This window comes from Lagenorhynchus albirostris, chromosome 11 (genome assembly GCF_949774975.1).
Source record: "Lagenorhynchus albirostris chromosome 11, mLagAlb1.1, whole genome shotgun sequence".
NCBI lineage: Eukaryota > Metazoa > Chordata > Mammalia > Artiodactyla > Delphinidae > Lagenorhynchus > Lagenorhynchus albirostris.
Window position 1 is genome coordinate 94811197 of NC_083105.1, and position 129662 is coordinate 94940858.

General features: G+C 42.3%; 3 protein-coding genes and 1 pseudogene across 4 annotated transcripts in view; 3 read left to right on the forward strand and 1 right to left on the reverse strand.

Annotated features, from left to right (window-relative positions):
- The window catches only part of DUSP16 (dual specificity phosphatase 16), an 85577-nt gene extending 76990 nt beyond the window's left edge, over positions 1-8587 (forward strand). Inside the window, exons 8-9 of the mRNA XM_060166855.1 lie at positions 3615-3738; positions 7273-8587. Coding sequence (XP_060022838.1) covers positions 3615-3738; positions 7273-8458 — 1310 coding nt within the window. The 3' untranslated portion in view covers positions 8459-8587. The remainder of the gene's footprint in view (positions 1-3614; positions 3739-7272) is intronic.
- Positions 8588-17519: 8932 nt separating this feature from the next.
- BORCS5 (BLOC-1 related complex subunit 5) lies at positions 17520-114366 on the reverse strand. Of its 2 annotated transcripts, none has more exons than XM_060166861.1 (4): positions 114277-114366; positions 111170-111313; positions 49853-50010; positions 17520-18205 (listed from the first exon to the last, which is right to left on the reverse strand). In XM_060166861.1, coding segments are annotated over exons 1-4 (534 nt in total). In that variant the 5' UTR covers positions 114278-114366; the 3' UTR covers positions 17520-17974. The 2 variants fall into 2 exon arrangements, with proteins under 2 accessions (XP_060022844.1, XP_060022843.1); XM_060166860.1 differs by lacking the exon at positions 114277-114366 and adding an exon at positions 113903-114270.
- Positions 114367-123101: 8735 nt separating this feature from the next.
- LOC132529140 (large ribosomal subunit protein uL5-like) lies at positions 123102-123641 on the forward strand (annotated as a pseudogene).
- A 2976-nt stretch (positions 123642-126617) lies between these two features.
- Positions 126618-129662, forward strand: part of MANSC1 (MANSC domain containing 1) — a 16824-nt gene continuing 13779 nt past the window's right edge. Inside the window, exon 1 of the mRNA XM_060166862.1 lies at positions 126618-126772. The gene's annotated coding sequence lies outside the window, so the exon portion shown is untranslated. The remainder of the gene's footprint in view (positions 126773-129662) is intronic.

Genomic DNA, 129662 nt, shown 5'->3' on the forward strand with positions numbered 1-129662 from the left:
GACCACCATCCTTTTCCCACCCAGACAATCCAGGGCAACACGTCCAGCCCACTGTGGAATTCAGCCCATGTTCGCTACAGTTGCTAGTCTCGTCCAGGCTGTTTTAAGCTATAGTTAGTCATGTCAGAGAATATAATTTGAAGACATACCCTCATACCAGGACTTAATAACGTATAGGCTCATACTTTTTCTTTTTATTATTCAGGTTAAATTGCAGTAAGTTTGTTTAGTAGAGTTTGTTGGAAGGACGCAGTTTTCATGGGGTGTTGCCTTTATTTCTAGTGGATGCAGGCCACGGCGGGCGCGTTTGCCCGTCAGCGCCCCGAGTCACCGACCAGGGCCCCTGGCCCAGCTGGCCGCTCGCACGGGCTCCTGCTTCACTCGCCCGCGCAAACTCAGGGCTTATGTAGGCAATCCAGGGAGGTAATTAAGAGCATGTACTTCGGAGCCAAACTGTATTTGATTATCGGTTAAGTGACTCCAGGTGAGTTACTAAAACTTCTGTGCCTCAGTTTCCTGATCTGGAGACTAAAGATAATGTTTCTGCCTTTTAGGGATATTGTTCGGATTAAAATAGATAATGCATGTAAAACGCCTTGCAAGGTGCCTGACTCATAATTGGCTCTAATAAATAGTAGCTGTCGGGGCTTCCCTGGTGGCGCAGTGGTTGAGAGTCCGCCTGCCGATGCAGGGGACGCGGGTTCGTGCCCCGGTCCGGGAAGATCCCACATGCCGCTGAGCGGTTGGGCCCGTGAGCCATGGCCGCTGAGCCTGCGCGACCGGAGCCTGTGCTCTGCAACGGGAGAGGCCGCGGCAGTGAGAGGCCCGCGTACCGCAAAAAAAAAAAAAAAAGATAGTAACTGTTTTAAAAATTACCTAAGTCCTTTTCTGTTTTTCCTTGGAGCTGTGCTCTGTCACCTCAGTTATTTCTTCCTTCTTTTTAGCCTCTTTAACTTCTCCCCGTACTGACTCCCTCTTAACCCATTGCATTTGTTATCCCCTCTCTCTTTTTAATCCTAGAATTGATAAAATAGAAAAAACTGAAAAATAGATAAAATTGAAAAAATAGATACATCTTGTTTAATTCCTGGATTGCTGTAGTGGCAGCCTGCTTTTTTTTTATTTCCAGTTTTCCCCGTCAGCGCCTTCTTGTTGCCCCCTATTCAGGAACCTGCAGAGGCTCCTTAATTGCCTCGAGTCCCTAGCCCAACATTCCCAGACTCTCCAACACCTGCTTCCCACCTCCGAACCCTCTTCTCCGGTCACTTCCCGCCCAGCGTGCGCCAGCCAAGGCTGTTTTCTGAGTGGTGGTCCAGCCCCACCGTGGGTCTTTCTCAAATGTTTCCCTTCTCCTCTCCACCAGGTCGACAGGTATTACTTCCTTTGCCTTAAAAGACTCAGTTTAGCACTCAGTTCTGCCAAGAAATGTGTTCTAATGAACCCCACTTCAGTATAATCACTTTAGATTTTTAAAATACATCATCAAAGCAGTTGTAAGAACAGTATAAGTACCACGCAGAACATTTGAAAAAGAAACCTGTAACCTCAGCATCCTAACACATCGGTTATCATCATTGCTTTATTTCCTTCCAGCCTTTTTCAAATTTTTTATAAAGATTACCTTTTAAAGTATGTATCGGTCAGCCAGCCAGTATTTACTGGGTTCACACTGTGTGCTCAGTGTTAAACGCTTTGGGGGAGTGTTAGAAGCAAGACCCTTCTCGGTCCTCCTAGTCTAGTTTCGTGATAATTATTAAAAATGATGAGAGAGTACTGTCAACATTAAAAAAATATTTAAAGCCAGCCTACTTCCAAGAAGAATTTGAAGCAGCTTACAGTAAGAGGTTGGGATCAAAAGATAACACACATTCACACACGTACCCATTAAAGCAGGATAGAAGGGCAAGAACCAGGTAATATGGGACTAGGAAAGGCACAGTAAAACCAGAATTAGTTATCTCTTAAAATTGAGTGAACACCTTAGCTTTGAGCTTCTTAGCAGCCAAGGTGAAAGAGGAAATACTAAGAGCAGTATAGGCTAAATACTGAATAGTTGAGAGGAGGAAGAGAGCTGTGTAGTCCAGGAAGGCTTGGACTTGACGTACATGTGTTAATATACTGTTAGGTTGTATAGCGTGTCCTTTTTTCTTTGTTTCAATGTTGTTTTGTGTTCGTTTGTTATTGTTTTATTGTGTTTGATTTCCCTGTCTAAAGGGAAGCTGCTTGATTGTTCATGTAGTACCTTAAAGCTCTACGATGTTTTGTACGTAACAAACAATAAGTCCTATACGTTGGGAATTTATTATATGTATAACAGAGGTGGTGAGATTGAAGTATTATTGTATATTGTATTACTCAGCTGCCAGAGCAGATTCCCTGGATACCTTGTTAATTACGAGAACTTTAACATAAGGTTTGGTAAACTTTTGGTAGTTATCAATGAAAACAAGGCTGAAAAGGGAAGAATTTAGCTCATGGCAGCAGCATGTAGGTAAAGGGTAAGCACATACGTAATTGTTCAGATATAAGGTAGTCACTGTACTGGCTAAAATGGTAGTTGCTTCCAGGCTGTGGGATAACTTCATCCATGTCCACGAGAAAGCTTTTAAAGCTCATCTACAGTGAGAGATGGCAGTACCGTGCGATCAAATTTCCTTGGTTCTTGGTTCTAACAGTGTTCACGAGTCCTTCTACCATGTTATGGGGAGTTAGCATGACGCAGTCAGACAGTCTCTCCTGGAGATCAAGGAAGAGGTCAGAGTTCCCTTGGTCCTCATTAAGGTGACCTACTGAAATTGATTCATGGCACACGCATGGCTTCTTCTTAAATTCAGCAAGTAAAGTGAGCCACTTTATGACACACAGAAAAGTCTCCCAGAGAAAAATAGGGAAATTATAGGAAGGTGGATTCTGAGTCGGCGTTTTACAAATTGCTTGACTTGGCATCTCTGCGTCATGATGTGGTGTCACTGTGATTAAGTCTCTCCCCGTCCCCACCTCCCTGCTTTTTACAGTTAATGTGTCACATATGTTTAAAATGAAAAAAATGTTTTTAATTTAATCGCTCATATATATCAAATCATTATGCCATACACCTAAAGTACAATGTTATATGTCAGTTATATCTCAAAGCTGGAAAAAATGTAGTATCTCTTACATAATTCGTAAAAAACTTAAGTATCAGACAACATAGGTAAACAAAATATTAGCTAAATCTTAGGATTTTGGATGTTGTTTTCTTTATACTCTTCTGTATTTCTGAAGTTTTCTACACTAAACAAGTAGAATCACGTGATCACAATGTGTGATTTATACTCAGGGAGTTATTAAAATAATAATGTAAAAAATACATGGTGAAAAGTACTGAATAAGAGGCAACCTGAGTTAGGGACACATTGCTTATTAACACATGTGGACCTTCCTTGTTCTATATGTAAATTGTGGGGAAATCATCTTCCCCTACCTCCTTAAAAGAATATTGAAAGGAAAAATAGGTAAATAGATGGGCTTTACTTCGAGTTGCCAGATGAAAGCCACTGTGTGAGTAAATGGAAATAAGATTTCACTGCCGAACAAAGTTGTCATTAATGACCCTTTCTGAATTTGACTCATAGAGAAAGCAAAAGCCTCCAATGGATGTGTCCTAGTGCACTGCTTGGCAGGGATCTCTCGCTCTGCCACCATCGCCATTGCCTACATCATGAAGAGGATGGATATGTCCTTGGATGAAGCTTACAGGTGAGGACAGGAACGTGCCCTGTGAGCCTGGCTTCTCCTTTGACCTGAATCATGAGAAGACATGGTGGGTGGGGGAGAGGGTGGTGGTGACCACGTTAAAGCAGATCATGATTATTTTAGTTATACTCTTTACAGGTGACTGGATTTTTAAATGGTTTTTTAAAGATTGGAGAAAAATGCATTTTTATAATTTAGTACTAATTCTGCCCTCACATATATCAAGTTCATCCTCAGCTACTTTTTAAGTTTAAGGAAGAGCAGATACAGAGATCTCCATCCTGTTACTTGAGTTTGTATCTTTGCCTAGTTGGGGAAATACCATTTGTTCTAATTTACACACGAGAAAGAAACGCTCCAGGAGAAACTCATTGTAGAATTCCTACCGTGCTTCAGATTGTGTGTCTCTTTCACTGAGGAAACATCCCAATATATGCAAGTATAAAACCAAATAATGGTCAAACTCCATTCGTTGAGTAGAATTTCCTGCAATCTAGAGTTGCTTAGATTTTGTAAAGAATTTTATTGAAGTATATAGTTGATTTACGATGTTAAGTTTGCTATACAGCAAAGTGATTCATTTATATATACATATATTCTTTTTCATACTCTTTTCCATGTGGTTTATCACAGGATATTGAATATTGTCCCCTGGGCTATAAAGTAGGACCTTGTTGTTTATCCATCCTAGGTATACTAGTTTGCATCTGCTAACCCCAAACTCCCAGACCTTCCCTCTCCCCGCCCCCTCATCAACCACAAGTCAGTTCTTTATGTCTGTGAGTCTATTTCTGTTTCATAGATATGTTCACTTGTGTCGTATTTTAGTATCCACATAAGTGATATCATACGGTATTTGTCTTTCTCTTTCTGACTTATTTCAGTTAGTATGATAATCTCCAGGTCCATCCATGTTGCTGCAAATGGCATTGTTTTTCTATGGTTAACATTACATTGTGTGTGTGTGTGTGTGTGTGTGTGTGTGTGTGTGCGCGCGCACGCGACACATCTTCTTTATCCATTCATCTGTTGATGGACATTTAGGTTGTTTCCATGTCTTGGCTATTGTGAATAGTGCTGCTGTGGACATAGGGGTGCATGTATCTTTTCAAATTATGGTTTTGTCTGGGGATATGCCCGGGAGTGGGATTGCAGGGTCATATAGCAGCTCTAGTTTTAGTTTTCTTGAGGAACCTCCATACTGTTCTCCGTAGTGGCTGCACCAATTTACATTCCCACCAACAGTGAAGGAGGGTTCCCTTTTCTCCACACTCTCTCCAACACGTATTATCTGTAGACTTAATGATGGTCATTCTGACCTGTGTGAGGTGATAGCTCATTGTAGTTTTGATTTGCATTTCTCTAATAATTAGCGATGGTGAGCATCTTTTTCATGTACCTATTGGCCATCTGTATGTCTCCTTCGGTGAAATGTCTATTTAGGTCGTCTGCCCATTTTTTGATTGGGTTTTTTGTTGTTGTTATTGAATTGTACGAGCTATTTGTATATTTTGGAAATTAAGCCCTTTTTAGTCACATCATCATTTGCAAATATTTTCTCCCAGTCCATAGGTTGTCTTTTTATTTATGGTTTCCTTTGCTGTGCAAAAGCTTGTAAGTTTGATTAGGTCCCACTTGTTCACTTTTGCTTTTATTTCTATTGCCTTGGGAGACTGACCTAAGAAAACATTGGTACAATTTATGTTAGAGAATGTTTTGCCTGTGTTCTCTTCTAGGAGTTTTATGGTGTCATGTCTTATACTTAAGTCTCTAAGCCATTTTGAGTTTGTTTGTGTGTGGTGTGAGGGTGTGCTCTAACCTGATTTGCATGTGGCTGTGCATAGAGTTGCCCAGATTTCGAAGTATATAATTTTGAGGGGGTTGCCTCCACCCCCCTTTCTCCAGACAGAAGGCAGCCAGTGACAGCAGCACCAAGGACTGGGGTTGTGTTCAGGGACGCCTGAATCGGAGTCCCCTGTGTATCTTGTTGGATAGAGGTGGTTAGTTTGCGTGTGATAAAGGATCAGTAAATACAGGCACGTGGAGCCAGGGCTGCTGTAACAATTGGACTTTCTTCTCAAACTGGAAAATCTGGAGAAAAGAAATGAGCTACCTGAACAGCTCCTCACTTGAGGAAGGAGCTGAGGCGGTGGGTCCTCCCTGTGTCCGCACCGCTCCGCGTCCTGCAGTCTGGCTGCCCCCTAAGGTCCTCCTGCGCCCAGTAGAAACCAGCAGGAGAGGCGCCCTTCCATCCTGTTGCCGGGTCTCATCGCGAGGGTCCTGCATGTACACTTGTCACAGTTGAGGCAGTTGTTTCTGGCTTCGTTAATTTGCTTTAGGTTACTGATTTCCAAGGAGTTTATTTTTGATTTTTCTCTTTTCTTCCTTATCCAAATATAAATTTTCAGTGTAGTTTCACTCCTGCATCTTCTGAGAAGTGGCCTTAAGGGTCAGGGGCCACTAAAGACTGTATCCACTATTTCTAAAGAGTCTCTGTTTCTACAATGAAACAGAAAAGCTGTTTATAACTAGTTTTGATCCCTTGATGACTCTTTTTTAAACAAGGTGGTTACAGAAATGAAGCCAGACATCAGACCTGTTTTTTTTCTTTTTTAATATTTTAATTTATTTGGTTGCGCTGGGTCTTAGCTGCGCAGGTGGCCTCCTTAGTTGCGGCTTGCTGGCTCCTTAGTTGCGGCATGTGTGCGGGATCTAGTTCCCTGACCAGGGACTGAACCTGGGTCCCCTGCATTGGGAGCGCGGAGTCTTAACCACTGCGCCACCAGGGAAGTTCCTAGACCTGGTTTTGAATCCCGGCACCGTCCTTTAGTAGCTGTGTGATTTAGGGCAAGTCACCTAAGGACTGTGTGTACCTCTGTGATGGGGGTAATTACACCCACCTGGCAGAGGGTAGTTTTGAGAGTTGAATGAGAGAATACTCCCTTTAGTGCATTCGCATAATGCTTAGCAGACAGAGACCACCGTGTAGCTGGTTACTCTGTCACACCGAATCCAAAGGGAAGGAACTCGGAAGTGTGTGCTTTGATGCCCTGGCCATCTGATACTCTCTCTTTTGATCGTTAATTAAAACTGTGCAACGTCTTGAAGTGGCTGTGGGGCCTTTGATGTTGGGAAGCTGAAGGTGGCGCATGGCTGTTAAGCTGTACTTCTGATGGCAGCGCCGGTGGGGAGGGGTGGTGTCATCCCGGGTGGTGAGGGAAGAATCATCTCTTACCAGTTGCACTGGAAGCCTTGGGTCCTTGAAAATAAGGAGGCTCAACCTAGAACTTCAGGGGCCTGGCCTCCCGCCTTCTAGCACCTCCGGGCTCGGGCTATAAAGCTCCCCGACGCAGAGGCCCTCATCTCCTCCTTGACCCTCTGCCCCAAGTTTTAAACCAGCCACCTGACAGAGGTCTTGGAAGGGTCTCTCTGATGATTCCCTGTCGCAGCTCTTCACTTGCCGTAGCTTAGTAACATTCTTACAATAACAGGTAGTCGTCAAATTCAAGCCTTTTAGGTTTTTTCCTCTTTTCATAGATTTGTGAAAGAAAAAAGACCTACTATATCTCCGAACTTCAATTTTCTGGGCCAGCTCCTGGACTACGAGAAGAGGATTAAGAGCCAGACCGGAGCGGCGGGGCCCAAGAGCAAACTGAAGCTGCTGCACCTGGAGAAGCCAAGCGAGCCCGTCCCGGTCGCCGTCGCCGCCGCGGAGGGCGGGCAGGGAGGCCAGCCGCCCCTCGGGCCGCCCCGCGCCCGTCCCGCCGCCGCTCCCCCCGAGGCGTTGGGGCCCCGGCCTGTGCCCCACGCCGGTGCGCCCGGCGCCCAGCCCTCGCCTCCCGACGACGGCCCCCTGGTCCAGGCGCTCAACGGGCTCCACCTGCCCGCGGACCGGCGGGAGGACAGCGGCCGCCTCAAGCGCTCCTTCTCCCTGGACATCAAGGCGGTGTCGCCGTCAGCCGGCGCGGCCGCGCCCCTGCGCGGGCTCTCCTCCCCGGAGGCGGCCCCGGAGCCCTACAAGCCCTCCTCCGCCCTGGAGGGCGCCGGCAAGCCGTGCCAGTTCTCCCCGGTGCGGGAGGTGTCGGAGCAGACGCCCGAGGCCAGCCCGGAGCGGGAGCGGGAGCGGGAGCGGGAGGGGGCCGGCCCGCCCCGGGGCCCCCAGCCTCCGAGGGCCCCCGAGGGCCAGGGCGCGCGGCCCCGCGCGGGGAGGCCGCTCCTGTCGCCCCTGCCCCGCAGCGGCAGCGTGGAGGACCACTGCCAGCCCCGCTTCCTCTTCGGCCTCTCGGCCAGCCAGCAGCACCTGGCCCCGTCCGCCGCCGGGCTGGGCCTCGAGGGCTGGCGCTCGGACATCCTGGCCCCCCAGACCTCCGCCCCCTCCTTGGCCAAGAGCTGGTACTTCGCCCCCGAGCCCCCTCACTTCTACTCGGCCTCGGCCGTCTACGGAGGCCACGCCGGCCCCCCCGCCTTCAGCTGCGGCCAGCTGCCCGCCTGCGGCGGCGACCCAGGCCACTCCGTGCGCCGGCGGCAGAAGCCCAGCGGCAGGGCCGGCTCCCGGCGCAGCTGGCACGAGGAGAGCCCCTTCGAGAAGCAGCTCAAACGCAGAAGCTGCCAGATGGAGTTTGGCGAGAGCATCGTGTCCGAAAACCGGTCGCGGGAGGAACTGGGGAAGGTGGGCAGCCAGTCGAGCTTTTCAGGCAGCATGGAAATCATCGAGGTCTCCTGAGAAGAAAGACACTTGTGACTTGTGTGGACAGCTTTTTTCTTGTTCACAAAAGAATATTCCCTGTAAATCTGAAATATATATATGTACATACATATATATTTTTGGAAAATGGAGCTATGGTGTAAAAGCAAAACAAACACGGATCAACACCGCTGCTCTCTTTTAATATCTGCACTTGAGAGAGCAGCTAGTATTTCTCTCAACACAAGTGGAAGAAGGGCAGAGGCTAGCTTTCCCCCCAGGCACACGAAACAATTCTATGCAGTGGATGCACATCCTCTCATCATTCTTACTAAATCGAGTTCTATCTGGTGTCAGAGGACAGAAGCGCCCACCATTTTCTTGTCGTGCTACAACGAGATCTCAAATAAATACTAGTCCTGTCCGGTCCCTTCCATAGTGCACCTTAGTGCTGAGACTGAGCCAGCCTGTGGGTCGGGCGGGGAGAACCTATTAGGAACAGAACCTAATGGTAAATCCAAGAGAAATGACCACATCCAAAGCTGATTCACAAACCCAAGCGCACCTGACAGCCGAGCGATGAGCGCATCGTTCTGCTGACCGACCATTAGGGGCCTTGCCAAGATCTACTATAGAGCAACCCCAGTACCTCAGACGGAAAGTCGGGGCTTTCACCACTACCAGGTTTGGTGGCCCGTTTTCTAGGCATTGTGAACAGGCAGGTAGCTAGTCACCCCTTTCAGACCAATTCAGACGGTCTCTGCACACATTTCCAGTCGGGCCTGGATGGAGGGCGTTCATTTGTTCGTTCTTCTTCTCAGCTTTGTGAAGAAAGAAAGGAAGGAAGCGATCTAGGATCAATGTAACAGCCAGGAGTCTGGCAGCATCACGATTTAAGCTAAGGCTGGGAGGCTAAACAAACAAGTCTCCCTCCCTCTTTATAAATCGAAGAGTTGTTCGAGATGGGGCTGTCAACCCTTTCGATGAAGGTTAATTTCAAGCCAGACGTGAATTTATTCGGTAGCAGAGCAGCAGCACCGTCTCGTCCTCAGCCGCGCTAGACGGCTTCCATTTCGGGTTCATCGTGCAGATGCATCTTGTGAAAATGGAACGGTAAGGCAGCATTTTATAGGAAACTACTAAGAGGCAGAAAGCTGCGGAAGGATTAGAGAAGGTGGAATTGCTGAGGAGAAGCAGGAAACTGTTATTTTCTCAGTGGTTTTTTCCCTTAGCATGCGACCAAGGTGGTATTTCTATAATTAGACTTTCATACTGATAGGGCTGAGAGAGGCTTTGGTAAGCAACGAACGTTCAGAGAGAAACAGTGTAGGAAGGTGAGGAGAAGGCGGTTGAATTTTGCTTCGTTGCGAGCAGAGCAGAAAGACACAGCCAAGCTGTTCTCAGAAACTAACCCCAGCATTTTTTAGTAGAACGGACATATCAAAGTGGAGTGGGACCAAGTGGTCTCCGTCCGTGACCTACAATCACTGTATGGAATCAATCCTGGCAGCTGAAAATAGGAGGTGATTAGAACAAGTCCACAAGTGACAGCACTTACCTGCTTTTAAACTTCCTGGCTTGAGTTTTGTCAGCTACAGTCTGGTCCTGTTTTGAAGCCTTAATTCACGTCAGCAGCTTTTTTTTAGGGTGGTGGGCGGGTGTTAGCATTGTTCTTTACTGTAAGTGTAGCTAGTTGCTGACTCATATCTCAGGTTTTTCTACGTGTGAGAAATGGACAGTCCTTTGAGTTGGATGTGACTTCGTGTTTCCCATGGTGACTGCTAAAACCAGCATAGATGACATGATTCAAAACTGAATTGATTGTGGCGATTATGAGCTTCATAGAACATAACTGGTTATGCACAAATAATGGGCTACGATATGGGTATTAAATGGAGAGAGAACTGCGTAGGGAGTGCGTTGTTACCATACTGGAGAAGTTCTGTTAAGAGTGATTTAGCTTTTCTATATACATGTACATTTTGGATGTAATCAGATATTATCAAGGTTTCACACAGTAATTTCTGACGTGTTATGTACACATGCACCAAACGTGTAACAGCTCCCTGCTTCCAGAGTCTGGTCACAACTGTGGAACATTTTTGAGAAATGAAATCAATGGCTCCAATGCTGTACGTTTCAGGAGGGTTGTGGGACTTGGTTTTAATGCGATCTTTGGGCAGAATTGGCCTTCCATCATTTGGGATTTCTCTTGGCCATGGTCCCCTTCCTTCCTGTGACCAACGTGGTCCTGTACTACACCCTTTGGTCCTTGATCACTAACGTCGAGTAATCAGCCCTTGGAATGGAGACTGCCCTGCCGAAGGGGCAGCCTCTCGGGCCAGCCCCAGAGCCACGTGGGTGGCCGAGGGCCGGGCAGGGCGGTGGCTGACTCTTTGCAGCGTGGAATCCGAGGGGGAGCCCTGGAGCCTACCAGATGATACGGGATGGTGATTTTATACGATAGAACTAGAGCTCTACGTGAGAAATGCTGGAAAATGGTTTAGGACATTTGTAAAGCTAGGTGGGAAGACTGTATAAATGTTTAATATGAATATAGTGTTCTTTTGTAGTAAGGCAAGCTGTTGAATGGTTGAATTGTGCATTTCTCATTCTGATGTGTCATGAATGTTAATATGATGAAATAAAATCAAAACTGGTACCTGTTTATACATAAGTATGAGAAAGGACCTCTCTCTACAGCATGCCCGAGTGGTGAAGGAGGCCTTGGTGGGACCTGACCTGCTGTCCTCCCGCCGGAGGCATCAGCTGTGTCACGGGATCCATCATTCACAGGGAACACGCTCAGGCGCTAACGGTCTGTGGCCATCGCCTTCATTCTTTAATGTGTACGCCAGACGCAACTGTGGTGTAGAAACCTCCGATGACCTCAGGTTTGGTGACTGACTGAAACCAGAATAGGTACAAGGTAGGAAGAAAAAAGACCAGGTAAACATTTGTGGTGCATTTTAATGTAATATGTGGACGGTTTTATAATCCTTATAGGAAAAACTGAGGGAGAGTAGTTATTTAACGATCTGTTCTCCATCCTTGCCGCGTACATCATGCCCAGTGTCGCATGATGCTTGTAAGTGACACTGGGCATGATGACTCATGAGAACAGAAGCTCAGCCTCATCAGGTTGTTAGTAAAGAATCAGGCATTAAAGGAATAAAGCATTTACCTTCAGTGCAAGCAGCTGGGATAGTGGCGATAAGAAGAATCACAGGCGACATCATTTAAGTTGGTTGTGAAAGGCTTCTGAGTTGAAGTCAGATGTAAGGAAATTTAAAAACAAGAAGGATTGGACAGGGTGAGTGAAGACCAGAAGAGCTGTCTTGACCAGGGCCTTACCAAAAACTGGAGGTGGGCGTGGGATAAAGGAAGAGAGGGCACATGGCATAAATCTGCCTCGAGATGGGAGGTGGCAGGAGGGAGCAGGTGTCTCAGTGAGAGGCTTTGGGTGGGAAGCTGTAGATGTTGGAAGGCCCGAAAGTCTAGCCAGTTACTACTTAAACGCAGACAGATCTGAGGGCCTCTTGGGGACCACCAGCCGCAGCAGGCTGGTGTCAAAGGACTAGTTTGGGTCTGACATCGTCAGACCAGGGCTCAGGCTAAGGGGAAACGGGGAAGGTATAGATACTGGGACAAGTGAACAAGACCTTGTTATCCTCAGAACCTTCACCGTCATTTTGTCTTAGATACTCCTGTCTGGTGGTTTTCGCTTTCTGACACTAAGCAGATACGTTTTAGGTCTAGTAAACAAAATTTAGGTCTAGGTGCTTTTCTCTGAATATAACTCTTCCGCCTCTATCAATGAAAGAGGGAAGCAAGGTATTTCTTGCATTCTGTGGGGCCCATTCATCCTTGTACAGCAAAATTATACTTGGTTATATCTTTACAATGTTGCAAAATCAACTGGAGGATGACACCACCATCTTGGAAGATGTTTACAAGTCAATCATATCGTTGCAGTTTATGTGCATATAGATGTCAAACTGGGCTTATGTAAAAACAAATTTCATTCCTTTGGTTCTGGCTAACACCCCAGAGTCAGTTGGAAATGCTTTCCCATAGGACATGCAGAATGTTACCTTGTAGGAGGGTGTCATAGGCAAACAGCATAACTGGGAGAGGGTGAGCTCAGCTGTGGCCTGGGTTCTCTGGTCAGGGGAAGTATGACAGTTTCAAAGACTGAATTAAAAATACTTGGTTCACAGAAGCTTTTAGCATAAATCATGCTTCACTATATAGAACAGGTAGCAGTAGGAATATGCCTTGATTGGTGAAGAAAATTAATCAAATCGTCAGTAAATTCTATCATGTCCTATGTTGACACAGATGACCCTGAACAAATTCCTGAGAGCAATGGACACATACACGCAGCTCACCACATGAGATACTGCTCATACTAATAAGCAACTAGATTTAGTTGCCAAAAAAGTTTTAATGTTATGGTTTGAAGCATGTGAATAATTAAGTTATCTGGTTACCCTTTCCCTCTGTAGTCACAACATTTGAATGGAAGGTACATGCCTTGTGTGTGTGCAAGAAATTCAGTGTTACTTATTATAAACCAATAAACAACAATGACATCTCTGAGGCACTATGTAGCTCTTAACAAAGGAATGAAAGTCAGGGTAGGGGAAAGAAAAGCAAAATTACTTCTCTCACAATTAAGAAAAAACATACACCTGAAAATTCCACAAGAAGAAAACATTTCCCTTCTCTCCATGCTGCCCTTCAATCTTTAGTATCAACATGTTAAGTAATTTCCGACTGAATACTACATATCTGGGTTTAGCTGAGGTGTAAACAAAACAGGAAGACAAAATTTTCAATTACTCTAGGATTTTAATACGTGTTTGTTCACAGCTCTCATTACTGAAGATTCCTTGTTTTCCTTGGGATTTGCTAAGGGAAATGCCAAAGCTAAATAAGTTCTACAAATAAACCCGAAAGAGTAAGTGGCACATGTAGTTCCCCAGGGCCATCAGTTTACGTAGCCTTGGAAACAGCATGTCTATAATACCTGTAATGTACCTTTTTCACGCGTCGGAGGAGAAAGCAAAGAAATAAGCTAGAGAATACTTTACCAAAGACAAACCAACCAAACCAATTTCTTGAGTGCACTGAGAATGTGGAGTCCTTAAAAACTCACTCCATCGAATATTCACTCTGGCAGAGAACGTAAGTTACTAAGAATGATAAAACTTTGAGGGAAATAAAGATGTGAAATCTATAAAATCATTATAAAGCTGCCCATGAAATCTATCTCTTGCTCTTAACCCCACAATTCATTTATTGTAAACTTACATGCACATAATACAAGGGGTGAAGGCCTTTCTACTGATCTTCCACTTCAACTAGTGAAACACGGAGGCTGCAGTAGAGCGGCCTGTTGGATGGGGTTCATAACTAGAGGTGAATAGACTGACAAGCAAAACAGGTCCTTAAAGGAAGCGAGCCACTTGACACCTGTCTAATTCATAGTTCAGAAAAAGAAGGAAAGAAGCTCTCCCTTGGCAACTCAAATTAAAGTCACTACAAGACCCAGGGCCGCTGCTCAGACACAACAGGCAAAGACGCTCCTCACTGCTTCTCGAGGGTGATGTATCAGAACCGCAGACATGGGATCTAAGAGCTGGAAGGGGCGGGAGACCCCACCCAGACCACCTCGTGCTCTAGCGGGGGTGGAAACTTCCAGCCAGGGCTCTCTGACAACCCCAGGCAGCCTCCCCACCCCTGAAACGTCCGAGAGCGTCCAGCTAGGTCACTGGTCATTAACTAACAGAGATCCAGCATTACTGTCTCTTGAAACAGTAAACCCCTCAGATTCCCAGAATCCACTGGAAAAAGTAAAATATTGAGGAGGGAAAAGTAAAATGTTACCAGTCAGGGTTCAATCAGAGAAGAACCACCAGGAATGATGTAGAATAAGGAGGCTGTTCAGGAGACTCACCTTAAGCAATTAAAGGAGCTGATGAGAGCCCCAGTTGCGCTGTTTCTTCTTCACCAGGAGTCGCTGGGCAGGTGGTCCAGAAAACAGCTGGATGTGCAGTGGGGGATGGATGGGCAGTGGGGGGATGGATGGGCAGTGGGGGGGATGGATGGGCAGTGAGGGATGGATGGGCAGTGGGGGATGGATGGGCAGTGGGGGATGGGTGGGCAGTGGCGGATGGGTGGGCAGTGGGGGATGGGCGGGCAGTGGGGGATGGGCGGGCAGTGGCGGATGGGCGGGCAGTGGCGGATGGGCGGGCAGTGGGGGATGGGTGGGCAGTGGGGGATGGGTGGGCAGTGGGGGATGGGTGGGCAGTGGCGGAGAGCCAAGACACCTGAAGCCTGCAAGCAACAGGCTGGAACCACATCTGTCTCCCACCAGAACCCACGTTGGCTCTTCCCTCCTCTAAGCCCTTCCTCCCTGCTGCAGAAGACCTAAGGAGAAGTTAGTACTCATACCTGGCCCAGGATCTGGAAAAGCTGAAGGCAGAGTTCTGTGGGGCCGGACCGAGGAGCTGCTGCCCACACACCAAAAGTGCACCAGGGCCTGACTGACAGCGACGTCCTCAAATACACGTGGATGTTGCTTCACTTCCACTGACAAGTCTCCTGCAAATTTCTCTTGTGGCCAACCCTAACCAAAAAGGAACAGGGAAGGGAATTCCAGGAAACATAACTCGACTTAGCCAAAGTTGATAACGTTGCAAAACCACCACATACCACAAATATTAAATGAACTAGAATTATTTCAAAACACATCAGATTTCCTATTGTTCTTCTCTGCTTCTACCCAGGAATAAGCAGTCTGTCTACTTTGGACCCAAATCTAAGTTCATAAACCCTGTTTTGTCTAGTGTCTTTGTAAGAAGGAAGAGAACTGGATGGCGCGCTGGCGGCAGAGGAGTTCTGCGCGTTGTGTGAGGCCACCTTTCTGCCACGTCCAGACCATCAGCTGCTGCAACACAGTTGAGAAAGCTCTGTCCTCGCAGGCTCAGTCTGCATGTCACTTTGTTATGTGCTTTTATTTGTAAATTGTATTAAGTGCAGTGAGGATAATGCAACGTGATCTCTGAGCTATTTTGACAGCTTGTAGACAACCAGCCTTTCCTTCTTTGAAAGCTACAAGCACGTCTCTGTGTTCAGAGCCAGGTTCTGTATACTCCAGGAACTCAAAAAAAGACAATGATGGTTGAGAGCTGAAAAATGCCACTTTCTGTCAGTCTAGGGGAAGGGACTATGAGAATGCCTTTTATTATTCAACTTTTCTGCCAGTTTGAAGTTAAAAAAAAAAAAAGTGAAGTTAGGAAAAAATAGTAATTAGAGTAGGTGGGTACCTAGTCTAGCCACATCAGATATTAAAATGTATTGTGAAATTATAATGTTAAAACAGTGTGTGGGCTTCCCTGGTGGCGCAGTGGTTGAGAGTCCACCTGCCGATGCAGGGGACATGGGTTCGTGCCCCGGTGCGGGAAGATCCCACATGCCGCGGAGCGGCTGCGCCCATGAGCCACGGCCGCTGAGCCTGCGCGTCCGGAGCCTGTGCTCCGCAACGGGAGAGGCCACAACAGTGAGAGGCCCGCATACCGCCAAAACAACAAAAAAAACCAGTGTGAAAAAACGAACAAAACCCAGCATGAAACAGTATGGACAGAAAGATCAATGGATCTGAATACAGTCCAGAACCAGATCCTCGATTACATGGAAATTTAACACATGAAAGGAGCACTGAACACAGTGGGGTGGGGGTGGGGGAATGCATTATTCAATAAATGTGGCTGCCTTCCCCTCCGTGACATTTCCTAGAATAACCTTAGCTATTTAACAGGTTTTAAAATTACAGAACATCTTTCTTGATTGTACTCTAATGAAATGCTCTAGGAATGGTTTAAAGCCCCACTAAAATCCTGACCACCAAAGGCATTATAAAGATGAGCTTCTTTCACCAGAGTGGCCCAACAAACTCTAAAGGTCTAGCTCCCCACTCCCAGCTCAGTGCTTCCAGTGCCTCCCTGGCTCCTCAGACGCCTTTATCTCCTCTGGCTGGACGTCTCTACCCGCCTTCCTTCCTGATGGGTAAAGAAGCAGTTCCAGAAGGTTGCCCTCTGAAGGAGGCAGATGCTGCCTTGGCCTCTTCCCCGGCTCTGGTTTCCAGGTTGTCTTTCCAGTTCACAGGGAATGAGCAATCTTGATATTTTTTGGTCCTTAGAAAATGCTAGAAGCTATTGATTTTTTCCCTGTGTCTACATTTTTTTTCAATTATTTTTTCCATTTAGCTTGGAATGTTCATATTTCTGCTGTCATCCAGTTGTTTTATGCCCTACATTTTATCCCGGGTTCTAAGAACCTTACAAGATAGTGTTCAATCAAAATTCGAGGTTTAAAAAATAAAAAAATTCGAGGTTAGAATCAGATAAAGTTTAACTGAGAGATGCTAAACTAAGTGGGATCAATTTTAACCTTACAAATATACCTAAGGCTGTTTGGACACAAAAAACACCCTCTGAGGCTTGGAGGAATCTAGGGAGCCCCGTGGGCCTCAGTGACCTCCCTATATCCCCGGCTCCTGGTCTCCGTTTGCCTGCCTGGATCTGTTCGTACGTTCCACTTCTTTGCTTCTGCAATCTTTTCTTCCATTAGAACGTTTATGATGTGCAACAAGTACTGCACTGAGTACTTCTGTGGTTACTCAAATTGCTTCATTTCCTAATCGCCCATAGAAATTCAGCAGCACTTGGAGTTTTTCCTCTTCAGCCTTTTTTGTATCCCCGGCACAAGGCCTGGCCCATCCAGTGGGCTCCGTGGACGCCTGCTGGGTGAGCGCTCTCCGCTCTGCTCCACGAGTCTGCAAAGCTCGTAAAGCAAATGAGGGCTACAACCTGCCTCAAAAACGGGAGTCCTGCCAGCGCTGATGTAATAAGAGGAAACCTAAACTGTATCTGCATCAAGGAAACCAGCTATCAGTGGGAGATGAACCCGACCAGGCTGTGGAAAGGGAGTCTTCAGTTTCCGATGATGACACAGGAGGGGCACCCTAAGCTGACACAGGAGCAGTGCCAGGCCAGATAAAGACTTGCTACGATGGAAACACAACACACACACCTGGATTAAATTAGTTCTTTATGTTTACAACCCACAAGACAGCCGACTGAGAAAAATTTCACGAAGGCGTCAGGGACACAGAGCTTCTTAAAATATTTCTCCCCTTCTCTTCATATTTTCAGTCTGCAAGCTAGACTAGATAATATACACGGTCAATTAAAAAGAAAAAAACTACGCAAAATAAAAATAAGTCCCAAGGCAGAGTTCTGTAAAGAATCCCTAATAGTTGAAACATTCCAACTTCGGTGACCACTGAGAGTAGGTTTGCTGGTTGCAGAGGGAGAGCGCGTCAAGGGAAGGGCTGGGGCATCGCAGTCTCCAGGGCGGCTGGACTGCTTCCCGTGCCCTCAGGGAGCGTCCACACCCCCAGTGGCCTTCGGTCACCTCCGACGCCTTTGGTTCCAAGCGTCCTGGGGCCCTGGCGGTCCCCCGACCGCAGCCGGTGGGGGGAGGCAGCTACAGCCTGAGCTCGCGGTCGGGCTTCATGCTGAAGGGCTCCAGGCGCTCGGCCTCGGGCAGCAGGCTGTTGAGCCGCTCCAGCAGCGGCACCGTCTGGTCGATGCCCATCTGGATACGGCGCAGGATGGCTGACATCTCGTTGACCTTCTGGATCTGCTCGGCGTATTTGGCGTATCTTTTCTGGCGCTCCTGCATGAAGCTAAAGAGGGTTTCTACAGACAGATCCATCTGCAGGAGGGAGAGAAGTGAGACACATTCAACCCAGAGGAAACAAGTCCCGTCACAAGGCTGGGGGATGAGCACGAGGTGCGGAGCGCACAGGCCACATCGGGGGCGACCAGCTTTGCAGGAAGCGGAATCGCTGGGCATAAAAACCTTCCAGGACACGACCTGACCGGCTGCTGCCCCAGAACCCTCTGCAGAGGGAGACTGGGATGACGGCCTCCAGCTCTGCCTTCTGGGAACGTGAGCCATCTAGTCCTTGTTGAGACCCTGGGATTTCTAGCTCTTTCTCTCTACAGGAAAGAATCCTGGGCTCAGAAATCAGGCAGACCAAGGTTTGACTCCGGCTCTGCCACTTGAGCTGCTAATATGTATGCTTTCTGTCTCAGGTCTTTCATCTGCAAAAATCAGGGGACTGATGGCAGACTTGCAGGGTTGCTGTGAGGACGAAATGAGATGACGACGTGCTCAGGACTCGGCTTTTTCCTCCCTCCTCCCTGGAGGCTGCAGACCGCAGTCACTCCGGGAGAGCTGCCTGGAGGGGGTGGCACTCCCCGCCAGGACCACAGATGCCAACCAAGTCAAGTCTATATACCATGCGGGGCAAACGGAGGGCTGCTTTGGGCACTCTCCCCCCAGTCAAGCAAACTGGAGGCTCTGGGCTCCCCTTTTGTGGCCTCTTTTTCTCCCCTGGCGAGGTTCTTTGGTACCTATCATCTGGATGAAAACAGGAGGAGGAGGGAACCGCCAGCGTGTCGGATGCCCGCACCCCTCCTCTGCATGGACCCGCATCCACTCCCTCCCCACTTGTTTGCTTCCCCAACCAGGGAGGAAACAGTCACACCCCCGAGACTCATGCTTCTGTCCCAAAGCTCAAGTGGCACCTCAAGCCTTCCTTCTTGTCCTCCCAGGAGCGCGGCCCTTCCCAACCCCGGCAGCCAGCCAAGCGCTGGCCCTCAACGCGAGTTACCGCAGAGCCTCCGAAGACGGCGCGATAAAGACAAAAACAAAACAAACGCTATAACATATAAGAGACCCAAGCCAGGGCACCCCCCCGAAAACAAAATAACCAATTCTATTTTGACGCTGTGCGTGTGGGCAGAGAGGGACGGTGCTGAGGAGCAGGGGGGTTGTTACAGGAACTCAGGGCTTATTTTTGTCCGTTGGTTCTCCCGTCACTTGTTTTGAAATGCCGAGGGGACAACGAAAGACAGCTGGTGAAGGGCTGGGGTGCGCAGGGAGGAAAATAATCCATGTGCATGGGAAGCTCCAGACAAGGTGGAAACGGTTTCTACCTTCAGCGGGCTCTCCGCAAGCCTGTTCAGGCGCTCAGCACTTCGGAGGTGGTGAGGCAGGAAACGACCGTCTTCCTCACAGTCGGCGCCAGCCTTCTCAGGATGGCAGTTCGGTCCAGCACCTAGAACACTCCGCCCTCTGCGAGACTGTGGGAGCCAGCTGGGACCCACTCGTGGGCCAGCACAGCCCACGGAACAGCCTGCACCAGAATTCAGAACCTTCTCGCGTCATCACGTTTCGCTTGGCGGGGGCACTCCCGGCCCCCGACTCTACCAGACCAGACAGACTCCCGAGTCAGAGTTTATCTGAAATGGCCTCCAAGGCTCTACCTTATCGTGCCTAAGGCCCTTGGCAATCAACCCATCCCCTCCCCTACGGCCGGACTGACACCTGACCAGACAGCGTTTACAACCATCTTAGCAGAGTTCTTGTTCAATGGCATACACTTCCTTACTTCCACACTTCTTGTTCAATGGCATACACTTCCTTACACACTTCCACATCCAGCTGAGGCCACGTTTAATGTGTCCAGAGCTTCTGTCCGAAGCCATGTCATGCTGAATGCTTAGGTGAGCACACTGAATCCAGGCACGCTGTTCAAACGTGTTTAGAGTGTGTCTTCCAAGAGTCAATTCCATGACAGTCCCAGAGGGAAAAAACCACAGAAGAGGAAACTTAGGGCTGAGCGACCTCCAAGATCTCACAGTGACAGAACCAAGACTAAAACCCAGATTTCCTCAGTCCAGCATCTTCCTTTTACAGTATTTAATTGAGAGAGTGTACCATTAGGGGCACACGAGATTTTAGTTGGTACATGGCATGGCATTAAAGAGCATCAAATCACGTGATGGAAAAGTTATTGCCTTTTAAATCTTTTCCCATTCTTTCTGATTGCTGCAAGTAAAGTCTCAATTTGGTGCAGCTAAGACTTTAATACCTGGAAGAGTGTAATAAAATGGGCAATGCCTGCTTCTCATGCCCTGCCCTTTGCTCAGACAATACCGCTCCTGACCCCTACTCCTACCTAAGGATGTGCCCGTGAACCCCAGGTACACACTTACTCCAGCATTTCTGACATGACTTTAGGCAATGTCAGCATCGAATGCAATTCTGAATCTTACCATTTTGACAATCGGGAACATATTCACCTTTCCTGTTTCTATTTTGGCATGTAGACTCTAACAAGGAAGCATAAATACAACATACAGAGTCAACAGACATTTATCGAGTACTACCGTGTACCATGCACCATGCAAAGTCCTAGCGATATAGATATTAAGAACCAAAACTATTTACACCCACACGGCTTACTGTGTACATTAACATGACTTTTCTTTTCCACTCTCTTTGTTAACATGACTTTACTATTCCAGGAAACTCAGGCCCAGAAGGAGGAATGTTGCAAATAACTTTGTTTCAGGAACTTCCAGAGGAGCCATTTAAATGAAAAAACTATTAGATTTTCCAATAGACAGAGAATGACTATTTATTCCCCGTGACTCTTGCCTCAAAACCCTGGCCTTGCTGTGACCACATGTCTAAGTACTAGTCAGCGGCATGTATATGAGGAAGTCTCTCACGGAGCTTCCGGGTGCCTTCCTAAAGGTTAGCTGGCATGCTCCTCCTCTCCTTCTTTGTCCCTTCCCTCCCTCTGCTGCTGCTGAAATGCAGATGCAGCCCCCATGGACCCCAAGAATAACTAAGCTCATGATCTGTGGGTCGGCAGAGCAGTGAACTAGAAGAAGTCTGGGTCCATGAGGCTTTTTCCCCATGAGAGTCGTACCGGGTGTGGGAGAGAACAACAAATTTCCATTTTGACTGTATGGCCCAGGAAACTCTGTTCAATACTCTGTAATGACCTATATGGAAAAAGAACCTAAAAAAGAGTGAATATATGTATATGTATAACTGATTCACTTTGCTGTACAGCAGAAACTGTAAATCAACTAGACTCCAATAAAAATTAATTTAAAAGAAACAAACAAGGTAGAGACTTCCCCTGGCGGCGCAGTGGTTAAGACTCCGCACTCCCAATGCAGGGGGCCTGGGTTCAATCCCTGGTCAGGGAACTAGATCCCACATTCATGCTGCCACTAAGAGTTCGCATGCCTTAACTAAGGAGCCCGTGAGCCTCAATTAAGAAGCCCGCCTGCCACAACTAAGACCCGGTGCAACCAACTAACTAAATAAATAAATAAATATTTTTTTTAAAAAAAAGGTAAAAAAAAAATTTCCATTCTGTATAAGCCACCATAATTCTGGGTCTCTGTAACACCAGTTCGATTTAATCTTACACTGATAGAAGGAATGTGATAAAGTCCCTGCCCTAAGGAGCTCACTGTTTACTCTTAAACTCATACTTCAAACCTTGCTCCACATATGCACATACTGTCTCTGGTGGCAGTACCTTTCAAAGGGCAGGTGAAAAAGGAGGTGAGATTATTTGTGGGTGTCAGTGCAGGCTTTACTATGACATTAGACATCTATAGAAGGGGCTCAAAGTCGTTCCAAATACCTTATGTGGATGGGGCATCCTATTTGCCCCCCTGGTCGGTCCACTGCCAGCAATGGATCCAAAATATTAGCAAATCAAATCCAGAAATATACAAAAAGGATAGTATATCATTACCAAGTGGGGTTTATCTCAAGGATGTAAGCTTTTTCAGCATCTGAAAATCAAAGTAATTTGTCATTTCAGTATAATAAAGGTTAAAAATCATATAATCATTTTAACAGACATAGAAAAAGCATTCAACAAATTATGAAAATTTCAGCAAATTAGGAACAGAAGGAAACTTCCTCAGTCTGATAAAGGGCATCTGTGAAAACCCAACAGCTAACATCACAGCTAGTGGTGAAAGACACTTTTCTCCCTAAGATCGGGAATAAGGCAAGGATGCCCATTCTCACCACTTCTATTCAAAGTTGTACTAGAGGTCCTAGCCACTGCAATAAGTCAACCAAAGGAAATAAAAGGCACAGGAACTGGAGAGGAATAAATAAATGGGTCTTAATCTGCAGATGACATGGTGTACCTAGAAAATCTTAAGGAAGCTTAGAACCAAAAACTAATAAAACCATCAAGTGAATTTAGCAGGGTTGCAAGATACACGGTCAACATACAAAAATCAATTGTATTTCTATATATTTGCAATGAACAACTGGACAATGGAATAAAAAATACAAAATTTACAATTGCATCAACATAAAAAACTTAGAGAAAATGTCACAAAATATGTATAAGACCTACACACTGATATTACAAAACCCTGCAATGAAAAATTAAAAGAGATCTCGAAAATGGAGAGGTATACCATGTTCATGGATTGGAAGATTCAACATCATTAAGATGTCAGTTCTTGCCAAATCGATTTATAGATTCATTTGCAATCTGAATCAAAATTCTGGATGGCTTTTTTTGGTAGGGATTTGACAAGCTGATTCTAAGTAAACAGAATGGTCAAAAGAATTTTGAAAACGAACAAAGTCTGAAGACATAGTAATTCTTTCAAGACTTAATTTAAAGCTACAGGGCGGAGTCAAGATGGTGGTGTGGGAAGATGCAGAGTTAGCGTCTCCCCACAACTAGGGCACCTGTCAGCTACTGGTGAGGGACTCTGAGGCCCAGGGGATGGGAGGAACCTCAAAGTGAACCGGTAGGACACAGAGGGACTGAGGAGGGAGGAGAAGTGGAAGCCAGACAGGATCAGTGACCCTGAGACCAGGGAGATCAGGAGAGGCAGGTGGGAGGGACTCTCCAGGAAGAGCAGGAGAAGAGCAGAGAGGGCGATCGCCTGGCCCACTCAGGCAGGGGAGGCTGCTGAGCTCCCAAGGCGGTACCCCTGCCGCGAAGCCCCATCCAGGCCACGTGGGTCCTCAGGGCATAGGAGGGAGGCCAGGGAGATCGGGAGAGGCAGGCAGGAGAGGCCCTCCTAGACTGCAGGAGCAGGAGAAGAGAGCAGGGCATTTGTCCCACTCACTCAAGCCCAGGAAGCCTGCTAGGCTCCCAGGTGAGATGTCCTGCCCTCTGAGACCCACACCTGGGCCCCTTCTGTTCCTTGAGCCTAAGCCCCACCCCCCACAGCCCCCAGGGCCTTTTCCAGCCCTGTGGGTCCTGAGCACTGGCCCCACCCACCACCCAAACCTCACCCTTGCTTAGGTCCCACCCTCCAGAGCCGAGTTCTTCCCCCCTCCCTTTTTTTTCCCCTCCTCCTCTTTTTTACTATTGTGGTACTGATGTACCTTCTGGTTGTTGATTCCTCTACAGTTTTATTTTTATATTCTTCCTAATATATCTGTTAGTTTCCTAGTCTAATTTTATTTTTCACTTTGTTATTGTTCTTTTTTTTTTTTTTTTTTTTTGCCACCCCAGGCATCATGAGTCCAGGGTCAAGCCGAAGCTCCTGCAGTGGGAGCTCCGAGTCCGAACCACTGGACTAACAGAGAACCTCAGACCCCAGGGAATATTCATCAGAGTGAGGTCTCACAGAGTTCCTCATCTCAGCACCAAGACCCAGCTCTACCCAACAGCCGATAAACTCCAGTGTTGGAAGCCTCAGGCCAAACAACCAATAAGACAGGAACACAATCCCACTCATAAAAAAAAAAAAAACATAGATGGCAAAAAACTTTTTCACAGATGAAGGAGCAAGATAAAAAACCTACAAGACCAAATAAATGAAGAGGAAATAGGCAATCTACCTGAAAAAGAATTCAGAGTAATGATAGTAAAGGTGATCCAGAATCTTGGAAATAGAATGGAGGCACAGACTGAGAAAATACAAGAAATGCTTACCAAAGATCTAGAAGAACTAAAGAACAAACACACAGAGATGAACAACATGACAGCTGAAATGAAAAATACACTAGAAGGAATCAATAACAGAGTAACTGAGGCAGAAGAATGAATAAGTGAGCTGGAAGACAGAATGGTGGAAGTAACTGCCGAGGAGCAGAATAAAGAAAAAGAATGAAAAGAATTGAAGACAATCTCAGAGACCTCTGGGATAACACTAAATGCACCAACATTCAAATTATAGGGGTTCCAGAAGAAGAGAAAAAGAAAGGGTCTGAGAAAATACTTGGAAGAGATTATAGTTGAAAACTCCCCTAACATGGGAAAGGAAATAGTCACCCAAGTCCAGGAAGCACAGACAGTCCCATATAGGAATAAACCCTAGGAAAAACACATCAAGACACACATTAATCCAACAAACAAAAATTAAAGTCAAAGAAAAAATATTAAAAGCAGCAAGGGAAAAACAAAAAATAACATACAAAGGAATCCCCATAAGGTTATCAGCTGATTTTTCAGTGGAAACTCTGCAGGCCAGAAGGGAGTGGCAGGATATACTTAAAGTGATGAAAGAGAAAAACCTACAACCAAGATTACTCTACCCAGAAAGGATCTCATTCAGATTTGATGGAGAAGTCAAAAGCTTTTCAGACAAGCAAAAGCTAAGAGAATTCAGCACCACCAAACCTGCTTTACAACAAATGCTAAAGAAACTTCTCTAAGCAGGAAACACAAGAGAAGAAAAAGACCCACAAAAACAAACCCAAAACAATTAAGTAAATGGTAATAGGAACATACATATCAATAATAACCTTGAATGTAAATGGATTAAATGCCCCAAGCAAAAGACACAGACTGACTGAATGGATACAAAAACAAGACCCATATATATGCTGTCTACAAGAGACCCACTTCAGACCTAGGGACACATACAGACTGAAAGTAAAGGGTTGGAAAAAGATATTCCATGCAAATGGAAATCAAAAGAAAGTTGAAGTAGCAATACTCGTATCAGATAAAATAGACTTTAAAATAAAGACTGTTAGAAGAGATAAGGAGAGACACTACATAATGATCAAAGGATCAATCCAAGAAGAAAATATAACAATTATAAATGTTTATGCACCCAACATAGGAGCACCTCAATACATAAGGCAAATGCTAACAACCATGAAAGGAGAAATCAACAGTAACACAATAACAGTACAGGACTCTAACACACCACTTACACCAATGGACAGATCATTCAAACAGAAAATAATAAGGAAACACAAGCTTTAAATGACACAATAGACAAGATAGATCTAAGTGATATTTACAGAACATTCCACCCAAAAGTGGCAGAATACATTCTTCTCAAGTGCATATGGAACATTCTCCAGGATAGATCACATCTTGGGTCAAAAATCAAGCCTCAGAAAATTTAAGAAAATTGAAATCGTATCAAGCATCTTTTCTGACCACAACGTTATGAGGTTGGAAATCAATTACAGGAAAAAAAACTAAAAAGCACAAATACATGGAGGCTAAACAGTGCGCTACGAAATAGCCAAGAGATCACTGAAGAAATCAAAGAAGAAATTAAAAAATACAGAGAAACAAATGACAATGAAAACACAACGACCCAAAATCTACGGGATGCAGCAAAAGCAGTTCTAAGAGGGAAGTTTAGAGCAATACAATCTCACCTCAAGAAACAAGAAAAATCTCAAGTAAACAATCTAACCCTACACTTAAAACAAGTAGAGAAAGAAGAACAAAGAAAACCCAAAGTCAGTAGAAGGAAAGAAATAATAAATATCAAAGCAGAAATAAATGAAATAGAAATGAAAAACACAATAGCAAAGACCTATAAAACTAAAACCTGGTTCTTTGAGAAAATAAACAAAATTGATAAACCCTTAGCCAGACTCAGCAAGAAAAAAAACGGGAGAGGACACAAATCAATAAATTTAGAAATGAAAAAGGAGAAATCACAACTGACACTGCAGAAATACAAAGGATTATAAGAGACTACTACAAACAACTATATGCCAATAAAATGGACAACCATGAAGAAATGGACAAATTCTTGGAAAGGTACAATTTTCCAAGAGTGAACCAGGAAGAATTAGAAAATATAAACAGACCTATCACAAGCAATGAAATTGAAACCATAATTAAAAATCTTCCAACAAACAAAAGCCCAGGACCAGATGGCTTCACAGGTGAATTCTATCAAACATTTAGAGAAGCGCTAACACCAATCCTTCTCCAACTCTTCCAAAAAATTGCAGGAGAAACATTCCCAAATTCATTCTATGAAGCCAGCATCACCCTGATACCAAAACCAGAAAAAGATATCACAAAAAAAGAAAATTATAGACCAATATCACTGATGAACATAGATGCAAAAATCCTGAACAAAATGCTAGCAAACAGAATGCAACAGCACATTAAAAGGATCATACACCATGATCAAGTGGGATTTATCCCAGGGATGCAAGGATTCTTCAATATATGCAAATCAATCAATGTGATACACCACATTAACAAATTAAGGAATAAAAACCATATGATCATCTCAATAGATGCAGAAAAAGCTTTTGACAAAATTCAACACCCATTTATGATAAAAACTCTCCAGAAAATGGGCATAGAGGGAATCTACCTCAACATAATAAAGGCCATATATGACAAACCCACAGCAAGCATCATACTCAATGGTGAAAAACTGAAAGCATTTCCACTAAGATCAGGAACAAGACAAGGATGTCCACTCCCGCTGCTCTTATTCAACATAGTTTTGGAAGACCCAGCCACAGCAATCAGAGAAGAAAAAGAAATAAAGGAATACAAATTGGAAAAGAAGACGTAAAACTGTCACTGTTTGCTGATGACATGATTCTATACATAGAAAATCCTAAAGATGCCACCAGAAAACTACTAGAACTAATCAATGAATTTGGTAAGGTTGCAAGATACAAAATTAATGCACAGAAATCTCTGGCATTCCTATACATCAACAACAAAAAATCAGAAAAAGAAATTAAGGAAACACTCCCATTTACCATTGCAACAAAAAGAATAAAATACCTAGGAATAAACCTGCCTAAAAAGGTGAAAGACTTGTACTCAGAAAACTATAAAACACTGATGAAAGAAATCAAAGATGACATAAACAGATGGATAAATATACCATGTTCTTGGATTGGAAGAATCAATATTGTGAAAATGACTATACTACCCAAAGCAATCTACAGATTCAATGCAATCCCTAATAAACTACCAATGGCATTCTTCACAGAATTAGGATAAATTTTACAATTTGTATGGAAACACAAAAGACCCCAAATAGCCAAAGCAATCTTGAGAAAGAAAAGTGGAGTTGGAGGAATCAAGGCTCCCCGACTTCAAACTATACCACAAAGCTACAGTAATCAAGAACAGTATGGTACTGGCCCAAAAACAGGAATATAGATCAATGGTACAGGACAGAAAGCCCAGAGATAAACCCACACACATATGGGCACCTAATTTAGGACAAAGGAGGCAAGAACATACAATGGAGAAAAGACAGCCTCTTCAATAAGTGGTGCTGGGAAAACTGGACAGCTCCATGTAAAAGAATGAAATTAGAACACTACCTAACACCATACACAAAAATAAACTCCACATGGATTAAGACTTAAATGTAAGACCAGACACTATAAAACTCTTAGAGGAAAACATAGGAAAAACATTCTTTGACATAAACCACAGCAAGATCTTTTTGACCCACCTCCTACAGTAACGGAAATAAAAACAAAAATAAACAAATGGGACTTAATTAATCTTAAAATCTTTTGCATAGCAAAGGAAACCATAAACAAGACAGAAAGACAACCCTCAGAATGGGAGAAAATATTTGCAAATGATACAACAGACAAAGGATTAATCTCCAAAATATACAAAGAGCTCATGGAGCTCAATATCAAAAAAAACCAAACAATCCAGTTAAAAAATGGGCGGAAGACCTAAATAGACATTTCACCAAGGAAGACATACAGGTGGCCCAGAGGCATATGGAAAGATGCTCAACATCACTAATTATTAGAGAAATGCAACTCAAAACTACAATGAGGTATCACCTCACGGTGGTCAGAATGGCCATTATCAAAAAAGCTAGAAACAATAAATGCTAGAAAGGGTGTGGTGAAAGGGAACCCTCCTGCACTGTTGGTGGGGATGTAAATTGATACAACCACTATGGAAAACAGTATGGAGGTTCCTTAAAAAATCAAAAATAGAATTATCATATGACCCAGCAATCCCACTACTGGGCATATACCCTGAGAAAACCATAGTTCAAAAAGAGGCATGTACCACAATGTTCACTGCAGTGCTATTTACAATAGCCAAGATGTGGAACCAACCTAAACGTCCATTGACAGAGGAATGGATAAAGAAGATGTGACACATATATACAATGTAATATTACTCATCCATAAAAAGAAGCGAAATTGAGTTATTTGTAGTGAGGTGGATGGACATAGAGTCTGTCATATAGAGTGAAGTAAGTCAGAAAGGGAAAAACAAATACTGTATGCTAATGCATATATATGGAATCTAAAAAAAAAAAAATTGGTACTGATGAACCTAGTTGCAGGGCAGGAATAAAGAGGTAGACATAGAGAATGGACTTGATGACATGGGGTGGGAGGGCGAAGTGAGAGCAGCATCAACATATATACACTACCGAATGTAAAATAGCTGGCTGGTGGGAAGCAGCCGCATAGCACAGGGAGATCGGCTTGGTGCTCTGCGATGACCTAGAGGGGTGGGATAGGGAGGATGGGAGGGAGGCTCTAGAGGGAGGGAATATGCAGACATGTGTATGCGTATGGCTGATTCGCTTTGTTGTGCAACAGAAACTAACACAATATTGTGAAGCAATTATACTCCATTAATTATACTCCTATTATATACTCCAATTATAAAACAATTATGAAACAACAAAGGATTAATCTCCTTAATTATACTCCAATTATATACTCCAATTATACTCCAAAAAAAGCTATAGTAATCAGGATTGGCATAGAGACATATATAGATCAATGAAACTGAACAGAGTGTAGAAACAGATCTAAACATACATGGGTCAATTGATTTTTTTTTTTTACAAAGTTTTCAAGGTAATTTAATGGGGAAAAGAAAGTTTTTCAACAATTTTTGGAAGAACCCAATAAAACCTGAACCCCTACACCTCACCCCATACACAAAAATTAGCATGAAATGGATCACAGACCTAAACATAGAAGCTAAAACTATACAACTTTTAGAAGAAAAACCTTTGCTACCTTGCGGTAGGCAAAGATTTCTTAAACAGGTCCAAAAAACATTAACCATAAAACAAAAAAAATGGTTAAATTGATCTTCATCAAAATTTAAAACTTCTCCTTGAGAGACACCATTAAGAAAACGATAAGGCAAGCCACAGACTAAGAGAAGAAATATTATCTATTGATCAACATCTGATAATAGACATATTCAGAATATATAAAGACCTCTTACAACTCAATATTAAGAAAAAAATCCAAATTTGGGATCTTTTCAGGAGAACTGACCTGGGCCTCTGTCTCAAAACCTTCACTGAGTTTCTTTAAAAAATCTGCTTTTGGGCTTCCCTGGTGGCGCAGTGGTTGAGAGTCCACCTGCCGATGCAGGGGACACGGGTTCGTGCCCCGGTCCGGGAAGATCCCACATGCCGTGGAGCAGCTGGGCCCATGAGCCATGGCCGCTGAGCCTGCGCGTCCGGAGCCTGTGCTCCGCAAAGGGAGAGGCGACAACAGTGAGAGGACTGCGTACCGCAAAAACAAAAAAAAAACAAAAAAAACAACAACAATCTGCTTTTGAGATCCTTAAAAGGAGAATTTAGATCCCTTCCAGGAAAGTGAGTCTCCAACTGATAAGCTGAATATCAACTAAATTTATTAAAAAGAAAAGGAGGGGAGAGGAGGCCAGTGAAGAGCCACTGGAAACGGGCGGGGAGCCTACAGAAAAGTCCTGCCAGAGATGAGCTTGAAGTGGGATCTGGTCCTCTTGGGACAAAAGGTCCAAGGAAGTAAAAGAGTAAAACTTGCTTGAAGATTGAACCCACGGGCACTGTTAAGTTGGACTACAGACCAGGAAAAAGGGAACAGCTAGATGTTAACCAGACAATAGCGTCCCCAGAACTCATCTGGGGAAGGCCCGACACGGTGTGGAAGGGAAGACATTCTGGTCAATTTTCACATCACTTTGAGGACTCTGGAGGCTTCAGGTCCATGACCAAGATTATCCTGGATGCCATCCCTGTCTCTGGACAGTTACTGCTACCGGACGAGAAGTGGCTATTCACGACCCCAATGTCCATGAGGTTGCGCACTTCACCTCGGGAGGGACCTGTTTCATGGACGCTCCCGTCCTGGCTGAGCTGCGGTGGCAGAAAAGGACTCTGGTTTTCAGACCCACTGGCTTAAATTCTCAATAGTTTACCTCCCAAGGTTTCACCAGAGCTTTCACCTCAGGTGTGAAGTGACCATCCAGAGCCTGGGAATAATCTGTTTACACATTGGAGGCATCCTGAGCTGGAGGTGAGTGACTCAGAATCCCTCTGAGAGGGGAGGGCTTCTCTCAGAAGGGGAGGGGCTTCGATAGAAACAACGAAATAAACAAAGAATTATTGTGAGGCTCGAGTCACCAAGCTTTACGGACAACTATATGTAGCTGGCAGGTGAAGACAGCAGTGTCAGACAGAACTGGGTCAAAGTCTTGGTTGTGCATATGATTATCTTTGTAACCTTGAACCAATTACTGAACCTCATTGAGCTTCAGTTTCTTCACCCTTAAACTGGGGATAATGATTGGTCTTATCTCACGGGATTAAGTGTGAGGAATAAATGAGATAAAGAACAGCCCCAGATCAGAGCTCCAGGGAAGTCAAGTGGTTAGGACTCGGCCCTTCCATTGCAGGAGACACAGGTTCCATCCCTGGTTGAGGAACTAAGATCCTACAAGCCGCATAGCACAGCCAAAAAAAAAAAAAACCACCAAAAAACAAAACCAAATAAACCCCCAGAGCTCGATAAATTATAAAATATATGTGAACTGAAAGAGAAACTATGTCTAGAAACCTCTTTTACATGAAAAATGGAAAGCAAGATTAAGTAAATAAGGGCAGAAAAAATGACATTTGAAGATATCCAAACGGGCACATGTATCTCTGTTGTAAAGGCAGGGAGCTATTGTGATGCCTCATCCTTGTTACACTATCTTCAAGGCTTATGCAATCACTCAGAGGACAATCTACCATTGTGTTTTTTGCTGACATGTTTTATTTTTGTTCTGAACTTCTGCTACTGAAAATCTTACAAAAGAGTCACATTACTCACCGCAAAGTTCCCTTACAGAAACATTTCACACTACTTAATAACTGAAATCATTATTCACCTACAAGTCCTTCCATGTGTTTTTGATTTATATGTTCAGCCATGAGAATGAGTTACTATTACCACTGTTTGCTGCTACCCAACATAGTAAAATTTAAAAATACCCATGAACTTGCAGATATATATATATTTTTCAAAAATACTTTGAAAACAAGCAGAAGAGCTTTAATAAATGATATTTTCTCCAACAAGAGTACACTGCTTCAAAAATTATTTTTAAAAATTTCCTGAGGATGTTCCTGGTGGCGCAGTGGATAAGACTCCATGCTCCCAATGCAGGGGGCCCAGGTTCGATCCGTGGGCAGGGAACTAGATCCCACATGCATGCTGCAACTAAGGGTTCGCATGCCACAACTAAGGAGCCCACCTGCCGCAACTAAGACCTGGTGCAACCAAATAAATAAATATTAAAAATACAAAATTCCTGATAGAATAAGCTTTGATGCTGGTTTGGGACAGGTGGGTCGTCCTATGGAAGATGTCTAAATGCTTGATGTAACTTCCTTTTCAAAGTAAAGGTAACCTTGTCAAAGTAGGGATACATACTACAAGGGCTTATAGTTCTAAGTTAGAAAAAAGATGCGTGAACAACAGTAAGAGCTTCAGAAAGAAGACTGTACATCTTCTAAATTCTAAAACCTTAAGTTGTAGATAGGTTCAAGGTGGTCAAAAGCAAATTTAACTTTTTCATAGATCAAAAGAAAATGAATAGGTAAATTGTGTTTCACAGTTAACAAAATTCAAGTCTATACAATCAACAGACTGTTGCTTTTCCTCTCCCTCAGTAACTTAAGGTTTTTAAAAATGTTAAAAACAAAAAACACTGCTTAAGGACTTAATTGAGACTACATTTTAAAAAGTTACTCATCTTTCCCACCCTTTAAATGTTCAGCTCTTAATGTTAACTTAAGCCTCAAGGTCAATTTTTATTTGGTCTCAAACACTTCACTTTCTCTGCACTCATTCTACATTTAAGTTACAGTTTCCCAAGGAGGTCAATTTAGGAACATGGGGGTTGGGAGGTGGAGCCCATGATGGGCTGAGGCCAGCAAACCAAGGGCTGCTATCTTCTCAAATTCCAAACGCAGGGCTTCCCTGATGGTGCAGTGGTTAAGAATCTGCCTGCCAATGCAGGGGACACGGGTTCGAGACCTGGTCTGGGAAGATCCCACATGCCGAGGAGCAACTAAGCCCACGCGCCACAACTACTGAGCCTGCGCTCTGGAGCCCGTGAGCCACTAGTACTGAAGCCTGTGTGTCTAGAGCCCATGCTCCGCAACAAGAGAAGCCACCAAAATAAGAAGCCCGCGCATCGCAACAAAGAGTAGCCCCCGCTCGCCACAACTAGAGAAAGATCGAACGCAGCAACGAAGACCCAAGGCAGCCAAAACAAAAACGAAAACCAAAAAAAAAAACCCTCCAAACCCAGCCCCAGCTTTGTACTTTCGATGGATATCCTTCTGTGCCCCCACATGTAATGAACACACAGTGAGGCACAATTCTGCTTTTACTGTAATTTTTTTCTAGCTGGAGGGGCTACATGGAAAATTGAGAATTCATTCCGTTTTACAGCTATCCAAAAAATGAATTTTCAGGCCAATAACAATCTATGGAGACGTGGCCATGCCGCTAATGTCTTTTTGGAGATGGGTATATCACTGATTTTTAGCAATGTAGGCTCACCCCCCCATCCTTGACATGGCTAATAATTCACTAACATAAAACGATAGAAGTCAGAAGGCTTGAATTTAAATCCTACTAGTTATGTGACCTTGGACACATCACAAACTGAGTCTGAGCTTCTACTTTTTAAAAATGGGAATAATAATACCTGTCCATCTGTCCATCCATCCAATTTTACAGTAATGTTATAAAGATTACAAATGAGATGATATATATGAGTGATCTAAAAACAGATCAGAGGTATGAAAATGTAATGTTATGTGATTATAAAAAATTCCACCGAATGGCCAAATATCTTTGGAGATTTGTTTTTCATAGTACTGAAATAAAGCTAAGAAATTCTCCAATTACACGATCACATTCAAAAGAAACTGCTTCAATGTTTTAGAAAGAGCTTCACTCTTTCATGTCTTCTGAATCTCAGAACTACCAATTCTCCTGATTAGAGAGCAGTTAGCAGTTAGTACTCTATAAATTAGTACTGTCCCAAGGGCAAAATCTGGTGTTGCAAATAGAGCTTGAAATTCTCCAAAGAAGATGTAAAAATGGCCACTGGACACATGAAAAGGGATTCAACATCTTTAGTCATTAGGAAAATGAAAACCTAAACCACAAAGAGCTACTACCTTACGCTCACTAGTATGACTGAAATAAAAAGCCAGGCAATAACAAGTGTTGCTGAAGATGTGGAGAAAATGGAAGCCTCGTACACTGCTACTGGGAACATAAATGGTGCAGCACTTGGGAAAACAGTTTAGTTTTGCCAAAAATTAAACACAGAGTTACCATATGACCCAGCAATCTCACTCTTAGATATATACTCAAGAGAACTGAAACATACGTTCACACAAAAACTTGTAAGCAGAGACTTCCCTGGTGGTCCAGTGGGTGGGACTCCACGCTCCCAATGCAGGCGGCCCGGGTTCGATCCCTGGTCAGGGAACTAGACCCCGCATGCCGCAAGGAAAATCTGTGTTTTCTGGCTTTCTGACCTTCCTCCAGATGACCATCCCCGCAGAGGATTAGGAGCTCTCTGTGGGAACCTTCTCCCGGGTGCCTCTCTCTTGCACAATGGACAAACAATGGGCAGACGTTTTCAAAAATTATGCCATAGGCTAAATGACACCAATTACCACATACTGGACATTTTGAAGTGACTCTGTTTCTGAAGGCAACAGTTTACAATGACAGCTTATAAGAGTAAACGCTTGCCATTTATTCTCGTACCACACCCTTGATCTGTAAGTCAGACAAGAAGAGAAATCCCTCTCTGGCAAACCTCAGTCTACACAGTCTACCAAAAACAAAAACTGAAATCCATACTAGTGGGATTGTTTCTTTTAGCAATCTATGTATATCATACTAGGATGACCAGGAAGGTGGAACACAGTATATAATATTTAGTAATTCCCTAGATATTTTAATTAATGTAATAAAATAATGTATAACAGTTCCAACTACTATTCACTGAGTATCAATTAAATGTCAGGCACTGTACTAGGTACTACACATACATTATCTTTATTCCTCGCAATAGGCCTACAGGGAAAATTCCCTTCTCCTACTAGAGCTGCAGAATCAGGGAGTCAGAGATCATAAAAATGTGTCCAGGGTAACACAGCTTGTACTAGCAGTGAAGCCAGAATTCAAACCCATGCTTTTCAGCCTAATCTTCGCCTATCTTTTCTACAGAGCTCATTAACTCAAATATCAATTCATTTCAATGAAATATACACCATGTTGGGCAATGTGTTCAGGACCTTTTTGAAATTCTTGACAGATGAATGTAAATGGCAAGTTTTACAGTTTCCCAGTAGAATGAAAGAAAACTTTTGTTTCTAATTTAACCACCATTTCTTTTTTTAATAACAAAAAGAACAAGTTTCCAGACATGATATGAACATTCACAAAACAAAACTAAGAGGAAACCAAAGGGAATAAACTACTTGTTAGCAGATAAACTTGAATGACATTTTCACTGGCAAAGGCTGTTTGTACACTTTGTACTCTGATTTTTCACTTGTATAAGCATTTCACAATCCTTGACTTCACAGAGGGGGCTCAGAACATGGAATTTTAGCGCTGCAGGGGTCCTTAGAGATCATTCAATCCCACCCCCCTCACTTTACAGAGGGAGGCCACCCCAGAGTGGGTCAGTCCACACAGCAGGTACTGCCAGAGCCAGAGCTGGACTCCAGATCTGCTGATTGAAGGGCCACCACACAACACTACTGCCAACTTTTCCATAGCTAGCTCTACCTCGTCAAATGAGTTCTGTGCGTCACAACTGTGATCTAAAACAAAACTTCCCCAGACTTGCAGACGTAGAGAACAGACTTCCGTTGCCAAAGGGGCGGGGGAGGGATGGATTGGGAGTCCGGGGTTAGCAGATGCGAACTAGTATACAGAGAATGGATAAACAACAAGGTGCTACTGTACAGCACAGGGAACTATATTCAATATCCTGTGATAAACCATAATGGAAAAGAATGTGAAAAAGAATGTAGGGACTTCCCTGGTGGCGCAGTGGTTAAGAATCCACCTGCCAAGGCAGGGACACAGGTTCGAGCCCTGGTTGGGGAAGATCCCACATGCCACAGAGCAACTAAGCCTGTGTGCCACAACTAGTGAGCCTGTGCTCTACAGCCATGAGCCACAACTACTGAGCCCACGGGCCACAACTACTGAAGCCTGTGCGCCTAGAGTCCGTGCTCCACAACAAAGAGAAGCCCACGCACCGCAACGAAGAGGAGCCCCTGCTCGCCACACTAGAGAAAGCCCACGCACAGCAATGAAGACCCAATGCAGCCAAAAAATATATATATATATAAATGTATATATATGAATCACTTTGTTGTACAGCAGAAATTAACACAACACTGTAAACCAACTAAACTTCAATAAAAAAAGAAATAAATGAATAAAACAAAGTTTCTCAAGACACCATTTCTGGCCATAAGGAACACAAAAATCTATTGTGAACTGATGTCAAAATCAAATGACAGGGACTTCCCTGGTGGCACAGTGGTTAAGAATCTGCCTGCCAATGCAGGGGACATGGGTTCTATCCCTGGTCCGGGAAGATCCCACATGCCACGGGGCAACTAAGCCTGTGCACCACAACTACTGAGCCTGTGCTCTAGAGCCCGTGCTCTAGAGCCTGTGAGCCAGATCTACTGAAGCCCGCGTGCCTAGAGCCTGTGCTCCGCAACAAGAGAAGCCTGCGCACTGCAATGAAGAGCAGCCCCAGTTTGCTGCAACTAGAGAAAGCCCATGCGCAGCAACAAAGACCCAATGAAGCCAAAACATACATAAAATTAAAAATAAATTTTAAAAAAAATAATAAAAATTTAAAAGAAATCAAATGACAGGGTCAAATCAAATGTCCCCATGTCCATCGGGAATAGGAACCTCTCAGGTGGGCCTAGACCTGCAGTTAGAAGGATGTCAGTCACAATTGTGCACAGTTTCTGTGTCCTTCTGGAATTACGTAAGCCTTCTCCAGCTCCTTATTAGTCTGCCATTTCCTGTTGCGCAAGGGACAAACAATGGGCAGACTGTCGCCAGTGTTTTCATTAATTACACCACAGACTGAATGGCATTGATTACCACATAATGGACATTTTGCAGTGACCCTGTTTCCTTTGTTCAAACAATGTATCTAAATGTCTCAGTAAAGGAACACCTTCTATTTGGGCCTTCAAGAGAATGAAGAGGTACTGGGATCTCAGGAGTTTGAATTGCATCACTGTGCCCCAATAATTATTTTATGACTTGTCCAACTTCCCCATGTGCCTTCTTACCCTCGGAGTCATTATGTCCAGGCAGGAAGGGAGGAAAGAAATCTCAAAACCTTTAAGCGGGTCCCAAAGCTCAAAACATAAAAGGCAGATCACACACACACCCCGCCCATCCCCCCTCCCCCTGGAAAAGGGCTAGAGTGACACTGAGAGGCAGTAAAACAAGAGGAGAAAAAGATCAGGGTAAAAATCAAAACTCAAGGGCAGAAATTCCACTCCTCCCTCCCCTGGGAGACTTTCACTGCACTCTACGAAAGATATTGATACTAGTTCAGGGGCCACAGACACCCTAAAAGATCTGCTTCCCTGAGAAGTCCCTGTTCTGCTTTCTCTCTCAAAGCCTCCTCTCTGCAGCCCTCCTGAGTGGGAGGGGGCAGCACGAGACCACTGTCTGGCTTCCCTGATGGTGTCCCTCTGTCCACCTTCACTGCTACCATGGTCCTCCGAGATATTGGTAAAAATCCCTTTCTCGAAAAAGTGACCGATTGGGAGTGTGGGAAAGTTAGCCTCAAATAGGCAGAGTTGGCATCTTCAAGATGTAAATGTGGGGTGATCAGGGTTATTTCCTTAAGTGTGGCTGCTTCCCATTAAGGACTGCATTTGAAATATAAAAGTATGCTGTGAAACCACGGAGGGACTATTGTAAAGGAATATGGTGGTAGGGAAAGAGGACATTAGGTACAAACAAGGAGAGGAGCTGGGAAGTAAAAAGCCTTTGGATAAAGAAGTAAAGGAAAAAGAACAGTAGAAAAAGCATGGGCTCTGGAGTCTTACATGTGGATTTCAGATCTGGATTTGAGTCTCAGGCTCTACCATTTACGAACCATGTGACCTTAAATGGTTTTCCTTTCAGGTCTCTGAACCTTGGTTTCTGTAACTGTCAGAAGTAGATGATAATGTATATGAAATGCCTACTCTAGACCTGGCACATAGCAAACATGTAGAAAAACGACAGCAGTCTTACTGTTACCACTCTTACTTCTACATTAGGAGAGAAGCGGCAGGAACCATGGTAACAGACGGAGTGGGTGGATGTGAATAAAATCTGGGAGCCCCATCAGTAACCTGGATTCCCCTTCCCAATGTCCAGGATTAAAGGGAAATAAATGTCAGTTTGTATGACCTAAGCCACACATTCAAGATTTTAAAACCTGAGCTGAAGTGACTACTAAACAATGTAAAACTGGGTTAATGAGGCGTCCTGTAATTCCCTCCTTTACGCACCCAAACTACCCATGAATATAACCCCTTTTTTGACTCAGAGTAGAGAACAGACTTCGGAGGTGGTGTGGAGGTAGGTATTTTACAGCTAGAATCCTGTACCCTATGCCTGAGGAAAGAACCAGAGATACCCAGGAAGAGACGACAATGACGCTGATGACGGAGATAAGACTAACATAATCATCTGGTAGATCTCAAGGTACGCCAGAGGCCATGCTCTTCAACACTGTGCCGGGTGGCCTCTCCTGACATGTGTGCACCTGGCCTAGAGTCCTGAGGCCTGTGTCACTAACCCGTGCAGACAGCTAAAGAGACAACTCCACTTCCCCACCCAGATTTACCCGGCGAACACGTCCTGGGCACGAGGAGAGGAATGAGGCAGGAGACCCCTCTGACCAGGTGAGAGCAGGAGTGCATTTGGACAGGCTGTTGGCATACCCAGATGGGAATAGAGATGCACCAGGCGGAGATGGAGGGTGGGCAGAGTCCAGCAGGAGGGAGCACACGGGGGGCGTGGGGCGGGAGTGGGGACCCGAGAGACACCTAAAATGGGTGGATTCTGCGGAACACAACTATGACGATTACAAGATGACAAGGCAGGTACGTGCTGACAGAGAGTCTTGGTATCAGCAAGGGTGAAAGAGAAAATGGCTGATAAAAGAGAGTGAAATAAAGCCGTCTGCAGCAACATGAATGGACCTGGAGATTCTCATACTAAGTGAAGTAAGTCAGACAGAGAAAGACAAATATCATGTGCTATCACTTATATGTGGAATCTAAAAAAATGATACAGATGAACTGACTTACAAATCAGAAACAGACTCACAGACACAGAAAACAAACTTATGGTTACCAAACGGGAAAGGGGGGAGGGATAAATTAGGAGTTTGCAATTAACATACACACACTACTACATATAAAATAGATAATCAACAAGGACCTACTGTATAGCACAGGGAACTATACTGAATATTTTGCAATAACCTATAAGGGAAAAGAATCTGAAAAAGTGTGTGTGTGTGTGTGTATATATATACCTGAATCACTCTGCTGTACTCCTAAAACTAACAAAACATTGTAAATCAACTGTAATAAAAAGAAAATGGCTGAGGTGCGCTAGAATGCAGGAAGAAATCACTTCTAAACTATATTGTCATTGTGCCACGAATGCTCATGCTTCTACAATAACATCTTGCAATCACTCCATTGTTGGTCTTGCTGCATTTGAAAGAAAGGACTTCTACCCCCTAAAAGAACCCTTTATTACACAGCCCCTCAGAATCCTGCAGAGGACTCACACCTTCACTGTCCCATTTGCTCTGGGCTGAAGGTTGGCTACCGCCTTGACTTTCTGCAAGAGCAGCTCTAGTAATTGTTTCACATGACCTTAGACAAACGACATGCTCTCTACTCATGTGCAGAACGAGCCCTGGGGAGTGAGGCCAGGACGGCATCTAAAATCTCACGATACCAGGACTTCCCTGGTGGTCCAGTGGGTAAGACTCCGTGCTCCCAGTGCAGAGGGCCCGGGTTTGATAGCTGGTCGGGGAACTAGATCCTACATGCATGCTGCAACTAAGAGTCTGCATGCCACAACTAAGAAGTCTGCATGCTGCAACTAAGAGGTCCGCATGCCACAACTAAAGATCCCTCATGCCTCAACGAAGATCCCGCATGCCACAACTAAGACCCAGTGCAGCCTAAATAAATAAATATTTTTAAAAATAAATAAATAAAATAAAATCTCACGATACCAAAGTACGGTCTGTCAACATGGGTGGAAAAAAGTTAACTGTTGCCTCAAGCTCTAAGGACACTTCCTAGAGAAATCCTTTGGGAATCCTTGAGACCTGAAAGAATGAGAGATGTTTTTAAAAGGAGTATGGTGGCTCTGTAAGTGTCCTCCCAAGTAACAACAGAGAGAGCAAATGAGCCTCTAGTTCAGAACATCCAGATAAGTGTGACAAGGAACAGACTGTTAATAATGGATAGAATCTTGGGTGCTATGATTGTCATTCGTCAAAAGATTTTTGATAAATTTTAGGTATAGACAGAGTTTTGAGGAAGAGTCTCCTGGCTTGCTCTGTACTTGTTTATTATCTGTCTATTTCCCCAGTGGAATGTAAGGCCTATGAGGAAGGGATTCTGTCTGTTTTGTTCAGTGATATATCCTTAGCACCTAGAGCAGAGCCTGGCCCAGAGCTGAATGAATTCATAAATGAAGTGGACATGTAGAGGCACATGTTCTGAAAGGCATATTCTTATCTCAGTGAGTCAAAAAGCTGCAGCCAAGGAGACAGAACCCTAATAAGGCTCATATATTGTGAGGAAAAGAGAACAGAATTATTCCAAGTTGGAAAAAAATGCATGTCCAAGACAGAGGTTTGTAAAATACAGGAAAACAGAACGAACTAGTCTAAAAACAAATACCACTGGTCATCGCATCACTCAAGGGCAACCACAGCTAATTGTCATATTTCCTTCTAATCTTTTTAAGAAGATACTTAACATATTTGAAATCATGTTAACTATATAATGTTGTGTACTAGCTTTTTCACTTAGTGTTAATGGCTTAAGTGTTTGCTTAATATCACTTGGTTTTTACTGACAGCAGGACCTAAATCAAGTGAAATCTACCATGGGACCTTGGGACCTTGCACCAACCCTTGTGAATCTCAAAGTTGACCTAAAGATGCATTTTAGGAACATAAGTTCACAGATGACACAGATGTTCAAAAATGTAGCTTAAAATTCAGTACAACCCTGGGCACACATACAGACTACATTTCCCAGCCTCCTCTGGAGTTAGCTGTGGCCGTGTGACTGAGTTCTAGCCTAAGTGATGTGTGACATTTATAGGTTTGGTCCCGGAGAAGCTCCCATCTATGCTACTCCATTCTCTTTCCCCTTCTGCCAACTGGATGCTATCAGCAATGTGGTCTCTGGATAGGACAGAGCCACAAAATGGGAGAAGCCTTGAATCCCTGAACTCAATGGAGGAATCACCCGCTAACCAGAAACATCCACCCTGAACATGAGCAAGAAATGAACTTTGCTTGCATTTGAGCTATTACACATTTTTGAGTCTATTTATAGCTGCAGTCTAGCCTACTGGTACCTAATAAAACTCTCATAACCTATACTTTCTCTAATAGAATGAGAAGGCTTATCAGTCACTATGACAAAGATATTGACAGAACTGAAGAATATATTAAGTTGTTCATTTAACAAGCATTTATTACATGTCTACTATGTGCCAGGCATTGTTCTAAGCATTACAGCAACATTCAAATGTGCTAAAATTCTTTGTTTTTCTTCACTGAAAGAGACACAGGATAGGGAATCTCTTTTCCCGGCCCTACTTCCAGTTCTATAACCACGTGCCCTTAATACTGCTCACCTGCTGGCTTACAGATTGCAGTTCAGCTGAAGGGGCCTCTAACATGGCCTACCACCCCAGGCTGGAAAGGAGCCGGGGGAGGGAGTGGGACAGGGGCTCAAGTACCTGGCACACGCAGCCAGTACTGGGAAAGCTGGCAGAGCCAGCTGTCCAGGGGCATGTCTAGGGCAGGTGGGAAATGGGGCTGCTGTTCACACGTTTCATGTCCGTATCCAGAACGTGAATGGAGGTAAATCTCAGAGCAGTCGAATAATTGGGTTTTGCTTATGCCTCGCCAAAAAATACAAGCCTACATTTCCAACAGGCAAGTAATAAACTCGACTGGGCCCTCCTCCAGGATTTCTGCCTTGTGGCAGGACAGCGCTGGTGCAAGTGTGGGCCCAGGCCCGAGGAAGCGCTGTACAGCATAGCATACCTTACAGCCAGACAAACTAGAATTGAGTCCAATCCCCCATCTGGAGTTCCTGCCACTCAAGGGACCAGCTGTACTTCTTACCAAAAAGAAAGGCTGCCCAAAGGACAAGAAGGGGGGACAACTCTGTGTTCTAAGGGCTCCACTTGAAATTCACACCAGAGTAATTTGTAAGATAGAAAGGAAACCCCGAATGTTCCTGAAATGCCTTGCCCTCAGTATCTCGGCAAAAAGAACCCCAACAGCTCAATGTTCTTGTTCAAACTTTGTAGTTTTAAACACTCCCAACCCATTTTACAATGTGAAGTCAAGCAAGCAGTGACCAATGCCAGGGTATGTTTAAAAGCAGCAACAGGAGTCTAACAACATTGTCATTTAAAGGAGATTCGGTTCAAGGTGGCAGGCGGGGTAACAGCCTCACCTGGCCAACGGCTCACGAACCTGGCTTTTCACTGAAGGGGCTCAGAGTGAATGCTAACGTCAGTTCAAACACTGACTCTCTGTGCAAACTGTGAGAAACTCATTTAACCTTGGTCAGCCTCTCCCCCAGCCCCATGGGAGGAAACACGGCACAGGAAGTCAGGTCAAATACTTGGAAAATGGCTCCAGCTGGGTCTTAAACATTACAGTTTTGTCCACTGCAAGAAATCCCTGCCCAGCTCTGTGTGCAGGCCCACGAACGGTAGCTCACTCCTTCCAACACTAGTTGAGAGCCTAACGCATGAAAAAGGAAGAAAAACGCAACGCTAAGATTCCACAAAAGTAGAACATAAGTAGTATGGTAGAGTAGATAACAGGACAGCAATCAGGAAGATTCGTCTTCTATCATCTTAGTCATTAACTAGGAGAAAAACCTTGGACAAATTCCAAATAAACTCAGGAACCCTTGTTTTCTTCATTTGTGCCATGAAAGGGCTGAATTAGAGAAACTTGAGGGTGTCTTTATAATCCCAGGAAATCACGTGGCTTCCTAAGGACTGCAACTCTTATGTGTCCATCTGAACCTCCAATTCAAGGTTTCACATTGGTTAATGCTACGACAGCATGCTATCAACACACCTAACAATGAAACACACAGAGGCTACCAGAATCACTCATGAGTTTAGTCTCAAGGCCTTTAAGCAAGCACATGGCAACTGTAATAAAATTAACCTCACAGCTTCATCTTAGTTAGGAAGCTATTCTAAACCATGACTGTATTTACCCATTGATAGCAACCAGAGTAAGGATGAAACAAGACCCAGGTCAGCAACCAGAGCCAGTCCAGACGTATCAACGATGTCTTCCTCGGGCTGTGCGTTTGCCACCTGCCTCCTGCCCCCGCGCTGGTGAAAAGCCCGCACAATTGAAAGATGCACGTTCTGTTCTCCTTTACCTTTCAGTAACCCAGATTTCAATGGCAGATGTGACCTAAAACTGAAAGTGTCTGCCTGCCAACTTGAATCCTTAACTAGTAATGACGCGATATCACAGAAATCACAGGAACGATAAGAGGCAAGGCATCCGCAGCCCAGAAGCCGAGGACTCACCACGTGCTGCCGTCCAGTTTCCCGTTTCTCACCATCCACGGTCCCCAGCCACCACTTTGCTCTTCACATAGCAGAATAAACAGTTAAATTAACTACAAAAATGCCAGAAAGCACGTATCTGTGGCATGAAAGAAATCACGCAGGGCCTGCAACCTGGGCTGTAAACGATGGGTCTTGCCTCCAGTTAGTTCTTCATGATACTCAGGCTGTTGAGAGTAGAGCTTAAAAGGAGCCAATATTTAGGCTGCTACTGGTATCAAGAAACTTAACACAGGCCAGTTCACAGCAATAAGGTTAGGCTTTTCCCTATCAGTCATTATTTTTTTGTTGTTGTTATTTTTTTCTATTAGTCATCATTTTTATTTACAACAATAACGAGCGCTAACACCATAGTGTTTACTACACGGCAGACATGGTCCCATACTTTACATAGAGTAACTCATTTAACCCTCACGAGAACCTTTCTGCAGTAGACTAGTATTCTTATCCCCATGTAACAGAAGAGGAAACTGAAGCTTAGAAGAATCAAGTAACTTGCTCAAGGTCACACAGCTAGAGGCAGTGCCAGGCTTTGAACTCAGGCAGTGAGGCTCTGGCGTTCATACTCAGAACCACTATGCAGAAGTGCCCACAAAATCAAGGTCCAAGTTCTCCCACCTCAGCTGAGCCTTCAATGGCTCTGGTACTCACAACTGTACTACTACCCGACAGTCACTCTCAACAAACGACCTCCCCTCTCCTTCAGAGAGAATACACAGGCTCCTAGCCGTGACTGGTCTGTGGCAGGCATCCTCTTAAAAACCTGCCTAGGGCTCCCCTGTTCTCTCAAAACAAATGCCCTCAGGGCTCTAAGTCCCCCCTCTCCTGCTGCCTCAGAGACCTCACTCTCAGAAATCCCCTTTCTATCCTTCACCCTCCATCTCTTCTCTTCCATCTCTTCCCCTCAACCCGGAAGCACATTCAAATATACCACCTGCAAAAAACACCCTAAACCTCCTTTGATCTTCATCCACTTAAAAAATAATTAATTTTTATTTTTGGCTGCCTTGGGTCTTTGTTGCTATACGCAGGCTTTCTCTAGGTGCAGAGAGTGGGAGCTACTCTTCGTTGCACTGAGCAGGCTTCTCATTGCGGTGGCTTCTCCTGTTGTGGAGCACAGGCTCTTGGCACATGGACTTCAGTAGTTGTGGCTCACAGCCTCAGTAGTTGTGGCTCACAGGCTCAGTAGTTGTGGCTCATGGGCTCTAGAGCACAGGCTCAGTAGTTGTGGCACACAGGCTTAGTTGCTCCACGGCATGTGGGATCTTCCCGGACCAGGGCCCAAACCCGTGTCCCCTGCACTGGCAGGCGGATTCTTAACCACTGTGCCACCAGGGAAGTCCCAATCTTCATCCACTTTTTTTTTTTTTTTTTTTTTTTGCGGTACACGGGCCTCTCACTGTTGTGGCCTCTCCCGTTGTGGAGCACAGGCTCCGGATGCGCAGGCTCAGCAGCCATGGCTCACGGGCCCAGCCGCTCCGCGGCATGTGGGATCTTCCCGGACCGGGGCACGAACCCGTGTCCCCGCATCCGCAGGCGGACTCTCAACCACTGCGCCACCAGGGAAGTCCTTCATCCACTTTTAATTCTATAGTTTCAGCCTCTATCTTCCTCTGTGACCACGGATTAATTGCTTACTTTCTCTAACAGGCTTCGATTTCTGCATCTGTGTGTCATGAGCGTCCTGGACCAGAAGGTCTCTGAGGTCCTTCCAGCTCCGACATCTGTGGCTCTTAATGGAGAAATTTCTTGGAACAAACTTAGCTTCTCCACTGTCCCCGGAAGCCCCGAACTTAATTTTCTTCCGAGACTCCCAGCTGTTCCTGCAGCCAGCAGCGCTCTCCGTTTCTCGCCATTCGTTTTCCAAATCCCGGTTGTCCTTTACGACGTGGCTTCAGCCTCACCCGCTATATCCCAGGATATCCCGATCTTTAACTCTCCTAGGACTTCAGCTGGGAACCACAACTGAGCACTCTCCACTGATGGCACCGTATCCTTCACCTTACTGTTCTGTGGCCCTTCATGCCCTCGCCCAGACTAAGCTCTCAGCGAGCAGGGACCAGTCACGTTTCTCTGTAACCCTTAAAGGACCTCACACTAAGTTGGTCAGCAGTAGCTGCTCGGCCATGCTGGCTGGTTGGCTGAGGGTCACCCTGAAGCCACTGAGGAAACTACTGGTCCGTGTACAAGACTCTGGTGTGAAGGAAGACCACCCCTAGCTTCCACGCCTCTCTTACACAGAAATTTGTAAAACATCAACTTTTTATTCAAAAGCATCATCCAAATTTAGCAATAGGAAAGCTCAGCTAACTCCTTGATTTTCCTCCCTCCGAATCAGAAACTGTTAACAGCCACGTTCCCCTTTGATCCAAATGTAAGTGATCGCAAGTGCTGAAGCTTTCTGGGCCTCTGTTTGACCCGGGTTCTACTTCCACTAACACACATTCTCCATGGTTATTAAGTTCCCTGACTTTTCAACACATATAGCATTATGTTACTTCCTCACACTTGCAACTCAACTTCCAGGAAACATCTGGAATAATATCAGAGAGTTGGTGTTTGATCAAAACTACATCCTCTGCTTTATTCACTTGGAAGTGACTAATTTCAACCCTTAGGTTTGAAGTTGAGCGCACATGGCTGTGTATGTTTCAGGAGTTTGCACCAACAGAGAAGACAGGTCTTCAGTGAAGAATCTAAAGCAGTGTTCACCTCCTCGGCCCTAAGAGAACTACCAAGGTTACGCTCATACCGGGAGTGCTGTTCTCTGTTTGGTAACAATCCTGGGTCACTACTGATGGCTCAAAGTGAATCTCAAGCTTCCTCAAGCAGAATTTTAAACTCAGTTTAAAATTTTGTTTTCAGGGCTTCCCTGGTGGCGCAATGGTTGAGAGTCTGCCTTCCGATGCAGGGGACACAGGTTCGTGCCCCTGTCCGGGAAGATCCCACGTGCCGCGGAGTGGCTGGGCCCGTGAGCCATGGCCGCTGAGCCTGCGCGTCCGGAGCCTGTGCTCCGCAGCGGGAGAGGCCACAGCGGTGACAGGCCCGCGTACCGCAAAAAAAAAAAAAAAAGAACAACCATTTTGTTTTCAATGAATGCTCCACAGCACTGGTGCTCAACCCTGGTCACACGTGAGAATCCCCGAGAGCCGTGGTCCCCAACCTTTTTGGCATCAGGGACCGGTTTCATGGAAGACAATTTTTCCATGGACCCGTGGTGGGGTGGTTATGTTTCAGGCCGTAATGCGAGCGATGGGGAGCGATGCGCAGTTGGCAGAGGAAGCTTCGCTCGCTTTCCTGCCGCTCATCTCCTGCTGTGAGGCCCCATTCCCAACAGGGGCCCGGGGGTCGGGGACCCCTGATCTAGAGCACGTTCATGAACACCAGTCAATGCCCAGCTTCCTTCCCACCAAGCCAGCCTTCCAAGATTTCCATTTAATTGCTATGGAGTGAGAGCTACACATCAGTATTTTCTTCAAAGCATCTCAGCTATACTGAATGAATTAAGGTAATCTTTTAGGTACGATAAGGGCACTCTGGCTGTGTTTTTGAGAAGGAGTCTTTCATTAGTGGAAAAACTGGTGAAATTCAAATAAGGTCTCTGTTTAGTTAATGGTATTGTACCAATGTTAATTTCCTGGTTTTGTCTTTGGGCTAAGGTTTTGTAAGATGCTCACTTTAGAGGAAGCTGTGTGAGAAGCATACAGGAACTCTCTGAATTATGTTTGTGACTTTTCTCTAAGTCTAAAAGGAATTCAAATTAAAAAGGTTTTTAAAGGAATCCTTTATTTTTAAAGATGCATACTTAAATACTCATGAATGAAATGATATGCCTGAGATTTCCTGCAACACAAACCAGTTAGGAAGATGGCAGGGAGGGAGTTGGGGTGTGGATGAAACAGGAGTCTTCACAAGCTGATATCTGTAGTAGCTGGGCAATGAGGACAGGAAGGGTATCTGTCTACTTCAGTGTGTGTGTAAAATTTTCCGTCATATATATTGGAGGAAAAAATTCCCAGGTGATTCTAACACTCATTCAGGGCCAAAAAACACTGCTCTGGAGTCCTGAAAATGTGGTATAATGAGCTCTGTCTGGTACTATCAGCTACGAAATACTTTACCCAGCTCCTTGGCAATGAATTAGTCACTTAATCTTTCTGTACCACACTTTCCTAACTATGAAATGACAGGAATGGAGTAGAGGACCTTTCAAAAAGAAGACAGGAAGCATTAAAAAGCTGATTTATTCTAAAATCTTATGAAAGTTAATATCATAATTAATTTCTAGCAGAGTCAAAAATGATAAGGTCTTACATCCACAAAGGCATTTTCCCAAAGGATGCTCTAAAAAGCACTATTTCTATAAGATGTTAATAGATGTTACCTAAGATAAGGGTTCCGAAATCAAATAAGTTTGAAAAGTGTTGATTTTCTTTACTGTAAGATTCCTAAGAACTTTTAAATAAGATAACATGCACTGTGACTTTCCAAGGGTGGTTATGAAATATGCAGAAAGTCTGACCTTCTTTACATGGAACTAGTTTTATGGAACTTATTTTGGAAAACAATGCTCTAGACCAGTGGTTCCCAAATCCCAGGTAACAGAGAATGGCATTAGTATCATTTGGTAAGTTTATTAAAATAATGATTCGCAGACCATGTCCTAGACCTACTGGGGGAGAGGAGAATTCAGTATTCAAAGAAACAAAATCCAATAATAATAATTCATATAATCCAATGCATAGTCATGTTCGGGACTTAAGCTCTTCAGATCATAACGTAGTAAAATAAATATAGTATCTGAAAGGCCACAGAGATGCCAACCAAAATAAAAGGTCATATTTAATAGTTTTCCATATAAAAGTATTTAGTCCATGAGAGAAGCATACATGCATACAACATTTTATGAAAGGTAAGTAGTAAAATATTGGAGGTGTTGACAAATTTAAATCTATCAGTATAACTAGTGACTACTTAGTTATAGACATACTACATCCTTGAGATTACAAACTGATCATTAATTGCAGTGATTCTCCACTGCAATTAATTTGTGTATTAATTGTGTATTTCCTCATGTCTACCTTCTCTTCCAGAGTCAATGATCAGGACTATTTTGTTAAACTCCAGGCAGTGCCATTCACATAAGTGGTTTCTCCACGATGCAGCTCCTGACCTTTTCTTTTTATGACATTACTTTAAGGTAACAGAACAGAAATCCCTTCTTGATTGAAAACTTTGGAAAACGTATTTACTTATACCTTGGTGCTCCCAGAGCTGTGCCATGCAGTGGCCCAATCAGTGATATATTTAAATGCTTAAAAGAGTACCTACTTTCTGTTATTCATAATTACTCAACATGTGTACCACACTCTTTCACTTACTAAGCACTTTCACATGAATTATCTTGTGTCTTTCCTCACAAAAACCCTGTGGGTTTAGTAGGCATAATTGTTTCTATCCAACCAATAAGAATCACCAAGCTTTTCCTGCTAACACAGTGAAAAATATAATTGAGGGAGATGTCAGGGCTCCTGCTCTCAAAGAACTGATACCCGACTGGAAAACAAAATATAAATTACATGCAGGAAAGGGTTGAAATCAATTAATGTTAGCCAAAGCAAATCAGTATGGCAGGACTTCACATATACTAATAACAGTTAACACTTACTAAGCAATTTAATATTCACTCAACCCTGCGGGTCGATTACTACGGTTAGACCCATTTTTCAGATGAGGAAAACTGAGACCAAGAGAAGTGAAGTAACTTTCCCAAGCAAATAAGTGGTGAACCAGGATTCAAACTCCAGATTAGTCTACTCCGTGGACCACTCTTTTCCACCATCACATTCCACTGCTGGGAAAGACAATCTTCTCAAAGCAATGGGGACAGATGTCAAGACATTTAGATAGAAAATGACTATTTCCCAGAAAGTTGGGATCATTGGCTCTACACCCCAGGAGAAAAGGACTCAGGAGTCACAGGGAGGCACAAGATTGAGTCAGCCATGATATTTTCTCACAATAAGTTACCTCTTTGATTCGTTTGACCAAAGCGTTCTGATCAAAAGCAACAGCCTCTGCACACTGACGGAGGTGATCCTGATAACGAAGGCAGAGCTGCAGCACCTGCTGAGAATCCAACTTCTCCAGTCTGGTGTTTGTTGGAGAAGTCTGGCCACTCAACAGCCCTTGGAAGCAAAAAAAGAATAAAACCAAATGAGATGGAAATTACTAATAAGCTTGTGAATAAAGTAGCTTAATGACAAGTTCACTGAAGGCAGGGTAAGAGGCTTAAATGTAATCTTGCATCTTTTGTCATATACCTGTGACAATCACAGCAACTATCATTTATGCAGCATCTTATGTGCCAAGCACTTGGCACAGCGCCTCCTGTGCATCACTTTTCATATAATCGCTAAGGAAAGTAAACTATTATTAGCCCCGTTTTATAAGCGAGAAACCCAAGACGCCGCGAGGGTAAGTAACTTTCCTAAAGTCACATAATAAGTGATTTCTCCAAGACAGAGCACCTGACCTTACGGCACTACTTTAAAGCATCAGGAGTATAAACCCCCTCTTGACTGAAAAATCTGGAAGATGCACCTACTTAATTCCTTTAACTAATTAAAATGGTTGTCTGAGAAACAGAAAGAATGTATATATATATGGAAACTGTCAGGAGGAGATGCAAAAAGGAAAACATTTAAAAGGTGAACAGGATGTCCACTAACACACCATAAACCTCAACCTTTACATTTTCTTTCAACATCAGTTTAGTTGTGTAACTATTAAATTCCCTTAAATTTGAACAGGACGTTATATTTTCAAAGCCTTTCACACAGAATTATCTTCCCTTTCTTTAAGGTGTGTAGAACCGGATAATTATTAGCATTTACAAAAGATGAAATACCAATAGGCTAAATGACGTGCTCAGGGTCACACAGCAAAGTCCTTGACTTCTGGTCAAGTGCTTACTGTCACCCTGAAGGTTCACAAACTTTCTGGTGTCAGGACCCCTTTACCCTCTCAGAAATTACTGAGGACCCCCAAAGAGCACTTGTGTATGTAGTTTAAATCAATATTCATCTGTTAAAAATTAAAACAGAAAATTCTTGAATATTTATTAAGTCATTTTAAAAATTAATAATCCCATTACATGTTAACATAAATAACATATTTTAAAGAAAATAACTCTACTCCCCAAAACAAAAAAGTGAGAAGAGTGGCACTCGTTTACATTTTTGTAAGTCTTTGAAATGTCTTGGCTTCATAGAAAACAGCTGGATTCTCAGACTTGCTTCTGCATTTAATCGGTTGCTATTTCACATCATGTAGCCTCTGAAAAACTCCACTTTACACTTGTAAGAGAGTGAGAGTAATTAGCAAATGTCTAAGTATTACTGTGAAAATAGTTCTGACTTCAGAGAATCCCTAGCAGGGCCCTGGGGCTCTCAGGCACTCCCCACCCCGCTGAGAGCAGTACCCTCACAACAGAGCCAATGGCACAACACAGGTCCTCCGAAATAAACACGACAGCACATGCGCTGCGCACCGTCAGGATGAACTCGCCCACATCAAAGTCTGTCTTGGGATGCCTTCCCCAATCCTCCACTAATCTGTTCACCATTTCTAAAATTTTGTCATTTCAGGGGCTTCCCTGGTGGCGCAGTGGTTAAGAATCCACCTGCCAGTGCAGGGGACACAGGTTCGAGCCCTGGTCCAGGAAGATCCCACATGCCGCGGAGCAACTAAGCCCGTGCACCACAACTACTGAGCCTGCGCTCTGGAGCCCACGAGCCACAGCTACTGAAGCCCACGCACCTAGAGCTCGTGCTCCACAACAAGAGAAGCCACCGCAATGAGAAGCCTGCGTACCACAACAAAGAGTAGCCCCTGCTCACCGCAACTAGAGAGAGCCCGTGGGCAGCAATGAAGACCCAACACAGCCAAAAATAAAATAAATAAATTTAATTAAAAACAAAAAGAATAAAAGAGAGTTAAATAAATAAATCAATAAAATTTTGTCATGGAATAATCTAACATGTAAACCTTTTGGGATTTTTTTCACCCAACATAATATTGGGTTGGCCAAAAAGTTCATCGGGTTTTTCCGTAAGATGTTACCCAATACCTTAGAGATTCCTCTAAGTTGTTGCATGTATCAGTAGGTTGTTCCTTTTATTTCTAAGTAGTATCCCACAGTATGTACATCCCAGAGTCTGGTTAACCATTCACCCACTGAAGGCCATTTGGGTTGTTTCCAGTTTGGCGACATGACAAACGAAGCTGCTGTACAGCTGTCGTACAGGTTTTTGCGTAAACGTAAGTGTTCCTTTCTCTGGGATAAATGCCCAACAGTGCAATTGCTGGGTCACATGACAACTGCGTGTTTAGTTTTATGAGAAACGGTCAAACTGTTTTCTAGAGTGCCCGTAACCTAGCAAATGGGGGGCTTTTCAGACCACCAAAATCTCCTAACCAAATTATCAAGGGCTACCCTACTACTGACAAAGAACACGGTTCCAGGAGTGCAGCCTTCGGAAGAAAGGAACAGCTTTTTGCTGTCAATCGAGGATTGAAGTAGAAAAAGAGTGAGAACGGGGAGTTCTCTGCTAGTCTAGTGCTTAGGATTTGGTGCTTTCACTGCTGTGGCCCGGGTTCAACCCCTGGTCCAGGAACTGAGATCCTGCAAGCCGTGCAGCACAGACAAAAAAAAAAAAAAAAGAGTGAGGAGGCAATGTGGGAAGAGGAACGAATGATTCTGTGCCACCAACAGTGGGCCAGGATAACGCAAAGGCCATAAAGGAAACACTGATATATCCAACAAGATAGAAACAAGATTCCTCATGGCAAAAACAATACAAGTTAAAAACAACAACAACAAACAAACAAACAAACCCACTGCTACTCATATCACAAAGGGTAAGCTTCCTATTGGATAAAGAGCTCCTAGAAATTGGCAAGACGAAATTCAGCAAAAGAAAGACAGACAGAGGATGTGAATGGCGTTTCACAGAGAAGTAAATACCAAGGCCTCAACTCTAAGATGCAGAACCTCACTCATAATAAGAAAAATAGAAATTAAAGCTTCACCTCAAGCCGATATTACACCTATCAAATAGGTAAAAATCCAAGAGTGTGATAAAAACTCTCCAGGTGGAACTATAAGGAAACAGGCATTGCTGATTTTTATGTAAGTTGTTACTGCCATGGAGGGTGAGTTGGCAAAGGTATCACAATTACAAATGCATGAAGCCTCTAGTGCAGCAATTTCTCTACTAGGAATTTATATATACATTAGCACACATGCTAAATGACATATACTTATGTATAAGAGTATTCACTGTAGCAGTGACTGTAATAGTAGAAGCTAAGCAAACACCTCAGTATCCATCAGTAGGGAGCTTGCTAATTAATCAAGGAACATCCATAAACGGAATTATGTGACCACAGAAAAGAATGAGGAAGGTACATACTCACATGGAAGAATCTCCCTAAGATATTAAGTAATAAAAGGAAGGCATAGACTTCCCTGGTGGCGCAGTGGTTAAGAATCTGCCTGCCAATGCAGGGGACACAGGTTCGAGCCCTGGTCCGGGAAGTTCCCACATGCCGCGGAGAAACTAAGCCCATGCGCCACGACTACTGAGCCTGCACTCTAGAGCCCGTGAGCCACAACTTCTGAGCCCTCACACCACAACTACTGAAGCCTGCACGCCTAGAGCCCGTGCTCCACAGCAAGAGAAGCCACCACAATGAGAAGCCCACGTACCACAACGAAGAGTAGCCCCTGCTCGCCGCAAGTAGAGAAAGCCTGTGTGCAGCAACGAAGACCCAATGCAGCCAAAAATAAACAAATAAATTTATTAAAAATAAAAGAAAGGTATATAGAATAGTGTATGGGGTGTGCTACCACTGTGTAAAAATTGGGGAGGGGTACAAATAAATAAAAACATATATTCATATTTACTTGCATTGTCATAAAGAAACTCTGGAATGACTCCAAGAATGAGACAGTTGGAGAACAAGGGTAGGGAAGGAGAATTTCAGAGTATACTTTTAACATTTTTAAAACCATATGAATGTATTTCCCTTTCCAAAATGTTCACATAAATAAAGTCATTTTAACAAAAAGCAGCCAAGGTCCTTCTCATCTATCAGTGATGTCCTCTTGGGTGTTCTCTCCCCTTCCCCACCCCAAGTATCCCTAACTCTGTCCATCAAAAACAGTTCCCTATCTTTCATGCTCACCAGGGCCTATATGGCTGGATGTACCTTCAAACAGTATCTTCTCCAAGGTGATTAAAAGCCTAACAAACTGTGAGCTGCTGGAGAACAGGGACCATGTTTTACTTTTTATCCCGTGCATTACAGCACCTGGTACATAAAAGGTTCTCCAACTAGGCTAAGAGGATGCAGTTCTGTTGCTGGAATTCCAAGGGAAGAGTGAGCTGAGGGAGACTTCAGGAGGAAAAAAGGCTTCTCGGGGTCCCTACTCTGTCTTCTCCACATATACTTCGGAGTGAGGCGTGGTCTCAGTCCGCATCTGCTCCTCCCAGGTGAGCGAGGAAGATTTCCAGAGGCTGCACTGAAGAGCGGCAAGGCGGAAAGCTCCAGGGCCAGCCCAGGTCACCAGAGGCCTGAAGCAGAGGGCCCCAAACCCAGCGTTAGCTCTCAAACCAAAACCCTGACTCTTCCTCTTAAAAAAAAAAGGTGGGGGAAGTGGGGGGAAAGTTGCCAAGTCTAGAAGGCACACTACGGTGTTCAAATCAAGCTGCCCAGCCAACTCCAAAGTCAAAGAAATTAGACTTCCAATCACCCTCTTAAAGCACAATTGCACCCTCCCCCAAATCACCTAAAAACAAAGCCCAGGTACGTGGGTCTATCATCAGAATGTGCTCCTTAGACTCACAGGAATCTCTGAAAATCTGCCACAAATCCTGCTCTAGAACGCAGAAGGAGCAAGACAGAGAGAAAAAGATGGGCCACTTTTTCTACTCCTGAAACTACAAAGCTATGGCAAGACAGGCCAATCCTACAGGCAACGAGTACAAAGTTTTCCCATCACTCTCAAGTGTCAGGAACCCCGTCTCCCCCATTTTGATGACTGACCCACTCCTATATCTTCTGATAAAAGGAACAGGGAGGACAGAAAGCTGGGTAAATTTAGAGGTGGTAATTATTTTCAGAAGACCACATGCTGCCAGGCCTCCGAATTGTTTTTATTCTGAATGCACAATAAAAATTTTTTTTTTTAATTGTAGATGCTTTAAATGAGGCGTGTGCTCTCCTGCTCTCTCAACCCCTACCTGAACATGGACAGCCAGCTTCACTCATTCCCATTACCGGCCCGGCCTCTGAGGGCCTCTAGGCTTACACCTCGGTTTCAATTCTTACTTACCAACTCTAATAATAACCTAAACCCTTAGCTCAGGTAACAGAGAATGAACCCTGTATCCCCTTGAAATTATCTTTTGTATAGTTTTATAAATGGTCTTTATGGTTAAGTTTTTTTCTTCTTTTACATTACATAAATTTTCAAACATACAGAAAAGTAAGAAAAAAATATATACCCAGATACCATCTAGAATCAGCAACTGACATTTTACCATATCTACTTCGTCTTTTTTTCTTTTCCTGAGCAATGTGAAAAAAATTAAAGATCACGACACTTCATCCCTAATACTCCGTTCTTCTACATATCTATGGTTAGTTTTTCATGTTAAATAAAAGTTTCTAAATTACGTCTTCTTTATTGTGCTAGGGAACAGGGCTATTACCCTCCGTTTCCTAATTCTTCTTTAGCTTAAAACAGTGATGCATGCAAAGTAGATGTTTATTGAGTTAAAAACATGATTTAATAGATTCCATATTTGCAAATGGTAAACACTGGAGACATTTCCTAAGGCCTTGTTGAAACCACTTTGTTTATACAGGAATGGAGTGGGCTCTAGGGAATGGGTGAGGACCAGGCCTGAATATTACACAGACCCAGCAAATTGCCATCTGTACCTAGCTCTTTGTGTAAAGTGTTGAGTGGAAAAATCATCAGGTTAGAAATTTGGAAAATATTTTGCTGAGCAATCTTTTTCTTTCTGAAATGTCAGGTAGGAAAAAAAAAAGTTTTTCTAAAGTATCGTACAGAGCCATATGGGTATTAACCTCTGCTATTATCAAACTGAATTCCTTAACATTTAGACGCTTAGCTGCTTCCAGGACTGGAAATGAGTACTGTGAGTAATGGGCTCACATCTGGATAACAGTATAACAAGCTCCATTTCCTCTTACAGAATCCAGAAAGCAGAATGTATGTAACTTTGACAGAAGTTACTGTGAAGGTACAATTAGGCAACAGATAATTTAAAAAGAAATCTCCCCCCAAACTAATAAGGGATTTTTGACTCTGCTGGTCACAGTATATTTCAAAGTCAAAAGCACATAAACCATGTGTATTATTTACCTAATATGAACTCTAGTTCTCAAAGGCACTCTCTCACCTTCCCTTAAAGAAAGGGAAAAGTCTAAAAACACCTGACCCACTTGGACAGGACCTTATGATGTGTGTTAGTGATCAATTCCTTTGGGGTATTCAGAAAAAGGGTGCCCTCCATGACTGGTTCCCTTAGGAACTTGTATCTCCATTCAGTCACCTCCGAGGCACACCAATCTCACCCAGGAGAAGCAGCCACCCAGAATGGCTACCATCATTGTTTTGGTTAATCTATGTGGCAGAAGAGACTGCAAGTATAGACAGCCCTAGAATAACAACCAACCTATCACAATGCTTGGTGTGGAGAGAAACAGTGCTCCCAGGATCTCCCTCCTAACGGTTTCCAATACCTACCAGAGGGCCAAGAAAGGAGAACTTCCTCACTGAGGTAGTGCTAAAGACTGAATGTCTGTGTCCCCCCCGCCAGAAGTCATATGCTGAAACCTAATGTGATAGTATAAGGAGGCAGGGCCTTTGGGAGGTGATTAGGTCATGAGGGTAGAGCCATCATGAATGGGATCAGTGTCCTTATAAAAGAAACCCCAGAGGGTTCAATTGGCCTGTCCACCACGTAGGACACAGCAAAAAGACTGCTGTCTGTGAATCAGGAAGTGGTCCCTCACCAGACACTGAATCTATCTGCCAGCACCTTGATCTTGGACTTCCTAGCCTCCGCAACTGTGAGAAATAAATTTCCGTTGTTTGAAGACATCCAATCTGTGGTATTTTGTTACAGAAGCCCAAATGGACTAAGGGAACAAGGGAAAATGTGATTTGAGCCCCATTATTATTTGAGCTGTGTGAATTTGGACAATTTACCTTATACCTCTGAGCCTCAGTTTTCTCATGTAAAACTGGGATAATAATCACCTCCCTTTTAGGGTCTGCCTAGTATACAGGATCCTGATACATACCTGTTCCCTTTAATCTTGCCTTTCTTAAGACTCAGGAGGTAAAGGGGCACTCAGGCTTGGAGGGAATCTATGGTAGGTTACAGAAAGCATTTCATCCCTCTAGGTTCAGGCACCCATTGGCCCATGGTCAACGGCCCTGGTTTATGGTACCAAAGAAACAAGAACAGCGGATGTCAACAACCAAAAGTAGATACAGCTTCTACAAAAATGATCAGTAACCACGAATGAGACACCTCACTATCCTCAAGGAATCCTATCCACCGTTATGAACTTAGCTTTTTAAAATCTCCTCCCAAAGAGTTAAGCAAAAGGTTCAACTCATCATCTTCCTTCAGTAGTTCCCAGGTTCAAAGCCTTGCTTTCCTGTTGAACTTTCAGGCCAGGGAAGGGAGGCAGCATGACATAATGAAAAAAAGTACAAGCTCTGGAGTCAAATAGACCTGGGAATTTGAATCCAGGGATTGCCATTTACCACTTGTGCCACGTGAGGGTAGTCACTTAACTTCCCTGAACTCAAACCCTTCATCAATAAATTAAATACTATGCACATTAAAGGAGAACTGTGAGAATTGTATCAAGTTATGCCTGGCAGAGTATCTGGCACAGAGTAGGTACTCAACTCATGTTCATTTTCTCAATGTCCCCAGGTCCCCAACTACCAACTCTTGCCACAATCAAATAAGCAGGGTTTCAAATCTGGCTGTATGACTGGCCAACCCTACCATATATGAATATTTGCTAGCACCTCCTTCTATATACCAGCACTGTAGAAAATAATAAAGAAGTGATCCTACACCTCAAGCAGATTACTAGAAGAAGCGGGAGTTAAATACAAAGAACGCAGATATAAATAGGGACTAAAATGAAATAGAACAACAGAAGCCCAATTCAAAAATGGGCAAAGGACTTAAGTAGACATTTCTCCAAAGATGCAAAGAAGTCAACAAACACCTTAAAGATGCTCAACATCACTAATCCTTAGGGGGATGCAAAAAAAACACACAACAAACAAAAGAAACACACACCACAATGAGATACCACTTTTAACCAACAAAGTGGCTATTACCCAAAGAGAAAATAATAAGTACTGGTGAAGATGTGGCGAAACTGAAACCTTTATGCATTGCTGGTGAGAATGTAAAATGGCGCACCCACTGCGGAAGGCAATATGGTAGTTCCTTTAAAAAACGAAACACAGAGAGCATTCAGGGAAAATGGTAGAATGGGAAGCACCAGGAATCTGTCTCCTCACCTAAACAACAATTGCACAGGCAGACTCTGTCTGATGTAACCATTATACTTTGGAGCTCTGTAGTCTATAGAAGGCTTCAACTTCCAGGGGAAGGCCTGGATGGTAAACTGGTTAATTTCAGTCACTTTCAGCTCTTAGCACAGCAGCACCTATCCATCCCCCAACCCCTGTGGCAGGCAGCTGTGAGCAACTTACACACAGCTTTCAGGAGCCAGGGTGGGCAAAAAGGACCCTATCCTTCAAACATCAGGGGTCTGTATTCTGACCACTGATTGGTTCTTCTGATCACAATGGTACAGACACGGAGGCAGTGGCCACTGTTGTTGCACATCCTCCATTATTGCAGGCCCCTCACTCTCCAGCTGAAGTGACTTCCAGGGGACTTAAAGGACTGGTACTTTTTTTCTTCCCTTTCGTTTTTCTCTTTTTCCCCTCTTGGAGCTAGACATTGAACATGAGAACATTCAAAAGCAGCCACATATTTGGGGGAAATCAGAAAGTCACTGTGTGTGCCCAGGAAAGGTACAGGCTCAGAAAAGATCTGGGAAGCCCTAATCCTCAGCAGAGAGATAGCCTACAACAATCAAACAAAAGCAGAAAACAAAAACAAAAGCCAGTAAACCCTGGAGAAGAAGAAGCTGATTTCTGGAGTTACCTCACTGTTAAATTCAATGTCCAGTTTTCAACAAAAAATCACAAAACCCACAAGAAACAGAAAAGCATTCCAAGGTACTGTCCCAAACAACAGAAACAGAAAAGGATCTGATGGCAGATCTACTACACAAAGATTTTTAAACTGTCTTAAAGATGCTCAAAGTATTAAAGTCAAGAATAATGAGGTATAAACAAAATGGAGATATCTCGAGAGATAGAAAACCGAAAAAGAAAGAAACAAAAAATTTTGGAGCTGAAAACTATAACTGAAATGAAAATTTCACTAGAGGGATTCAAAGGCAGATTTGAGCAGGCAAAAGAATCAGTGAACTAGAAGTAGGACAATGGAAATTGCCAAGTCTGAGGAACGGAAAGAAATAAGATTGAAGAAAAGTAAAAAGAACCTAAGGGACCTGTGGGACACCATCAAGCAGAACAACAAACATACTGCAGGAGTCCCGAAAGGCCTTTTCTCTTGAAAAAGGCAGAGAAAATATTTGAAGAAATATTGGCTGAAAACTTCCCAAATTTGATGAAAGGCATGAATATATATATCCAAGAAGCCCAACGAACGCTAAGTAGGATGAACTTAAAGAGATCCATACCAGGACACATTATAGATGGTCCACAACTTATGATGGTTCAACTTGATTTTTTGACTTTACGGTGGTGCAGAAGCAATACACATTCAGTAGAAACCATATTTTGAACTTTGATCTTTTCTCAGGCTAGTGATATTCAGTATGATACTCTCTCAAGATGCTGGGCACCAGCAGTGAGCCACAGCTCCAAGTCAGCCATGTGATCAAAATGGTATACTTACATCCATTCTGTACCCATACAGCCATTCTGTTTTTCACTTTCAGAAAAGTATTCAATAAACTACATGAAATATTCAACACTTTATTATAAAATAGGCTTTGGGTTAGATGACTTTGCCCAACTGTAGGCTAATGTAAGTGTTCTGAGCATGTTTAAGGTATGCTAGGCTAAGCTATGGTATTTGGTAGGTTGGGTATATTAAATGAATTTGTGATATTTTCAACTTATGCTAGGTTTATAGGAAAATAACCCCATTATAAATTGAGTAAGATCTGTATAATCAAACTGTCAAAAGTCAAAGACAAAGAGAGAATTTTGAAAGCAGCAAGGGAAAAGCAACTCATTCCATTCAAGGAATCCTCTATAAGATTATCAGCAGATTTCTGAACAGAAACTTCACAGGCTAGAAGGCAGTAGGCTGATATATTTAAAGTGCTTTTATATTCAAAACTGTCAACCAAGAATCCTATTTGCAGCAAAGATATCTTTCAAAAGTGAGGGAGAAATTAAGATATTCCCAGATAAACAAAAGCTGAGGGAATTCATTACCACTAGACCTTCCCTGCAAGAAAGGCTAAAAGAAGTCCTGCAGGTTGAAATGAAAGGATACTAGACAGTAACTTGGAACTATATGAATAAATAAATATCTCAGTAAAGGTAAATACACAGAAAATTATAAAAGCTAGCATTATTATAACAATGGTATGAAACTCCACTTTGTTTTCTACATGATTTAAGAGACATATATTTTTAAAAATTATTAGTTTATGTTTTGGGGAAATGTATAAAGATGTAATTTTGTGACATCTACAACTGAAAGGAGTGAAGGTGGAGTTGTAAAGGAGCAGCGTTTTTATGGTACTGAAGTTAATCTGATATAAATTCAATATAGAGTGTTATTATTTTAGTATGTTAAATATAATCCCCATGGTAACAACAAATATAATAGTTACAGAATATACAAAAGAAAGTAAGAAAGGAATTTTAAGATTTCACTACAAAAAAATCAACTAAACACAAAATAAGACAGTAATGCAGGAAATGAGGGACAAAAAGCTATTAGGCATAAAAGAAAACAGAGCAAAATGACAGAAGTCCCTCCTCATCACTAATTACTTTAAATGTAAATGGAATAAACTCTCAAATCAAGAGACAGAGATTGGCATTATGGATTTAAAAAACAAAGGATAATCCAACCATATGCTATCTACAAAAGACTCACTTTACATCAAAAGACACAAATAGGTTGAAAGAGAAAGGATGATAAAAGACACTCCAGGCATATAGTAACAAAAAGAGAGCAAGGGTAGTCATACTAATTCAGACAAAATATACTTTAAATCAAAAAAGTTTATAAGAGACAAAGAAGGACATTATATATTAATAAAAGGTTCAATACAGCAAAATACATAACAATTGTAAACACTTATGCACCTAATAACAGACCATCGAAATACATTAAGCAAAAACTGACAGAATTAAAGTGAGAAATAGACAGTTCTGCAATAACAGTTGGATATATCAATACCCCATTCTCAATAATGGATAAAACAATCAGACAAAAGATAAGAAAACAGAGGACCTGAACAACACAGTAAGTTACTTACATCTAATATATACAGAACACTCTACCCAACAACAATAGAACACACATTCTTTTCAAGTACACATGGGACATATTCCAGGACAGACTTACAAGTTACAGATATCATACCAAGTATTTTCTCTAATCACAGCAGGATGAAGTTAGAAATCAATAACAGAAGGAAAACTGAAAAATTCAAACTTGTGGAAATTAAACAACACACTCTTAAACAACCAATGGATCAAAGAAGAAATCACAAGGGAAAATTTAAAATACTTAGAGACAAAGAAACCAAAAACATAGTATACCAAAATTTAAGGGACGCAGCAAAGCAGTGTCAAGGGGGACATTTATAGCTACAAAAGCTTACATTAAAAAGGAAAAAGAGATATCAAGTCAACAACCTAACATTACAACTTAAGGAACTAGAATAATAAGAACTAATATAGAAAACCTTAAAGATTAAAAAACAATTTTAGAACTAATATCTGAATTTAGTAAGGTAGAAGGATACAAACTCAACACACAAGGGCTTCCCTGGTGGTGCAGTGGTTAGGAATCGGCCTGCCAATTCAGGGGACACAGGTTCGAGCCCTGGTCCAGGAAGATCCCACATGCTGCAGAGCAACTAAGCCTGTGTGCCACAGCTACTGAGCCTTCGCTCTAGAGCCCTTGAGCCACAATTACTAAGCCTACGTGCCACAACTACTTAAGTCCGTGCACCTAGAGCCTGTGCTCCTCAACAAGAGAAGCCACCTCAATGAGAAGTGTGTGCACCACAACGAAGAGCAGCCCCGCTCGGTCCAACTAGAGAAAGCCAGTGCACAGCAACCAAGACCCAACACAGCCAAAAATAAATAAAATAAATTTTAAAAACCCAAAATGTTAAAAAAAAAAAAAGTCACCACACAAAAATCAGTTGCATTTCTATACACTAACAATGAACAATCCAAAAAAGATATTAAGAAAACAATTACATTTACAGAAGTACCAAAAAGAATAAAATACCTAGGAATTAACCAAGGAGATGAAAGACTTGTACAATGAACACTCCAAAACACTGCTGAAAGAAGCTGAAGACATAACTAAATGGAAAGACAACTCATCTTTCATGAACTGAAAGACATAATATTATTAAGATATCAATACTACCCAAAGTGATCTACAGATTCAATGCAATGCCTACCAAAATTCCAACATTTTTTTTTTTTTTTTGCAGTATGCGGGCCTCTCACTGTGTGGCCTCACCCGTTGCAGAGCACAGGCTCCGGACGCACAGGCTCAGCGGCCATGGCTCACGGGCCTAGCCGCTCCGTGGCATGTGGGATCTTTCCGGACCGGGGCACGAACCCGTGCCCCCTGCATCGGCAGGCGGACTCTCAACCACTGCGCCACCAGGGAAGTCCCAACATTTTTTGCAGAAATAGAAAACCACATCCTAAAATTCATATGGAATCTCAAAGGAACCTCAGTAGTCAATCCTGAAAAAGAAGAGCATAGTTGGAAAACTCATACTTTGTCATTTCAAAACTTACTACAAAGCTACAGTAATCAAAACAATGTGCTACTGGCATAAACACAGACATACAGATCAACGGAACAGAAGAGAGAGCCCAGAAACAAACCCTCACATATATGGTCAAATGATTTCCTACAAGGGTGTCAAGACCATTCAATGGGGAAAGAACAGTCTTTTCAAGAAATGGTGTTGAGAAAATTGGATATCCACACGCAAAAGAATGAAGTTGAACTCTTATCTAACATCACATACAAAAATTAACTCAAAATGGGTCAGAGACCTAAACTATAGAACTCTTTGAAGAAAACAAATGGCAGATGCTTCACGACATTTGATTTGACAATGATTTCTTGTATATGACACTAAAGATACAAGCAACAAGAGAAAAAAACAGACAAACTGGACTTCATGATAATTAAAAAATTTTATGCATCAAATGGCACTATCAACAGAGTAAGGGCTTCCCTGGTGGCGTAGTGGTTGGGAGTCCGCCTGCCGATGCAGGGGACGCGGGTTCGTGCCCCCATCCGGGAGGATCCCGCATGCCGCGGAGCGGCTGGGCCCATGAGCCATGGCCGCTGGGCCTGCGCGTCCGGAGCCTGTGCTCCATAACGGGAGGGGCCGCAGCGGTGAGAGGCCCGCATACCGCAAAAAAAAAAAAAAAAAAAAGAAAACAGAGTAAAAAGACAGCCAAAGGGTTAATATTCAGAATACATTTTCAAAAATCCTAAAACTCAACATAAAAACCAAATAACTTGATTCAAAAATGGTCAAAAGACTTGAATAGATATTTCTCCAAAGAAGATACACAAATAGCCAATAAACACATGAAACGATGCTCAAAATCACTAATCATATGGGAAATGCAAATCACAACTGCAGTAAGATACTACCTCACACTCATTAGGACGGCTACTATCAAAAAAGCAGAAAACAACAAGTGTTGGTGAGAATGCGGAGAAATTGGAACCCATGTGCACTGCTGATGGGAATGTAAAATGGTACAGTCACTGTGGAAAACAGTATGGTAGTTCCTCAAAAAATTAAACATAGAATTACCATACGATTACCAGCAATTCCACTTCCAGGTATATACCCAAAAGAAGTGAAAGCAGGGTCCCAAAGTGATATTTGTATACTCATGTTCATGGCAGCATTGTTCATGAGACTTAAGAAGTGGAAGCAAACCAAGCATCCACCAATGGATGACTGGATAAGCAGAATGTGGTATATACATACAATTGTTACATTATTCAGCCTAAATGTTACATTATTCAGCCTAAAAAGGAAGGAAATTCTGACATACGCTACAACATGGACGAAACCTGAGAACATTATGCTAAGTGAAATAAGCCAGACACAAAAGGGAAAATATTGTATGATTCCACTTACATGAGGTACAAAGAACAGTCAAATTCATAGAGAAAGAAAGTAGAATAACGGTTGCCAGGGGCTGAGGGGAGGAGAAAATAAGAAGTTACTATTTAATGGGTACAGAATTTCAATTTCGGATGATGGAAAAGTTCTAGAGATGGACAGTGGTGATGTTGCACAAAAATGTGAATGGACTTAATGCCACTGAGTTTCAGGCTCAAAAAGCGTTAAGATGGTAAATTTTGTTATGTATGTTTTACACAACAAAAAAAGTCAAGTAGATTGAGTTTAATTTTTGCTAAACAAAAATATTTCACAATACCCCTCTAATAAAGTGGTCAAAAAATGTGTGGCCAATAGGGAACAAAAGAAAAAATATAAACCAAGGATATAAAAAAGGATATACCAATATGTATATACCAATATTTACATTTATATATACCAATTTATATATACCAATATTTATATACCAATATAAAAAAGGATAAACCAAGGGGAAAAAAATAAGTCTCATTTCCTTCTCTGAAAACTGAGTTGAACCATGTTTTCTTCCAAGTCTACACTTTGAAAATTCCATGTTTCTATGAGGAGAGAGACAAAGTAATATTCTAGACTGCTATACCATGCGTGCTTCTTTTTTCTTTCTTTTTTTTTTTTTTACAAAGACTGATTTAGAATTATTTGCAGAAAGGAACATATTCAAATTCAGAAGACCCTTACTCTGAGTATGCAAATAAAAGAAATGCAGTCTAGGGACTTCCCTGGCGGTCCAGTGGTTAAGAATTTGCACTTCCACTGCAGGGGGCACAGGTTCAATCCCTGGTTGGGGGACTAAGACCCCGCATGCCACATGGTGCGTCTCAAAAAAAAAAAGCAGTCTACTACAAACACACGTAGTTTGGATGCCACAACCTTTCAGCACGTCTCACTGAATGAACGCAGAAAGCCCACTATGTCTCACTTGTCTGGAAGAAGGACTGCCAGCCTGTAAAAATGAGGCACCTGGGTCCTCCCTGCAACTTGGTAGCTAGGATTCACCACGCCCAGGTGTTCTCCACTTGCTGAAACATCAATACCCCAAAACTGCAGCTTTCCAGACAAAGTGAGGATGGTTGCTTGCAGCACCAAAGACTTCTTCCCCTGCTAAAAGAGTTTGCTTTAAGGAACGAAGTGGTCTTTTAAAAATTGGCATTTAACATATGATTCTACTTACAGTAGTTTGAAGACTGTGTACACAGCTCCTTAGAAGTACAGGCTCTGCAAGGCACACTAAGACCGACTCTAAAAGAGGAGAGGCTATCTTTTTAGAGCCAACAGCAAGCACATTGGAAACCTGAATTTTTTTTTTTTTTTTTTTAGGTTTTCAGAAAGATGAATCACAGATTCACTTTCCACAAAAACAAATGAAGTACTAAGAAAAGGATGCAACAAAAAAGCCATCTGAAATATTAATACCGGACTTCCTTGCTCAGAGGGGTTGCCCTTCTTGTAGGTGCTAACTCATGGCTTCCTTGAAGGATTACATACCCTGTCCCTGGATAATGAGACACACAGGATTGTCTACAATGAAGAAAACACCCTGATCATATGGAAAGCTCTCATTTATGAGTAGCTTAAAATGCTGAGGCAATACCGTTCATTTATAACAGCTAATTTCTAAGCACAAGATGGATTTTTAGAAAAAAAACCTGATTTTTCCACACATGAAGTCTACTAATAAGGAAAACGATCTTGATTTCTACGCAGCTTATATACAATTAACAGGAAATAAAGAGTATTTTTTCTATAAACAGAGAGACTTAAGACCCAGGGAGCTGGCAATAAAGCAAAGAGTCACATACGAGAACCCAGTCACCAATTATACCAAAGCTGAAGAACCAAGAGCCTCTTTTTTCCCACCTGCCCTGCAGCCAGAACACAAGGTCGTAACAGAAGTTCCGCCAATCTATACACATGCCCCAGCCTCTAAATAGGGAGCAAGTGTTGCAAAATAGGGGACTTCCAAGAGGTACATTCTCTGGTGACAGCAGTTTCTGGAGAACCAGTGCTTCTGAGGAAGCAACAGAAGCAGAACCAGTGGCAAAGTTCAGTCTTTACGGCCAGCTAGCACCGTTTGTGGCACAAGGCATGTCAACTGCTTGGTCGTGACAGCAAGCAGCGACCTCAGTGGGTGAGTTCCGTGGCCTGATTCTGGCCATTATGCTCGGGTAGGTTGTCCAAAACCTGATTCTAGAGCTCTTCTGGAGATCCTGTAAACTAGCCGTTGTCCTTTCAGTAAGTTCTTTCTTGGCTTAAATCAGCCAGAAAATCTGACTGATACACTTAACCTCGATTTCTCTATCAGGGGTAAAACTACGTACCTTGAAGGTAGCTGAGAGGATTAAACAAGATATGCTAAAGCCCTTTGTAAACAATAAGCCATATATTATCATCATTTACTAAAATTTAACTGTATGTCAGGTACTAGATGAAGCATTAACTTCTGAGAAAAACTACAGCTAACATTAATGATGGCATTCTCTTAGCCAAGCACCGTGCTGAACGTGTTATACGTTTTACCTTCCTTGTCAGGACAACCTTAGGAGGCAGGTTTTAGTTTCGCCTGTACTAAGTAAGTAAATAGTAATAATAATCATGACAACAAATCACAGTGATGGAATTAACGAAGAAATACTGTAAATTAATGAGTTTTGGTGACAGAAATATTAATGTAATTTAAGGGAGATAATACAGTAGCCAAACCAAGAATTGGAGTTGCCAGTTCTTGAAATTCTAGGGTCCAAAATTTGGCAACTTACTTATTTAAAATACCATTTTCCTCTTAATTTATGCTTAAGACAGTTCTGCTTAGTTGAGACTTGATTACACTTTGGAATCAAAATGTTTTCAGCAGCAACATAGCTCATTTATGACAATCTTACTCTTCAGGGGCTGGATCTCTGGAATACGCTTGGTGGAAGGTTCATTTTTGGCAGTTACCCTAGCATCCTTTTTGTGTATCATTATTGACCATCTTGCTTTCTCGCAGTTACCTGGTAAGGTCCTTGAGGGAGGAATCATGTATTTTTGTCTCTGAAATTCAGACCCAAGGCACATAAGTGCCTTACAGACGTATACAAAGTAGTTCTCCGTATACGTCTGCTGTTTCATATACTGAATGCTCATATTTGGATGAGTTCTGCAAACACACAATTAGTGCCCCCTTGGGCCTTGGCTAAAGCTCCCTAATCCTGAAGGCTCGAGTGCTCAGCCACCCCATTCCATTTCCTTCAAGCAAAGTTCCGATTTAAATTTATTTCTCACCAGAGCAAGAGACACACATTCTGTTCATATCTCTCCAAAGAAATGAACTCATTCCTGTCTCTAAAGTAAACTTACGTCACCCGTATTGAAAGATATAGGCTCTTCTTGTGCAAGCAGTAAATGAGGCCTTAATCTATAAATCACTTGACTGCAGTCTTTTGAAAATTCGGCAAAGGCAGTGCTATGGAACTACCGCTAAAAGTGATACCAAAGGTCCACAAAACCGAGGATTAAACTTTGTTCTTTTCCCCTAGCAACTACCTAAACACACATACAGTATATCCCGTCATCACTAAGTCAAAGCTTGATTGATCTAGTGTAATTAAATCATATACTCAACAAGTCCCCTCCTTGGTCCTCTGACCCTTGGTCTCAAGTTCACTGAGATAATGTATCTGGATCCCAACGTGACATAAACGCAAGATTCACAGGGCTGAGAGATCGGGTTTCCACATTCCAAGCCCATCGAGCATGTGTGCCACTGCCTTTGTCGTAGAAGATACCCAAGTTATAAAAATTCAACCTTTCCCCACTATCCGTAGAGCACACAGCTGTGAAAACATCCTTCTTTATGGGACATATCAGTTGATAATATTCAGAAAGAAAAAATTATGTAAGTATTTGTTACTCTTTTCTCACCCTGTGCTTCAGTTTCCCCAGAGACAGAAAGGAGCCCCATAGGGTGCCAGGGAGAGATGGGAAGGAAATCCTTGGTGTGTCCAAACCAAGCAGAGAGGGGCTGGGATTACCAAAGAGAAGCAAGTAGAAGCAATATACTGGAACAATCTTACCACACTACCAATATGACATATTAACTGAGTAACCCAAACATATGAACATTTTTTAACGGAAGTACATCTGATTTTATGATTTTATATTATGAAATTAATATAAATAAGTGAGGAGAACAGACTTGCAAACTGGTTAAATATACAGGTTTTACAATTAGACCTGCGTTTAAACCTGGCTCTACCTTTACTAGCTGTGTGACAGGAGAAGTCTTTAAACTTCTCTGAGCCGCAGTATCCTCACCTGCCAGATGAGGGAAATGCCTACCCTAAGAGGTTATTCAGGATTTAAAGAAGGTAATATATATAACACCTTTGGGGAAAAAAAAAAAGAGACACACAGAAAGAAATAATGATAAAATGAGTAGTACCTATAGACACTTTTGGAAGTTTTCTGTCTATCAAGTATAAAAATATGTGGAAGGTTTTTCTAGCCTACCTATGTTCACATATATAATTTTCACTACAAAGCAAGATAAAACTAAATTATACCTTGGAAGGAAACAAAGACAAAAAGCAGGTCAAACATATGTTTGTTTTCATGTTAATTATAGTAAAACCTAACAGACAAATACATAAACGTAAAGTATTTCCAGCATTATTTTTAGGGAGCTTTTCAATTTAAAAAAATGAAATGGTAAGTGAAAGTTATAAAAAATCAAATTTGGGCTTAAGGGACAGAACCACACTCAACTAATCAAAGCTGTCCAATAAAGGAGCAGACTGCCTTTTATCACAATAACCTGTTTGGGATTAGATATTTAGCAAGTCAAGCCTGTAAGTCTACTTCAGTGAGATAGTCTACAAAATACACTCAATTCGGGGACTCTGCACGAAGTAGAAGATTGGATGATAAAATTTTAAAAGTCCCTTCCAATTCTAAAGTTCTATAATCCTTTTTTTTTTTTTTTTTTTTTTTTTTTTTTGCAGTACGCGGGCCTCTCACTGTTGTGGCCTCTCCCGTTGCGGAGCACAGGCTCCGGACGCGCAGGCTCAGCGGCCATGGCTCACGGGCCCAGCCGCTCCACGGCATGTGGGATCTTCCCAGACTGGGGCACGAACCCGTGTCCCCTGCATCGACAGGCGGACTCTCAACCACTGCGCCACCAGGGAAGCCCTAAAATTCTATAATCCTTGAACACTACAATATACAAGCAACTCTCTGGTGTCCATGGTAGAGTGAAGTTCACCTCTAATATCATCCCTAATAAGAGAAGGGTGTCCAAATTCAATTAAAGGACAGATTTGCCACTCCACTCAAATATGAAAGAAGTTAAATTAATGGATCTCATGACCCCCGAACCATGTTCTATTTTCCTCTCTTGACTGCTTTTTTCTTCTCCCTGGATGCCTTCCTTACAATCTCTTCAAACTAATTCCACACATATTTACTGACCTTTTCTAGAAATCTATCCCAAAGAAACAAACTGAAACTCATAAGAAGATTTATATACGAAGATTGTTTATTGCAGTACTAAAATAATATCAAAGCTGTCCTCTAAGGGGAGAATGATTAAATTATAACGTTTATACGAAGAAATGTTATGCAGCTATTACATTTGAGTTTTAAAATAATAGTCAAAGGCTTCCCTGGTGGCGCAGTGGTTGAGAGTCCACCTGCTGACGCAGGGGACACGGATTCGTGCCCCGGTCCGGGAAGATCCCACATGCCGCGGGCCCATGAACCATGGCCGCTGAGCCATGGTTCAGCAGCTAGGCCCGTGAACCATGGCCGCTGAGCCTGCGCGTCCGGAGCCTGTGCTCCGCAACGGGAGAGGTCCCAACAGTGAGAGGCCCGCGTACCGCAAAAAAAATAATAATAATAAATAAATAAATAAAATAATAGTCAAAGACAGGAAATGCCACAATATAATCTTAAGTGAGATTGTGATATAAAATGACAAATTTAGCATGATTCTAATTGGAGAGTAAATGTATATCATATATATGTTTACACTAGAAGTAAATACATAGTAAAATGTTAACAGTGGCTATGTATAGATGGTGGAATTTTTAATTTTCTTTTTTGTAACTCTTTTCCAGATTATCCAAAATAATCACATATTCACTCTGTGATCATAAAAAAGAAACATTAATTTCTAAAAATAAATATGAGCCAAAAAACCCTATCTAATAGTTATCTTGGTTCTATAACTCTGAAAGTGAAAATAATTCCTTTAAAAGGAGGAAGCCTGATATAAAAAAATAAGTATGCATCTGACCCTATGTTTGAGGTGGTTGCTAAGCACAGTGTTGTCTTTAAACTAATCAGTAAACAAGGAACAGCTGGGACAATATCTGGTGTGATTGAGGATGTGGAACAGGAACTCTTACATAGCTAGTAAGGATATAAATCAGCACAATCACTTTGAAGAGTCATTTGACTATATGTAGTAAAGCCGAAAATACATGTGCCCTACTAGACAGCAATTTACTCCTAGCTACATACCATCCAGAAAACTCTCACACATGTGCACAAGGAGACATGTACAAGGTGCCCTCTGCAAAACTGTTTAATAGTGAAAAAATATGAAACGACTCCAACATTAACAGGACAATGGATAAACAAACTGTGAAATATTCATACAATGGAATACTGCACAGCAGTGAAAAAATGAGGCATATATCAACATGGATAAATCTCAAAAATATAAACCAAAAAAAAGAAAAGCAAGTTATAAAAGTATATGAAGTAAACATCTAGTAGAATGCAATTCATATAAAGACAAAACACATAAAAGAATATATTAGATATTGTTTAGAGACACATAAACATGTAGGAAAAAGTAAAGCCATGAGGGACTTCCCTGCTGGTCCAGTGGCTAAGGCTCCACGCTCCCAATGTAGGGGGCCCAGGTTCAATCCCTGGTCAGGGAACTAGATCCCACGTGCCACAACTAAAGTTCCCATATGCAGAAACTAAAAGATGCCGCACTCATTGACAAAGATCCCGCGTACCACAACTAAGACCCTGCGCAGCCAAATAAATAAATAAATATTAAAAAAGAAAAAAGGTAAAGCCGTAAAAAAAATGCATGGGCATGATGAACACTAGTCAGATCAATGATTCCATTCAGAGATGAAGGGAGAAGGAATATTAGGGAAGGTTGGTGGTGGTGGGGGGGACTTAACTTTATTTGAAATATTTTTCTCCTGAGGGCAAAAAAAAAAAGATCGGAAGCAAATATGGCAAAATACTAAAGTTGGACAAAATTGGTAAATGAAGACTCAGGTGTTTGCTATTTTTGCTACATGCTAAGATATTTCAAACGAAAAAAGAAATTTTAGGTAGCAGCTGGCAATCCCTATTGAGTGAGGGCAAGGTTCTCTATCCACAGCAATAACTCTTAAACTCTTTTGGGTGTGAAAACTAATAAACGGGAAGCCTCACTAAAATGGAGTTGGGAGGCCAGAAGAGGGAGTTATTCAGTACCACTTGATGTCAATTACAGGAAGAATTGTCAATTTCAGATCCCAACAGAAAAATCACCAACAGAAAAGAATCATCTGATCCCAACAGAAGAACCACCAACAGAAAAGAATCATCTATTACAGGACCCAACAGGAAAAGGTGTACATTGCATCTCCTACAAGAAATTGACTACCCCAGCAAGGCAGCCAGTGAGAAATCATCATCACCCTGTACTTTTACTTTTCTCCAAGGGCCTTTCCTTCAAAACAACCCCTCCCAACTTCCTCCTTTTTCTCTATAAAATAACATTCCACACCTTTATTTATTGGACTTGCTTATGGTTTTTGCAGTGGCTTGCTTATCCTGAATTGCAATTCTCTAGTATTCCTGAATAAACCCATTTTTGCTGGTAAAATAACTGACTTTTATCTTTTAATAAATAAATTTATTTATTTATTTATTTATTTTTGGCTGTGTTGAGTCTTCATTGCTGTGTGCAGGCTTCTCACTGCGGTGGCTTCTCTTGTTATGGAGCATGGGCTCTAGGTGCGCAGGCTTCAGTAGTTGTGGCTCACAGGCTCTAGAGTGCAGGCTCAGTAGTTGTGGCGCATGGGCTTAGTTGCTCCATGGCACGTGGGATCTTCCCAGACCAGGGCTCGAACCCATGTCGCATGCATTGGCAAGCAGATTCTTAACCACTGCGCCACCAGGGAAGTCCGACTTTTATTTTTAAGGTCAACGTTACTTGGTGTCAGAAGTGGGATCCAGAGACGAACCCTCCCCACCCCAACAACTCTCTGAGGCTGGTGAGCAAACAAGTGTTGGTAACCACTGAGCCAAATGGGCCCACTGCTTTCTTACCAACCCTGGAGTTTCAGGGCAAGTCTCTCCTGGATTTTGAGCTCTGCTCTCTTTGCATTTTGAGTTCTCTGGGCTTTATTAGGGATCTGTTTAAAGGCTTTGTCCTTTCTGAGACTACTTGCTTGGCTTTTGTCTCAATTCCTTTTGGAACTGGGCTGTTCCTGTTGGAACTGTGCTGGATTTTGGTCTGATTCCTTTTGGAACCAGGTGGTTCCTATTAGAATTGCACTGGCCTTTGATCCAATTCCTCTGGGAACCAGACTGTTCCTATTGAAACAGGTGTTTAGGAATTTTTCTTTTTGCTCCATAGAAAAACCTCTAAGAAATGGGATCCCAGTCATCAAAATGCTTTGAGGGTGCCTCCTCTTCTGGGACCCCAGCCAGTTTTATGTTTAAAAACTGAGGTCCCTCCTCATGCCCATTTCTAACCAAATGGAACAAGTTAACCCAAAAGTAATTGAGAACAACAATGACCATTATAGGGAACTTTCGTACTCCCCAAAATTACTTTTCTTAAAACAGAATTGGACAGCCGTGGCTCTAAAATTGTTAAAACTGAATGAGATGCCTATTTTGACTGGTATTTTGAGGCTTCCAAATGCTATCAAGAGTCTAAAATTGCCTCTTTGCAAAATACAATTTACAAATTAACTGAGGCAAACAAACAACTAAAAAAGGAAAGAAGGCTTCTGAGGTCTCTTTCCCCTGCCCCATTTTGACTCCCACCTCCAGTGCCATCATCCACCCCCTTCCACACCACTGCCACCTCCTCTACACCCTCAGTTTCCCATTCTAATGCTCTCACTATACTTCCCCCTTTCCCTGAACCTCTCCCCAGTCCCTTCCCCTCTGAACCTATCAGAACCTGCCCCTTTAAAGGTAACTCTTCTGAGGATCCAAATAAACCCCAAATTTCTTATGTTTCCTGGAGTAAGGCCAAATTGCGAGTCATAGTTAAAAGAGTTTCCTAAAGTAACCAAGGACCCCACAGGTTTGCTGAAGAATTTAACATAGTTATTCAAATTCCCCAACCTGGTTTCTCAGATTTATATTAGTTAGTCCACATGCTTGTTGATGAGGGTCAAACATTGGATGAAACTTGCCTGATGGGAACATTCTGAACAGAATTAAGAAAAACAAACCCCTAACTTGACAAAATGCTGAAAACCTCCACCAGGCAATAACAGCACCTTTTCCTAAGCCTACTGACTGGAACAAAATTCAGGCTTGCACACAAAAATCTGATGAACCTGTTCATGACTATTATAATCGACTTCAGACTGTTTTCAAAGAAAATTCCAATCTTCCTTCTGATGGTGAATCCACTCAGGTAGCCTTTAACTCTATGTTTATTAATGAGCTGAACTGGGATCTTTCTCGTTTACTTAAAAGCACCAGGGTGGAATAGAAAACTATGTCCACTCTAGATTCGTTAATCTGGCCAACCAGCTTGCTCGCGTGCTACATGAACCACCTAAAAGAAATATCACTAGAATTCTTAATTTGGGGGAATTCCCTGGCGGTCCAGTGGTTAGGACTCTGAGCTCTCGCTGCCAAGGGCCTGTGTTCAATCCCTGGTCAGGGAACTAAGATCCCACAAGCCTCGACGTGTGAAAGAAAAAGAAAATCTTAATTTTCAACTCAGGCAAATGAGGGCCCTTGAACCAAGCCAACCCCTTCCCCACCCCCACACACACCCGCCCGGGTTTCTGCTATTATTGCAAAGAGCCAGGATACTGGAAAAAAGATTGTTGCAAACTTAAGTGTTCCAGGCTCCCATCCCTCTAGCCAGTCTTTCCAATGTTCTCCTAATTCCCAGTGATGGGGTTCTAAGGAACTACATGGGCTCTATCTAATCCTCCCTCTTAATCGACTCAGAGAAACCACTCTCTAGACTGGGAATGAATCTCTCTCTGTCCTTAATGACACCAGAGCTACTCCCTTGGTGCTCAACCCCACTGCTGTAAAGCAGCCCCTGCCTTGGAGTACTAAAACAGTTCAAGTAGTAGGGGTCTCTAATAAACCTCAACAGGTTCCTATCTCTGAACCTATTCCCTTTAAGAGATACATACCCTGTTCTCCTTAGTTCCTCTACCCCTACCTATTCATTTATTAGGCTGAGACTTCTTAGAAAAGTAGCGTGCTGAAATTACTCTCACCCAAAAGGGGGAAATAATTCTAGAATTTGACAGTAGCAGTCAAAACAGTCAACCAAGTGAATTAAGTGACCCTTTGACATCTTTTATTTGCTCCGTTTCTCATGGCACTATAGCTGAATCTGGGGACACAGATCGACTGTCCCTACTGGATCAGCTACTATCCTCCTTGTGGGCAAAATCTTCAACTGATATTGGCAGAATTCACAGTTCACCTCCTATCAAGTCTCAAAGAGATCCCTCAAAACCTTGCCCAAGTATTAATCAATATCCTATAAATAAAGAAGCTCTTCAATGTGTCAAGCCCATAACAGAGGATGACAAGGCCCAGGGCCACAATAGTTCTAGTCCCTGTAGCACTCCTACTTTACCTGTGAGAAAACCCAATGGCCAAGGATGGAGGTTTGTCCAGAACTTACGAGCAATAAACAACATGGTTATCCCCTGACACCTTGTTGCTCTTATCCTGAACACACTACTGACATTCATTCCCACTGAAAGCAAATTTTTCACTGTAATCGATTTACACAGTGCATTCTTTAGTATTCCAGTTGATAAGGCTAGCCAATGCCTTTTTGCTTTCACTTGGGAAGAAAGGCAATACACCTGGTTATGCCCCAGGGTTTCAAAGAAAGTCCCTCTTACTTTTCACAAATCTTGAAAGCTGATTTGGACGACATAAAGTTTTTTGCAGGCTCAACTTTGTTACAATAGGTAGATTATTCGCTTCTCTGCTCCCCTTCTCAAATCTCTTCACAAGAAGATGGCATCCACCTGTTAAAACTTTTGGCCTTGAGGGGACATAAAGTCTCCAAAGAAAAATTACAGTTTGCTCAAACTCAGTTTCAATATTTAAGTCACGGGACCTCAGAACAAGGACTACATTTGGTTCCAGGGTTAGTTGAGTGCTCTAATAGCACTATTAAGACTCAACTGGCAAAATCTGTAGGGACGTTCCAAATACCTTGGCCAAAAGCATTGCTACTGGTCCTTCCAAATTTCAGATCCACACCTTTGGAACTCATAAGCTCTCACCGTGTGATACAATCACAGGACATCCAAGGCACCTGGCCCCTGCCTCTTTTGATCTGGGTCTGATAAAAGGAGATATACTTCAATATCGCAAAGGTTTATCTGCTTCTATTAAAAATAACCATCTTTGGTGGAGCAATCTTTTCACAGCATGCTCTCAGGAGATGAAGACCATAAATGTCACACCTTGTAACCTGGAGATTTTGTCTACAGGCAAAGATACCTCCAGAAAGATTCTCTTCAACCTTGCTGGAAAGGCAAGGTCCAGTCAGGGTCTGGTGCTTTCTTTAAGATGTGTCACGTGAATTCAAGGCAGCACAAAGGTTGGTTAGCAGTACCTGATAGGGGCTTTTAGGAATATGTGAAGTTGGCCATCAGGTTGCCCCCCATTCCCAAGGCTGCATAGAATTTTGGGAAGAGGGAGGCAGGTGGTGTCACATACCCCACACAGTCTGCAGTATTACCCACTGGTGCTTGGAAATCCTAACGAAAATGATTTTGTTTTGAGTTTGCTATTACTGGGTTTTAGGGACTCCTTGACTCATACTTGCTGCAGCCCTCTATCGAGCCAAAACAGCTACAGGGGCCATTCTTCCCTGAAAATGAGTCAAGGCAGTTACACAACCCTCCACAGGGATCCGAGCACACAAGGCTCGGAGGGAGCGTGGGAGGAGCCCAGGAAACATCTCTCTCCTTCATCAGTTCGAGTTCCAACTCAGATACCTCCTGACAAAACAAACATGGCTTTTATATCATAGTAATGCTTTTGTAACAAGTAACTCATTCTCCTATTCCTTTTCCAGCTTACTTTTTCCCTGTAATCCTTTACCCTTTGCCCGAAATCCCCCCTCCCTCCCCACCATGTTGTACTATTTGTATGGAAAAAAAAAAAAAATTTCGGAGTTGCTTCTTGCCAAGTGTGACATCAACTCATTCTTATTTAGTGATGTCCAGCAAGAACTCGCTCTCACAAAACGTTTGCTCGTTTTGAAGCAACAAGATTACTAACTGCATTTTGTTTTCCCTGTCACTTGTTTTTGATGCATTAGGTATCTTCTGAAACAAATGACCTAACACCTCGTTTCTATGACCTGAGGCACTATACCTGTATACAGAGATCTTTTCAAATGGCTTCAGGAAGACAAAGTATCGCCTCTGTTACTAAGAAGGCAAAAGATAACATAAGGTAACCTGATCATTTTAATCTCCCTGAAAACGATACCTCTGCTTTCAGTAACAAGAAAGAACTATCAATATTAAAGAAAATGTAAGCCCCAGAAGTCTATTCTAGGTAAAGAATTTTTGTTACTTAGGGGAAGAAAAGAAGAAGAAAAATGGGTGATCTTTAAAATAGTAAGACAGATGTATTACACTACTTCCTGCTCAAGATCGCTCTGGCAAAGCACTACTTAATGCAGAATTTTGAAAAGCCAACAATTTTATTCTACACATAAAATAAGCTACAATTCAGAATTATTTTCAGTTAGTTTGCTGGAAAAATTGGGGCTGGTATTCGTAATATGTGTCCAACTATGACGGAACTACTGAGCTATGTCAGGTACTAATCCTCCCTCATGAAGTCTTCTTTAAAACCCTTTCCATTCCATCCCTTGGTTAATTAAAACGCACAACTGGAAACAATATGATTCCCTCCTTCTCCTTCCTTCAGGGAATATTAGCAGCTAACCTCACTTCATTATCAGAATGGAGAAGTGAATTCCCAATGCGGATGGGTCCCGGCCCAAGTGCCAATTCTGCCGCATTCCAGTACTTGCTGACTAGGATGGCACTGAGGGGCCTAAGCCACACACAACCCATGTGGTGATGCTCTCATTTTCCTGGTTCACTGTCCAGGATATCAAGGCATTAGTTCCAAAGCACTCACACATACTTTCAGAGGAGTCGCTCATAGCTCAGAAGTCTAGGTAGACAGCTAGCTCTGTGTGGGGTGGTTCCAAAGCCCTCAGAGATACCAGGTTGAAAATAAAACAGGAGAGGAACAGGAAAGCATTTACCTTCCCGGAGAACTGCAACTATTTAACAAAAACAAGTGCAAAAAGTCTATAAAGAAAAAGAAAATCATAGGTTTGTGCTGTGGGTGTGCGCGTGTGAAGTCAGCCTGAAAAAAAAAAAAAAAACAAAGGAAAAGGCCTTGAAAGTTGTAATTATAGAAAATTGCTCAGGTGACTTCATCCCACCCACATGCTTTTCATTTTCAAAAAGTATGACGAGTGCTTTTTAAGTTAGTGCTCCGGAAAAGCTGCAGCTGTTCAGCACAGATTTCAATGCTCGGTGAAGAACATTATTTTATCAACATAAAGGTTAATGGCTTCTAAATAAGGGTAGCAATTTCCAACCTGAGTACTGTAAATTCACATTAGCATTCACTCTGTTTGAGGATACAGGCCCAGAAGGGTGAACTGGTCCCTGGCACGAAGAGTAAAATAATAACACAAAGAGTCATAAGCCCCCCAACTCCCACCCCAGATTTTTAGCTCGCTCTTGATAAAACATCCCATCTGTGTTTACACACATCAGCACGGAGGCATCTGCCATGACTGTAATACTGCATTCAATGGACCCACAGCAAATCAAGTCAGGAAAACAGAGCAAACTTTGAAAGACACCTGCCCCTCTCATTCCCTCCTGCACTCCTCACCCCACTCCATCCCAGCACCACCTTCTTAAGTGTTCTCCTCCGGGATCAGAGGGGGTGTTATAATGGTTCTCAGCCAGGGAACATTCTGCGTGCAGCACCGAAATGACTCCTACTAGCTGTGGTTTTGCAGGGCCAATTTAAAAATCTAATTTCCCTCCCCAATTCTGCCGTCATTCTGCTCTCCCAGGCAAGCGACCCTATAGCTGTTTTCCCTTTATTTCCTACACCTAGTCTGTCAAGTCCTGTCATTGCTTCCTTGAAAATGTCTCTCAAATTTGTTCTTCCTTCCACTGTCCCCACCACCCCAGTCCAGACTTTCATCAGCTCATCAAAACTAAAAAAATACAACAGTCTCCTAACTGGTGTGTTCATTTCTGGCTACTGTCATACCAACCTTCCAAAAAACACAGCTCTCAACCTGTCAACACCCTGCTCCCTATTGTAACAAACATAAAACTCTGGGATTTCCGTGGAGGTCCAGTGGTTAAGACTTCGCCTTCCAATGCAGGGGGTGCAGGTTTGCTCCCTGGTCAGGGAACTAAGATCCCACATGGCTCGCGGCCAAAAAACCAAAATGTAAAACAGAATTGATATTGTAACAAATTCAATAGAGACTTTAAAATTGGTCCACATCAAAAAACTCTTTAAAACAAACAAACAAACATAAAACTCCAGTTGCTTCTTACAGCATCACCTCGAAATACCTTCCCCTGGCTTTCAAGGGCACCCATGATCTGGCCACTGTTTAACTTTCTGACCTTACTTCTTACTGCTCCTCAAGATGCATGCACCTTTCTCTTTGGTCAAGCGGTTCTCTCATGGTCTCCACCCCAGCTCCCTAAGAGCAACAGATGCAGGCCCACTGTGCTCATACTATCCTCCCATGCAGGAATTCCTCCCTCCACCCCTCCCAGCCCAAGCCAACACATGCCACCAAAATCCTGCCTGTTCTTTCAGGTGCAGCTCAATTAATAACCTCTCTGCATGGCTGTTTCCTATGACTACGGTCCACCTCGCTCAGGGTGATCAGGAGAACTGGGTCTTTGGAATATGACACACCCGAGTTCAAACCTGTGTGGAAACTGAACGAGTCGTCTAATTTCTCTTTCTCATAGCTCAGCGTTCTTACCTACAAAATGAGGATGACGTTAATACCTCCTTCATAAGACTGTTTTGCAGATGGAAAAAAAAAGACTCCTCACGGATAGCAACTAGTACAGCTGGGTACATGGTAAACAGGCACTCAACAAATGGTAGGTATTATAACATAATATGATAGTATATGAGCGCTGTGCTTCTAAGAGTCTAGGCTTTAAGTCAATCATGGTGTTTTGTTTTGTCTACTAGGTTGTAAAACTACCCAGGAGCAAAAATCATGTCACATCCAATTGCATCTCACTTATTTAATAATTTCAACTCCCTAAAAAGCCAAGAAACAAGGAAAAACAAATAAAATGGCTTACAGGTCACCCAAATAGTTATTATAAATTCCATACACTAACGCCTATGTATTTTATTAACAGGAAGCCCTTCAGACGGCCCCTAAGGGCCTATTGATTTTTATTCTCGTCTCCAAGCCGACAGCAGCAATTAGGAGGTGGCTATTTGTGATCAGCAAGGGTGACAACAGAAAAACTATAAAAAGTAAACATACATACCTGACCTGCACAAAACCGTAAACAAAATCAAGTCTAGCAACCAAAGCTTCTGTTCTAATTGGGGTATTTAGCATGTATTGTTTCAGAGATAAAGTAGCCCTAATGGTAAAAAATACAGAGAGGAACATACAAGGTTAAAATGATGGTGGTCTAAGTCCAATGATCATAATTGTTAAAGTAAGAAAAACGTTTTGCATGATTAAAGCAATTATTTTTTGAATCCCCACTATGTACCAAATACATATTACACATAAGCCATGCTGCTCAAATAAATTAATCCGCCTACTAGCCCCCTACCCTAAGGGAGATATTAAACGGGGCTCAGAGAGGTTAAGTGACTTGCCCAAGATCATATGGCCCATGTGTGACATTTTCCATTCCTGAACTAACTCCAAAGTCTGCGTTCTTTTCCCATCATGCCACACTGCCCCTGCACACTCTTGTGAATTGCAAGAACTGATTCTAAGTTATGAAAGAGGGTCCTTTCAGTTCTGCTTAAACATATCTAGAAATGGAACAGCTCATTACTTTGCAAGACAGCTTTGTGGTTATGAGCACAGGCTTTTGAGACCAGCCAAATCTAGGTTATAAACAGCTGTTTCGCTACTTCCTAGCTGCACGACATTCAACAAATCTATTTCTCTGAACAACAGTTTCCTTACCTATAAAATGGGACTAAAACGTACCCATATGACAAGGTTGCTGTGAGGATTAAATGTGAGAGGCTGCATGAAAAGTGCTTAGCTCACTGCCTGACATATCGCAACTGCTCAATAAATATTACCATTAAAGTGATTACTATAGAAAGTTCTTTATATCAAACCAAACTCTACCTCCCAATAACTTCTCCCCATTGACCCCAGTTCTTATCACTGGGACGTCACAAAAGTAGATCTAATGCTATATCCATTCAGCAGCCGTTTAATATTAGAAGAGAGAGTACAGCAACTATACTTCAAGAAAAGATTTTTAAGTCATTAAAAAAATTAAATTTAATTTAAAAAAATACTAGGAGAGATGTGTTCCCCTAAGTCATCTCTTCTCCAGCCTAAAAACTCTTATCTGCTTCAAGACTTCTTTACATGACACGGTTTCCAAACAACGACCTTCTGGTCATTTATTCAGGATACACCCTAGTTTATAAATACCTTCTTCAACATGACACCCAGAACACTCTTGCAGGTACAGAGGGACCAGTGCCTGAGACTATTGCTTCCAGTTCCGATCCTGCTGTCACTAAAATCCCCCAGTGAACTGCTGCTGAGCCAGTTTTCCCACACCCTGTCCTTATGTAACTGACTGTTTTTCATCTAAATGCAGGACTTGACATTTATTGCTTTTAAATGTTACTGTGGTTTCAGCCCATCTTTCAAGTCTGTTAAGATCATTTTGAACCCTGGATCTGTCATGCATCATGTTAGATACTCCTCCTAACATTTTATCATCTGCAAATTTGATTAATATGCCTCTACCTCTTTATTTAAAGTCAATCAACAAATCTTTAATGAGTTATAAAGTGTATCCAGGATCCTTTGGTTGGAGCGAAGTAATTGATACAATGTTGAATAAGAAGTCAAGGTCATAACTGTGGCATCTTACTTGTGACCTTCTTTTGTGCTTACCTTTAAAATATTTAGTTTGCAAAAGACAAGGCTGATGAAGGCACAATAGTCTATGTTTTAAAAGGCAGCAAGCTCTGCAGGTACAGAGTGGGCACCAATGGATGGAATGTTACAGTGATGCACATTTTGGAATTATCTTCCCTCATGTCTTCCCATTTTAATGAAAATACTTTTTTCTACGTCTAAGCTTCTGGCACCTCTTCTGTTCTCCACAATTCACTAAAGACGGCGGGTTCAGTAATTTCATCTACAAGTTCTTTCAGTTCCCTGGACTGGAGGGGTGTGGAGGCAGTGGAGGGATAGAGCAGGGGTGACAAGGCAAGCACCAGAAAACAATGCATTGTGATCAGCTAATGGTACCTACAATGTCTTCCTTCCATCTGGGGTTTTAGCTACTCCTTTGTTTTATCATTTCCAGTTTATTATCTTTCTTCTCAACAGAAAATATGGAAGCAAAAGATAAATAGCTCTGCTGTGTCATACATTAATATGACCTCAGCTGCCACAAGAAGCTGCCTATATCTACTTACAGCTGCTTTTGCTCTGAACATAACTTTCTGTATTTCTGTTTATCCTTCATGTCCCTCACCTCAGAAGCCTCTGTTCATCCTAACTTTTGTATATCCTCACCCTATTCATCCTAGTTCCTATATCACTCGTGTATACGTCTTTGGTCACATTTGCTTCTTTCTACATTTAGGACACAAGCTTTAAAAATTAGGGCATTGGGCTTCCCTGGTGGCGCAGTGGTTGAGAGTCCGCCTGCCGATGCAGGGGACAGGGGTTCGTGCCCTGGTCCGGGAAGATCCCACGTGCCGCGGAGCGGCTGGGCCCGTGAGCCATGGCCGCTGAGCCTGCACGTCCGGAGCCTGTGCTCCACAACGGGAGAGGCCACAACAGTGAGAGGCCCGAGTACCACACACACACAAAAAAAATTGGAGCATTTTGGAATGTTCTCTGCCCAGCCACAGCGATCACTTCAAATATCTTACCTTTTTCTTTCTTGTCATCATGATTTGTGTAAAGATGTATCATATCAATTTAGAGAAAGAAAAAAAAGATGATGGAGGTGGTTTGAGGCAAACTGACATTCTAGTGGGGTGATCTACAAGAAAGTAAGTTCTACAAGAGCAAAGAATTTATAGTTTGCTAGAGGCTCACCTACTAGAACAGGGCCTAGAGTTCAGAGTAGCCTCTCCAATATTTGCTGAACAAATGAACAATCAAAATCTCAAAGGATGGGATTTCCCTGGTGGTGCAGTGGTTAAGAATCCACCTGACAATGCAGGGGACACGGGTTCGAGCCCTGGTCCGGGAAGATCCCACATGCCACGGAGCAACTAAGCCCGTGCACCACAACTACTGAGCCTGTGCTCTAGAGCCCGCGAGCCACGACTACAAAGCCCATGTGCCACAGCTACCGAAGCCCATGCACCCAGAGCCCATGCTCAGCAACAAGAGAAGCCCACGCAATGAGAAGCCTGCGCACCACAACGAAGAGTAGCCCCTGCTCATAGCCACTAGAGAAAGCCTGCGTGCAGCAATGAAGACCCCACGCAGCCAAAAATAAATAATTAATTTAAAAAGAATCTCAAAGGATGGCCAGATTTGAGCAGGCCACGATGGAGAAGACAGCCTTCGGAGAGAACAGCATGAGCAAAGGCTTGGAGGTGGTAAAGCAGTCCAATTTGGCCTAGAGCTCAAGACACATGCAAGCAGTAGTTGATGGGATATAATGACTTCTTGAGATCTTCACGTGAAGCTCAGGAGCTCAGCCCTGAATCTGACAGCCAGTATGGGGCAACCCAACACTCGAAGCAGGAACCACACAACTTGAGTTAGCCTTAAGAAAGATTCTGGCAGAAGCGTGCCTCATTAATTAGGAAGAATTAAAAATGTTCATTTGAAGTGTATTTATATGGGCCTAGGCAAAAAACCTGGCCAGGGATAGTTAGTATCTTTCTGCATACTTTCTCTTTGAACCCATAACATTCGTCTCAGCAGCCTGTGTCCTGTCCCCATGCTGGAAGCCGTTAAGAGTCAATGAATGTCTCCAAAGCAAAAGTAGGGATAAAACAAGGCCAAAATAAAGAGGCCCCAGAACTGCAGCTTCTTGCCAGGATTTACTGCAAGTCGGAGGAGGGCTGGCTTCAACTTGCTAAAAGAATGGCTTAATTGTCTAACCAAAGGGAGTTATTTTATGCTCCTATCTGGGAACATTTTTTTCATTTCCATCTCACACTTTCAATGTGTGGGGCTGCCTTGATATTGTGTTCCCAACTCTTCTAGTATATTGGCAGGAAATGGAAAGAACAGCAGAAAGATAAAGCCCATCTGGCCACAATGTTAATGTTAGCCTTCCTCTGGTCCTCCAACCAGACTTCCAAATGACTCTTACCTTTTCTTACATGCGCCCTCTATGAGTCTGGTTTCCTTTCCATAATTACTCATGCCTTGTCCTATTTTTCCTTATTGCATTACTATGGAACACTGCCTGTTACAGTGGTTTTATTAATATGCTTATCTACTACTGCTCAATAACCACATCCAAAGAAAACAGTGGATGTCATGATGAAATTTATTTTAACTTCTTTAGTTACAGATATATTTCTTTTGCTTTTGAATATTAACTATCCCTGGCTAGCAGTTCCTCTTTGTTGATTTCATGCAAACTAAATTAGCATCAGCCATGACACTACTAGCCTATTTAGGTTTGGGGCAGGTCTTAAAATAGGATTTTTTTCTCCCATCAATGGTATGATTTTTACCTCTCTGGTGACTCCCACTATATGTTTGGAAAGTGTGGTCCACAATGCGTTTTAAAGTCTCAGGAAAAACACCTCAACATTTTAAATAAGTACTGTAATAATAATAATATACACAGGGTTATACATAGGATATCATAATAAATACTCCATCAATGACATATATAATAAAACATGGTGCTAATAAAAAGATACCAAAATAAGTCTCAATAAATGTTAACAATATTGAACATTACCTCTCACTAATTACATATAAGATGGCAATCTCCTTATCCCAAAGAACACTAAACAGAAATTAGAAAATTTTTAAAAATATCCTAAACAGATGGCAAGAGTTCTGGGTCTGTTAACTGTAACATGGCCTGAGCTCTTCTCTGGCTCTCTGATCTGGGTCCTATCAAGCATTTTTCAATGACTGGAATGAGGACAAAGTATGTTAATCATGGGGGCCCAAAAAGAGCCTCAAGAAGTTAGAGACACAGGCCACAGGACACCGAACTATAGATGATTGTAAAGTCTTGCACTGAAGGTCCAAAAAACTCTCTGGAGAAATACAGAATGAGGGAGGTGTGGCTTAACATCAGCACATGTGAAAAGGACTTTAGGTTTTAGATGATTCAATATGACTCAAATGCATGTGGCTGCCAAAAACGCAACTTCAAACTTGGGCTGTCTTAAAAGAAATACAGCATGAAGAGCAGGGCAGAAGATCCAGCTCACACGTGGAATACTCTGATTAGTGCTAGGGGTCACACTTTAAAAGGGCCCAAACAGAGTATGTTTGGGTTTCAGTTCAGAGGGCTGAGAGGGGCAAAATCATTTTATACAAGGAACTGAAATTGTTTTGTCTACAGAAGAGCCTGTTCCACAATTTTTAAATGAGCACACTTAACTTTTATGATCAGATTAAAAGACATTTCCATTTTGGATAAAAAATTATGTAAATAGGGGCTTCCCTGGTGGCGCAGTGGTTGAGAGTCTGCCTGCCGATGCAGGGGACGCGGGTTCGTGTCCTGGTCCGGGAAGATCCCACATGCCGCGGAGCGGCTGGGCCCGTGAGCCATGGCCGCTGAGCCTGCGCGTCCGGAGCCCGTGCTCCGCAACGGGAGAGGCCACAACAGTGAGAGGCCCTCGTACCGCAAAAAAAAAAAAAAAAAAAAAATTATGTAAATAATGCCCCGTGTTAAAGAGGATACTATGAAACTAACATGTTCAGACACTGCCAGTTTTACTATAAATTGGTTTATTAAATCTCTTGGAAAACACTCCTGCCGTACGTTGTGACAGCTGTGAAACTGCTACTTTAGTGGCTTTATAGGCAAACTATGGTAGATTCATAAAATGGAATACTGATCAACAACAAAAAGGAGCAAACTACTGATATAACCAGATGGGTGAATCTCAGAAGCATTATTATTAAGTGAAAGAAGCCAGACTCAAAAGGCCACATACCATGTGATTCCATTTAAACAATATTCTGGAAAAGGCGAAACTATAGTAACAGACCAACGGTAGTCAGAGGTTGCGGTGAAGGGTGAAACTGACTGCAAAGTGACACAGGAGGAGTTTGGGACAATGATAAAGATTTTTATCTCTTGATTGTTAGGGTGGTTACACAACTGTACAGATATATCAACACTCCCAGAACTGTATATTAAGATGGGTAAATTTTACTGAATTTAAATTACATCTTAATTTTTAAGAAAAAAAGAGAAAATCTTGAAGGCAGCCAGAGAGAAGAAATACATTACATACAGAGGAACGATAAGAGCTATCTTTTAAAAATTAAGCATAAAGACTTTTTCAGACCAAACAAAAACTGAAAGAATACGTTTCCAACAGATCCATACTACAAGAAATGCTAAAGGAAGTTCTTCAGGCAAAAGGAACGTGATATCAAACAGCAACTTGGATCAATATGAAGAAATGAAGATCTCCAGAAATGGCTGAAATGAAGGTAAATATGAAATACCTTTTTTCTTAATTTTAATAGCTCTCAATAATGATTGTCTAAAGCAGGGGGTCAATAAAGTATGGCACAAGGGCTAAATCGCACCCACTTCCTGTTTTTGTAAGTAAAGTTATATTGGAACACAGTAACACCCATTCTTTTATGTATTGTCTATGGCTGCTTTCATGACAGAGTTGAGTAGTTGAGACAAAGACCAGATGGCCTACAATGCCTAAAATACTTACTATCAGGCCCTTTACAGAAAAAGTTTGCCACCCTGATCTAAAACAAAAATAGCAATGTATTGTGGGTTTATAGCATATGTAAAAGAAAAATATATAACAACAATAGCACAAAATATGAAGAGGAAACTGAAGTATAAATACCTTCCTGCGATAAAAACTCTATACTATATGTGAAGTGGTGATTAATTAAAGACATGCATTATAAACCCTAGGGCAACCACACAAAAAGTTTTTAACATTTAAATGATATGCCGACAGGGGAGATAAAAATTGGATCATAACAAGATTTGATTAATGCTAAAGCAGACAGAAAAAAGAGGGAGAAAAGATTGAAGAACAGATGGAATAAACAGAAAATGGCAAAAAGGTGGAAGACTTGAATCCAACAGTGCTGAAATTACATCAAATGTAAGAAGGCTAAAGATACTGTTTAAAAGACAGAGATTTTTCAACGTGAATTAAAAAAGCAAGATTCAACTGTATTCTGGTTACAAGAAATCCACTTTAAATATAAACACAGAGTTAGATTACCAGCAAATGAATGAGCCAGGTATGACTTCTTACTAGAGCTAAATGAGGTGATCAACAAACCCTCTCCATAAAAAGCAACTATAAAGATGGACACATTTTAAAAACACAAGCATTTTGAAGCTTGAGAAATCAACCAAAGGCATACAATAATCTAAAAAGCACTGATGCCTAAAAGACAGATGAACTTGGATAAGAACAGTGGCAATCTGCGGCATTCTAACCTGGGGCTCCTCCTACCTCTCCTGCCTCAGTTGAAGCAGATGTTGTGCCAGAAGGGGGCAGGCTGTGAGAATAAGCAACTTTCTGTTGCAGCAGAAAGAGGTGCACATGATTTTGAGCAGTGGGTAACATCCATGCCCAGCGACAGCGTCGGTGGAATGACTATCTCAGAGATGGCAGGTGGGAAGGGCTAAAAGCTCTACTAGCGCAAGGCTGAGGTCATGGCTGGGGAAAGTTTATTCCTGGCTGAGGCTGCATGCATTTACAGCAAAGACCCGAGAGGGTCCAGCCAGTCACACACTCCTGGCTGAAAGTGAGGCTGTGCGCATGCCAAGAGGAGAGGTGAAAGGACCCAGTGGAATTCAAAAGATGGGAGAGACTGGAAAATGGCTTGAACTTTGAATGTGCTACTTACCCACATGCAGATCCACTGAGAGATGACAAAAACCTTACTGGATCAGGGTGGTTGAAAATAATCCCTGTTCAATCACTGGCTGACTAATAAGCCAGGGAAACATAAGGACAACCCCTGGGCAAGCAGACTTAAAAATAAAACAAGTTTAAAAAGGAGCAGAGACATCATCGACCACAAATCACAGGGAAGAGAGATTTTACAGGTTTAGCAAGCATGTTACTAAGCAAAGAAACAAACAAAAAGTAACAATAGGATATGCTAATTAGGTTGAATGTGGTGAGTTATTTCACAATGAATATGTATATCAAATCAAATTGTACACTTTAAACATATACAATATTTAATTGTCAAATACTCCAAAAATCTTGAGATCAGAATCCAGAGCTACTGTAATATTTTATCAAAAATGTCCAGTTCTCACAAAAAATTACAAGACAGAAGAAACAGGGAAGCGTGACTCATACTCAAGAAAAGAAGCAGCCAATAAAAACTGTCTCTGAGTATCCCAGATACTGGATACAGCAGACAAATATTTCAAAGAAGTTACTATACATAAGTTCACAAAACTAAAGGAAATTAGTATGGCAACAACGAATATGCAAACAGAGATTGCCCATAAGGAGACAGAAATCCTGCAGTTGAAAAGTATGATAGCTGAAATAAAAAATTCCCTAGAGCAGTTCAACAACTGTTTTGAGATGGCAGGAGAAAGAATCAGTGAACCTGAAAATAGAAATTATCCAATCTTAGTAACAGAAAAAGAAGACTGAAGAAAGATGAACAGAGCTTCAGAGATATGTGCAACAACATCAAGCATACAAACACATACACAATGGAAATCCCAGAAGGAGAGGAGAGAGGAGGTTACCAAATTTGGTAAAAATATTAATCCACACATTCAAGAAGCTTAATAAACTCAACATAGGACAAATACAAAGAGATCAACACATAGTTACATAACAAACTGTTGTAAGCCAGAGTCAAAGAGCAAGAGAAAAGTGACTTATCTGAAACAATGGAGGCAGAAGAGAGTTGAATGACACACACAGAGTACTGGGGAAAAAAATTTCTGTCAATTTTTTTTTTTTAATTATAAGAAATTTAAATTTAAGGCTTGCAAAAGATGCTACTGTGATTGACTTACTTGGATCACTTCTTGGATTAAAATGGCCAAGAACCATTAAAAATGAGCCATACCTACCCATGCTAAATTATGCAACAATGAATCCTCTGTGCTACCTGAAGAGCAAATGTGGATGAGGGGCAAATACAGATGAATTTGGAGCTATTATACAAAAAAAAAACAAAACCCCCAAATTTAATGAGGTAGAATTTTTGTCAACCAGCAAATTTATCTTTCAAAAATGAAAATAAAGACATTCCCAGATAAACAAAAACAGAAAATTCATTGCTAGTAGACCTATATTACAAGAAATACCCAAGGAACTCTCTTTAGGGTGAAAAAAAATGACAACAGTTGGTGACTTGAAGCCACAAGAAATGAGGAACACCAAAAATAGTAAATGTGTGGCTTAATATAAAAGATTCTATAAATATGTTTTTACTCATTTATTCTCCTAACTTCCTTGAAAGATGTAAACATTTTAAAAGTAATAAATATGACAGTGCATTTTGGGGTTCACAATATACATAAAGATATATTTATGTTTTTAATATGTTATATCATAGATAGATATTATATATAATAGCAGAAAGGAGAAATAAAGAATGCAGCTATACTGGAACAAAGCTTATATATTTTAACAGAATTAACTTAGTATTAATCTGAAGTAGAGTCTGATTAACTAAGATACATATTGTAATCCCTAGAGCAACCACTAAGAAAACAACTCCGAGAAATATACAGTTTAAAAAACATCAACAGAAGAGTTAAAATACTAGTACACTAAAAATACTTATTTAATAGAAAAGAAGGCAGTCAAGGAGGAAACAAAGGGACAAAATAGACAAGAATAGAATGTACGGAAAAGAAATGGCAAAAAGGCAAATGAAAGTCCAAAAGGCAAAGAGTGTCAGACTAGATAAAACAGCAAGATCCAACTACATGCTTTCTATAAGAGACACACCTTAGATTCAAAGACACAAATGAGTTGAAAGTAAGAGAATGAATAAAGATATATACTACAGAGAGAGTATACTATAAAAGAATGTGGCTATATTAATACTTGATAAAATAGGTTTTAAGGGCTTCCCTGGTGCCACAGTGGTTAAGATTACACCTGCTAATGCAGGGGACACGGGTTCAAGCCCTGGTCTGGGAAGATTCCACATCCCGTGGAGCAACTAAGCCCATGCGCCACAACTACTGAGCCTGAGCTCTAGAGCCCACAAGTCACAACTTCTGAGCCCGGACACCACAACTATTGAAGCCTGAGCACCTAGAGCCCATGCTCCACAATGAGAGAAGCCACTGCAATGAGAAGCCAGCACACGCAACGAAGAGTAGCCCCCACTCGCCGCAACTAGAGAAAGCCCGCGTGCAGCAACGAAGACCCAATGCAACCAAAAACAAATAGGCTTTAAGACAAAAAGTATTATTAGAGAAAAAGGACATTTCATAATGATAGAGTGACTACATCAGTAAGATATAATTATAAATGTATTGACACCTAACAGTGTAGCCTCAAAACAAATGAAGGAGAAACTGACAGAATTCAAAGGAGCAATAGACAATCCACCAATAACATGTTTAATTTAGTACCTTACTCTCAATAATGGTTAAAACTAAACAGAAAATCAATAAGTTTATAGAAGACTTGAACACAATCAACCAACTTGACATAACTTCAGCCAATGACTGCAGAGGACACACTCTTTAGAAGTGCACACATGGTTTACACCTTTCACAAAAATTAACTCAAAATGGATCAAAGACCTAAATGTAAAACACAAAACTATAAAACTCCTAGACAATAACAAGAGAAATTCTAGGTTTTGTTGTGTTTAGTGATGACTAAAGCAGTGCTCAGAGGAAACTTTATGGCTTTTAAATGCCTATTTCAGAAAAAAAGAAAGATGGCAAATCAATAAACTAAACTTGTACCTCAACAAACTAGAAAGTGCAAATGAAATCCAAACCAAGCAGAAGAAAATAATAAAGATTAGAGCAGAAAGCAATTAAAAACAGGAAAACAATAGAGAAAATCAATAACACAAGAATTACTTCACTGAAGAGATCAACAAAACTGACAAATCTGTAGCCAGAATGACCAAGGAAAAAGGAAAAAAGGCTCAAATGATCAAAATCAGGAAGGGAAGAGGAACATCACTATTGACCTTATAGAAATTTAGAGGATTAAAAGGGATTAAGAAAAACTTTATGCCAATAAATTAGATAAGTGAAATAAATTCCTAGAAAGACAAGAATTACTAAAACTTACTCAAGAAGAAATAGAAATCTGAACAGACCTATACCAAGGAAAGAAGATCTCAGGCCCAGTGGCTTCACTGTGAATTATACCAAATATTTAAAGATAAAACAATACCAATCCTTCACAAACTCTTACAGAAAAAAAAGGAGAAAATACTTCCCAACTGATTTCATGAATCCAGTATGCCCTCATACCAAAGAAATCACAACAGGGAAAAAAAGAAGAAAAAGAAAAAAACCTACAAACTAATCCCTTATTTATGATCGGTCATAAAGGTCTGATGTCCAGATATGTGCATGCAGACTTTCCTTTTATCCTAAACATTTAAAGTACAGGAGCATAAATATTTTAAAGTATGCTTTATTGATAATTTAAAATTTTTTCCAAGGTTATAAGTAAATATAAAATTCTTGCACTGATTTTAGAACTTAATTACACCCAACACCTCTACAAACACGAGATGTTCCTCCACTGTTGTTCTGGCCCACAGGTAATCTGAGTAAAGATGATGAAATATATAGAAAGGCCCATAGGTAGAATGCTGTAAGAAATCCTTTCTTATTAAAATACAGTGTATGGGTTGACGGCAAAGCCCTGGGAAGCCTCATTAGATTACTGTGAACATCCTGAAAAGGGGGCTGAGGGTATTAAATGACAGTTTGAAGAGCCAAAATTCAAGTGGCCTTAAAGGCCGAGACACTGGAAAATTTTATGTATTAGCTACAATATGTCTAGAGGTGTTAAAATGGACTGAGGGTCTTCAGAAGTTCTACTCCCTTGTCTTCAAGGGAACGCACTCTTGCCTTAAGCCATCCTAGTAGTTGTCCATCCTAAAGATTCCACAAGGTAGGAGATTGTAAAACTTTTCTTCTAACATCTGACCTCAGTAGAACATCCAGTTCAAATATGGAATTGCAACCTTTTCTAAGCCATTACTATATTTTTAAACTTCTAAGTTTTAAAATAACTTTAAGAAAAACGGCACAAAGTATAGGATTCCTATATGCCCTTCACCAGCTTCCCCTAATTAACAGAGTATACAACCATAGTACAATGATCAAAACCAGGAAATTAACATTGGTACAATGCAATCAACTAAACTACACACCTTACTCAAATTTCCTTTTTTTTTTTTTTGCTATTGTCCTTTTCTGTTCTAGGATCCGTTTCAGGACTCCACATTACAGGTCTCCTTAGTCTCCTCCGGTCTATGACAATTCTTCAGTCACTCCTTGTCCTTCATGACTTTGACTCTTATGAAGAACAGTAGGCAGTTACTTTGTAGAATGACTCTAACATGTTTTCTGATTTAATAATATTACTATTAACAAGGATCATTTATTGAGGGTTTACTAAGTACCAGGCACAATGCTGAGCCCTCTATCTAGATCATCTCTTTTAAAATAGAAATGTTTTTAATAGACTTTAGAACAGAAGCATTTTAAAATCAGAGTAATCATCTCCAACTCACCTTTCTTCGAGTGCTAGTATTTTGTAAATTACAAAGCATTACCAAACAGATTATTATTCCCCCACTCCAATATCCTTTAATGTCCCCCCTAAAAAATACTAAGTCCAATACTAAGCCTTAAATTCAGGGCCCTTGAGTTGTTAATCCTTCTGAATCTTTACTGCCCACATTTTCCTACCCTTGAACCTTGGCCATTGCTTTCTTCATTTGTACCTGCCCTCCCTTTTCATCTCTAAATACCCTTTCTTGAAGACACCTTTAATCACTGCCTCTAGCTCCCAAGAGCTACTGACCCTCTGGAATCCCACAGAATTTAACAACTGCAGTCCTCATTTGGTACATACACACTACCCTGAGCTGTGGGCATATGTTTTTGTAGATTGTCTCCCAAATGAGACTTTTTTGAGAGGAGAACTTGTGGACTTTTTTCCCTCTGACATCTCCTATACTACCCTAATGCTTAATAACATTTTCTGAATACCTACAAGTGCCAAGCTTTGTGGTAGCCCCTGGGAAATTAGAGATAATTAAGACACAATCCCAATTCTTCAGAAATCTTTTATGTGATAAACATTTGAGCACAGTGATACACTGAAAACAGAGTTTCTCTTCAAAAAATTAAGGTCACTGCAAGTTTCCTGTGGTAGTAAATTTTTTCTTTTTCTGTCCTGAAAAACACTAAAATAACTAATTATAGATTGCTAATGTGTCACAGAACATGTATATTTTCCAGCCAGCTTGTGCTTGAAGCAAGCTGTGACCTGGTTTTACGAGAAATCCAGATGGTACAGAGTAAACTTAATTAACCAAAGGCTTTTGCAAATATTGCCACAAGTTGTAGCAAGTTTCAACCAGCTTACCAACTGTTTTAGTCTAGTGACATCTAGTGGCAAGAGGGTTAAAAACCGCACTGCTATAAATTAAACTACATTAAAGGGAGGCCATCTTACGAAAACAAGTGGCAAAATATGAGAGAGAACTATGGTATTTACTAGCATTAGAAGATGTTTTACTGTCTCTTTGGCCTATATAACTGTTAACCCCTCTCACTGGGGTTTATCATTTTTTCCTTCTCTTGTAGCTGGTAAACATGATTCTTGATATAAGATTTACTGAAATAAAACGTACTGATATTTTAATTATAAGTGAGACAAAAGCCCTCAATTAAAAAGATTGAATGAAGAACCAAGTAACCCCCAATGGCGGTATGTCTGATCCAAAAATCTGGCAAATCGAAACTGTATTTTTGTTTCCATATATTTGTTTACTGACACTTCCATAGGTCAGTAAACTTTTGTTAACGATTTTCATCTGCTCATATAATGCAAATAATTATCTATCGAAACTTATTCTTTAAAATATCACTTTGCATTTCATTGGCTTTTTGTGAAACTGGATTTTGGTGGGAAACACACTTAAACATTATCAAAAACCTGTGACTTTTAACATTCTTCTACAAATAATGAATTCCCAATGAGTCTAAAATTTAATGTATAGGCATTAACTGTGAATCATAGTTTTAATAACTGAGTTTATCCAAAAATAGTAGAAACCTAATAACATATTCCAAGATACACTTTTGATAACCACATCTCTTTTAAAAAATTTTCCAGAATCGTTTAGTTGAATGATCTAACAGTTCTGTAATTTCAGGTAAGATTCAAGTTCATAAACTTCTGGCTCGGTATTTTCCAAAGTGTGGTCCGTGAACCCATTTCAGAATCACCTGGAATGCTAGTTCCACATACAGATGACACCTTACAAATGAACCTATTGAATCAGACTCTCTGAGTTTGGGGCTTTATTACGCATAATAAGGTTTTGGAAATAATTACTATCAAGACCACAAATATAAATTCTTCTAAGTTGTTCTAATTCTAGTCAACCTTTCCTGCCTCTTTCAGACAGAATAAGCTGTTCTCTGATGGGTTACACTTTATTTACAGCACTTACCATATTGGGTCACAATTTATCTGTTAACAATATAGTTTCCCTCACTAGACTGTGAGCTCTCTTCATGGGAAGGAGTAATGTGTTTTGCTTTTGTGTCTCCAGCCTAACAATATCAGATGAAGAGCACGAGCTTAATGAACTTGGTTAAATGAATGAATACATATATGAAATATCACAGTTCTAAAAAAAAGCATGTGGCTTCCACTTGTGCTCACAGTGAGGAATATTATGTGGTACCAGTTCCAAAAACGATTAAATTAGCATCAAATTAATGTCTAATAATCAGTTCAGTTTCGGGGGCTGGGGGAAAGGGAATTTTTTAAGTTGTGAGAATACCTTTAAAACACTGGCTTTCCTAAATAAACATTTCAGTCTCAAATGTGTGTTTTTTTGTTTTTTTATGTATTTTTTTTGAATTTTATTTATTTTTTTATACAGCAGGTCCTTATTAGTCATCAATTTTATACACATCAGTGTATACATGTCAGTCCCAATCGCCCAGTTAAGCACACCACCATCCCCACCCCACCACGGTTTTCCCCCCTTGGTGTCCATACGTTTGTTCTCTACATCTGTGTCTCAATTTCTGCCCTGCAAACTGGTTCATCAAACTAGGTTCCACATACATGTGTTAATATAAGATATTTGTTTTTCTCTTTCTGACTAATTTCACTCTGTATGACACTCTCTAGATCCATCCACGTCTCAAAAAATGACCCAATTTCGTTCCTTTTTATGGCTGAGTAATATTCCATTATATATATGTACCACATCTTCTTTATCCATTCATCTGTCAATGGGCATTTAGGTTGCTTCCATGACCTGGCTATTGTAAATAGTGCTGCAATGAACATTGGGGGTGCATGTGTCTTTTTGAATTATGGTTTTCTCTGGGTACATGCCCAGTAGTGGGATTGCTGGATCATATGGTAACTCTATTTTTGATTTTTTAAGGAACCTCCATATTGTTCTTCAAAGTGGATGCATCAATTTACATTCCCACCAACAGTGCAACAGGGTTCCCTTTTCTCCACACCCTCTCCAGCATTTGTTGTTTGTAGATTTTCTGATGATGCCCATTCTAACTGGTGTAAGGTGATACCTCGTTGTAGTTTTGATTTGCATTTCTCTAATAATTAGTGATGTTGAGCAGCTTTTCATGTGCTTCTTGGCCATCTGTATGTCTTCTTTGGAGAAATGTCTATTTAGGTCTTCTGCCCATTTTTGGATTGGATTGTTTGTTTTCTTAATATTGAGCTGCATGAGCTGTTTATATATTTTGGAGATTAATCCTTTGTCTGTTGATTTGTTTGCAAATATTTTCTCCCGTTCTGAGGGTTGTCTTTTCGTCTTGTTTATGGTTTCCTTTGCTGTGCAAAAGCTGTGACGTTTCATTACGTCCCATTTTCTTATTTTTGTTTTTATTTTCATTACTCTAGGAGGTGGATCAAAAAGGATCCTGCTGTAATTTATGTCAAAGACTGTTCTTCCTATGTTTTCCTCTAAGAGTTTTATAGTGTCCGATCTTACATTTTTAGGTCTCTAATCCATTTTGAGTTTATTTTTGTGTATGGTGTTAGGGAGTGTTCTAATTTCATTCTTTTACATGCAGCTGTCCAGTTTTCCCAGCACCACTTACTGAAGAGAATGTCTTTGCTCCATTGTATATCCTTGCCTCCTTTGTCATAGATCAGTTGACCATAGGTGCGTGGGTTTATCTCTGGGCTTTCCATCTTGTTCCATTGATCTATGTTTCTGTTTTTGTGCCAGTACCATATTGTCTTGATTACTGTAGCTTTGTAGTATAGTCTGAAGTCAGGGAGTCTGATTCCTCCAGCTCCGTTTTTTCCCCTCAAGACTGCTTTGGCTATTTGGGGTCTTTTGTGTCTCCATACAAACTTTAAGAATTTTTTTTCTAGTTCTGCAAAAAATGCCATTGGTAATTTGATAGGGATTGCATTGAATCTGTAGATTGCTTTGGGTAGTATAGTCATTTTCACAATATTGATTCTTCCAATCCAAGAACATGGTATAGCTCTCCATCTGCTGGTATCATCATTAATTTCTTTCATCAGTGTCATAGTTTTCTGCATATAGGCCTTTTGTCTCCCTAGGTAGGTTTATTCCTAGGTATTTTATTCTTTTTGTTGCAGTGGTAAATGGGAGTGTTTCCTTAATTTCTCTTTCAGATTTTTCATCATTTCTGTGCATTAATTTTGTATCCTGCAACTTTACCAAATTCATTGATTAGCTCTAGTAGTTTTCTGGTGGTATCTTTAAGATTCTTTATGTAGAGTATCATGTCATCTGCAAACAGTGACAGTTTTACTTCTTCTTTTCCAATTTGTATTCCTTTTATTTCTTTTCCTTCTCTGATTGCCGTGGCTAGGACTTCCAAAACTATGTTGAATAACAGTGGTGAGAGTGGACATCCTTGTCTTGTTCCATATCTTAGAGGAAATACTTTGTTTTTCACCATTGAGAACGATGTTTGCTGTGGGTTTGTTGTATATGGCCTTTATTATGTTGAGGTAGGTTCCCTCTATGCCCACTTTCTGGAGAGTTTTTAACATAAATAGGTGTTGAAATAGGTGTTGAAGCTTTTTCTGCATCTATTGAGATGATCATATGGTTTTTATTCTTCAATTTAATATGGTGTATCACACTGATTGATTTATGTATATTGAAGAATCCTTGCATCCCTGGGATAAATACCACTTGATCATGGTGCATGATCCTTTTAATGTGTTGTTGGATTCTGTTTGCTAGTATTTTGTTGAGGATTTTTGCATCTATATTCATCAGTGATATTGGTCTGTCATTTTCCTTTTTTGTAGTATCTGCCTGGTTTTGGTATCAGGGTAATGGTGGCCTCATAGAATGAGTTTGGGAGTGTTCCTTCCTCCACAATTTTTTGGAAGAGTTTGAGAAGGATGGCTGTTGGCTCTCCTCTAAATGTTTGATAGAATTCACCTGTGAAGCCATCTGGTCTTGGACTTTTGTTTGTTGGAAGATTTTTAATCAGTTTCAATATCATTCCTTGTGATTGGTCTGTTCATATTTTCTATTTCTTCCTGGTTCAGCCTTGGAAGGTTATACCTTTCTAAGAATTTGTCCATTTCTTCCAGGTTGTCCATTTTATTGGCATAGAGTTGCTTGTAGTAATCTCTTAGGATGCTTTGAATTTCTGCGGTGTCTGTTGTAACTTCTCCTTTTTCATTTCTAATTTTATTGATTTGAGTCCTCTCCCTCCTTTTCTTGATGAGTCTGGCTAATGGTTTATCAATTTTGTTTATCTTCTCAAAGAACCAGATTTTACTTTTATTGATCTTTGCTATTGTTTTCTTTGTTTCTATTTCATTTATTTCTGCTCTGATCTTTATGATTTCTTTCCTTCTGCTAACTTTGGGTTTTGTTTGTTTTTCTTTCTCTAGTTCCTTTAGTGTGTTTCTAGGTGTGTTTCTCCTTGGGTTTATCCTGTATGGGACTCTCTGTGCTTCCTGGACTTGGGTGGCTATTTCCTTTCCCATGTTAGGGAAGTTTTCAACTATAATCTCTTCAAATATTTTCTCAGGTTCTTTCTCTCTCTCCTCTCCTTCTGGGACCCCTATAACGTGAATGTTGTTGCGTTTAATGTTGTCCCAGAGGTCTCTTAGGCTGTCTTCATTTCTTTTCATTCTTTTTTCTTTATTCTGTTCCACAGCAGTGAATTCCACCATTCTGTCTTCCAGGTCACTTATCCGTTCTTCTGCCTCAGTTATTCTGCTATTGAGTCCTTCTAGTGTAGTTTTCATTTCAGTTATTGTATTGTTCATCTCTTTGTTTGTTCTTTAATTCTTCTAGGTCTTTGTTAAACATTTCTTGCATCTTCTCGATCTTTGCCTCCATTCTTTTCCCGAGGTCCTGGATCATCTTTACTATTATTCTGAATTATTTTTCTGGAAGGTTGCCTATCTCCACTTCATTTAGTTGTTTTTCTGGGGTTTTATCTTGTTCCTTCATCTGGTACATAGCCCTCTGCCTTTCCATCTTGTCTATGTTTCTGTGAGTGTGGTTTTTGTTCTACAGGCTGCAGGACTGTCATTCTTCTTCCTTCTGCTGTCTGCCCTCTGGCGGATGAGGCTATCTAAGAGGCTTGTGCAAGTTTCCTGATGGGAGGGACTGGTGGTGGGTCGCTAATGTGTTTTAAAATATAAGAATTTTTATATGCGAATTTTGGAAAAGTAGAAAAATTGAAAACGACTAACAAAATTTTATACTATTCGGCCTTAGGCTGTTTCTAGGCTATCACTTAGCAGAAACTGCTGACAAACCAGAACCTTAAAAGGAAATATACACTGTACATCCTTTACTGTTATATTCCAGGGGTAAAAGGCTAGCTCATGCAGGAAATGATATTGTTCAGAAAGATATATCCTTGGGTTCTAGCTAAAGAAAACCATGTATATTTTATTTAAAGTCATAATATAACACAAATTGAAAGTTTAGAGAAACAGAAAAGAAAGAATTATCAGTACATAAACTATCTGATAATTAATTATGCCAGTAAGTTGATATTTAATATGGCTTGAAACTAAAATCAGAATTTAACCTGCATACATTTGGGTAACCTGCATACATTGACTAAGAACAGAAAATTAAAGCAGTACATCCCGGATGTAATTCTGGTCAAGAATTCTCTTGGCAACTTTTATCTTTTTACTTATATGGAAGATTTTAAACTATGAACACTCCCCCAACCCTGTCTTCTCAATGTGGCTACCTTCCATTCATCCCTGAAAACCCAGCTCAAATATTTCTTCCACTGTGAAGCCTATCTCAAATCCCTAGGTCAAATTAAAGGTTCTCTCCTCCATGCCTACCTAGTCTTTTGGGCATCTGGCCAGTATTACACATACTATATTACTACGAGTTATTTACCTGTCTAAATCACTCACAAAACTATAAGCTCCCAAAGGGCAGAAACGGTGTCTTATATTCTTTTGTATCTCTGCTATCTGGAGCACCACCAGGACCTGGGCAGGAGTTTACCAATATTTTGCAGAAATGAATGCCCAATGTAGTTATCAAAAGCTGTTGGCATGAGGCACAAAAGTAAAATGAAGAAGTGGTAACTGAGAGAAGAATATGGATTAAAAAGCATCTTTGGGGGAGGATTTCCACTTCTGCCCATGAAATATTATCTGCTGTTATGCCTGACAGTCATAAACAGCTAGAAAACCAGACAAAATATATGAAACACTCTTTTCAGATATTGTGTAACAGGCAGTGCAGAACTCTGAGCCCCACAAGAAGGAAAACAAGTGAGTTCTATCATTTCCCCAGCTTACTGCTGAAAGGCAGGTCTCAGGATGCAGACCAGGGAGGCACAGTGGCCTGGAGTTGAAGAGAGAGTGGAGTTTGCAGAGACTAAGGTGTCTAGAATTTGCACGACAGAGGATGGGAGGGAAGGGCATTCCACAAGCACACTGCGGAAATCACACAGGGCACTCTTGAACCCTTGCACAGTAACTTGTGAATTTATGAGCCGAAATTCCACAAGTCTGGAGAAGGAACCAGGAAAGCAGTAAGCCAAACAATTTCTGAAACTCACATAAGGCTAAGGGCAGTTCATGTTCCCACCAGCCAGAGTAGAAAAACTTCATAATATATGGGGCAATGGGTAGCATGCTCAGAAGGGTATTGCCTTAGTAGGGAGGTTTAATTAAACCAGACGTAAGGCTGCTCTGGATGAGCCCTAACCAAACTCAAAAGCAAGCCTAGAACTGATTACAAGTAACTTAACCTTCTGCCAGAACCAAGTCCAATCTCCTTTAAAGGAATCAAACAAAATCCAGCACCCAAAAACATAAAATATACAATCTTCGGCATACAGTAAAAATCTTCCAGGCATCGGGGCTTCCCTGGTGGCGCAGTGGTTGAGAATCTGCCTGCTAATGCAGGGGACACGGGTTCGAGCCCTGGTCTGGGAGGATCCCACATGCCATGGAGCAACTAGGCCCGTGAGCCACAACTACTGAGCCTGCGCGTCTGGAGCCTGTGCTCCGCAACAAGAGAGGCCGCGACAGTGAGAGGCCCACGCACCGTGATGAAGAGTGGCCCCCGCTTGCCACAACTAGAGAAAGCCCTTGCACAGAAACGAAGACCCAACACAGCAAAAATAAATTAATTAATTAATAAACTCCTACCTACCCCCCCCAAAAAAAACTTCCAGGCATGAAAAAAGCAGGAAAATGTGACTTGAGAAAGCTCATTCAATAAAAAAAAAAACGGATCCAGAAATGATGGACTAGCAGACAAGAGTTAAAAGAGTTATTATAAATATACTCTATATGTTCAAAAAGTAGAGGAGAACATAAGCATGATAAAGCAAAGAAATGACTTTTTTTTAAAGAAAGAGGGGAATGGATATCTAAAGCTGAAAAACACAGTTATTTGAAATTAAAAATACAAGGGTTGGGGGAGGAGATAGCTAGAGAGTTTTGGATTGGCATGTACACTGCTATATTTTAAATGGATAACCAGCAAGGACCTACCGTATGACACAGGGAACTCTGCTCAATATTATTTAACAACCTAAATGGGAGAAGAATTTGAAAACAATAGATACACGTATATGTATAACTGAATCACTTTGCTGTACACCTGAGACTATCACATTGTTAATCACCTATACTCCAATATAAAATAAAAAGTTTAAAAAAAATGCATTGGATGGGATTAATGGCAGCATAGACATGACAGAAAAAAAAAAGACCACTCAACCTGGAAACATAGCATTAAAAATTACCCAAAGTAGGACAGAAAGGAAAAAGACAGAAAGGAAAAAAAAATCCAAAAGGTGCATCAATGACCTGTGAGAAAACACCACGTGGTCAAACATAGAAACTGGGAAGGGAGGGGCAGAAAAATACTGGAAGAAATAATGGCCGAAGTATTTGATAATAACTATAACCCTATATATCAAAGAACATATGGTGCACATTAGTGTGAACTCATCCTTTTCAATATACATAGGTTAAATATAAAAATAAATATAGGTATAAATGTGTGAGTTTGTATATATAAATATACACATATATATATATATTCCTTGCTAAACACACCAAGAGGGTCTGGGAGTGGTTTCTAAACACCACCCTCCACTAAAAGAACCGGGGCTCCTGGAGAAATGCTTGATTCTAGGGCTGAGGCCAGGGAAGAACAAGGTAAGTCTGGAACGTTATATTGTGCCATAAAATAAAAATTTGTTCAAAGAATAATAAGAATACGTCAAAAGGACACAGGAAGCTAAATTGATGGTATTGCAACTAGCCAAATGTGGAGCATTTTGCAATTAAAAATAAAGTCGCTCCTTGGTGTCCATGAGGGGAATGATTCCAGGACCCCCGTGGATACCAAAGTCCCTGGATGCTCAAGTCCTTTATATAAAATGTATTCGCATATAACCTACGCACGTCCTCCCGTATACTTTAAATCATCTCTAGATTACTTATAATATCTAATACAATGCAAATACTATGTAAATTGATGTAAATGATATGCAAATAGTTGCTAGCACTTAGCAAATTCGTGTTTTGTTTTTTGGAACTTTCTGGACTTTTTTTTCCTATTTTCAATCCGCCCTTGGGTGAATCTGTGGATGCAGAACCCACTGATATGGAGGGCCAAATACAATGACTTTAACAGATCACAACTCACTGAATAAAATAGGAAGTCGCTGTTCCACACTGACTTAAACAAATAAATGAATAAAAACTGGGGATAAGAGAAAGGTCTTCCTTACAGTAAAATGCAAACTAATAAATGCAGAAGGAATGATAAACTTAGAAAAATCACTGTTTGGTAACCATCACTGTATAATTAATTCAAGCAAGAAATATCAATGGATATTATGACTGGTGAAAGAAAGTGTGCTGAAAAACAAGATTACATAAAGTCTCACAATATCTCCTCAAAAATATAGTAGTTACCAAAAAAAGAAAAAACTTTATAACAAAACTGGGCAAAACTGACATTTTTATATAAATAAAAACAAAGCATTTGTTTCCAGCTGATCTGCACTACGAGAAATGCTACAAGAAGTTCTTCAGACTAAGAATAAATGACATCAAATGGAAACGCGAATCCATAGGAAGAGATTAAGAATTCCAGAAATGATAAACATGGAGTAAACATTCAACATACAGTTTTTTCTTCCCTTAATTTCTTTAGAAGATATATGATTCTTTAATAAAAGACACAGACACACCTCCTCTGAGGTTTCATGGGAAGAAACAAGAATGGATGCAGGCACAGAGATTTGCTGGAGTGCGGAACAAAGTGAGGCCGCTCTTGCAAACGTTCTCCACTGGTCTCGAGTGACCATTCTCCTAGTGCGTCCCCCTCTTCTGAGTAAGACTCACACTTTGCCAGTTAACGGCCACGTTTAGAAGGTTAACTGAAGCGCTATTACACACACAAAGAAACCTACAAGGTAATCGGGAATGAATTATCAACTTTTCAAAGATGGTATCTGGGGGAAAATGCACCCTGAGGATCCACCGTGGGTCTGGAGGTCGCCGCTCAGCGGTTCAGAGAAGACTGTGGCTCTGATGGAGACCCACCCCCTCACCCCCCCTTTGCACTCCACTTTCCAGCGCGGAGGTAAGGCCTGACAGCTAGCACAGGCAGATGTCTGAAGAATGTCAGGACCTTCTTCGCTTATATCATTTGTCTGGCTGATAGGTGGGTTGGTGAGAGAGATGTGAATTCACTGGTCATTTGAAATCCAGCTCCCTCATGTTCCTCACATCCACCTTTTCCATCGATTCATTCTTTCCCGGCTTCAACCTCCAGCGCTACTTCTCAATGTTCCACGGGATTTGAGAGCCTTCACTGCCGTTTTGTGAGATTTTACTCCACCAAGGAAAGTCCCAGGCTCTTTTTAATTGTCAAAATCTCCTTCACATGCATCATGTTTTTTTTTTAAGCTGCATTGATAATTTATTAATAGCTACTATACATTTGTATACATTTCCTCCTGGTGTGTAGGTTCATCACAAAAACCAAGTTACTGGGCTTCCCTGGTGGCGCCGTGGTTGAGGATCCGCCTGCCCATGCAGGGGACACGGGCTCGAGCCCTGGTCCGGGAAGATCCCACATGCTGCGGAGCAACTAAGCTTGTGCGCCACAGATACTGAGCCTGCGCTCTAGAGCCCGTGAGCCACAACTACTGAGCCCGCATGCCACAACTACTGAACCCGCACGCCTAGAGCCCGTGCTCCCAACAAGAGAAGCCCGCGCACTGCAACAAAGAGTAGCCCCCGCTCACTGCAACTAGAGAAAGCCCGCGCACAGCAACGAAGACCCAATGCAACCAAAAATAAATAAATAAATATATATATTTTAAAAAAAAACAACCAAATTACTGTATATAATAGAAGCTGCCCGTTAATCACAGAAGAAGAAGAAATTTTGCTATTGCTTGATAGGTAGTCCCATGACGTTAGTGTTTTATCCTTTATATCTTCAGAGACACATATACCTAGAATATAATCAGTATTGGTCACTGGAAGCCTTGAGGCATCTTCCTCCAGCAGTGCTGGAAAAACACTGGTAACGTTTTTGGCACTAAGTGCTTCTTTTTCGATACCTCTAAATAGGCAATAGGATTTTCTCTTACCACAATTCTTTTAACAATTGCCACATTATAATTATCTAGATATCAGTTTATACAGTATTAGTTACAATTTCAGTTAAGACTTTGGAAACAAGAGGCATATTTACACGTCCTTTGCCAGGATGAAGTACTCCAATCTGTCAGTCAGTCATTAAGTCAAGAAACAGTCTGTAGTGGACACTTGTGATTTCTCCCACAGTAGCAATTCCTGCCTAACAGTCCTCAGTTTCCATGCTAGGAGCCACATGGTTCCAGAAAACTTTACTGTACTTTAGTGGTGACGTATGTGAGCTAGACTAAGCCAATCAGGTAGCCTGTCACCTAGGCATATGACCATGTGACCCACGCCTGACTAATGAGAATCTCTTTTGCTACAGAGTGTGCATTATATGGATAAAAGACCTGGAACTCCTGTAGCCATTTTGCTTTCATGTAGAAAACTAGTCAAAGGATGGAACCAATACATGAAGGATGACAGAGTGAAAAGACAGAGAAAACTACAGAAAAGTAAAATGAGACCCTGACATGATAAACCTCTGGATCGAACAGCACCTAAACCTGAACTACCTGTGGGATTACAACTGCTTCACAGCCGTGCAACTGTGCAGTCCCACAGGGTCCCGTTCTCAAAAGGGGTCCTCCACATTTGGTTCAATGCCCTTGTGCTGCCTTCTGAAATTCTTAATAATTTTATCTTAGGACCTGTGTCTCTAAGTGAAGTCCTATGGAACAATGGAGTGGGTCTATAAGCAAAGAAAATATACGTGGCAATAACTAGCACGTGTGGGGCAGTCCAGGACTCTTGGGACTCTGTAAAACCCAGTCAGGACCTGGATACAGATCTGCAGAAGCAGCAGCCAGGGCAGCAGTGGCTGTGACCCAGCAGAGAGGAGGGGCTCCTGCTCTCTGAGGGCAGTGCATGGGGACTGGTTTTCTTGTCTCTGCACCCATCCCACTGGCATCTGCACAAACATTACCTCTGGGAACTGTCAGAACTGTCAACAGCAAACTACAATAAAACAATATACTTGGACATATGCAGCACATTCTTAACAACCAAGCACAGAACTCCCAACAGAGCTGCTGAGTATCACTGAGGCTTTTACACTGTGTATGTCTGATCTCCCTTGTTGGTAACAAAGACAGTCCCCTCCTTAGGCAGCAATACAATCTTTTTTTAAAAAATTATTTAAATAATTTATTTTTGGCTGCGTTGGGTCTTCGTTGCTGCACGCGGGCTTTTTCTAGTTGCAGCGAGCCAGGGTTACTCTTCATTGCAGTGCGTGGGCTTCTCATCATGGTGGCTTCTCTTGTTGCGGAGCGGGCTTCAGTAGTTGTGGCTCGCAGGCTCAGTAGTTGTGGCTCACGGGCTCTAGAGCGCAGGCTCAGTAGTTGTGGCGCATGGGCTTAGTTGCTCCTTGCCATGTGGGATCTTCCCGGACCTGGGCTCGAACCTGTGTCACCTGCATTGGCAGGCGGATTCTTAACCACCAGGGAAGTCTTATAATCTTATGTCTTGTTGTACCCAGGGTCAGTAACAAAAATGATCAGTCAGTTGCAAAGAAAGTCATATATGTACGCACCACCATGTCCTCTCATGCGTGCACATATATTCATTGCCAGGAGTGAAAAGAATAATTATTTTATAACTTTTATATATAAAACATCAATATTGCATTTCACTTGTGAGTATTTCATTTCTATAGAATGACATGAGAGTGGGATTAATTAAAAAATATGAATGGTTGAATTTTAAGTAAGAAATCTATAGGGTTTGTTTAACCTCTGGGAACCTAATTTGCATCAAATCTACATTTTGCTTTTGTGCTCTGTCATGGCCATTTATTGCTACCTTCTAATTTTTTAATTTCTCATTTTCCCTTAAGTGTGTTACATTTCCAAGTAAGTTGGTACTTCAGAGACTGCTAGGAAAAAAGAAATTCTTTTGGCTTAAAATAGAAGAGGAACTTTACTAATGTAATGTTATTTGGCATTCGTATGGAGCATAAACTATACCCTGGGACAGTCACCCAAAAGGGTTAAGACCAGAGAAAGAATCTGCTTGCTTATTAAAAATGCATACGTTACCTCAGTCATAGGAATAGCCCCAAACTCGCCCAGCCACTGCCTCTGCAGATCACCCCCCAGCATTAGCATTACATCATATGACATTATGGAACAATCATGAACTCTGTGTAGTACTTGTATTGTTTTGAAAGAATACACTGTCATTAACTGGAATAAAAGCTTTCTGAAATCAAACCTGGGGGGTAGCCCTCACTGTGTGGCCCTTTTACTTCTTTGAGAAACAGCCTCATCCTGAAAGCAGTAAAGGGGGAAAGAGATTAGAGTATAAAGGCAACAGAGATGAGTGATCCCTGCCCAGGCCAGCAAGCAGATGCAGGGCTTTAAATTACCGGGCAGAACAATGTCAAAGCAGGAGGCTCTGTAACAAACGCGGCACCTGAAAATCCAAGCCAGCTCACGCCCATCACCCTATTTCCCATTACAGCCTCATGATTTTTACCATGGGCTTCGCTAGAATTGGAAACTGAGTCTTTCTTTTTTAAATCAAAGTATAATTGACTTACCATACTATATTCGTTTCAGGTGTACAACATAGTGATTCGATATTTTTATACATCACGAAAAGATCACCATGATAAATCTAGTTACCAGCTGTCACCATAGAAAGTTATTACAATATTACCGATTATACTCCTGGTGCTGTACCTTACATCCCTATGATTTATCTATTTTAAAACTGGAAGTTTATACCTCTTAATCTCCCTCACCTATTTCCCTCATCTGCAACTCCCCTCTCCTCTGGCAACCACAAGTTTGTTCTCTGTATCTATGAGTCTTAAACTGAGTCTTATTCTACACACAAAATAGTTAAAACTCGATGTCCTGATGTCATCTGGAGATGGGTTATCACTTATAGCCATGTGACTCTAGGCAATGAACTGAAGCTCTCTGAGCCTCAATGTTTTAATGTAGAAAATGGAAAGAATAATAGGTATGCAGAGCACGGGAGGTGAGGATTAGCTACTATTACTATCATGATTATACTTATCACTTCCACCCAGTTGTCCCCTTTGCCTACCTTGTCTAATCACTGTCCAAGATGTTTCTTCTTCACAAGTAAAACGTGAGCATCAACTTAAATGCTCACGGGCTTATTTTGTGCCCTGCAGTCCGGCCACTGCCCTTTGTTACCATTACTATTTTCACATCACTCTCCTCAGGTGATTTCTCTACCCTCTTTAGCCAAATCCTAGGACTCCTCTTAACTAGACGCTGCTTCTCGCGAGCTTTCCTCTCTCCTGCACCTATTCTCAACATACTCAACAACCAAGGTTCAGAGAGGTGAAAAACAAAGTCAGGGCAACACAGCCAGTTGGGAGCCAAGTCACAATTAAAATCCAGGTAGTAGAACCCTTGTAAACTGTTGGTGGGAGTATAAATTGGTGCAGCCACTGTGAAAAACAGTATGGAGGTTCCTTAAAAAACTAAAAATAGTACTACCATATGATCCAGCAATTCCACTCCTGTGCATACATCCAGAAAAAACAAAAACACTAATTTGAAAAGATACGTGCACCCCAATGTTCATAATAGCACTATTTACAATAGCCAAGATATGGATGCAACCCAAGTGCCCATCAACAGATTACTGGATTAAGATGTGGTAATATAGGGCTTCCCTGGTGGCGCAGTGGTTGAGAGTCCACCTGCCGATGCAGGGGACACGGGTTTGTGCCCCGGTCCGGGAAGATCCCACATGCCGCAGGGCGGCTGGGCCCGTGAGCCATGGCCGCTGAGCCTGCGCGTCCGGAGCCTGTGCTCCACAACGGGAGAGGCCACAACAGTGAGAGGCCCGCATACCGCAAAAAAAAAAAAAAAAAAAAAAAGATGTGGTAATATATATACAATGGAATATGAGTCAGCCTTAGAAAAGAATGAAATACTGCCATCTGCAGCAATGTGGATGGACCTGGAGAATATTATGCTTAGTGATATAAGTCAGACAGAGAAAAAGACAAATACTATATGATATCATGTATATGCAGAATCTAAAAAATAATACAAATGAAGGTATATGAAAAAGAGAAACAGTGTCACAGATATAGAAAACAAATCTGAGGTTACCAAAGGGGAGAGAAAAGGGGTAGGAACAAATCAGAGGTATCGGAGTAACAGATACAAACTGCTAAATATATCAATAAAATAGATAAGCAACAAGAATATACTGCATAGCACAGGGAATTAAACCCATTATCTCAGAATAACCTACAATGGAATATAATCTGCAAAATACTGAATCACTATGCTATACACCTGAAACTACACAATATTGTAAATCAAATATGCTTCAATCAAAAATAAATAAAATCCAGGTAGTAATGCAAGCAAGTCCAGCTGTGTCGCATTAACTGCACCACACTAATAATTCACTCTTGGGGTTCCCAGTGACGATTTTAAATCTGAGGTTAGCTTCCCTTAACACCAAACCTTCTCCCAGATGTTTCCCCTACTAGTCAACTTATCATAAAATATGACTTATTTCAAATGCTTAAAGAAGAAACACTAATTCCAGAAAATTATTAAATACATCCCAAAGTTCTGGGGTTGTTTTTTTAGTTTTTAGTTTTTGTTTGTTTTCAGCATTTCCCAGAAGTGGGGACAAAACTAGATCTCACAGGCCTCACCCAGGACTAGACGACTTTGGGAGGAAAGAGGACATAGTTAACAGGAAGTGGAGGCATGAACACCGTGACTGTGAGCAATACATGCAACTCCAGAAGGGATGGAGGACAGGATACAAGTGTCAGCCTCTAAGTTTCTAAAGATAAAGGTGTGTGTTTTAAATCTGATTGCACAAGGATATATGAAAATGGAAATTTCATTAATGTTGGCTTCTTTGGAGAATCACATGATTCCTCAAAATAACAGAAACTAATGAGAAGATGGGTAATGGGATGTGATGTGTTGTTTTGCATAAGAATCAGAAGAGTTTACCAGTGTCTAACACTGAGGCCTCTGGGGGAAGATTGAAAGCTTGTATTTCCTCATCTGTAAAGCAGATGAAGTACTGGGAAGAATGAGAAGTATATGGATCATCTATAAAGCACCATTTGGTTTTATTTTTGTTTTTTAAGTACAGTGTGGAATAGTTTAACTAGTACAGGATTTGACATCAGTGATAAAGGTTCAAGTTCAACCTCTAGCTGCCAGCTGTCTAATCCGGCACAAATCATTCAAACATATTTAATGATGTAAGAACGAAAGGGATAACGTATATGTGTGTGTAGGGGAGGGAACCTTTTAATACAAATAGCTCTATAAATGTACGATGTTTCATATTATACTGTACCAGGTTAAGTAAACCAGGGTAGGTCAACTAAATCATTTACATTTCCTAATCTTTTGTGGTGAGAGGGGGACACAGTGATTCTTACAGCAGAAACCCCATTCAGTTAATAAAAAAATCATTGCCACTACTTAATAAAGATATGAAAATAATAAAATAAAGTAATGCATGTATTAATAACAAGTTAATAAAAATATAAAATAAAATTATCAAATGAATAATAAAATTCATATTAAAAGGTAACTACCTCAATATATGCTAATCATATATTAAGAGGGATGACGGTTTGTACACATTCTCTCCTTTCAAACACGAACTCCCTGTCAAACAAAACAGTTGCCAGGATTAATTATAAGTGTATCAGTAATCATGGAGATTTTCTCTATGGAGGTAAACTAGTCAACCCATAGTCCAGATCACAAATAAGAATGAAAATCTTTTTGGGGAAATATGACAGGTAAGCCAACTTCATCATCATTCATTCATTCATTTACTCAGTCCCTACTTTACACCAGGCTCTATTCCAAGTGCTGAGGATTCAACAGTGAACAAAACATGGGAAGTTCCTACCATCATGGAGCTTTACATTCTAGCAGGGAAATACAGACAGTGAACAAATGAGTAAACTATGCAGTAAGTCAAGGGTGATTATGTACTCCAGAGAAAAACAGGCAGGGAAAAGGGCTGCAATTCTAAATACAGCAGTCAAGGAAGGCTTCACCAAGAAAACGCCACTTAAGCAAAGACCTAAAGGAGATGCATAAGGCACAGAGATATCAGGGGAGAATGGTGGGGCTATGCACACCTTTCCAGCAAGTCCAGATAAGATAAAATGCAGTCCCTGGAAATAATTTCTATCCTCTTAAATGTATTGAGGCTTGCTTGGGTCATAGTATGTGGTCTATCCTAGAGAATGTTCTGTGTGCACTTGAAAAGAATGTATATTCTGTTTTTTTGGATGTAGTGTCCTGTATGTATCAATTAAGTCCAACGGTTCTATTGTGTCATTTAGGATCTCTGTTGCCTTCATGATCTTCTGTCTGGAAGATCTGCCTATAGATGTCAGTATAGATGCTACTATAGTCAATGTCTTGTAATAACCTCTAATGGAAAAGAATCTGAAAAAGAATGTATGTGTGTGTGTGTGTGTGTGTGTGTACACACATATATATATAAAACCAAATCACTTTGCTGTACACATGAAACTAACACAATATTGTAAATCAACTATACTTCAATAAATTTTTTTTAAGAAATGCAAGCCCTTACCTTTCAAAAGTGGCTGGAAGGTTGGAATCTCTTGCAACTTGATGACATCGGGATCATTGCTGACATTCCGTGAGGCCTGGGAGCCCTGAGCTACAACCACAATATCATCCATCTTGGCTCTATGCTTAGCTGGAGAAGGGGCCACTGAAAATAAAGTTACACCGCTCAGGAATTGCATCTTATTTAGCGACCTCCATCTCACCAAAGCTGTTTTCACTGTAGTCATTAAAAAGGATAATTTTTACACAAAAGATGCTAACCGCAGTTATCCTGCAGTGGGGGCTGGGTAGGGGAGATGAATTACAGAGGACTTCTATTTCCCACGGTATTAAAAAAAAAAAACCTTCAAACTTTATAGGACCATATACCATCTATGAGGCTGCTTTTGTAATTAAAAGTTTATTATTCAAAACACAAAATAATAACCAGATTGTTTTTAATTTTTACTTCTTTGATCCTCCTGACGTTTGTCCCTATTTCCCAATGAGGAAATAAGCACACAAAATTTAGCTGTGGCTTGCCCAAAGTCACCAGTGCTAGAAACAGAGTTAAGAAGGGAATTGGAGGTAAATGGATTGTTGGTGTACATGACCCATCCCAGTGATGCTGGGGTTGCAAAGCTGTGTAGCCACCCTATCACAGCAAGCCCAGCATGATGAATAGATCCTAGTCACAGGAAAAATAATCCTGGTTCTTAACACAAGATGATGGCACGAGCCCCCTCACCCTTAAAGTCACAGGGCAGAGAGAACCAGCAGGTTCACTGTAGGCTGAGGCAAAATAAAGAAACTTGAAGGACCGCTAAAGAGGCGGGTCAATTTCAGGTACCCAGGAGAATGTAATCCATTTAGAGGGAAGTGATTCAAACTATCAAGGACTCCCCAGACCAAGACATCCTCTGCTCCCAAACATCTTCTGGTTGGGGCAAGAGGGAATCTTTATTGTTTTACACTCTAGAAGGTAGTATTTGCAGGCGCATCATAATAATGTCTCACAGGTTGATCCAGGTATGCCATAGAACTGCCCTGCCTCCTGGAGGCTAACGTCTCTTAAGGCTTGGCATTCACTCTTTTAGAATCTCAGCTACTTTCATTGCTCTTCAAGAAGTCTCTCTTCGCCTCTTTTGGTAATTTACCTAATGTTTTACAAATCCCAAGCCCGAAATCTTTCCTAGTACAAATTCAGTGATTCCTCCTTCCCCAGATACCAGAGGAAAACAGAGTTTACTAGATTCTAGCTAGTCTCTACTACTTGTCTGTAAAATGGGGCTACCGTGAGGATTAAACATGAACACATGTGAAGCACTTAGCACAGGGAACCAGGTAAATTCTAACCTATGCTATTCGGTAGTATTGGTTAGTATGCTCTAGTACTGGTTCGAGCCCATGCTGTTGGTTAGTAGGTGAGCAAGCCTATTAAAAAGATGACACGCGGGCTTCCCTGGTGGCACAGTGGCTGGGAGTCCGCCTGCCGATGCGGGGGACGCGGGTTCGTGCCCCGGTCCGGGAGGATCCCGCGTGCCGCGGAGCGGCTGGGCCCATGGGCCGTGGCCGCTGGGCCTGCGCGTCCAGAGCCTGTGCTCCGCGGCGGGAGAGGCCGCAGCGGTGAGAGGCCCGCGTACCGCAAAAACAAACAAACAAACAAAAAAGATGACACGCTTCTCACAAAATATGCTTCTGGCCTGACACAGAGGCAAGAAGGTAAGGGGTAACAATTATTACTATATTGGTTACAACAGATACTACATTCTGGATCTTTCAAATAAATAAGAATGAACGTAGCAGTAGACGATGCTCACCGTTAAAGGCTATCTCAATCTAGCCCCCAGAATGGTAGACTGAACTAGCTTTGAAGGTTACATTTCAGTGTGGAATACCCATAGATCTGCTAGCTTCTACATTTCTGAACTACATATCCTACCAAGATCAGAGCAGTCCATGACCAGGGCCCTCTTTAGGCCCCAGATATAAGCCAATTTGGATTAGCAACTCCAGAGCTTATCTGGGACAGTCCCAGTGGTCCTAGAGGTTGGTGGGTAACAACAACAAAAAGGAGCAAATGAGCCTCAATTAAGCATCAGCTGTTCCGAGTGCTCATTATACTACAGGAACAATAACCCTCCCATTCCTATATCAAACTCGGAGAGAAATCTAAACAACGTGGGCGGGGGAAGAATAGGGAAAAACACCAGATCCTGCCTTCCTAGCCAACTTCTATATTAGAAAGGGAGCCGAGACACCTTCCGATGGGAAGATGCAGTTTCTGGACTCGCTCTCACCCAACGGTTCACAGCGATTGTTCACCTGCCACACATCCCTTCTGAAAAAGAATCTCTAGAACCCATTTTTAAGAAAGAATCTGTTCTTTCAGGTCCTATGACCCATCCATTGCGCGACCCAAATCTCTCTATCAGTCATGAATACTGAAGCCCAATATTAATTAGGTCCTCCTTCAAAGAGCAGGCTGCAGCTGAGAGGAACAGCTGTTCTGGAAATAATGGGCTCGGGCGCCCACGCTGGCTTAGCTTGCAATCACAGGTACCGGCTTCCATCAGGGCAATCAAGGCTAAGGCAGATGGTAATTTTTTTTTCTTTTTCTTTTTTAAGAAAAAAGCATGGTGAGGGCTTTCTGCGCGTTCCTGTCCGCCGGTCCCAGTCCCCAGCAGGCTGGAAGGCAGCCCGCCCCGCAAGCAAACAGGGCTGGCTGGAGAAGGGTGGAGATCAGGGCACCGACCTGAGGAGTTCAGATCGTTGGGTCGGCTCTCGGCCTCGGAGCTCTGCTCACTGCCCATGGTGCTGGCAGCGGTGGCAGCGGAGGAACGGCGGAACGGGCGGCGACCGCTCCGGCGGCGGTGCGACAGGGAAGGGGCCGGGGACCGGGATGCGGAGGCTACACAGGCTGCGCTGTGGGGATGGCGCGCCCAGCCCAGGCGGGGGCGCGGGCAGCGGGGGACGGGGAGGCCCTCTTCGGGGAAGGACGTGCAAAGAGGTGCGGCGGAGCTATACACTGCACGCCTGCCTTATTTAGGGAAACCCAAGCCAGGGAGGCGGGGAAACGCCGGGCACCCGCCGCGCCTGCAGCCGGCGGGCGGCACCGCTTTCACTCACTCGCTTGCTCGGGCGCCTCACGCTCGTTCCTTCTCGGACGCGGATTGGCAGCGCCGGCAGCGCGCAGCCGTCAGTTCCGGGTTAGAAGGCCCACCCCCCCCATCCCCACCCTGCCACCGCCCCGGGCCCGAGGGAGGGCGGGGAAACTCGCGCCGGCGACTCCCGGGGCGCAGCCTTAAAGGGCCCGATCACCTCAACGCCAGAACCGCCCCAAAGGGTTACCCGTTTCCTGTTGTAATGTTGCGCGTCACCTTTAAGTATCATCCACACACTAGGCACTTTATTCCCATCGTTAAAACTTTATTAATAGGCTTTGGGGAGTTTGTTTGGTTTTTGTGTGTGGTTTTTTGGTATTTATTTTTGAGTTTTTTAAATTGACATCATATTGTATGAGTTTCAGGTGTACAACATAATGATACGATATTTGTAATATATTGCAAAAAATTTAACCCTGTTTTACAGATGGGGAAAGAGAGGTGCTAGATAGATTTAGGATTGGAATCCACAACTGCCTGGATGCCAAGCTCCTGTTTCAGTTCCCAAAGCTGGAAGTTTGGCAGTGGAAGACCGTACAAAAAATACTAGATGGTGAAAGAAGGAGCTGGAAATGAGAGAAAAATGAGTAGAAAATGCTGATTCATGTGTTAGGGCGTTTGTGCATCTTCAAAGGAAAGTGGATGCCCCAAGTCTAGTCACTTTCTGGCCACCTTGACAATTATCCGCGAGGCATTCTGAAACGAGCAAAGGCAAGAAAGAAGTACTACAGTTAACGCAATACAGAAACTTCCAGCTTTGGCAGGTCAAGGACTTACACCTAACAATGCATTCCCACCAAGGAGTTGGGTGGCTCTGGGGTTCTCAGAACTTTGCAACTCATTTTATATTGTTTGTTTCACGAAATTTCCAGCAAATGCCCTGAGAGTGTCAAATTGATGAAATGATTTTCAAGTCCCTTCTACTCTACCATATCACACACATTTCTCCTGTTTTCACTCATTTGATTTTCACAACAACCCTGACGCCCATAAACAGGTAACTTCCTCATGGTTAGGTAAGTGGTGAAAGTAGGATTTAGGACTCTCTAGTTACAAATCTCATGCTCTTTCCTCTGCTCACCATTACAATACCGTCGTCCCTGGGTATCTGCAGTCCCTGGGTATCCACGGGGGATTGGTTCCAGGACCTCCAGCAGATACCAAAATCCATGGATCCTCAAATCCCTTACAGTTGGCCTCTCCGATTTCAAAGGGTAGGAACACTTGGGTATGGAGGGCCCACTGTACCTTGAGAAAAGTGCAAATGAATGTAAATTCAGTATTTTGTGGGAATGTGAAGATAGAACTAAAAACTGCCTGAGAGATCAAAAGAGTCTCCTAAAAGACTATAGTCTTGAAGTTTACATAAACCACCAGGCTGATGGGCCTGGGAAGGCCTTACTAAGCAATGTGCCCACTCCCTCTTGGGGCTCTCTCTCAAGACATTCCCTCTTTGGGGATGGGTGAGAGAAGAAGTAAAAGTGGGGAGAGTAAGTCATATTCTGACTCTTGTTCCCTCTCTTCCACACCAAAGTATGTTTATCTTGTGTTCCATACCCTAATCTGTACTGATGTGATGGTGATTTTTATGCTTCCCTTAGGATAAACGTTTCATTCTAAAAGGATTATTCCGTCCATCAACTGATGAATAGATAACTATATCACCCCATTCTCTACTGGCCAGCAAGGTCTCTGCTGAGAAATCTGCTGACAACTCTATGTATGAGAGATTTTGTTTTTCTTGATGCTTTTAAAATTCACTCTTTGTTTCTGATATTAGACAATTTTATAATTTGTCTTGGAAAAGAACGTTTTGGATTGAGATTTTGGGGTGAGCTATTAGCTTCATGAAGTTGTATGTCCAAGTCTCTCCCCAGGTTTGGAAAGTTCTCAGCTATAATTTCTTTAAATAAGCTTTTTACCCTATCTCTTGCTCTTCTCCTTCTGAGACTCCAGTGATACGTACATCGTCTCCCTTGTGGTGTCCTATAAGTCCCATAGGTTTTCTTCATTCCTTTTCTTTTCTTTTTTTTTAAATTAATTAATTAATTTATTTTTGGCTGTATTGGGTCTTTGTTGCTGGGCACAGGATTTCTCCAGTTGCAGCGAGTGGGGGCTACTCTTCATTGTGGTGCGCGGGCTTCTCATTGCAGTAACTTCTCTCGTTGTGGAGCACGGGCTCTAGGCACGCGGGCTTCAGCAGTTGTGGCTTTCAGGCTCTAGAGCGCAGGCTCAGTAGTTGTGGCTCACAGGCTTCGTTGCTCCCTGGCATGTGGGATCTTCCTGGACCAGGGCTCGAACCCGTGTCCCCTGCATTGGCAGGAGGATTCTTAACCATTGCACTACCAGGGAAGTCCTCTTCATTCCTTTTCATTCTTTTTTTTTTTGCTCCTCTGTTTGGGTAATTTCAATTGATCTAGTGGCCTTCTAGATCACTGATTCCTTCTGCTTGGTCAAACCTGCCATTGAAGCTCCCTGTTGAATTCTTCAGTTCAGTCATATTCTGCTTCAAAATTATTGTTTGGTTCTTTTTTAATGTGTTCTGTCTCTTCATCGAACTCATTTTGTTCTTGTATTGTTTTCCTGATAGCGCTAGATTGTTTGTGTTCTTTTCTAGCTCTCTGAACATCTTTAGAACAATTATTTTGAATTCTTTATCGGGCAGTTCTTGGATCTCCATTTCTTTGGGGCCAGTTACTGGAGGCTTACTGTATTCCTTTGGTGGACTCATGGCTCCCTGATTCTTCATGATCTCTGTAACCTTGCATAAGTGTCTGCTCATTTGAAGAAGCAGTCACCTCCTCCAGGCTTTATGAGCTGACTTTGGTAAAGGAAGATTTTCACTTGCAGGTGGGGACGTGCTGGAACATGCTGTGACTCCAAGTCTAGTGGTGCAGGACGCCAAGTGCAGGGGTATGTGGTGGCACAGGGTTACATGATATCTTTTAACTCAGGCCATTGGAATCCACAGTGTCAACAACTGTGGCCCTTGGCAAGCACTTCAGTGTGTTTATAGTGGCTCTAAGGGCTGTTGGGGTCCTCAGCAGCCCCTCCAGATCCAGTGGCTAGAGACCAGACAGGTAGCAGTGGTTGCTGATGCAGTAGTGGTGCACACACTCAGCTGCAGGGGTGCAGCTGCAGGTGCCTATAGAGAAGCAGGAGCTGGTTGCCAACACACACATAGCAGTGGGGGACTGGGCAGGCAGAAAGGGTCAGTGCCAACCAAATGCTCTTTGGCACCTGCAGGGGTCCTGGCCGTTGGCTAGCCCTCCTTTAGCTGCCAGGTCTCACCGTGGGTGCATGGCAGTGGAGGCCAGTGACAGGGGTCTGGCCAGGGGCATGCAGGTGCACATCTGGAGGGACCGGCTGCAGGTGAGCGCAGTGGTACAGGCCAGTGACAGAAGGGCCTGATCTGGGCCCACAGGCAGCTGCGGGGGCCCTGGCTGTTGGCACGCCCTTCTGTGGCTGCACAGTTTGCCCCAGGCACGTGCACTGCGGTGGAGGCCAGTGACGGGCATCAGGTGGTTAGCATGCAAGGTTGCAGCTGGAAGGGCTAGCCCAGATGGTGCACATGATGGCGGAGTTCAACCAGAGGGTCCAGACTGGCATCTTGCTTTCATGCAACCACAGAGGCCTGGGCTGGCTGCCAGTGTTGTTCCAGACTCCAGGGGAGGATAGGGGCAGGGGAGGGAGCAGAGAGGGACACAGGCGGCTGCCATCAGTGGGTGTGAATACCTGTAGGGTGAAATCTATGGGGGGCGGGGTCTGAGGTAGCTGTGCTGGTCATTGGTTTCTTCAGTGGTGAAAGCTGCTGGGTTTGTTTGCAGAGCAGGTCACTGGAACCATGATCTCTTCTGCTGCATAACTGCTGTTAGAAGTTCCTGCTTTTCTTCCTTGTTCCTAGTCATCTCTATACGTCTTAGCTTTGCAGGTCTGGGTGGGGTGAAACCAAACGTGGGCCATCGTGCGGTGCCCTGAAAGGATGGGGAAGCTGGGTCCTCACCCCGATCCTTCTTTCTAGCAAGGGGAACTCTTTCTTGCTGGCAAATTCCCTCTTGGTGCTGAGCAGTGCTGGCTAGGGCGATGGGATGATGTGGGCAAAATGAAGCTACCTTCCTTCTTTCCTTGTGTAGTTATTCTCAAGTTTTTGTTCTGCTGGGTTGCTGTAGTTTCTTAAGTGGACTTCAGAGCTCTCCCAGACCTGTTTTTGTTTGTAGATAGCTGTCTAACTGTTCATCTTTGTGGGGGGACAGAGGCTGGGGCTTCCTATGTTGCCATTTGTTTTCAATGAATGGATAAATAAAACGTGGTATATCTGTATCGTAGGGCATTATTTGGCAGGGGAAAAAAAGGGGAATGAAGTACGAATACATGCTGCAACATGGATAAACCTTGAAAACATTATGTTATGTGAAACAAGCCCATCACAAAAGACCACGGATTGTAGATTCCATTTACATGAAATGTCCACAAGGGGCACTATAGAGACAAAAATAAGTAAGTGGTTGTCTAAGGCTGAAAAGGAGGGCGGGTGCGGAGGCGATATGGGGAGTGACTGTTAATGGGTGTGGGGATTTCTTTCTGGGAGTGTTGAAAATGTTCTAAAATTTATTGTGGTGGGAATTCCCTGGTGGTCCAGTAGTTAGGACTCCGTTCTTCCACGGCAGGAGGCACGGGTTCGATCCCTGGTCAGGGAACTAAGATCCCACATGACCCGTGGTGCAGCCAAAGGAAAAAAAAGAAAAGAAAAGAAAAGAAAGCTAAAATGTATTGTGATCGTGGTTGCACAACTCTGTGAATATATTAAAAATCACTGCATTGCACACTTTAGGCGAATTGTATAGTATGTGAACTATATCTCAATAAAGCTGTTACTCAGAAAAAGGATATTGGAAGATAAAATGCCTTCATTCATTGACTCAGAATTTATTGGGAGCCTATAATTTGCCAGGCACTTGCTAGACACTAGGGAAGGAAGATCCAGCAAGACTCCGTCTCCCTATCCTTAGGAAGCTTACAGTCTGGTGGCAAGAAAATTAAATGGACATTTGTTTTTTCTGGCCGCAGGTTGCAGGATCTTAGTTCCCCAACCAGGGATCAAACCTGTGTCCCCTGCAGTGGAAGCTCGGACTGCCCGGGAAGTCCCTAAATGGGCGTTTATAACACAAGGATTCTGCTGGAGAAGGAAGGTAGCTTCATTTTGTCCACACTGTCCCACCCCCACCAGCCAGCACTACTCAGCACAAAGAGGGAACTTGCCAGCAAGAAAGAATTCCCCTTGCAATGATACAAATGAACTGATTTACAAAACAGAAATAGAGTCACAGATGTAGAAAACAAACTTATGGTTACCAAGGGGAAAGGGGGGGAAGGGATAGATTGGGAGATTGGGATTGACATATACACACTATTATATATAAAATAGATAGCTAATAAGGACCTACTGTATAGCCCAGGGAACTCTACTCAATACTCTTTAATGGCCTATAGGGGAAAAGAATCTAAAAAAGAGTGGATATATGAATATGTATAACTGATTCACTTTGCTGTACAGCAGAAACTAACACAACATTGTAAATCAGCTATATGCCAATAAAAGTTAATTAAAAAGAAAGAGTTCCCCTTGCTAGAAAGAAGGAGTGGGGTGAGGACCCAGCTTCCCCAGCCTTTCAGGGCACCGCTGGAGGGGATTTAGAGGTAGGTTACATTTGAGATTGATGCCTGTAGCACCCCTAAAATCACTTCCACATGAATAGCAACCTATGTGGCTTATATACACAGTAAGTAAGAATTAAATAGCCTTTTCATGTTTATAAAACACTTTCACGTATACTGTCCCTGTATGACCTGCCTACAAAGTCGATAACACTTTCCTAATTTTACATAGAGGTTAGGGGGTTTACTCCTGATCACACAGCTAATAAGTGGTAAAACCAGGATTCAAGTTTTCTAAAACTCATTATGCCTCTGTCTACTCCAGACTAGCTCCTCCTCCTGTGTCCACCACGTCTGGAGAGCCTCTCTCCTTAATTTCTCTCTTGTCTCCATGCACAGTTCAGGGCCTCCTCACTTCTCCCATTCCTTGGAGAACAGAAGCCTCTGGCCTCACCTCCTTCAATGCATCCTTCATGTGGCTGGCACGGAGAATTTTCTAGAATATTAATCAGGTCTCTGAACTTTTCACTGCCCTGCTAAAAACCTTCAATAATTCCCCATGGCTTCAAGATAGAGTTTAAAATTTAGCATATGAGAACATTCTTGCTCTGACCCCAGCCTCTCTCTACCTCCCCCCCACCTTTTTTTTTTTTTTGGCTGCACCGCATGGCATTCGGGATCTTAGTTCCCAGACCAAGGATTAAACCCGCAACCCTGCAGTGGAAGCGCTGATTCTTAACCACTGACTGCCAGGGAAGTCCCTATCCCTTTTGATACAGGCAAAGTTCATGCCAGTCAGGATGAAATTCCCTGAAAAGTCCCGTTTTCTCTGTCTGGAATATTCAGCTTTTCTCTCTCCATCTAGTTAACTGAACTTCATCCTTCAAGATGTATCTTATGGTTGGAAACTTATGTCCACACAAAACCCTGCACACAGGTGTTTATAGCAGCTTTATTCATAACTGCCAAAACTTGGAAGCCACCAAAGTATCCTTCGGTGGATGTATAAACAAACTCTGGACCAGACAATGGAAAATGAAAAGACATGGAGGAACCTCAAATGCATATTACAAAGTGAAAAAGGCCCATCTGAAAAGGCTGCATACTGTATGATTCCAAGTACATGACGTTCTGGAAAAGACAAAACTATGGAGATAGTAAAAAGACCCATGTTTGCCAGGGTTTGGGGTAAGGGAGAGGGATGCCTAGGCTGAACACAGAGGATTTGGAGGGCAGTGAAAACACTCTGTATGATACTATAATGGTGGATAATATCATTATGCATTTGTCCAAGCCCATGGAATGCACAACACTAAGAAAGAGTGTAAGGTCAACTACGGACTTTGGGTGATTTTGATGGGTCAATATAGGTTCATCAGTTGTAACAAATATACCTCTCTTATGTGGGATGTTGATAATGAGGAAGCTGTGCGTGAGTGGGGGCAGGGACATATGGGAAATCTCTGTGCCTCCTTCTCAATTTTGCTGTGAACCTAAAGGTGCTCTAAAAAAATAAAGTCTTAAAAAAATTTGAACTTATGCACCTCCTCCCAGAAGTGCAGATTAGAGGCCCCCTTTGTGAGCTTCCTTAGTTAGCATCTTCTATTATAACATGTAGTCTTTACACAATCATTGATTTACCTGTGTGTCTTTCCCACTGAACAATAAGCATCTTGAAGATAGATTTATAACCAAGCAGGACCCTATGGGGCCTTCCCAGGACAGACCCTCCACCATATCCTCTGCTGTAGCTCTTCTCTGGAGTACCCAGATATAGTATTGATACCGACTAGGGTTCTTGGCCTTCCCCAATCAGTAGAAATTGACTAGAGGCCCGACAAGAAATTCAGGCAAGGCTTTACTGGGGCCCCTGCTGCAGCAGGAGGGAGCGAGAACAAGCTGTTTCCTTATATGGGGTCGGAGGGGTGGCTTAGGTGTTTTGCCCTCCCCTTAGGTGGTGTTGCGTGCAGGGGGCAGGCTCAGTGCCCTGCTCTTCTCCCAACACTCTGCTTTTGGATCCCGGCTCTTCAGAACTGGCTTTTGAGTTTTTTGGTCTTTTGTATCTTTTTGTCCATAATTTGCCCCAACTCATGTACACAGTTATTTTTAGTCCCATATAGTTTCTTTGTATTTTGTTGCTTGAGGAGAGGTTTGTCCAGGTGCAAGCACTGCAGCAAAGGTTCCCTGGTCCCAGCTGGTCTCAGTATCTCACGCATATTTCGTGAGTTTTTCAGAGGCTAAAAACCACCACCACATGGAAGAAATTAACTATTTGATGATAATGAGCAAGTAGCCCCCAGACCTTCTGGCACCTAAGGATTGATAATGTTAACCGCCCTGTTACCTCACCATCAACCAATCAGAGAATTATGCATGAGCTGATCCCACACGCTGGGACGCTCCATCACCTGGCCTTTAAAAAGGCTTTGCTGAAACGCTTCGGGGAGTTCCGGAGTTTTTTGGGCACTAGCCGCCCGTTCTCCTAGCATGGCCTTGCAATAAACCTTTCTCTGCTCCAAACTCCAAACCCTTGACATTTTAGTTTGTTTGGCTTCACTGTGCGTAGGGCACGTGAACTTGTGTTCAATAACAGATTCGTGTCTGATCAGTCTTTAATTTCCCATGCAGAGGCTTAATGCATACTTTCTGAATAAAATACTTTAAAAAATCTGCCTCCACATAAATGGTACTTCTAAGTATTAGAAGAGGATTTAGAATCTCTTAGGCAACAAGGGGACAATGGATATAATTTCTAATTTAAACTCCTAGTTCATATAAATAGAAATTTTTTCGTTTTTGTTTTTGTTTTTGCGGTACGCGGGCCTCTCACTGTTGCGGCCTCTCCCGTTGTGGAGCACAGGCTCCGGACGTGCAGGCTCAGCGGCCATGGCTCACGGGCCCAGCTGCTCCACGGCATGTGGGATCTTCCCGGACCGGGGCACAAACCCGTGTCCCCTGCATCGGCAGGCGGACTCTCAACCACTGCTCCACCGGGGAAGCCCGAAAATTTTCCTTTAATCATTATTTTCATCAGTGTCCTCTGTTCACTGTCATAACTGAAAAATATATTACTTCAACCATAACCAGGTTCATTGTATCAAAACCTTGCATCTGGCTCTCTTCCTGTTTCCCATCATGGTTCAGGATCAAGGTGAAAAGGAGAAGCCCATGCGGGGACTTCGCATCTGCAAGCTCTGCCTCAACATCTGTGTCGCGGGGAGAGGGGAGACAGGCTGACGAGGCAGCCAAGGTGCTGGAGCAGCTCACAGGCCAGACCCCTGTGTTCTCCAAAGCTAGATACACTGTCAGATCCTTTGGCATCAGGAGAAATGAAAAAAGATTGCCGTCCGCTGCAAAGTTTGTGAGGCCAAACGCAGAAGAAATCCTGGAGGAAGGTCTAAAGGTGCGACAGTGTGAATTAAGAAAAAGTAACTTCTCAGGTATGGAAACTTTGGTTTTGGGATCCGAGAATACATCGATCTGGGGATCAAATATGACCCAAGCATTGGCATCTACGGCCTAAACTTCTACGTGGTGCTGGGTAGGTCAGGTTTCAGCATCACAGACAAGAAGCTCAGAACAGGCTACATTGGGGCCAAACACCTAATCAGCAAAGGGGAGGCCATGTGCTGATTTCAGCAGAAGTATCATGGGATCATCCTTCCTGGCAAATAAATTCCCGTTTCAATCCAAAAGTCCAATAAAAAGTTTTCAGTGAAATGTAAAAAACAAACAGACAAAGAAAAAAACACCAAAAAATAAAAATAAATACCAACCTAAAAAACCAAAACCTTGAATCTGAAGTTCCTAAGTGGGGAGAGGTCTACTTAGCTCCTAGCATGGACCACCTATGAAAGGAGATTCAAAGATTGTGACCTCTCTATACCCTGGACCTTCGTGTATATCATCTACAGATAAAATGTACTGAGCACCTCGGTCTCTGGTTGCATCAGGAAAATTACTCCAATGGGAATTCACACTGGAGTTTACTTTGGTCACTCTTCAAAACAAATATTCACAACATTATTGTAATTCAAGAGCAGGTCATCCTCTGGACACAACTAGTAGAGTTAGTTTCACACAATGGACCATTGTTCACAGGCATCTCTGGCAACATATGCCTCCAGTAGCTACTGGCTAAAACCACAGCTGTTGGTTCTCAGGCCTAGAATAATAATCTACAGCTGCATGGTGCCTTAGTTTTGAAAGCTCTTTCTCACTGGCCAAGGTAGAGATACGGTGAAAGGTTAGAACACTTGGCAAGCTGTGTCAGTGGCTTAGTAACGTTGCACTTGTTCACCTGTATATGAGGCTGGGGGGAGAAAGCACTAATTTAGAAACAAACTTGTAAAACCCATGCCATCAACAAATATATTTTTGTTAAATATTTACTATATACCTATTACATACCAGGTACTATGCTAAATATCAGGGATAAAATTTTAATAATAGACACCATTGTTTTCATCATTATTACCCATACCTATTAAAAATAAATCATGCAGAATCCCAATGCCTTCCTGGAGTCTTAACTTGCACATTTAATTCAAGAATTGCCAACCTATTTAAGGACCCGCCATGCCTTGGACGATTGAAATAGGATTCTCTTAACTATGCCCCTGATAGAAGGCACTGTAAACTTTTTTTTTTTAATTTTATTTATTTATTTTCGGCTGTGTTGGGACTTTGTTGCTGCACGCGGGCTTTCTCTAGTTGCGGCAAGCGGGGGCTACTCTTTGTTGCTGTGCGCTGGCTGCTCGTGGCGGTGGCTTCTCTTGTTGTGGAGCACAGGTTCTAGGTGCGCAGGCTTCAGTAGCTGTGGCTTGTGGGCTCTAGAGCACAGGCTCAGTAGTTGTGGCTCACGGGCTTAGTTGCTCTGAGGCATGTGGGATCTTCCCGGACCAGGGCTCGAACCCGTGTCCCCTGCATTGGCAGGTGGATTCTTAACCACTGCGCCACCAGGGAAGCCCAGACACTGTAAACTCTTGAACGTGAAGAAACTGTGATCAGTGGTTGCCTCTGGGGAGGAGAACTAGATTGGGACACAGGGGTTCAGTTCCAGATAAAGCAAATATTGCAATAAAGTCACACAAATGTTTTGGTTTTCCAGTGCATATAAAAGTTATGCTTACACTGTTCTGTAGTCTATTAAGTGTGCAATAGCATTATGTCTAAAAAACAAAGTACATACCTTAATGTTAAAATATTGCTAAAAAATGCTAGCTATCATCCTAACCTTTAGCAAGTCATAGTAGTAACATCAAAGATCATTGATCACAAATCACCATCATAATAAATATAATAATAATGAAAAAATGAGCAAATGCTGTTGGAGACATGGCACCGAGGTAGGAGATAGATGGGCTCTAGGCTAGACATTTACAACTGGCATCCTGTTCACACTTCCTGGGGTGAGAAGGAGATGGGCTCCAGGCTGGACATTCATTACCAACCCCCTGTTTACATTTCCTGAAGCAAGAGAGAAATGGGCTCCAGGACTGCATATTTATGAACCGGACTCCTGTCTATATTTTGAGATCTGCACCTCGATGTAAAAACCAGCAACAGAAATAGAGTAAATAACCGGACATTGGACATTTTTATGGCAGTGACAGAGTGGGACTAAACCCTGTTAAAAGATCAAGAGGTCATACATCTCCCATCCTTGGGGCAAGGGAAACATTGCACATGCACAGAAAGGCTCCTTGGGGGTCAAAAAGGAGGGGGCGCCACCCCATAATATGTGATGCTAAGGCCGTCCCACAGGCCTCTGGGCTGTAATCTAGCTTGGAAAAAGTTGCGCATGCGTGTTGGGGAGGGTCTTAGGGCAGGGCAGGCGGAAAAAGAAACCAGATAATTGGCCAAAGGTAAACAAAGACCTGGAAGAACTGCCCTGTATAAATGACCTAACAGCCTCTTTCTCGTGCTCCTCCGCACTAGGGAGGGCGCCTCCATCCTTTCTCTCCGGGTGTGCATCTCTGCCTTGCTTCTACGTCAACTAAACAAATGTTTCTGTCTGCTCTCCCACTTGTTGTGCTGTGTCCCCAATAATAAACTTTGTACCTGTTTTTACAGTTTTTGCCTCCATGAGAAATGCATTTTTCACTGGGGCAAGAGCCAGGGGGTGTGGTGGCTGGGATTCCTGGTTTTCATCCAGGCTGCCCAGGTTCAATTCCTGGGCAGGGAATTAAGATGTCGCTTCATGCCACCACTCACTGCTGCCTCTCCGAAATCAGTACCAATAGACTTGCTCCAGGCAGGATTGCCACAAACCTTAAATTTGTTGGAAAAAAAAACAAAAAAAGCAGTCTCTGCTAAGTGCAAACGGAGGTATGCCTGTACAGTGTACATCTGTGTACTGTTTGACTTTCATCGTGGGTATTTGCCTGTTCTCTGGTCTCCAGGAAGCGAGAAGGCTTAGCTGCAGACCCTCAGGCACCCACGAGGGTGGCGCCCCCGCCCTGGCAGCGCGCACAGCGGCTATGCGGGCCGGGGGTGGGTGAGTGGGGAGCCTGGGGACCCGGGGAGGGGCTCCCGGCTCTCCCCGGTGCCCAGGGGGCCTGCTCCAGCTTGCTGGGAAGCAGCTCCGCGTTGCAGGGCGGGAACGTGCCCTTCCACCTCTGGCAAACTTTCGGCCGCCGCAACGGAAGCAGGAACTCGTGAATCGCAAACCCAGGGCTGGGCGGGAGCTGCGGAGCCTGCTGGGCGTCCTCACCGAGCCCCTCGCGGATCCGCCGCTGCTTCCCCGAGCGCGCTGGGCTGCCCTGCACCGGGACGGCAGCAGGGCCCGGTCCTCCGGTCTCCAGGTAAAGGCTCTCCATCCTCCCCTCCAGCCCCCGCGGGCAGTATCGCCACCTGCGGGGGCAGCGACGCCCGCCGCCCTTTCCCGGGGCGAGCGTCCTCCGCCCCTCCGGGAGCTCGGAGAACTGGCTGAGCCGGATGCTGGTGGCCCCCGTATCCCGGAGAGGGTCTTTAGGCAAGCCAGCAGAAGGGTTAGAAGAATGGTTTAGTGAGCCACGTACCTTTCCTCAAAGGGCAGATTTCCCATTTTTTTTTGTATGATTTGTATCCTGTATTTATCGAACCCGCTAATTGTCTAATACTCTGTAGAGTGTGTGTTTATACACAGTTATAAACACCCCGATAAATTAAGTTAGATTATGCTGTGAGAAAAATGATTTCCAATATTTGATTGATTGCCGGTACGATCCGGTAACTCTAGTCGCAGGCATGAAAGCACAGGTGCATCGTCTCCTTCCCACCTGTATCCTTTTCCCACTCTATTTCAACAGGATTCAACTTCACTTTGAACCTTTTTTTTTAATTGTAAGCTTGTTTTGATCTCTTTATTGTGGTAAAATAGACATACTGTAACAAAATGTATTATTTTGATCATTTTAAGTGTACAATTTAGTGTCATTAAGTGCGTTCACATTATTGGGTAACCATCACTACTGTCCATTTTCAGGACATTTTTGGCATCCCAGATAGGAAAACTCTGTACCCATTAAACAGTAACTCCCCATTCCCTCCTCCACCAACCTCTAGTAACTTCAGTTCTACTTTTTATCTCTGTGAATTTGCCTATTCTAGATACTTGATATAAGTGCAATCATACGATATTTGTTCTCTTGTATCCAGTTTATTTCACTTAGCATAATGATTTCAAGATTGTAGCATGTGTGAGAATTTCATTCCTTTTTGTAGCTGAATAATATTCCATTTTATGTATTTGCCACGTTTTAAAAATCTATTCATCTTTGGACCTTTAAGGCCTAAATAATAATGTATTAGAAGAACTAATTTACCTAATAATTGTTTGGTATCATTAATGAGATAAGCTCTTTAGTATTGCTTGTGATCCAGGAGCAATAAAGATGCTGGTACTGAAAGCACAGCTCCTCCCCTACATCCCCTGGCACAGTTCAGGTTTCTTTGCAGCAGGTCGAGAGATTCTTAGAATCCATTCAAAGTGAAGTGTTGGCCTGGTTTTTCTTTTTTTGTTCCTGATTTGTTTTCTCCCGTGACTTGTAAAGTGTGGCAGCATAAAAAGTAACTTGTACCAGGATTCTTAACCTGGGGAGTCCATGGACGGTATTCAGAAAGTCTGTGAACTTGAGTGGAAAAGTTTATTTTACTAACCTCTAAATGTAGTGTAGTATTTCCTTTAAGAGGCATGTAGGCAAAAGCCGCAGTAGTATTAGTGGTAGGGTAGCTCTGATTTGCCACCGGTAGAAATCATAGATATTTCCATGTCATGTTACTTACTGTATATATATCAAAATCATTACATTCAACACTACTTCAAAATTATGGCAATGATTAGACCTACCATCTGTTATTTATCACACGGTTGTTCTTATTTTAACTGAAAATGGAGGTAATGGGATCTAGCTTATAGGATTCTTGTAAGGATTAAATGACATAATATATGTAAAGTGCTTAGCATAGAGAACCATAAATGTTATTTTCATTTTACTGTTTTAGAAAGTTGGACATAACAGTTAGCAAGGAAAGTATAGACTTGTGCTGTATTACCATATACTGTTTTTCTAAAAAACTGTTTTGATTTTTTTTTTTTTACTGACCAAAGTCTACCAATTTATATTAGGATGCACTCTTATGTCTACAGCTCTATAGGTTTTGCCAAATGTAATGGCATATACATCATTACAGCATCATATAGAATAGCTTCACTGTCCTAAAAATCCCCTGTGCTCCAACCTATTCAGCCCTTCCCTTTCCTCCAGACAACCACTGACGTTTTACTGTCGATGTGGTTTTGCCTTTTCCAGAATGTCCTAGAGTTGGAATCATACCTTTCACACCGGCTTCTTTCACTTAACGATATGCAATTAAGGTTACTCTTTCTGTGGCTTGATAGCTCATTTCTTTTTACTGCTGAAAAATATTCTATTGTGTGGATATATCAGTTTGTTTATCCCTTCACCTATTGAGGGACATCTTAGTTGCTTCCAGTTTTTTGGCAATTATGAATAAAGTGCTATAAATATTTGTATGCAGGTTTTTGTCAGGATTTAGTATTGTCAGTTTTTTGGATTTTAGCCATTCTGATAGGTGTGTAGTGGCATCTCATTGTTGTTTTAATTTGCAATTTCCTAATGACAATGATATTGAGCACCTTTTCATATGCTTCTTTGGTGAGGTGTCTGTTCAGGTCTTTTGCTCACTTTAAATTGGATTGTTTGTTTTCTTTTTGGTAAGTTTTAAGAGTTCTTTGTATATTTTAGCTACTAGTTATTTATCAAATATGTGTTTTGCAAATACCTTCTCCCAGTCTGTGGATTGGTTTTTCATTCTCTTAACCGTGTCTTGCACAGAGCAGAAGTTTTTAATTTTAATGGAATCCAACCTATCAATTTTTTCTTTCATGGATTGTGCTTTTGGTGTTGTTATCTAGAAACTCACCTAAGGTCACAGAGACTTTATTCTGTGTTACATAGGAGTTTTATAGTTGTGCATTTTACATTTAGGTCTATGATCCATTATGAGTTAATTTTTGTGAAAGATGTAAGGTCAGTGTCTAGATTTTTTTTGCATGTGGTCGTCCAGTTGTCCAGCACCATTTTTGAGAAGAATATCCTTTCTCCATTGAATTGCCATTGCTCCTTTGTCAAAGATAAGTTGGCTGTATTTGTGTGTGTCTATTTCTGGGCTCCTTATTCTATTCATCTA

Excerpts from the sequence above, each read along its gene's own strand:
- BORCS5 (XM_060166860.1), bottom strand. The coding sequence starts at position 113,960 with ATGGGCAGTGAGCAGAGCTCCGAGGCCGAGAGCCGACCCAACGATCTG. Across the intron at positions 111,314-113,902 it reads CAACGATCTGAACTCCTCAG|TGGCCCCTTCTCCAGCTAAG; the intron begins GTCGGTGCCCTG and ends CTTTATTTTCAG. Across the intron at positions 50,011-111,169 it reads CTTCCAGCCACTTTTGAAAG|GGCTGTTGAGTGGCCAGACT; the intron begins GTAAGGGCTTGC and ends TTTGCTTCCAAG.